This window comes from Eschrichtius robustus, chromosome 2 (assembly GCF_028021215.1).
Source record: "Eschrichtius robustus isolate mEscRob2 chromosome 2, mEscRob2.pri, whole genome shotgun sequence".
Taxonomy (NCBI): Eukaryota; Metazoa; Chordata; class Mammalia; order Artiodactyla; family Eschrichtiidae; genus Eschrichtius; species Eschrichtius robustus.
Window position 1 is genome coordinate 42,228,447 of NC_090825.1, and position 144,179 is coordinate 42,372,625.

The following is a 144,179-nucleotide window of genomic DNA, read 5'->3' on the forward strand; positions in this document are numbered from 1 at the left end:
CTTTTTGCTTTTTGAGCTTTAAGAAAAGAGACTCTATTGCCTGACATTTTCTACCTCCCAGGGATAGGAAGGAGACAGACATTATGTTAAAGGTGCTTTGCATTCTTGAGGAAGAGAAGATTGTTTAAGTTCAAGATACTATTATACAGAGCTGTCATGGAAAATTTTTAAAACTCTGTGCCACCTGGACTGCTTTGATCTTCTCTCCCTGACACAGAGTGCACGTCTATGTACTCGATCTGGATCTATTCATTATATCAGAACTTTTCAGAGGGAAGCATGACTTGGTAAGATAGGATTTCACTCTGGATCACTCTTTTAGTTTTTCCAGTATCCTGTGAGGGAATTATAGGAGGAAAAGAAGTGCCACCTCACACAAGACGCTACATGGCTCTAATCAAAGGGCTGAAAGTCTGTGCAGGGGCTTTGATCAAAGAAAACTGGGTGTTGACAGCTGCTCACTGTGACCTGTAAGTAATTCTGAGCTCCTCTCATTCTCAGGCAGTTTGGGGGGTGGGGTGGGGGGGACAGGGGCTGTGAAAATGAAGTCCAAAACCAAAATTAGGTAGAGATGGAGAAGAAAGTGCGCAAGCACAGTCACTGATACGTACTATTATTACGTTTATCTCTATAAGCAAAGGCCAGATCCTATAGAATAAAATTGAAATGCATGACCATTTTCTCATATTATTTAAAAATTTTTTCACTATAAATAACAATATTATCAACATTTTGAAAAACAAAATGGTGAGAAATAGCACTCATAATCTTATCAACTTCACACAATCACTGTTTATATTTTGTTGCAAGCTTTTTCCATAAGTATATTTTACACAGTTGAGCAAGTTAAGTGTTCTCTATGATTACAAGCAATTTACTTACTGTTATATAATTAGTTTTGTCCCATGTTGCTACATATTAGATTGAACCATAAGAAATTACTGATATTTAACTGTTTGACTTTACAAAATAGCCATTTCCTATGGTTCAAACTAATGTTTTTCTTAATTGTGATTTGAAAGTCAAAATAATGTTTATCACAAGGATATGCTGCTGTTTTCTTTATCAGTACCTCTTGTTGGTACCTACTATTTCCCTGCTCACTTTTGCATAAATTGCATGCATAAAAAAAGAGACTTAAAAACTAGCTTCCCACAAAGAAGATCAAAACAGATCTGCATTATGTTGTTGTATCAAATGAGAATTTATCAAGTAGGAAATTCAGGACAATGTACACTGTGAAGATCACCACTGGCACTCTTGATTAACAGACCCACTTGGTGCAAAGTCTGTCTGGCAAATCAAGAAATGCTTGTGCCCACCTCTCCCAGATTAGCTATCGTTAGGTTCACAAACTAGACTTAGGGGCTAGCAGTTTATTTGCTCGTGTGTGTGTGTGTGTGTTTAGGTTCAGATTTAAAATTTCACTATAAAGTTGATTCATTTCTTCAGTCCTACCTATTAAAAGCCTGACTCTTTTCCATCTTTGTCATCTTTGAAGACTTAAGCAAGGTACACTGTCTCCCTGAAACACAGAAAAGCAAACCCACTACCCCTGCTCTCACTCTTAGGTTTAGTCTCTAGTTCTTGGGTTGAGTCTCTTCCATTAGGTGTTGATTCCACAAATCCAAGGCAGATGGAGAAACTGGCAGCTCCTCTTCCTGCAGCAGTCCTCTTTGGTCAGCACCCAAGCATACCTCTCCAGGCCTTGCCAACCCAACGCTCTTGCCTCTGCCAAAAGACCTGGGATTTCTCTCCTGTTGCTTCTTCCTTGAAAAGATGTGAAGCTGAAGCACCTAAGATAACACATGTTTTGGGAGTTTTAGGTAAAAATAACTAAAACACCAAAAGAAAAAACCTCATAAATTCCCCCCTGCCTTGCTGTGCTTGTTTATAAATAGGAAACCATCTGAAATAACTGGCCAGATTTAATAAATTAAGTTCATGCTTAATTTCATCTATTCTCTCACATAAATGATACATTGTCCTTGTTTTTTTCCAGGAAAGGCAATCCTAGAGTTATTCTTGGGGCCCACTCTACCTCCCATAAAGAGAAATATGACCAAGTATTTTCCATTAAAAAGGCAATTCCCCATCCATGCTTCAATCCACAGACATTTGAAGGGGATCTTCAACTCCTTCAGGTAAATATGGGTTTTTTTTTCAATAACTATTTTGAAATTGCTAAATTTTGAAATTTGGTCAGTTTAACCTGAAACTAGTTTTTACACACTGGCCTCATAGCCAGTGGTTGGCTAATGCCAGGATGTAGGGGTAAGAAGGACAGCTGGGACCCAGCGCAATTGTACAGATGTTCACCCTCTTGGAATTCAGTTCAATTTAACAGATATTGACAGAAGTCCTACTGTGGTAAGACCTGTCAATCCAAAGTGGTAATGCCACCAGCAACTCAACTGCAGTCAAACCAAGTTGCATTTATCGGTTCTTGCTCAGCAAGGGAGACTGTACACCATGAGGAACCACGGGGTGGCTCAGTAAGAGAGTGTTAGATGGGGCTTATCCTAGGATTTGGGTTTGTGTCAGATGAGGGGGAGGGTTCTAGGAAGTAGGAGTTTGCTCTGAACTGACTGTTGTCAGGAAGTGGGGTAATTCTATGACTGAGTATCTCAGTGAATCTTACTTATCTAGGAGGCTAAATCTGTGATTGATAAGAAGCAGCAATCACTCATTTTAGCCGATAGGGGGCGCTTGGTCATTTTTGTGGTGGGCACAATGACCTTGCTTTTGCCTGTACTCAAACGTGACTGCAGAGCGGCCTAGATTTTGCTCCCTTCTTGAGGCTCACCTTGTCTGATATTGGTGCTCTATGACAAGTGTTCATGATCAACAGGAAAAATTGTGGCCCAGCTGTGAGTGCCAGTAAGCTTTTCTCTTCCTCATGAGATAAATAGGTTTTGTTCTCAAAGTGCTCACAGTCTAGTGGGAGAGACAGACAAATATATCAACAGCTCTGATCTGGTGGTATGTGACTCATCCGTGATGGAGATGACTAAGAAGGGGACCCTACGGGAGCACGTGGTGTGTCCAGGCGGTCAGGGAAGTTTTCTTACAGAAGGTGCAGGAGTTAGTAGGAAAGAAGGAGGAAAGGGCCTTTCAGGCAGGAAGAGCAGTGTGTATAAGAGGAGTCTTTCTGGAAAATGCATTTGGAAGAAGAAGGGAAGAAAGGGAAGTTATCATGAGATTTGAGAAAGAGGGGACCCAGATATTGTGAACCATGGGAAGAAGTTTGAACTTTATGGGGAAGGAGATGGGAAAGTGTGTTAAGCTGGGCAGTGACATGATCAGACTTGTTTTTAGAAGGATTATCTGGCTGTTGTGCAGAAAGTATAATAGAAAAGGCAGAACTGGAAGGCAGAGTGTGAGCTGAGGTTCACACTTGTCCCAAGGGGCTTGATGAGGAACTTCCCTAGCAGGAGTCAAGAGGATGCTCAGGGGATCCACACACCCTCATCAGGAGGAGTAAAGAGAGGGTCCTAGAGTGCCATGTGTTTCCAGCAAACTCCCCACATTCCCTGCTCCCCAATACTTATCAGTGACCCCCATACTATCTGCCTTGAGACTCTCAGGCTGGGCCTCTCTCTCAGGTCACCCCTCCTCCCCTATACTCTAATCCCCTCCAGTCCCCCTCCCTGGGCAGGGAAAGGCAATTCCCTCCCCTGCCCAGTAGAGGGCACTCCTTGGCCTACTTCCCTCCTGCGTTTTTCTCCACAGCACGCACTTCTGATGTACTTTAGTTTGTTTGTCTGCCCCCCTTGCTGGAATGTAAGCTTCAAAGAACAGATATTTTTGTCTTTTTATTTGTATGCCCTGTACCAGGTAGTATAGTTCCTAGTACATAGTAGGCCCTCCATAAATATTTCCTGAATAATTTTGGATAAGGAATGGAATTAAGCCAGACAGTGGCAAAGTTCATCAAGAGAAGAGATTCTGCACTCAGGTTTCAAGAAAGTGGTAGCAGTTGTCAAGTCTCCTTCAGGAACTAAAAATCTTTCCTTTACAACAGTGTGGGGTGAGTGGGGGGTGCGAGGGGTTCTTGGTCTTGAAGTAGAGTCAGGAAACTCCCTCTCACCTCTGACACTGTGGTCAGTGGGGTGATGTTGCTAGAGAACTCACAAAGAGGGTGTGAGGACCTCCTTGTGGTTAACTTACCACGGTTAAAACCTACCGATGTGCTCATCGCTGCTGTGTGTGTCTGACCCCAGGAGAGCTACTTACAAACATGTGCACCCCGACTCCAATTCCGATCCATTCATTCAGACCTGAAGTCCTTTCTGGGGGTTCTCCTGTCTCCTTGTCCATCCAACCAGACAACAAGCATGAAGGCTGTGAGAAAGCATGAGTAGGAGGGAAGCAGAGACGTTGCGTGTAGGCATTTGAAGTCATGTTCTGTGGAGAGATTTTAGACTATGGCCATCTCACTTTCAAAGTGCTAGCAGGGTAAGGGTTGGGCACACCAGCAACTCAGAGTGGGCACTGAGGAAGTGGGGACTGTCCAATGTCAGGAAGTGGGGTCTGAAAGCAATGCAATGATAGGAATGTGACAGTGGCCTTTGCTGCTGTGCTCCTATGTTTTTAGAAGGTTTGTAATACCAGGACTCCCTACAGCTTGAGGCAAGAAGAAAACAAAGAAGTAGAATTATCTTCCTCTACCCCCTACTCAACCTTGATCACACTCCCTGCTCTCCTTGCCTTGACTTTTCAGAAAGAGAGAAAGCAAGGTGGTGAGCCAAGAAGAGAGCTTAGTGAATCAAAGAAAAGGTCAGAGTGTGGGTGAGCCCTCAAAGGCAGTTAGGCTGGTTTGCACTTGCTCAGAAGCGGGGAAGCCACATTTCCACTAAAGCGGAAAATGAGGACACCGGCCCCTTTCCCACCCCGCCCCACTGCACCTGGAGCCCTGGCTTCCTTCCATTGGTCTCAATACCAGTCAGTTCACAAACCCAAGACCACCTGAATAAAATAATGATTGCACTCTCCAGTACAGCTTTTCAACCCCGGAACTGTCAGTCACCACCAACATAATTTCATCACTGCTGACAGGTCAGCTGGACTGAAGTTTATCTAGACTAGCCTAGCAAAACATGCATGAAAAGGTGTGCTGTGACTTTTAAAAAATCAATAACTGATGGTCAATTAGGTTGGAACAGGACTATGGCCATGTCCTTCGTAAGAACATGCTAAATAAGCAAGATATCTATTGCAGTCAGAGCTGTGTTCTGGGTTTGGTTACTGTTGTCCTTCCCTAAAACTGCATCTCCTGTCTCTTTTCTAGCTGGATGGTAAAGCAACTATGACCAAAGCTGTAGGAATACTTCAGCTACCAAAAAGAGGAGACGATGTCAAACCCCACACCAAGTGTCATGTGGCAGGATGGGGAAGCACCAAAAAAGACTTGTGCAAAATTTCAAGTGCCTTGAGAGAAGCCAACATTACTGTGATAGATAGGAAAATATGCAATGATGCCCGGCACTATAATTTTAATCCAGTTATTGATCTCAGTATGATCTGTGCTGGTGGTAGAAAAGGTGAAGATGATTCATGTGAAGTAAGTAAATTAAAAATTTTAACCGTTTGGGGGTTATAGGAAATCAGGTTAAATAGAGTGCCTAGGAACAAGAGGGCGGACTATCATTATTACTTTTTATGTGTGAGGCCTGCAAGAACGTCAGCTTGACACTGGGCTGGTGTGTGCTCCTTTGTCTCAAGGGAAACCTGCCCAGGGAAACTTCTCTCGTTCCTAATAATCAGGATCCCACTTAACCACCGCTTATGGGTGCTGTTCAGCCCTCTCAAAACTGATCACAACAGCTGGCATTTGTCAGATGGCAGGAACTATATCAAGTTCTATACTCTATGCCACTTGATCCTCAAATAGCCCCATGGGATAGACACTATTATTACCAACTCTATTTTACAGAAAGGGAAATTAAGGCTTAGAAAGTTACTTCCCCAAGTTAGATAACTCGGCTGTCTGTGGGGTGGACCTGGACTTAGACTGGGGCCATCTGATTCCCAACTCCTGCGTTTTTCTGCCTCTCCATGTGCTTGACTACAGTTTGGCCCTATTTGGAACTCATGATCCAGAAGTGGTTTGCAAGGTCAGAGAGAATATGAAATGAGGGCTGATGAAAACTGGAAAAGATCCCTAAAATTTTTTTGAACTATCACAAGTACTCCTTGGTCTGAGAAGGCTTAACCCGTGTCCTCCTTCAGAGCAGGGAGTGGCTCAGATCCCATCTCATGCCTTCAGGCAGCCCCTACATTTAGTTTCTTCCCCTAACATCTACTGACCAAGAAAAGGGGATACAGGTCAACTGAAGGAGACAATTATTTTTCACAATGATTTTAAAGGCTTCCTTTGTTATTCTTTCTTTGTTTTACTGATGAAAATGAGTTTGTACATCTTCTCCAGAATTGCCTTTTTCAAAATGAAAATGATTGGAAAATATAAACTGATCTGTGTTAATTGATGCTGAGGGCAGACAATTAATAAAAAGAGATATAAAATTAGCCTTTAAAAAGGAAAGAGAGAAACAATGTATGAGCGAATGAGTGAATAAATGAATGACTAAAAAGGTAAGTAAATATCTTTGGAAAGCACTTCTGTTTAAAACATATGACTTTCTTTTCCAGGGGGATTCTGGAAGTCCTCTGATATGTGATAACGTTTTCAGAGGTGTCACTTCCTTTGGGAAGTGTGGTAACCCCCAGAAGCCTGGCATCTACATTCTCCTTACCAAAAGATACCTCAACTGGATAAAGAAAACCATTGCAGGAGCCATATAACATTTCTTCTTCAAAGTAGAAAATTGAGGTAACCAAGTAAAGGTGGTTTTAACTTGACCTATCTGAAGAAACACCTCACAACCCTCTTAACCCCATGTACAAATGACAGCCTGTCTGAAATAAAATCAGCAATGAAAGAAATAACCTCCTGCCTTCACTCTTCCATGATTAGTGAAGACTGATTCATCACATGTTCTCTATCCATGGCAAGAAATGTCCCTTGAGAAAAAGTTCCCCAGTTCAGTGATTCTGATTCTCTGTTTTATTCAGAATTTGAGGACTGTCACTTTTGTGTTCATCCTTAAAAGGAAGTCAATCTCAGGGGAATTTAGAATATTCTTCTTTCTTCCAAATGAAACTCCAAAATATTTGTGGCCTTAGGAATTTAGAGCCTGATATTCTATTCCATGTTGGAATAAGGACAGAGATAAAGAGGGATTTTTCACTTCTTACTCTATGCTTCCATATAGTTTAACTTTTTACAAAAATTCTAATTATAAATACAGTGGGAAAGATGCAATGTGTGTTTTAGATAGTTGGAAAATTTGGAATTTGAGGTTAGAGATATTTCAGGGCAATTGTATCATTTATTAATTACAAGTAGACTAAAATTTCATAGACCAATAGGCCATGGTCCAACCAGTATCTTGATATGTATTTTGCCTTAGCTAATCAATTTATATATGCAAGTACTAAGCTTCATTCTATGTTATTCTTTTTTGGGGGGAGTATAATTGCTTTACAATGTTGTGTTAGTTTCTGCTGTACAACAAAGTGAATCAGCTGTATGTATACATATATCCCCTCCTTCTTGAGCCTCCCTTCCACCACCCTGATCCCACCCCTCTTGGTCATCACAGAGCGCCAAGCTGAGCTCCCTGTGCTATGCGGCTGCTTCCCACTAGCTATCTATTTTACACATGGCAGGGTATATATGTCAATGCCACTCTCACAGTTCGTCCCAGCCTCCCCATCCCCACTATGTCCACATGTCCATTCTCTACGTCTGCGTCTAGTTCTATGTTATTCTTAATAGATTGTGATATGTAATAAAGGAAAGTGGCTTTTTTATCACCTACAATTTGTATCTCATCTTTTTGTTGTGTTTTTCTCCACAGGGTTGATTTATAATAAACTCATTCTCTAATAATCCTGGGTGATTTATCCAATTTAATTCCTCAAACATTTCCTGAGGGCCCACCATGTACCAGGCATTACGTCCAGATTTATAAATACTAAGACATGACCACTGCCCTCAAAATATTTGAAGTCTAGTAGAAAACAAGGAGAAATCCATAAATAAGAGGACATCTGCTTCAGGTTCTGAAGAACACATAACAGAGTAAGGCTGTCTACTGTGTTGGGAAGGTGATGGGGGAAAAGATAAATAATATTTCACACTCCCAGCAGACCTCACAATTAGCCCTCAGAGCCTTCCTGCTGAGATCTTCCCTGTATTTAGACAGACCAATGAAAATTTCAGATTCCTGACTAGAACGCCACAGACATCACAACAGCCTGGTGGAAAGAATCACTGGTTCACAAGTCAGACACCAATTCCATCACTGGATAGTATAAGACCTTGAGCAGGGAATTAGTCTGTGCCTCCATTTTCACATCTGTAAACAGTAACATAAAAGGGTCTAATGGGAGGTGCCCCCAAAAATCTGAAGTTGAGTGGTCCCATCCTCCTAGTTCACACCTCCTAGGATGGCTGTCATCAAAAAACAGACAATAACAAGTGTTGGCGTGGATGTAGAGAAACCCTCCTACAACACTGATGGGAATGTGAAACGGCACAGACACTGTGGAAAAGTTTGGCTGTTCCTCAAAAGGTTAGACATAGTGTCAACATATGACCCAGCAATCCCACTCCTGGGCACATGAGAAAATCCATGTCCTCACAAAAGCTTGTATATGAATGTTTATAGCAACATCGTTCGTAATAACCAAAAAGTAGAAACAACCCAAAGTCTACAACTAATGAACAGATAAACAAAATGTGGTATGTCCATACAATGCAATATTATTCAGCCATGAAAGGAAATGAAGTACTGATACATGGTATCATGTATGAACATGGCTGAACACAGCTAAAGCTTGAAAACACTATTCTAAGTGAAAGAAGCCAGATAGAAAAGGCCACATGTATGATTCCATTTATAAGAAATGTCCAGAATAAGCAAATTTATTGACAGAAAGTAGATAGGTATTTGCCAAGGGGTAGAAGGAAGTGGGGGACAGGGAGTGGCTGCTAATGGTTATGGGGTTTCCTTTTTTGGAGTGATGAAAATCTTTGGGAATTAGATTACGGTTATGGGTGCACAACCTTGTGCATATACTAAAAATCATTGAATTGTACACTTCAAAATGGCCGGGTTTATGCTATGTGAATTATATCTCAATTAAAAAAAAAAAAAGAGCTGTCTGTCTTCTAAGACTGAAACTAGAAGCAGCAACTTTCAATGGGTGCACAGGGGTTACCCAAGCATCCCACCCAAAGGGAGGAGTTGTCAAGAGCCCACTAAATAGACTTGAGAAGAACAAGTCATACAGTATCTCCAAAGGGCATCCTAGAGATTGAGAAATAGCTGAAGAAAGCTATTCTGTAATCTAATCCTCTCTGTTATCACCAGTATGTCTAAGGAAAAGAGACAGGAGGGACAGACCACTTTCTGAAAAAGGAGAGATAATGAAGAATCATTTGTCAGTGTTTATTGTTTACGGTATGCTGATTCTGGAGGCCTGATGTCAGCTCCTTTGAGAGAGACAGCACTGGATCAGCAAGGCGAAAGTCTTACTGGAAGGAAATGTGATTTCAGATTCCGGGTAGGAGTTAGGGGAGTTATAAAATCCTATCTAACCAAGCAATCTTCAGCCTTCAAGCTGATGTGCCTTGCGAGGAGAGAAGATGTGCCCAGAGCAAGTGAAAAATGCTGTTCTTCTGTCACATGATAGTGTGCTAAATCTGCTCTCCATTTTAAACATTACTCTCCTCCAAGTTTGGGTACGTGGGTTAGGCCTCCAGAGCGTCAGCAAAGAGTAAACTGCAACATGGATTTTCAGGAGTGCCTCTCACCAACTCAAAGACATCAGCTCCAGCAATTCTGCATCCCTCCCCACCCCGCCACCTCATCCTCAATTTTTTCCATTTCCATAAGTATATAAGCATGCTTCTACCCTCCCCAGCTTAAAAATAGAAAACAAGACTCCTTCTCCAGGCATTTCCCCATTTCTCTGTTTTGCTCTATGTCAAAACTCCTCAAATGGGATGTCTATACTCTAATTTCTCTCCTTCCATTCTCTCTGAAACTGCAATATGGCTTTTGCCCCACACTCTACAGAAACGGCTCATCAAGGGCTTCATTTTGTTAAACCCAATGGTCAGTTTTCAGTCCCCTTTTACTTGCCTTCCCAGCAGGATTTGACACAGTGGAGCTCTTCCTCCTCTTTGAAATGCTCTCTTCACTTGGTTTCCAGCACGCCACCCTCTCCTGGCCCTCCTCCTACATCACAGGTCCCTCCTCCTCGGTCCCCATTGCTGGACCTCCTCTTCTCTTCTACCTCTTCATGCTGGGGTGACCCGCAGCTAAATCCCGGGACTTTTCTTATCCATCCTCACTCCCTCTCCCATGGCATTTAGGCTCTATGACTCTGGAGACGGTGTGCCATCTACACGCTGATAATTCCTAATCTGTCTTTAGCGCAGACATCTCCCTAACTCCAGGCTGCTAGAGCCAGCTGCCTTACTCTAAAGCTCCACTTGGGTGTCTAGAAGACATCTGAAGCACAACCTGTCTGGAGCAGACCTCATATCTTCCCTTCCAAACCTGCGTCAACTCTAGACTTCCCCGTTATTTCATGGCAGCTCCATCTTCCATTCTCCCTGTTGCTCAGACCAAATATTCTGGAATCTTTTTGACTCTTCTCTTTTTCTTTCATTGCACAACCATTCTGCAAGGGAATATTACCTGCCCTACCTTCAAAATATATCCAGAATCCGACTATATCTTGTGACCTCTGCTGCTACCTGCTGGGTCCAGCCCACCATCCTCTCCGTCCTAAATCACTGCAATCACCTCCTAACCTTCCCACTTCCTCCCTTGCCCCCATTCAGTCTGCTCCCTGCACGGCAGCCAAAGTGATCTTCTTCAGACACTTCAGCTCATGTCTCTCCCCTGCTCAAAGCCCAGCAATGGCTCCTGTTTCTCTTGGGGTCAAGGTCCCATGAGGCCCTCACAGTTTTGTCTCCAGCATTCCCCTGACTTCATTTCCTTCTGTGCTCCCCTCACTCTCTTCTCTTGAGCCATGCTGGCCTTCCTGCTCTTCCTCATACTCACCAGGAACCCACTTAGGGCTTTTCCCCTATTCCTGGAAAGTTCCCCCCGATATCTTCATGACTAGCACCCTACCATCCTCCAAATCTTTGCTAACGTGTCACCTTCTCAACACACCTTCCTAAATTTCCCTGCTTAAAATCTCATTGCACACACATCCAATTCATGCTCCCTCCCCCTTACCCTGATCTTTATTTATATAGTTGGCCCTTGAACAACAGCAAGGGTTAGGGGCACTGACCCTTTGGACAGCCGAAAATCCATGTATAACTTTATAGTTGGCCCTCCATATCCACAGTTCTGAATCTGCGGATTGAACCAACCTAGGATCAAGTAGCACTATAGTGCTTATTTAGTGGGAAAAAAAATCTACGTATAAGTGGACGCTCGAAGTTTAAACCCATGTTGTTCAAAGTACAGTGCCTGGAAGGCACACCCAGCAACCTCCACTCACTGAAACCCAGCGTGCATAAAGTCCATGCTGAAAGAACCCCAAGTGATCAAAACAGTGGTTTCAGAAACCCACACCCTGGCCTTGTATATTCACTGACTGTTGAGCTTAGAAGGGCCCCAAAGAGCACTTAGTCCAACTCTCTCCCTCACTGTGTAGAGAAGGATGCTGAAGTCTGGAGCAGTTCAGAAGCCTTACTTACAAGAAAATACTCTCTGAAATGTCAGTTTTCCTGCTCCTTCCCTCTCCAAGTCTAAATTATCTCTTCTTTAAAATATGTAGAAATACACATTTCTGTGTGTCCAATGAGACAATTCCAAATACTGAATGCTTGTTACCTACAAGGCACTCAGCCCTGAGCAATCTCCCCCACTGAGAACACTGAGACAACTTGTACAAAAATAACTGTGCTTTCTCTAAGCAGAAACCCAGCTACAGAAGCGATTCGTCTGCAGCCTTGACTGGCAGAGTAAGAAGAGCAGTGAACCTGGGACAGAGGTCCTGATCTTCACTCTGCCTCCGACTCACCCCAGGACCCCAGAAACCATTCAAGCTCTCTGGGCCTTGGTTTCCTCAATCTGTCACGAGCGGAGTGGACAAGAACATCACCCTGTTCCAAAAGTGTGTAAATAAAATATCCTCTAACAGAGGCCTTTCCACAGACATTGAGAACAGATCTGAACTTCCCACGGTGTACAAGGCCCTGCTCGAGCTGGAGTCTCTGCCTCACTCACTCCACTCTGGCTGTGCCAATATTCTTCTCTCAGTTCCACACACACACACACACGCACACACACACACACACACACACACACACGCACCAGGCTTTGTGCCCACCCACCTGCCTTCACACACACACTCTCACATACGTCCCCAACCCCACAGGCACTCACATTCACACCTGCACACACACTCACTCCCCACAAACTAGGTTTTCTCAGGTTGGCACCCTTTCATCCGGCAGGTCTGGGCTTTAATGTCAGCTGCTCATCTTCTCTGAGACAGACCGTCCCTTAGTAGTCTCCATTTTGGCACCCAATTTTTTTCTTTTATGTTACTTACAACAATCTAAAATCATTTCACATGTTTATAAATTTCTTCCTTAGTAGACTCTATGCTCCATAATGGCAAAGATTAAATCTGTTTTATTCACCTTTGCTTCTTATCCCCAGCATTTAGCACTGTGTCTGGCACCTGAGAGGCATTCAATAAATATTTATGTGATGTATCAATCAATATGATTCCAGGCCTTTTCCCCAATAGCTGATTCACTCCTCTATGACCATGGAAAGAGGACAGCAAATTCAAATACAAATGTATGTAACAGCATGCATTGCTCTCTTGAAAAATATCGATTCATTGAGTTATGTAGATTTTCCAAATGTTGACACATTCATTACACAGTATTTTTTAAAATACATTTGTTAATATCACTACCACCTCATTGGAAAAGTCCTTAAGTGTTTGGAAGATGTCAAGCTCATGATAGCAGACACAAATGTTCCCAAAATTCTAATTTTCACTTGAAAGCTCTAATTTTATCATTAGCAACACATTGCCAATTGTTTTCTCTAAAGTGACAGGCTCACTTCATTCATGTTTGAGAAAATGTCTGTCAAATACCCAAGTCTGAATAATCATATTTTGTCTGTTAGCATGCTTTCGAATAAAAATAGTATTCCATGAAAGAGACAGGTAAGTTCACAACTCAACCAATTGCACCAGTGCTTTTCCCCAAAGCAACCATCGTACTTTAATGTGTAACCAACGTGCTTCATGCATATTTTGCACAGTTCCCACATCACAGAGAATATTAAAGAGACATTTACTAGAGGGTAAAGATGTGTTAAATTTTTTTTTTAATTTTCCTGTTTCTACTGTCTCATCAAAGACATTCTTTTTTTTTTTTAATTTTTATTGACGTATGGTTGCTTTACAATGTTGTGTTAGCCTCCACTGCACAACAAAATGAATCAGCCATACACATGCAGATATCCCCTCCCTTTTGGACTTCCCTCCCATTTAGGTTACCACAGTGCATTAGGTAGCCTTCCCTATGCTATACAGTATGTTCCCATCAGTTGTCAAAGAAATTCTTAGTTGAAACTGGTTTTCTCTTCTGACAGTGTCTGACAATGAAGAATACAGTGACTACTAGTACAGTTTGGTTCTACTGCACTGATTTGTGCTAAGGCACCAGCAGTTTTATCCATCCTTCCCTTTGTGACATCAGTGAAAATGTCAACACAGATGAGAAAGCAACACCTTAGTGTTATTATGAAAATAATTTTAATCTTGCAGACCCCTGAAAAGGTTTCAGGAACCCCTAGGGGTTCACCAACCACACTTTGAGAACTACTGGCTTACAATATTGTAATGGCTCATTCACATCTGGAATAAATTAAAATTTTTCCCAAGAATGTAAATAAACAGCCTTAATACACAATTTTTAGAATTTATACTTTATAGTCAAAACATCTTGAAAAAGATGGTTAGAACGAACAAAGTTAGTGGGAAAGTTATTGGACACACACCTTTCAATTTCAAAACTTTCTACAAAGCCTCAGTAATCAAGATAGTGTGGCACTGGCATAAGGACATATGCCAATACTGTACTGACATAAGGACAGATAATGTTATAAATTGAGGGTCCAGAAATAAACTCTAACGTTTATGGCAAACTGATTTTTGACAAAGGGATCAAGACAATTCCTTGGGAAAGAATTGTCTTTTTAAGAAATAATTCTGGGTCTTCCCTGGTGGCGCACTGGTTGAGAATCTGCCTGCTAATGCAGGGCACACGGGTTCGAACCCTGGTCTGGGAGGATCCCACATGCCGCAGAGCAACTAAGCCCGTGAGCCACAACTCCAGAGCCTGTGCGTCTGGAGCCTGTGCTCCGCAACAAGAGAGGTCACGATAGTGAGAGGCCCGTGCACTGCGATGAAGAGTGGCCTCCGTTTGCCGCAACTAGAGAAAGCCCTCACACAGAAACGAAGACCCAACACAGCCATAAATAAATAAATAAATAAATAAATAAATAAATAGATAGATAGATAGATAGATAGATAGATAGATAATTCTGGGACAAATGAATATCCACATGCAAGAGAATGAAGTTGGACCCCTACCTCAAACCACACACAAAAATTAATTTGAACCAGACAAAATTTTAATTAAAAAGGTGACCTAAATGTAAGAACTAAAACTATAACAATCTTAGAAAAAAATCTAAGAGTAAATCTCTGTGATCTTGGGTTAGTCAGTGATTTTTCAGATGTGAAACTAAAGGCACAAGTGATAAAAGAGATGGATAAGTTGGACTTCATCAAAAGTTAAAACTTTTGTGCTTCCAAAAGACACCATCAAGAGAAATAAAAGACCACCCCCAGACCGGGAGAAAATATTTGGAAATCATTTATTTTTTAAGGGACTCATATCCAGAACATATAAAGAACACTTACAACTCAACAGTAAAAAGACAAATAAGTCAGTCAAAAAACAAGCAACATTTTTGAATAGCCATTTCTCCAAATAAGATATACGAATAGCTAGGAAGCACATGAAAAGAAACTCAACATTAGTCATTAGTCATTACAGAAATGCAAATCAAAACCACAATAAGAAACTGCTTCACACCCACTAGAATAGCAATTATAAAAAATAATACTAATAGCAAGTACTGGCAGTAATTTAGAAACCTGGAACCTTCATTGTTGATGGGAATGTAAAATGATGCAGCCACTTTGGAAAATAGTTTAGAAGTTCCTCAAGATGTTAAACATAGCTACAATATGACCCAGTAATCCTGCTCCTAGGTTTATGCCCACACCCCAAATGAAAATGTATGTCCACACAAAAATTTGTACATAAATGTTCATAGCAGCATTATTCATAATAGGTAAAAAGTAGAAACAACTCAAATGTATATCAGCTGCTGAAATGGTAAATAAAATGTGATATTTCCATATGATGGAATATTATTTGGCAATAAAAAGGAATAAAACACTAATACATGCTACAGTATGGATGAACCTCAAAAGCATTATGCTAAGTGAAAGAAGTCATTCACAAAAGACCACATATTATACGATTCCATTTATATGAAATGTCCAAAATTGGCAAATCTAAGGAGACAGAAAGTAGATTAGAGGTTGTCTAGGGCAGGGGAGTGGGGGAAGGAGGGTAATGCAGAGTGACTGCTAATGACCATGAGGCTTCTTCAGGGAATGATAAAAATGTACTAGAATCAGATTATGGTGATGGTTACACAACTCTAGAAATACACTTAAAGCCATTGAATTATACACTTCAAATGAGTGAACTTGATGGTATGTAAATTGTATCTCGGAAAACTGTTAAAAGTCAACATGAGTCTAGGAAAGGTAACCATAGTCACATAAAAAGAAACAGAATTATCAATGTTTCCTTTAGGACATTTTCAGTAGCTGTAGTCAATTAAAATTTGATTTTTTTGAAAGTCTGCACTAAAATTATTCACCAAAAACAGAAGCAGGGTATCCCACTGCTTTACTGAAAATGATTCATCTTTGATGCGCTAGCAATATCTGGGAAAAGGAAAGACAGGTGTCTCAGTAGGGCTTCCTTCCAAGGTCGTGTGATTTCTGAAAAAGCAGCTTCTGAGTCTGAAGTCATCAGGGTGTTAATTCTGGGGATGGCTGGTTAACACCAAACACCCTGATCGAACGTATGACCATATACATGTAATATAATAAAGACCACATCCTCAGCTCAGAACAAGAGCTACAGACTTCTAATAGAAAACATACTGAACACTGTTCCTTCAGGGACTGAGGATGATCCTTCTTAGAGTGAGATATTTTCCTTACCGGAAGGAAATAGCCATGTCTGACTCCCATTTTCCTTTCTTAGCTAAATCCAGAAGGAAGGAAGGAAGGATAGGAGGGAGAGACAGGAAGGGAGGAAGGAAGGAGCAACTCAGAGATACTTCCATATGTCTAAAGTTGTAAAATCAAATGACCAGGGGAAGCACAATCAGGGGACTGGAAAGAGGCAACCCTCCCTACCCCCCCAGCCTCTGTCCCCACCTGCCAAGCTCCAGACAGGGGCACAATAAGTTACCCTCCACAAAGTGGGGGAGGAAAATCCAGGCAGGAGCTTATGAATAAATAAGCCTCCATCCTATATTTCCACGTGCCCTTGGCTGATTAATCCTTACAAAATCCAAGCAGATGACTAGAAAGACACTTGGTTGGTGACCAACTTTTAGGTGACCAATTTTAAATCTCTGATTTAAGTCTTTAAAGAGCTTTCATTTGTGGATAGAAAAGATAATGTTGCTGCTGATGAAAACTAGAATCCTCGAAATCTCAGCTGAAACATTGGGAGTCTCTTCTTGTATACTATGTTCTGATGGCAAAGAGGGCCCATTGTCCCCATCCGCTCTGTAGAATTACAACCCTCTCCCCTCAGCAATCCTAGCCGAGGAAGGCATGCCCGCAGATAAGGAGCGATTACTCACTGTTCTCACCTGTGGTTTGTGGGTTTTTTTTTTTCCTAATACTCAACTTTGAAATTGGAAAGAAAGAAAAGAAAGGAAACCACATCCTTTGTACTCTCGATATATAAATAAGAGCCAGTAAGAACTGAAAACAGATGTTCACATTGATTGACGTGGGGACACCAGCCACAATGAAGAACTCCTCTACCTTTCTGGCAGCCACTCTCTCAATGGTCATTTTTCTCCTTCTAATTCCTGAAGGTAAGACTGATTCTTGTCATTTCCGTTATAGCAATTAAGCAAACTGGAGCAGAGTCTTTGGCGATATTAGCTAAGTGTACTAAGAGGAGATGTTTTTCTCACAAGCCTTAACATTCTTTCTTGGGTTCTACATATATCTTTATTTTAGAAGGAAAAACATCCTTCTTTCTTCTTTACAATTCCTTTACAAAAGATAATAGAACCACCAGTGCTGCCGACTTGTGGCCTGAAAACTGCCAGAAAGGACACTGTAAAAACAAGTAAACAAACAAACAAAAAGTTCTTAAGTTAGGAAAACAAATAGGACCTTTCAGGGAAGGAATAGTGATGCCTCAGCCTTTCTTGCTGCAGAAAATGCATAGATAGCTTTAATGACAAACTCGACTATACTTCAATAATTAATTAATAAATAAATAAATAAATAAATAATTTAAAAAAAAACAAACCCTGACCTAGACACACCCCCAAAATCAATCAGGAATGTTTCAAATATTTATCATTATTTCTCTAGGCTAGTGTGTCCTTGGGAATACATTAGGACATTGGGAGCATCCCCGCATCGGCTCTTTGGAAGTGCTATAGTATTTTGTATTAAGCTTACTCTTTGATGTACTAAGTAGTAACCAACTTGCCTGGTTTTGTGTGAGTTGCACATGCATCAGTTTGAAATGCTGTAAAAGTCATGGGATTATCACTAGAAGGGTAATAGCCCCTGGGTAGCTCTAGATGTTCCTTAAAAACTTTCTAGGCAGTGAAAACCACTCTGGGGCTAGGCTGAACTGTGCTGACAAGTGTGGAGCAACCATGGGTTTTCCCCACATTCTGGCAGCTTTTGGAGATGGAAGTGGTGGGCAGGGGCTGATGCAACAACCTATCTTACCAAAAATTCCCAAGGAAGTTCTCTGGTTTATCTTGCACCTAAAAGTTTTAGAAATAAGAAGGTGGCAGGGCATTAGAAACAAAAGGGTGGGCAGAGTACTATAAGTATGGCATAGCACGACTATGTTCAGGCATGTTAAATCCTCCACAACAGTGAAAACAGAGCAGATTTTAAAAATCCAATCATATCTTTTCTTCAAAGGAAACAACAAAATCAACTTACTCTTTGTTTCCTGTGGTCAGAGAGAGCAGTGTGGGTCCCTGAAAGGAACAGACACAGCAAAGCAAGACTTGATGCTCTGGACGGGAGGTCTCAATCCTTCTACACGTTAGAATCCTCTAGAGGGTTTTGAAACAATGCTGATATCCCAGCCCCAGTGATTTTAATTTATTGTGATTCTGGGTGGGAACCAAGAATTGCTAGTTTTAAAAGCTTCTCACCTGCTCTAAATCCTATTCCCGAATCCTAGGTTGTGGGATGTGGGGACTTTTTCTGTGGTGGTATGTGTGCTCACCAAACACAGGACTCTGCAAAACTAAGTATTATATTGAGTTTATGATTTCTGCAGCCCAGACGGTCCAAAGATGCATCTTTGAAATCCATCTATTCGTGATACACCTTAGGAAAATTGAGATGTAGGTGAAGTTCTCTTGGTTTCTCTAAGTTCCTTATCCTTTTACTTCTAGAGCCTAAGACTTCCCCTTCGCAACTCCCTTCTGGAAACGAGAGGCCTTCTGGACACCCACTCTCATCATTTACACCTCATTGTAAATCTGGCAATGAGTTAGCTTTAATAATGGAGTAACAGGCACTGTGCCCTATTGAAGGAAACCTGAGTCCCAGCCAATGGTCAGGAGAAATGTTTGGGGAGAATCCAAGAACATCTGGTGTAGGAAGATGGTGCTGAGAGTATATCACACGGGCACAAGATCCTCTCAACCAACATGTGTGGTTTGCCTCGTGCTTTGGTCTCACTGTTCGCTAATAGTGAATCTCTACTCTTGTTCTATCACCAAAGAAATTTGACTAAGGCAGAATTCTCTCCCTATAGCATCTTCTCTCCTCTCTTCATTGGAAAAGGGATTAGATTAAACCAAGTGGTTCAGTCTGGAGATTGAAGGGGAGCTTCAGGTGCAAAAGATATTATTCTCTCAACTTATGAATGAGAAGATTGCAAATTTCAATAAGCAAAAGTCTCACAATGACCAAAGAACTCAAGGGTAGGGTCACAGCTAAAAGGCACTAATATCAGTTTGTAAGCTGTGGGGTTTTGCAAGGGCTTGGGGCAAAAAGGGTGGTTTTCAAGCTTCTAAAAGCCACTCTGCTTCCCCAAATTAATACTTAGCCAGAAAGGGAGAGGTGTGGGGGATCATTCAAGGCTGTCATCATCACCAGCGGCTCCTGGTGCACCTGTTCCTGGTATAAACCCGTGCACAGTTGTCTGCCTTTGCAAGCCCTGAGGCCTGAGGTCAGCGGTTGGGACAGATTTCCAGCCTGATAATCCCTGGAACGGCCAACGGCGTGGTTTCTGTGGGTGAAAGAGCAGGACCTTCTCAGAAAGTCCAACAGGAATGGGATTTACATTCAGATATCTGAAATCCACATGAAGATGGGGAGGGTACTCTCATCTCCCCTCCTCTCTAAGTGGGAAATGCATGTCTAGTCTTAGAAACATGGCTTTAGGTAGAACTCTTTGGAGGGGTCACTGATATGACTTATCTTTTTCTTTTTAACAGATCTCTGTGTAAAAATTATTGGAGGAAATCAAGTGACTCCTCATTCAAGACCCTACATGGTGCTACTTCAAGGGAAAAATATCTGTGCCGGGGCTTTGATTGCAAAAGACTGGGTATTGACTGCAGCTCACTGTAACCTGTAAGTGCTTGGGTTTAAAAAACATTTGTGGAGATATTCTAACTTGGGGGAATATTAATGAAGAGAGTAAATACCACTAAAGCCACAGGATCTTTAGATCGCTTACCTCTTTGACAACTTGCTTTACCCCAAAAGGGAGTTGAGCCCAGACTCAGCCCCAAAGAATCAGACCAATGAGGAAGCAGCATCCAGAGCTCTTTCGGAAGATCTCTCCTAGAGCCACCCGGCTCAGGTGCTGCAAGTCTTTGCTGCTGGTCTTGATTTCATGATGGTGCGGAAGGGTGAAAATTTCAGTGTCCACTCAGGGACCTGAGCACCACTGTCAAGTAGAGAAAGCTTCTTTTGAATGCCTTCCTGTTTTTCTTATGAACTTCTCACGCCTTCAGCCATCTCTTAACCACCATCAACCACTGCTTTCAAACCTCTTCCAGAGCTGGTCTTTTCTCCGCTCCCTAAATCAAGCCTCTAAACCTGGGCTGTCTATTATGATAGCCACTATCATGTTGGCTATGTAAATTACCTATGGCTATATACATTTACATTAATTAAAGTTAAATCAAATTGCAAATTTAGGTCCTCAGTCTCACTGGCCACATTTCGAGTCCTCAGTAGCCTACACGGGGCTCCATATTGGACAGTGCAGATTTATAGAACATTTCATCATCAAAGTATAGTCTACTGAAAGCACTGTTCTAATGTCTTAAGTGAGACTAATATCAGCTGTGTAATGGAAAAAAAGCCATGTGATTATATGGTTGGTGTAGTTTATACACTAAGTTGTGAGTGATAATGGCCTTCATCATTAATGCATCAGAGAGTATCTTGATTTTATTAACCAAAATGAACCTTTAGCATGGAGTAATAAAAGGAAAGAATGCTGGGACCCTCCTGCAGACCACCATCCCCTCAAACACACACTCAATGCCATGCAAATAGGGTCTTCCACTAAGCAATCTATCTCTGAAAGTTTTCCCGTTTAAGTCTGCTGTTCTGTTACAAAGATATCTTCAGTGCATTAGTCTACAACTATCGAGTGTCTTTTGCTTTTGTCTCTAGACTACTGAGACCTCTGTTTTCCAGTCATCTGCAACCTGATTCTCTATTACAACTAAAGGAAGGCTGAGGGGACAGCAGTAAAACCCCAACAAAGATCCCAAGACTTGGCTTAGCTGCCATGGAATTCTCTTATCATTTGTTTTTCAATGAAACCTAGTTTAGCTTGTTATAAATAAGCTGCAGGTGATCATGATGATAATGGTAATGGGAAATTCATAAACAATTCACTTTTTATTCTTTAAAGTACACTTTTTTTTAATTAATTAATTTATTTATTTATTTATTTTTGGCTGTGTTGGGTCTTCGTTTCTGTGCGAGGGCTTTCTCTAGATGTGGCGAGCGGGGGCCACTCTTCATCGCGGTGCGCGGGCCTCTCACTGTCGTGGCCTCTCTTGTTGCGGAGCACAGGCTCCAGATGCGCAGGCTCAGTAGTTGTGGCTCACGGGCCTAGTTGCCCCGCGGCATGTGGGATCTTCCCAGATCAGGGCTCGAACCCGTGTCCCCTGCATTGGCAGGCAGACTCCCAACCACTGCGCCACCAGGGAAGCCCCTTAAGTACACATTTTTTTCTGAGCCACAAACAAGTATTTTCATAGCAAGCATATTTACAAATGGGGCAATGAAACTGATCAGCACATAATATGCTCAGCTTCTGATTTAAAGAGTAAACCAAATTAACGGTGTTGTGTCTGTTTTCAGGAACAGAAGATCCCAGATCGTTCTTGGGGCTCACTCAATAACCAAGAAAGAGCCTGAAAAACAGATCATGTTCGTTAAGAAAGAGTTTCCCTATCCATGCTATGACCAGGACACGCATGAGGGTGATCTTAAACTTCTAAAGGTACGAACCTTTGATCATACTTTTGATTGACTTAAAAGTCATAGAAGCTCCTATAGTCTGGCCACCTACATGGAAACCTTTCTCAGTGCTCCGATAACCACAGACCGTAGCTGCGTAAGGGGGTGGGAGTTGGGGGGGGGCGGTCCCTGAGGGTTGGGCTAGAATTTAAATAAAAATGTGAAATTTTTATTTTTTTTAATTCATTTTTATTGGATGAAATTCTTAATTATCTCATTCTGTTAACTTTTTGCTTGTCTTCCAACAGCTGAACAAAAAAGCAACAATTAATAAAAACGTGGCTATCCTTCCTCTCCCTAAATTGGGGGATGATGTGAAACCGGGAACTATGTGTCGAGTTGCAGGGTGGGGTATGTTTCACAATAATTCACCTCCGTCTGATATTTTGAGAGAGGTCAATGTCACCGTCATAGACAGAAAAATCTGCAACGATCAAAGGCACTATAATTATAACCCTGTGATTGGACTGAATATGATTTGTGCCGGAAGCCTCCAAGGTGGAAGAGACTCCTGCAGTGTAAGTAAAATAAGATCCCAAACTCTAGCTGTTGGGTTAAGTCATGCAGATGTAGAGAACGTGAAGTCACTCTTTGCCTTGTCATGACATTGGCTTCTACAGCGTCCTAGTGCTTTTAAAAAGAAGTTTGATAAACCTCCAGTCAAATTAATTAATGTTCTCAGCTCAGGTGAGTTGTTCATCATAAACCATGCTAGTGCCTGGGTTGAACTACTACATCTTCTTGATTTTATATCGAAAACCACTAAGAAGCTATTTTTTCTCATTTTTCATATTAACATATATAGATCTAAACTGAAAAATATATAACACTGAGGAGAGCTGAAGTCAGGGTTCCTCTAGGGCCTTCAGTACGTTTTCCCCATCTGAGCACCCCCCAAAATTCCTCTTCCATTTAACCAGGTAAGTCTGAAATGCCTGCATTCCCAAGACAGACTGAAGATCTCCGGGGTAAACCCCATAGCTTCCTAGAGCTGAGCTCAACCCCCGGAAACAACTTCCAAGAATGATCCATTCCAAAGTGCACACAAGCCTCCCTACCATATGCCCTGAGAAGGGCTGGGGCTGGGCTCTGCTTAAAGATAGGAGTAGAAGAACCCTTGACAAAGGTTTAAGCTCTGAGCACTGGTTTGTCACTTCTCACTTCACTGGATGGAGCTGAGCCCTCAGAGCCTTGCATTTGCAGAACTCTGTGTACAAGCCTCAGTAGCCCTTCATCCGGCACCACCCATCCTCCCTAAAGCCGGAAACAGCCAGTCTGGTCTCTAGACCTTAAACACATTTAAATATGCTGATTCTAAAGTTCCTTGAGAGAATACAAGGTCACATATTGGGTGGCTCACGCACAAGAATAAAGCATGATTTACAGCTAACTGAAGCCTCCCTCCTCGTGGAAACAGGCAGTTCCAAAGTGTTATCACTGACTTCCGGGAGCATCCATCTAGCATCAGATGCTCAAAGGAGACTCGGGAGGAAAAGCAAAGAATAATGTAAATTCCACGAGAGCAGTACTTTTTGTCTATTTTATTCACTGATTTAGTCCTGGTGTCTAGAAGACTACATGGCACATGGTAGATACTCCATAAATATTGACTAAATGAACGATGTTTGCTAGAGAAGAATGGCGTTTGTGGGAGTTTGAAGGAATTGACCTCCAAGGTCTAATTTTAATGTTCACTGATACTATATAGGGTGATAGACTGGCAGATTAATAACACAAGTTTTAAAATGTAATTTTCTCTTCAGTGATTACTGTATTGATGAGGTGAATTTTATTTTGAGTCTTTCACATTCCATACGCTCTTTAGAGATATTGTTGTATAACTTATTTCATTAAATGTTTCTTTCTCATTAAAAAAAAAAAGGAGACTCGAGGCAGCAATTTCTGTCTATTTGAGAAGGGGAAGGAAAAGGTTGCTTTGGTTTTGTTCCTTTGGGAAAACAATTCTCTGCTGGAGGAACTAGAAAACATGGCTTTTATTCTTTGCCTCAGTGGCCAATCTGCATTTGACTATTTTATCCCTTGAGTTATTAAACATTTTGAGAAAATGACAAACAGGAGAGTTTCTAAAGCAGAGAATTTGTCTCAAAGTTAGTGGATTACACAAACAATAATACAAGTTTCATTTCAATTTTCACTGCTTCACAAACAAGTCGAGAAAACCAATTTGAACATATTATTGAATATTCCCAAACATTTTGGTTTTTTAAGCACTAATTGTCAAGTAAGTCAAGGTTGGTCTTAACTTCACCTTAAGTGCTCCACATTAAATGGAATTTCTTCCATTCTGCTAGTGGTCATATTTGATGCTGGTCTTCATCATTCCTCTTGTTTTCCCCCAGGGAGATTCTGGAAGCCCTTTGATATGTGAAGGCATTTTCAGAGGCATCACTGCCTTTGGCCTTCCAGGGAAATGCGGAGACCCTCGAGGACCTGGCGTCTATATTCTTCTCTCAAAGAAACACCTCAGCTGGATAGCTAAGACTATGAAACATGCAGTTTAGATAACCGTATTTCATTTCATTTGCTGTTACTTCTTTTTTTTTAGTTTTTATTAGAGTATAGTTGACTTACAATGATGTATTAGTTTCAGGTATACAGCAAAGTGAATCAGTTATTCATATACATATATTCACTCCTTTTTTTTAGATTATTTTCCCATATAGGCCATTACAGAGTATTGAGTAGAGTTCCCTGTACTATACAGCAGATTCTTATTAGTTATCTGTTTTATATATAGTAGTGTGCATACATCAGTCCCAATCTCCCAATTTATCCCTCCCGCCCCTTATCCCCTGGTAACCATAAGTTTGTTTTCTACATCCATGACTCTACTTCTGTTTTGTAAATAAGTTCATTTGTACCTTTTTTTTTAAGATTCCACATATAAGCGATATCATATGATATTTGTCTTTCTGTGTCTGACTTACTTCACTCAGTACAAAAATCTCTAGGTCCATCCATGTTGCTGCAAATAGCATTATTTTGTTCCTTTTTATGGCTGAGTAATATTCCATTGTATATATGTACCACATCTTCTTTCTCCATTCCTCTGTTGTTGGACATTTAGGTTGCTTCCATGTCCTGGCTATTGTAAGCAGTGCTGCAATGAACACTGAGGTGCATGTATCTTTCTGAATTATGGTTTTCTCCGGGTATATGCCCACTGCTGTCATGTCTTAATTTTATCATAAATAAAATCAATTTGTATCACTGTACTTGTTGCTCTCCTATAACTTTAGCAGGCAGATCTCCACCAGCAAAGTGAACCAGAGTAATATAGAGACCTTGCGGATAATGCAAAGGAGAGATCAAGTGACCAATGTCACCTGTGTCATCCATGTGACAAGTGATATGCAAACTTGGCTTGAATTATTCTCTTCACTGATTCAGTGGGGCCCAGCAGGAGGGACACTAAGGTCAGTCTGTCTAGTAACAAGTACAGTGAAGGGCTCAGCAATTCTGCAAGAAACAGAAATGGCCAGTCTGGAGTGTTTGGATTAAAAGGAAATGTTTGCCCTTCAAAGGCCATTGTTCCACATCAACACCTGCTATTCAGATTTATATGTAAGAACCTGAGTCGATGGGAGAAGTAGAAACAGAAAACGCCTTACAGTATTTTCCAAAGGCAGGTGAGAAACAGAAATTAAAATTCTAGGGGATATTAATGAGGTACTTCGCTAGCCAAAAGAAAGATACAAGGAAAATCAGCCTCCTTTCTCAGTAGTTTGAATTTAAGCCGTGGATTATCTAGGTGATTTCCTGGTTCCCCTTGTCCTTGAGTCTGGGTAGGTCCAATCAACATGGTGGTTACAGTGACTGCCATCTCATACTAGGGAGTGAGTGTTGAATCGTGGCCTGAAATTTTCCTTTGGGAAAAAACTCAAGATATTTATTCAGCGTATTGAACTTAGTCAATAGTCATCAGCCCAGTAGCCACTTCAAGATGAGATTATGTGAGCAGATTCCTTTGATTTCCATCAGTTCCTTTTGGAATATAAATCTTATATTTGTGTGCATGTATGCATACATAAACATCTACATACACACACACACGGTGTATCCAAACTAAGAACATACAGCAACACTAAGAGACAGCTTCTTAAAACAAATGAAGGAACATAGCTTAAAGACTGACCAAAATACTGGTCCTTTGGTTTTCAACCATGGCTGCCCATTAGACTTACCAGGCTCTTTAAAATGACCAATGCTCAGGTCTCACCCTTAGAAATTTTTATTTAATTTGATGAGAACCAAGACAAAGTATTCTTTTTATAAGCTCCCCAATGATTTTAATATGCAGCTGGGGATGAGAACCCCTATATTAGAAAGTGAAGTCTCATGCTGATATCTAAAAGAGATGCTCTAAGAGGATATTTTAGATGCCTGCTATAATCCCTAATTAGGATTTTAATAGCAATAAGAGGATGGATGGAGTATTCCCTACTGGCAACATTTATTACAGATTTTGAAGTCCACTTAAAAAGAGTTGTATGAAACCCTTGTTCATTGCTGGTAGAAGTGTAAATTGGTAGAGCTTCTTAGGAAAAGTGGCAGTGTCTATTAAAACTGAATGAACACATATGCTATGACATAACAATTCTACTCCTGGGTATATACCAAACAGAAATGAGGGCTTTTCTCCACCAAATACGTGTTTGAGGATGTCCGTAGCAGCTTTATTCTTAAAAGTCAAAATTGAAAATAACTCAAATATCCATTCATAATAAAATGGATAAACAATTGTTGTATATACAATGGAATATTACACAGCAGTGAAAAAGACCAAACTACATGCCTGTGTCATGCATGAATGCAACAATATGAATTACTCTTACAAATCTAAGGTTGAGTAAAAGAAACCAGACCAAAAAAACAAAGAATATTTACGGTAGGATTACATTTATCTGAAGGTTGGCATAAGGCAAAACTAATTCATGGTGACCAAGGTCAGAATAATGGAGGACTATTGACTGAGTGGACACAAAGAAGTCTTTGGGGGTGAAAGAAATGTTCACATCTTGATCTGGATGATTTATTCATATGATCTTGATCTTATTCATAAATTAAAAACTCACTGAGCTATACACTTAAGATGTATGTGCTTTATGTGACTTATTAGTCAATAAAAAATTTATATTACAAAATTTTTGTAGCAGAGGCTTCTATTTTGTGTATTATCTGTAAGTTCATTTTTTTCTTTACTGAAACTATATTCCAGACTTCCACCAAAACTAACAGCAGTAAAAGATATATTGCTATTTTTCTTAAATGAGAGCCTTGTTCACACACCAGTATTAATTGAGAGAAGTGATCTTTTGTCATGTCATAATGCCGTGAGATTGTTAAGATAGAAGTAACCATATCAGAATGGTGGGGGACACTGGAAGTGGCCTCACCATTTTGCTCCTTTCCCTGCTAAACTTTTTCTTATAGTTTATACCTGGCTAAATAAGAAGAAGATCAAATGAAAGCCATTATCTTAAAGAAGAAGAGTGTGTATTGCAGGAATGTAGCATATTTGCAGCTTTTGGTGACCTAAAATTTTATAAGGTAAAAATTACTAGCACTACCAAGCAGATTTTCTGAGTCTAAAAACAGGGAAAAGAACAGAATGTACTGGCAACTTGTCAGGAGAGTCCTAACACCCCTTGTATTTACTATTCCACTTTTCAACTATCAAGGCTTTTATTTGGTTTTTTTTTTTTTTTTTTTTGAGGAGGGGTATTAAGGGAGTGTGTATGTATTGGTAAAAACCATTTATGACAAAGCAAATAAATTAATCAACATATGTTAGCTGACACATGCAAAACATTCCAAAGGACACCAAAAAATATAACATCTTGACAATAAAAAGCACGTCATCTTGTTTGAGCCTCATGACAACACCATGGAGAAGGCAAGGCCAATATCCCTCAACTCCTCAATTGAATTGTCCGGAAGAAATAAGCATGTTAAAACTTAAATAAACAAAGATTCACATAGTAATAAAAGATTTTTTTAAAACAACTAGAATAGTTATATTAACACAAAATAGGTGATACAGACTGATGCCAAGAGTTAAAGCCAGGTAACATCATTTCAAAACACTTCCTGGAGAGATCAGGACTTATGTGAAGGTGCAAAGCAAAAGAAGAGAGGAGCAGGAATTCCAGACTAGAAAGAAGAGGTCTAACAAAAGCATAAGGCAGGAAATCACAAGACTTAGCCCAGGGTTAACACAGGAGGGAGTGAGGATTAACATTAAAAAGATAGAACAGTGGCCTGACCAAGCTTAAAGAAACCTTAGCAGTTACCAAATCCAAATTCCTATTCTTGCAAATGTTGTGACAGACCCAAGGTCACTCAGTAAGTTTGTGGCAGAGCCATAACTGGTACAGGTCCCCAGCTTCAGGTTGTGGGCTCAGGACTCCGAGGTGGAGGCCTATGGGGTTAGGTAATGGGAGTCATTGGGAGTTTATGAGCAGGGGACTTGGAGGGTCAGCACAATGATATTAGAAATGTAACCCAGCAGGAATGTGGAGACCCATGAAGAATAAAGACAGGAAACCAGTTAGAAGGCAGTTACCACAAACTGGTCATCAGGTATGCAGGACATTACTAGGGTAAAACAAAAAACAGAGAACAAAGGGTAAACTGAATAACCAGGGGGATCCCTGAGTAATGAGACGACCAGGATAAGGATGACACCATGATAAGAGAAAAGGGAGTCCCACAGAAGTCCTCTTTTTGAGAGGAAGTAATATGAATGCTTAACATAGAGTAGCACTTTAATCAATGTTTTTCAAGTGAATAAGTTGTGTTTTTAATGTATTGAGTTTGAGCTAAAGACAAAGAAGTATCTCAGAAAAGAAATATCCAGAGACGGACAGAAGTATGAGGCTGGAGCTTGGGAGAAAAGTCGAGTGACAAAGAAGCGTTTAGAAATCTTTGCTGTAGATATTCTTGTGACTATAGCAGTGAAAATGCACCTCTAACGAGGAAAAGACAGAGAGAGAAGGAGAAGAAAAGGGGAGGAGGAGGAGGAAGTCAGAGAGAGAAGCATAGAGTCAAAGACAATGTCTGGGAAATGCAATGGAACGAGGCAGAGCAAATAAAGTAACCTGTGAAGGAAGGTCAGGAGAACAGGCATTCACCTCAGGAAAAGCACGTCATCTTGTTTGAGCCTCATGACAGCACCATGGAGAAGGCAAGGCCAGCATCATTATTCTCACATAGAAATGAGGAAGCTGAAGCTGAGAGGGGCTGAGTGACTAGCAGCAATTCCATACACAGGCTGTGCCATCAGCTGCGGCAGAAAAAACCCGGGTCTGGTCTGGACCCAAAGCCAGGTGCAGCACTCTGCCTCGGTGGCCTGTGGGAAGAAGGACAGACAGCTCACGTTCCACATGTCAAGGTCTGTTGCTGAGGACTGGGAAGCAACCTAAGCTGGGGCCACGAATCCCATATAGGATAAAGGGCTTCTCCAAACCCCTGCCACATTCAGGGCTGGCGCTCCCACTGCGCCTTTGCTATGGAAAACACCAGTCAGGGAGGACTCTGGGTAACACCCTAAAGTGGTTAAGGTTTTGCTTCACTGTTGCCCTTCAGGGCTCTTCCCCCTTGTTTTGGTTCCCTAAGGCTGCTGTAATAAATTACCACAAACTGCACGGCTAAAGACAACGGAAATTTATTCTCTCACAGACCAGAAGTCCAAAATCAAAGATTTGGCAGGGCTGGCTTCTTCTGGAGGCTCCAGGGGAGATTCTCTTCCCTGCCTCTTCTAGTTTCTGGCAGTTGTTGGCCATCCCCAAATTGCAGCTACGTCACTCTAATCACTGCTTCTGTGGGCACATCATCTCTGATTCTGTGGTCACATCATCTCTGATTCTGTGTCTGTTCTCTGTGTGCCTCTTATAAGGACACTTGCCATTACATTTAGGGCCCATCTGGATAATCCAGAATGATCTCATCTCAAAATCCTCAACTTAATTACATCTGCAAAGACCCTTTCACCAAATAAAGTCACACTCACAAGTTTCAGGGATTTGACGTGGAAAGCTTTGAGGGGACCAGTTTTTAGCTCATCACACCCCTCATGCCTTATACTATTATTAGTTCTATCTTCTCTAACCCACCAACACCCAGGAATTACCATGGCTGTGCTCCTACCACACACTCCATCCCTCTTCTTATCCTTCCCTGAAAGTCATCCTTTTGGGATCTTGGTTTCAAGAAACTAATCAAATAAACTGATGCAGCTTAATGGAAAAGGACCCAAAAATCTGTCTCACAAAACATACATGAGTCTTTCATATGGAATTCTGAAGACAATACCCTCTTTCTGTTATCTACCTGATCATTTCTCAAAGAATACTCTGTGGAACAATAGTTCTAAACGAGGTTGATAGGTATTAAAAATGAAAAGAGTCTTTAATGTTCCCATTAATTTGGGAGCTCCAAGTTAAGAAAATTAAACAGGATTCCTTATTTCAAAACTGCTATATGCATTAGAAATATTTGGAAGAAGAGGCTATAATAGGCAGCATTTCTGAAACTTATTTCACCAGAGTCCTTTTGACTTGAACATCTCAAACTACTAGGTTCCTTGGAAAATACTTTGCAAAACCTATCCTAATCCAACAGTAACTTTCACGATCAAAACTTCAGGCCAAAATCCACAAAGCTGACTCCATGAAAGAAAGCTGGGACTGGGAAGATGAGAGAAAAAAAGAGGTTGGATATGTTTTTGAGTGGGTAGGTATTTGGGGGCACAACTAAAATCAAATGAGGTAGGTGGCCACTCCCTCATAGACTGCTTACAACTCAATTGAGAGCTGGAATTTCAGAAATAATCTTGTTCTCTGACACAAGATTCTCAACAGCAAGGAGTGCAGATACACTATTCCACTCCCAAAGGAGACATTTCTTAGATACTTGGGGCTTTTTCCATCTAAACACATAACTCCCAACTCCCAATGCTCTCCTTCATGCATACACACACACGCACGCACATACACATACACACGCGCAAAGACACACCGCCAAGGAGACATGGGATTGGCCCTAGGCATGTTGGTGCATTAAAAATGTTTAAATTTATAGATATAATGCCATCTTCTTATTTTACAGATGAAGAAAAAATTTAAGAATATCGAACAATTTGTTCAAGGCCACACAGCTGATTAATGGCAGAGCCAGAACTAGAATCCAATTCAATGCTTTAACTGTTTACCATGCTCCAAATCCAACGCAAAGAATCTCTTTTTCTAATGAAGGCCAGTATCCATTATTTTTTAAAAATTAAAATTTTTTTTATTTGAGCCATATAAATGAAAAGCAACTTAATTTAGTTAGGAAAATACAGATCATTATACCACTGCTTTAAAATTAAACCTAAAAAAGAAAAATCTATTCAATAAATATAATCAGTGATAAATACTCTTTCATTCTTTATTATGGTGTGTTAAGATGAAGAGGAAGGAAGAAGAGAAAGTAGAAAAAGGAATAACAGGGAAAAAATCCCAAATGTTTTATAGAGCAGGCTTTGAAAAATATCTTGACTTAAAAAATGGATAGCTACTTCTAGAACTTGTTAGGAATATGGCATTTGGATGGAAACAAAAACATTCTTGAAATACATTTTTCACATTAGTGACAATCTTAGTTTACTAGATAGTGGGAAATGCCACCTTATCTCAGATGAAGGTCCTCTTTTAGGATTTACATCCCCACGTGCCAAGAGTACTGTCACTGAAAGCATTGAAAGTTTGGTTTTCTTTATGCAGCTACATCCATAAATGAGACCACATACTGACGTATGTGCAATGGACTGATGAAACCCAGTCAAAGGTCAGATCTCATTTATAGACTAGAAAGTTACCTACCACTGTTTCAAACCTTGTAAATTACAACTCTCCGCGGGGTGGATAGGAGGGGGAATTATAAGGTATCTTTCTTCTGTAGTCAGGTGGGTGAGACCTCTCTAACTAAAATTTTCCCCCAGAGAATTATGACTCTGGGTAACAGGGTGAGACTTACTAAGGGCATGACCACAATCTAGAACAGCTTTTTTCCAGCTTTATGACCACAACTCATTGTCAAAACTACATTTTATGCAGTGACCCCATACATGCAAATGTACTGATAACTATGACAAAAGTTATTCACAAAATAATACCTACTTTTCCATTTTTCCATTCTATACGATTCAATTTCTTTTTTTTTTTTTTTTCAGTGCTGATCTTGACCCACAATGGAAACATTGACAGACAGTAAAAACACATAGAAGCTGAAGACCTCAGCAGCCCCATGCCATGTGGCAGTGCCCCCTGAAGCACGTGCACGGAGCAAGAACCTCAAGATGCTCCCATACAAAGATTTCCCAGATGAATTTGGGAAACAGAGAATGCTGTAACTCCTCTTGGAGATTCCCAATGCACATAACGTATCAAAGGCTTTGAGACATTCTTAGGAAAGAAAAACTGTTCTTGTTTAACCCAGAATTTCCAAATTTATTTGACCACATGATGTGTGTTTGTAAAACAATCTTCCTGCTAAACACTTTGCGGAAATCTTGTACACAGAAGAAACTACTGAGCTAGAGATGAAAATTAGTGTCTAAAAGTTCAAAATTAACTGCATCTTCTCCAGCCAAAAGCATTTTAAAGGAAGGAGAAAAGGTTAAATGTACCTTTGGATAGCTATCTAATATCAATGAAAAAAATTCACAAGTCATTAAAACTAGAAAAGTATAACTTATTAAGGACAGAGAAACAAAAATGCACTAAGTACATTCTTTATTCTAAGCATCAGCAAATGGTTCAAGTATCTATCCGTACTCCCACCTAGCTGAAGGACCTATCTAGCTGCTGGAATTATAATTTTGTAAAGAACTGGGTTTTGAGGCTTGATTTTAAGTGTTTCTCTAAACTAAAAAGGTCTGGTGAATTGTGATTAAATATATGCAAAGGACCAACTCATGCTTCTCCTACACTCATGCTGGTACTGAAGTGGCTCTGTCAAGAGCTGCCTGTATTTTTTTTTTTAACACCTTTATTGGAGTATAATTGTTAGTTTCTGCTTTATAACAAAGTGAATCAGCTATACACATACATATATCCCCATATCTCCTCCCTCTTGCATCTCCCTGCCACCTCCCCCATCCCACCTCTCTAGGTGGTCACAAAACACCGAGCTGATCTCCCTATGCTATGCGGCTGCTTCCCACTAGCTAACGATTTTACATTTGGTAGTGTTTATATGTCCATGCCACTCTCTCACTTTTTCCCAGCTTACCCTTCCCCCTCCCCATATCCTCAAGTCCATTCTCTAGTAGGTCTGTGTCTTTATTCCCAACCTGTCCCTAGGTTCTTCATAACCACTTTTTTTTTTTTTAGATTCCATATATATGTGTTAGTATATGGTATTTGTTTTTCTCTTTCTGACTTACTTCACTCTGTATGACAGACTCTAGGTTCATCCACCTCACTACAAATAACTCAATTTCGTTTCTTTTTATGGCTGAGTAATACTCCATTGTATATATGTGCCACGTCTTCTTTATCCATTCATCTGTTGATGGACACTTAGGTTGCTTCCATGTCCTGGCTACTGTAAATAGTGCTGCAATGAACACTGTGCTACATGACTCTTTTTGAATTATGGGTTTCTCAGGGTATATTTCCAGTAGTGGGATTGCTGGGTTGTATGGTAGTTCTATTTTTTAGTTTTTTAAGGAACCTACATACTGTTCTCCATAGTGGCTGTACCATGCCTGTATTTTTACTCACCAAGTCACACAGTATAACAGCTGAAGGATATATAGTCATTTTGAGGCTAACCTGAGCTCCAGCCAGCCTGACCAGCAGAAGCAGGAAGTCTTTCTGTTAAGGGTGTTTTGTTGTGGCCAAAAACATTCTCAGAATCTCCAAAGAGAGTCATGGTATTATCACTGCCTAATATTGTATATATTTGGTTTTTGTCTGTCTGCTCCCACAAAAGTGTGAGCTCCATGAGGGCAAGGATATTGTCTGTCTGGCTCAGCTGTGTATTCCCAGTGCCACAAAATGTGCCTGGCACATAGTAGATGCTAAATAAATAAATGTTGAATAAATAACTTTCAGGGATGACCAGAAGACAAGTTGAGTGGCAAGAGGAAGAAGATAGAATATGTAATCAGAGGTCTACAAGAGACTGGATGCCAGTGCTCTGTTCCTTCATCAGCCAACACTTCTGTCTCCCTAATTCCCTCAGCCCCCTTTAACATTTCAGATTGCACCAAAGAGCATTTAAGGCTCTTGAGGACAAGGTCCGGGTCTTATTCTCCATCATGGGGTCTTGCTCTCAAGAAGTGACCAGTAAACATTTACAGAACTATGCCGAGAAAGAACAGCAGTCTGCCTTGAAAGGGCAGAGGCTCCCCAGAGTCTCACAGCCTGGAGTGGTCTCCCCACATAGAACAATGTCTCACCCTTTTCATACTTCCTTATCTCCCACAAATTACAGCTCTGCTGGTTCTTCTGCAAAATAGGGTAAGATGAGTTATAATGCTAACTCCAGAGTTCAGAAACACATTTTGAAAACTGTCCACAATCATCACTGCATACACGAATGCAAGAAGACATGACAGTTATAAGTGACGAACAATCAAATTCAGAAACACTCAGCTATATACACTCCCTGAGGTGTGGTGGGTGTAGGGCTTTTTCCTCTGATAAAATATATACTTCAAAGAACCAGAAGGAGAAAATCTTCCATTCATGGATTTTTCCACCAGTAGCAGCTCACTTTGCAATAGGTAACATGGAATTTTACTTACCTATTTACTTACCAAAAAACCCACGGGACCTGGCCAGAGCAGGACAGGACCACACAGTCACATCATTCTTAGGAGACCCTTGGCCAGTTGCAATCTCCTTTGTCTTAGGTAGCCAGATTAGGGAACAAATCTGTAATAATGACCCCCAAAATATAGAATTATGGCAATTTCTGAATCATTGAATGCATTTTAAACTAATCCTAGGCAGAATGCTCTGTCCACATCTATCCTCCAGTCCACGCATGGGGTTAGGGCATTAGAGGAATTATGTTAGTTCTAAGAAAGTTTATCCCAAGGCAACAAAAGACTAAATATACAAATAGGCTTAGGCGCAATGAACCTATGAATTGAAGTGGACTATGGTCATTGTCTAGGAAGAGTCAGACTACGCTCACGTTTCACAGTCAAAGCAGTGCTGAGAAAGAAGGGAAATGAAAAAAAAGGATACACAAGTTCAATTAACTTTCAACTCACAGATGAAGAAGGTTTTACAAAAAGAAACTCTTATGAACTGAAATTCCTGTAGACTTAGCAGGTAAAGAGAGGTGTGTTTGGGTTCTATGCTCTATCATAAGTTATTTTCACAAGATTCTAGAAGATCAGTATGAAGGTAAACTCCCTGAGAGACGTTTACCTGTGAGTTTGTGCTTGGGGTCTGGATGCTCTGCCCAGTATTTATGTCCAGGATGTGTAAGTGTCCGTCCTTCATTCCTCCTCCAACAGCGAGGATTTCAGACTGCCAGGGACACCAATCCATGGCCTTTAAAGTTCCAAATAATCACACAGGCAGGTCAGCTTCGGAGAAGGTGAACTCATGAATGAGCTGCACGCATATAAGCAGAAGTTCCAGAGCTCTGTCCCCATGGCAGATCTCCAGGACCTCTGATCCAAAGGCAAGAGCTACTTTACTCTCCAGAGATTACTTCTCAGGGACTAGAAATCACGTATTCATGCCTTCTTCAAATTTAGATAACAATTGCAAGTATTTTAAACATAGAAAAACCCCACAATAATATGTTTGAAAAGCTTCATTCAACACTTCCTCTGGGGCAAAAATCTGCTGCTGGAAGAGTTGACATGTGCCCCTAGCATCTAGTTATAAAATACAGTCTTCCTCTGGTTTGTCTACCTGTGTCCTTAGGTTCTAGGTCAGAGAGGGAATAGAAAAGAATAGAGAGCTATACATGCTTGCTCACAACACAAGAAAATCTCATGTATTTCAAATCTTAATACATTTTAGAAAATAAAATTGCCTTTTCTTTAGTTATAAATTGTTATTGTTAATTCTGAAAAACAGAATTTAATATTATACATTTATATTGATAATTGAAATGACTAATAACAGTAACTTTAAAAAACATTTTAACAAATATTTCAGTTATATTTATCTGTATATCCTTATCAATCATCCTGGCAACTATTCTCATTTTTACATATTATCTTCTATATGTAAAATTATTTTATAAAGTACTAAGCATAATGTATATACTATTTTATTTTTCTGTTGTTTTCACTTATTATACGGCTTTCCATGTTTAACTTATTTTTCATAATTATCATTTTTAGTAATCCCACTTTATTCCATCATGTTATTATACTCTAATTAATGTTTGTTCTAATGCTGGACTCAGGTTGATTTTTTATCTTATTTTGGTTTGGTTTGCATTGGGTTGGGTTGAGTTTTTTGGAGAGAAGTGGATTGGGAGGATTGTGTTTTTGTTGTTTATTTTTATAAAGAATACTTTAATAGGGTTCAAGATGGCGGAGTAGAAGGATGTGCGCTCACTCCCTCTTGCGAGAGCACTGGAATCACAACTAACTGATGAACAATCATCAACAGGAAGACACTGGAACTCACCAAAAAGATACCCCACATCCAAAGACAAAGGAGAAGCCACAGTGAGATGGTACGAGGGGTGCAATCACAGTAAAATCAAATCCCATAGCTACTGGGGGGGGTGACTCACAAACTGGAGAACACTTATACCACAGAAGTAAATCCACTGGAGTGAAGGTTCTGAGTCCCATGTCAGGCTTCCCAACCTGGGGGTCTGGCAACGGAAGGAGGAATTCCTAGAGAATCAGACTTTGAAGGCTAGCGGGATTTGATTGCAGGACTTTGACAGGACTGGGGGACACAGAGACTCCACTCTTGGAGGGCACACACTAAGTAGTGTGCACATCGGGACCCAGGGGAAGGAGCAGTGACCCCATAGGAGATTGAACCAGACCTACCTGCTAGTGTTGGAGGGTCTCCTGTAGAGGCAGGGGGTGGCTGTGGCTCACCACGGGGACAAGGACACTGGCAGCAGAAGTTCTGGGAAGTACTCCTTGGCATGAGCCCTCCCAGAGTCAGCCATTAGCCCCACCAAAGAGCCAGGTAGGCTCCAGTACTGGGTTGCCTCAGGCCAAACAACCATCAGGGAGGGAATCCAGTGCCACCCGTCAACAGAGAGGCAGATTAAAGTTTTACTGAGCTCTGCCCACCAGAGCAACACTCAGCTCTACCCACCACCAGTCCCTCCCATCAGGAAGCTTGCACAAGCCTCTTAGATAGCCTCATCCACCAGAGGGCAGGCAGCAGAAGCAAGAAAAGCTACAATTCTGCAGCCTGTGGAATGAAACCACATTCACAGAAAGATAGACAAAATGAAAAGGCAGAGGATTATGCACCAGATGAAGGAACAAGATAAAACCCCAGAAAAACAACTAAATGAAGTGGAGATAGGCAACCTTCCAGAAAAAGAATTCAGAATAATGATAGTGAAGATGATCCAGGACCTCGGAAAAAGAATGGAGGCAAAGATCGAGAAGATTCAAGAAATGTTTAACAAAGACCTAGAAGAAATAAAGAACAAACAAACAGAGATGAACAATACAATAACTGAAATGAAAAATACACTACAAGGAATCAATAGCAGAATAACTGAGACAGAAGAACCTATAAGTGACCTGGAAGACAGAAAGGTGGAATTCACTGCCATGGAACAGAATACAGAGAAAAGAATGAAAAGAAATGAAGACAGCCTAAGAGACCTCTGGGACAACATTAAATGCAACAACATTCACATTATAGGGGTCCCAGAAGGAGAAGAGAGAGAGAAAGACCCGAGAAAATATTTGAATAGATTATAGTCAAAAAATTCCCTAACATGAGAAAGGAAATAGCCACCCAAGTCCAGGAAGTGCAGAGAGTCCCAGGCAGCATAAACTGAAGGGGAAACACGCTGAGACACAGAGGAATCAAATTGACAAAAATTAAAGACAAAGAAAAATTATTGAAAGCAACAAGGGAAAAACGACAAATAACATACAAGGGAACTCCCATAAGGTTAACAGCTGATTTCTCAGTAGAAACTCTACAAGCCAGAAGGGAGTGGCATGTGGCATGATATATTTAAAGTGATGAAAGGGAATAACCTACAACCAAGATTACTCTACCCAGCAAGGATCTCATTCAGATTCCATGGAGAAATCAAAAGCTTTACGAACAAGCAAAAGCTAAGAGAATTCAGCACCACCAAACCAGCTCGACAACAAATGCTAAAGGAACCTCTCTAAGTGGGAAACACAAGAGAAGAAAAGGACCTACAAAAACAAACCCAAAACAATTAAGAAAATGGTAATAGGAACATACATATCAATAATTACCTTAAACGTGAATGGATTAAATGCTCCAATCAAAAGACACAGGCTTGTTGAATGGATACAAAAACAAGACCATATATATGCTGTCAACAAGAGACCCACTTCAGACCTAGGGCCACATACAGACTGAAAGTGAGGGGATGGAAGAAGATATTCCATGCAAATGGAAATCAAAAGAAAGCTGGAGTAGCAATACTCATATCAGATAAAATAGATGTTAAAATAAAGAATGTTACAAGAGACAAGGAAGGACACTACATAATGATCAAGGGATCAATCCAAGAAGAAGATATAACACTTATAAACATATATGCAGCCAACATAGGAGCACCTCAATACATAAGGCAACTGCTAACAGCTATAAAAGAGGAAATCGACACTAACACAATAATAGTGGGGGACTTTAACACCTTACTTACACCAAAGGACAGATCACCCAGACAGAAAATTAATAAGGAAACACAAGCTTTAAATGACACAATAGACCAGATAGATTTAATTGATATTTATAGGACATTCCATCCAAAAACAGCAGATTACACTTTCTTCTCAAGTGCACACGGAACATTCTCCAGGATAGATCACATATTGGGTCACAAATCAAGCCTCAGTACATTTAAGAAAATTGAAATCATATCAATCATCTTTTCCAAGCACAATGTTATGAGATTAGAAATCAATTCAGGGAAAAAAACGTAAAAAACACAAACACATGGAGGCTAAACAATACGTTACTAAGTAAACAAGAGATCACCGAAGAACAAAGAGGAAATCAAAAAATACCTAGAGACAAATTACAACGAAAATACGACAATCCAAAACGTATGGGATGCAGCAAAAGCTGTTCCAAGAGGGAAGTTTATAGCAATACAAGCACACCTCAAGAAACAAGAAAAATCTCAAATAAACAATCTAACCTTACACCTAAAGGAACTAGAGAAAGAGGAACAAACAAAACCCAAAGTTAGTAGAAGGAAAGAAATCATAAAGATCAGAGCAGAAATAAATGAAATAGAAACAAAGAAAACAATAGCAAAGATCAATAAAAACTAAAAGATGGCTCTTTGAGAAGATAAACAAAATTGATAAACCTTTAGCCAGACTCATCAAGAAAAAGAGGGAGAGGACTCAAATCAAAAAAATTAGAAATGAAAAAGGAGAAGTTACAATGGACACCGCAGAAATACAAAGCATCATAAGAGACTACTACAAGCAACACTATGCCAATAAAATGGACAACCTGGAAGAAATGGACAAATTCTTAGAAAGGTATAGCCTTCCAAGACGGAACCAGGAAGAAACAGAAAATATGAACAGACCAATCACAAGTAATGAAATTGAAACTGTGATTAAAAATCTTCCAACAAACAGAAGTCCAGGACCAGATGGCTTCACAGGTGAATTCTATCAAACTTTTGGAGAAGAACTAACACCCATCCTTCTCAAACTCTTCCAAAAAATTGCAGAGGAAGGAACACTCCCAAACTCATTCTATGGGGCCACCATCACCCTGATACCAAAACCAGACAAAAATACTACAAAAAGAGAAAATTACAGACCAATATCACTGATGAATATAGATTCAAAAATCCTCAACAAAATACTAGCAAACAGAATCCAACAACACATTAAAAGGATCATGCACCATGATCAAGTGGAATTTATCCCAGGGATGCAAGGATTCTTCAATATACACAAATCAATCAATGTGGTACACCATATTAACAAACTGAATAATAAAAACCATATGTTCATTTCAATAGATGCATAAAAAGCTTTTGACAAAATTCAACACCCATTTATGATAAAAACTCTCCAGAAAGTGGGCGTAGAGGGAACCTACCTCAACATAATAAAGGCCATATACGACAAACCCACAGCAAACATCATTCTCAATTGTGAAAAACTGAAACCATTTCCTCTAAGATCAGGAACAAGACAAGGATGTCCACTCTTGCCACTATTATTCAACATAGTTTTGGAAGTCCTAGCCATGGCAATCAGAGAATAAAAAGAAGTAAAAGGAATACAAATCAGAAAAGAAGAAGTAAAGCTGTCACTGTTTGCAGATGACATGATACTATACATAGAGAATCCTAAAGATGCCGCCAGAAAACTACTAGAGCTAATCAATGAATTTGGTAAAGTAGCAGGATATAAAATTAATGCACAGAAATCTCTTGCATTCCTATACACTAATGATGAAAAATCTGAAAGAGAAATTAAGGAAACACTCCCATTTACCACAGCAACAAAAAGAATAAAATACCTAGGAATAAACATACCTAAGAAGACAAAAGACCTGTATGCAGAAAACTATAAGACACTGATGAAAGAAATTAAAGATATTACAAACAGATGGAGAGATATACCATGTTCTTGGACTGGAAGAATCAATATTGTGAAAATGACTATACTACCCAAAGCAATCTACAGATTCAATGCATTCCCTATGAAATTACCAGTTGCATTTTTTACAGAACTAGAACAAAAAAATCTTAAAATTTGTAGAGACACAAAAGACCCCGAATTGCCAAAGCAGTCTTGAGGGAAAAAAACGGAGCTGGAGGAATCAGACTCCCTGACTTCAGACTATACTACAAAGCTACAGTAATCAAGACAATATGGTACTGGCACAAAAACAGATATATAGATAAATGGAACAGGATAGAAAGCCCAGAGATAAACCCACGCACCTATGGTCAACTAAGCTATGACAAAGTTGGCAAGGATATACAATGGAGAAAAGACAGCCTCTTCAATAAGTGGTGCTGGGAAAACTGGACAGCTACATGTAAAGGAATGAAATTAGAACACTCCCTAACACCATATACAAAAATAAAATCAAAATGGATTAGAGGCCTAAATGTAAGACCGGACACTATAAATCTCTTAGAGGAAAACATAGGAAGAACACTCTGACATAAATTACAGAAAGATCTTTTTTGATCCACATCTTAGAGTAACAGAAATAAAAACAAAAATAAACAACAGGGACCTAATGAAACTTAAAAGCTTTTGCAAAGCAAAGGAAACTACAAACAAGATGAAAAGACAGCCCTCAGAATGGGAGAAAATATTTGCAAACGAATCAATGGACAAAGGATTAACCTCCAAAATATATAAACTGCTCATGCAGCTCAATATTAAAAAAAGAAACAACCTAATTCCCAAAATGGGCAGAAGACCTAATAGACATTTCTCCAAAGAAGACATACATATGGCCAAGAAGCACATGAAAAGCTGCTCAACATCACTAATTACTAGAGAAATGCAAATCAAAACTATGATGAGGTATCACCTCACACCAGTCAGAATGGCCATCATCAGAAAATCTACAGACAACAAATGCTGGAGAGGGTGTGGAGGAAAGGGAACCCTCTTGCACTGTTGGTGGGAATGTAAATTGATACAGCCACTATGGAGAACAGTATGGACGTTCCTTAAAAAACTAAAAATAGAATTACCATATGATCCAGCAATCCCACTACTGGGCATATACCCTGAGAAAACCATAATTCAAAAAGACACATGCACCCCAATGTTCATTGCAGCACTATTTACAATAGCCAGGTCATGGAAGCAACCTAAATGCCCGTCGACAGACGAATGGATAAAGAAGATGTGGTACATATATAGAATGGAATATTACTCAGCCTTAAAAAGGAACGAAACTGGGTCATTTGTAGAGACGTGGATGGATCTAGAGACTGTCATACAGAGTGAAGTAAGTCAGAAAGAGAAAAACAAATATCGTATATTAACGCATTTATGTGGAACCTAGAAAAATGGTACAGATGAACCAGTTTGCAGGGCAGAAATAGAGACACAGATGTAGAGAACAAACGTATGGACACCAAGGGGGGAAAGTAGGGGGTGGTGGTGGTGGTGTGATGAATTGGGAGATTGGGATTGACATGTATACACTGATGTGTATAGAATTGATGACTAATAGGAATGTGCTGTATAAAAAATAAATAAAATAAAATTTAAAATTTTTTAAAAAAGAATACTATAATAAATACATTCTGGCATATGTCTTTTGTTTCTGATATATTATTTTATTAGGTAAATTCCAAGCTTCAGAAGTGCTGATATAGGTTGCCAAATAGTTGTAACTTTTTATAACACCAGCATCAAATGAGTACATTAATCTCATCCTGAGTTTAAGCTTAATTGGAGTTAAAAATTAATCTCCCATCCCACATACCCTTTATCAACATCCTCCATCAATATGTAGAATCTCATTCTCCTCCCTTTGAATCTGGGAGGGCTTGTGACTAGCTTACAAACAATAGAATGCACCAACAGTGTCACTGCGTGACTTGTGGAATTAGTTATAAAAGGTGATGCCGCTTTCACCTTGTTCTCTGAAGCACTGGCCCTGTTGCCCTGAGCCACAAAGTCCAACTCTCTTAAGGCTGCCATGTTGTGAGGAAGCCCAAACTGACCCAATGTGGAGAAGCTCTGAGACCACATGAAGAGGGAAGGATGACTAGCCAGCCAACAGCTGCGCCAGCTCCCAGCACTTTTAGCTTCAGTCACTGTCTGACTACAACCTCATGAGAGACCCTGAGCCGGAACTGCTGAGAAGAGCCCTTCCCAAAGTCTGACCCACAGAAACCATAAAAGATAATAAAATAATCGTTGTGTTAAGCCACTAGGTTTTAGGGTAATTTGTTACATAGCAGTAGATAACCAGAATAAATACCATAAGTAGAAAACTTAAACAATGAAATATGGTTATAGTTCATACAAGAAAGACAATGAAGAACTCTAATCAGTCAACCTACCTTCAAAGTAAAGACCTTGACCTTGTATGGTGAATAAATGTACAATTTAATTTTCAGTTGAAATAAAATATTTGCAATATATATGTATCATATCTTATAGTTACCTACCTTAGTTGTCTTTTTAAAATAACCATTCAGCTACACCCCTGACTGGGCTGGATAAGAGGGCTATTTCAGTAAACACAAAATCTTGCATACAATTTGAAGAGGCTGAGAAATTCTCCTGAGCCCGTGGACCCCAGTTTTATCATAGAATATTTTTATGTTTTTTAGAGAGTATCTTTATGCTTATTAGCAATCATTTTCTTCAATACCCTACTTCCAATTCGCTTTTACTATAAACAAGCTGTTTTGGCAAAACTAGAATCTCCATCATGAGAGAAATCACACAGATGTCAACCTCTGAAGTCTGCTTCTGCTCCTGCTATACTAGTTGGCTAGTTGGTGGTAAGTGTGAAAATATTTACACTGGTGACTGTTCTTATGATTCCCCAGGTAGTAGCTGCCACAAGGCTTGGCTTGCCCAGGTTTCCAGAAACTCTTACTTCAATTCAATGTATTTCTGATAAGACATCTAAGAATGTAAGCAGCTCTTTGCAGGAAGCAGCTCTCTGCAGATCTTTTGTCTTGTCACTTCAGCAAAACTATATTTTAACTAATTTTACACCAGATGCCCCATGCTTAACTAACCTCCAGCCCAAGCACAACTTTCAAAACTGTTGGATTTCTTACCTTGACTGCTGTAGGTTGGGGTATGACGTTTAGCGGGTGACCCTGTGCATTCACACCTGGATCATGGGGCCATATAGTCAGCAGTCCGTCACTACAGCCACTGGAAAGCAGCCTGCCACCCGGCGACCACTTCAGGGCACACACAGCTTGCTTGTGGTGAAGAGTTCCAACATGGTGCTGGGCTACCCGAACATCGTGATGATAAACACGGCCCAGTCTCGACCCACTGCCCAGAGGTAAAGGGGCAGGTTTAGGACAGAAAACTTGAGCCCTAATGCTGCATAAGCATAACATGAAAGAAAGTAATGTTCAAACCCCTGAAAGACCCCTTAGGACAGATACAAAACACAGACATTTCTTGAGTTAATAAGGATGGAGTATTCTGCCTGGGTGATTCTTCCCACAAGTGAAATAGATTTGCCTGGCAGAGTTTCAAATCTGGATATTTAAAACATATCTTTTGATAGATAACTCTAATGGCTTTAATATGATGCTTTAAAGTTAATGGCTTTAACTTTAATGGCTTTAATACAGGCATGGAAAAAATAAATTTAGAAGATTATCATATTTTCCCAGCTAGTAGTTTATGTACTAGACCCAGGAAATATTACTTTTCTGGAATTCAGAATATTTCATATTATCTCAACGAAATGGCATATGTGTATGATATATGTGTTAGACATAAAAATGTATTATTTCCTTTTTCTATTAATCTACAGATCTACTATTAGTTTGCTCATGCTACTAATATCTAAAAAGAATATAAAACTATCTGAATGTCACAGCAAACTGCAATATGATTCAAAATCACTGGATAATGTCTCCAATCTCAGTGATTTGGATCCAAATGATGATAAAGGTCCTATCACACAAAGATAATGAACTCTTTCTGGACTAGTTTTCTCCAAGGAGAAAGTAAATAACTGCCTACATTTATTTCTGAAGTTTCTCAAAGTGCAGCATCAGATTTTTAAAAACTACTTAGGCACAGCTCAGATAGCATTTTGATGAATAGTATGGACTCTGTGGCCAGACCACCTGGTTCGAAGCCTGACTCTTCCCCTTATGTTAACCATGTGACCTCAGGCTGGTGTCTCAGTTTACTCCTCAGAAAAAGAGGGTGGGGGGACATAAACCACTTTATAATGTCATTGCAGGGATTAAAACGCAATTAAACACATAAAGAGTTAGCACATTGCCTGGCACAGAGTATTCTAAAATGTTAGCTGCTATGATTATAAGAAAGTATTTGTTCATGTTCCTCATGGATAATGAAACTAAACTTAAGCAATGTAAATAGATTGTAAAAGGAACTCGAGTATAGAATTGACCTGACTACAACAACTTCACAGGGTAAATATTTAGGCCTATATAAGGGCAATTTGCTTAAGTAGTTTTAAGTCTAGCCTATAATCACAAGGTATTAAAACCTCAAATTTACATCTGTGCTACTTAAAGAAATGGTAAAAGGCTTCAAATTTTATTTAAATTTAAATCTACTTTAAGAAATACAGTATGAAGATGAATGACTGTTATTAAATACGTATTTAGACCAATTATGTAGGCTCACAGGGACAAGTCGCTTAACTTTCCTGGTCAAAAAGAAGCAGTTAGATGACTAAATCAGTAGCTCTCAAAAGTGATAAAGTGTCAGCATCACTTGGGAAATTAGAAATGCATATTATCAGCACACCTCAGACCTACTGCATCAGAAATTCCCAGAGTGAGAGCAGCAATCTGGGTTTTGAGGAGCCCTCCAGGGATTCTGACACACTCTCAAGTCTGAGAATCACTGAACTGGTTAATCTATGAGGTTCCTTCCAGCTCTAACCTCTGTGGGTCTGGGAACTGGAAATGTGCCCCCAGAAAGCTTAACATATTCCAAATTAGTGATACTGATAGCAATAAATACCCATTTCAACAAAATATCCCTCTAGTAGGTATTACTTGGCACGGAGAAACTTTTCGCTTAAACGGAGTTTTGCATTTTATCTGAACAATCTAATGAATCCTGCACGTCACATCTCAGTATGAGTACATGCTTTAGGCACAGAGCCACCGTGGTACACGTGGCCACTGGACCGCTTATAGCACCAGAAGGTCTGAACACCTGACAGGTAGGATCATAACTGTTACTAATCATGTCTGTTTTGTTTTACTTTGGTTTTGGTTTTAAATATTGTAGTTCTGTTCACTCAGCACCCATAGTCAATTGGTGACGCAAATATAATTGGTTCCAGTAAGACACTGCTCACCTGCTAAGGAGGTAGTTATTCCAGCTTAGAGCCCCAACTACTGACAAATGACCAAGCATATTTCTCAGTCGCTTTTTAGTGACCATATCCCATAACTGAAAAAAATGAACAAGCACAGTTATGTAGCATTTTCACAACCCATGGTCTTCTCAAAGGCCTGTGTTGATATAGCCAGTCCTTATGCTAAGTGAAAGTTCAGCACCTCTAACCCTAGTCAGCAGTTTTCAATGCTGTCTGCATATTAGGATCATTGAGGGAGCAGGCTGTGGGTGCTAGCCATTCTGACTTAATGGTGGGAGTAAGAGCCTGGGAATATGGCATTTATTTTAAAGTTCCCCAGGTGAAGTCAGTGGGCTGCAAAGGGTTGAGAATCACTATGACACTTCTAGTTCCTTCAAATTGTGGGAATTCCAAACCTGGAAATTCACCTATAGTTATCAATAAATAAAATTTGAGTGCCTAGACACTTTCTAAAGTCAGGAATTCTATTTACTGCTAAGAGACTCCTTTTCTGCCAGCTATAAATGACATTCTGACCCATATTAGGAATGAGAACTTTGGCGAAAGAAGAAATCATGACATAACCCTCAGAGTATCCAGTATCATTACAGAGATGAGAAAACAGTAGAGCCATCTGTGGCCCTCCAAAGTCATTGAACACCTGAGCAATATTGTTTACACTATTGCTAATAAACAACAGTAACGATAATGGTACATGAGAAATTAGATAGATTGATGGAAACTTGGTAAGCTCCCATTTCAGAGAGCCTATTAGAAAAAAATTCACTCATTTTAAGTAACTCTACTCCTGATCATGGCTTAAGGTGAGACAGGAAGACTGGAAGTTTGTCTTCTTCCCTCCAAAGTCCTAAAACTGGGGATCTCATAAGTCCAACTTTAGTCTGAGAGAAAGAACGGGGAGAAAAAAGGAAATGTGACAGAAAGAAAGCTTGTGTGAAAAAAATAAGCAGAGTATCCCTACATCCTCATTAAACACCATTGAGAAAAGACCCAAAATGGTATATCCTCTTATTCCCCATAGCTTCAAGTACCACATCTACTATAGTTTCTTTATTTTATAATAACCTTTTATTAAAAGTCAATCTTAGTTATCTAGCAACTATACAGAACACATTATGAGAAAGAAAAAGGTGTCCAGTACTTGCACTTCTCCCTCGCTGGTGCCAACTGCCAGGCAGCTTCCCTCTTTTGTCCAGGACACAGAAGATATATAGTTACAAGTGACACTTAAGTCTATATTTTCAATCCTATTGTGATTATCCCCATTCCAGATGTATACAGAAGATCCAAGGGCTATAGCAACAAGATTTTGAAAATTCCAGTCCAGGATATTCAGATCTATAAGAAAAGCATTTCAAATTAGGGTGATTATACAGCCAAATAAAAATATTTTCAAATAACTTTATTTATAGATAGAGGAGAAAGATTGATAACTTCCCTACGGTCAGCTGGAAAACAGAATCATGGATCCAAGCAGACCATGAGAAGTTCAAAAATGAAAGTTGGAATAGAATCTTGTATCAAGATACACAGTGTAATAAGCAATAACACTTACCATTTATGCTCTTATATAATTATTTAGAGGCATTTAGAAAACTTGGCAGTTTCATCTACCATAATAAATATAAATGGATTTCATCTAACAGATCATTAAAATTTAAAATCATGTAATTCTTATGGAGACATCCTCGGACCTAGAATATACATATGGGAGATGACACCATCATTGCTAATCAAAAGGCAACCCAATTACAGTATATCTAGAAGAGGTGATCTCTGGCTTATTTATGATATCTAGAAGTTCTTAGTAGTATTCTCTATCTTACCCTATAAGAATCATATGACTGCTCAGAAAAACCATATTTGTATGACCACATACTAAACTGTACCCTATCTTATTTCTTATAAGACAGAAACTCCTATCCTGATTGACACATATCAGTACAAAACTATGAAACACACCAGTTTCACTAGAGCAGTCTAATCCCCTGTAACTCATCCTTCCCACTGATGCAAACTACAAACTCTGAACAAAATTCAAAAAACAAATACCTGAGAACTCTGGAAAATAAGCAAAAGCAGGTAAACCAAGTAAGGGAGTGAAAATTTGGAGAAGCAACCTGCCCAGGGGTGAGTTTTCCATATTTTTCCTCACACGGCTTTACCCTGAGCGTGGGCCCCAATCATGGAGTAACACCAGCAGCTCAAACTCTGATAGAAAGCCCACCATGTCGCTGGTCAAAGAAACCAGAGAAAGGAGCCTGAAGTGGCCAAAGTGTGAGGAGAAAGCCTGGGAGGGATAGGAGGGGAGCCACAGAAAGGCATCCTCTAATTGTGAGTGTATAAACCCACACACATCTCAGCCTAACCCCAAATCGTGTAAGTGCAGGGAAAACTCAAATTATCCAATCTAAAGAACATGGAGGAAATGTAAAATAGATAGCTAGTGGGAAGCAGTCGCATAGCACAGGGAGATCAGCTCAGTGTTTTATGACCAGCTAGAAGGGTGGGATAGGGAGGGTGGGAGGGAGATGCAAGAGGGAGGAGATATGGGGATATATGTACATGTATAACTGATTCACTTTGTTATAAAGCAGAAACTAATACACCATTGTAAAGCAGTTATACTCCAATAAAAATGTTAAAAAATAAATTAATTAAATAAAATAAAAAATAAAGAACATGGGGGAAAAAATTTTACAGAAATGGACAGAACCTCAGGGATTTGTGGGATAATATCCACAGATCTAACATATGTGTAATTGGAGTCAGGTCTTGGAAGCAAGAGAGCAAGGTTTCAAATGAGTTCTCACCAGAAACCATAGAGGCTAGAAGTCAGTGGAACATCTTTAAAGTGCTGAAAAAATACATCTGGCAACCCGGAATTCTACATCAAGCAAAAATATCATGATAAGGGTAAGAGAAGTCTTTACCAACAGACCTGATCTGCAAGAAATACTAACAGAAGCTTTTGACTGAAAGGAAATTATATAAGAGGGAAATTTGGATCTTCAGGAATGAAGGAGAATGTTGTAATTGGTAAATATTTGGGTAAATATAAAGGACAATTTTTTCTCTCTTAAAATATTTAAAACACAAATGCGTATGGCTTTTTAAAGTAAAACTTAATGATGGTGGAGTTTTCAATGCATGTAGATTTAAAACATAGACAACTAAAGTAACTCTCCCAAAAAGGTTGGGGGCTGGGGAGACACATGTGACTGCAAGATTTTTACATATTGTGTGAAATATGCAACAGTAATTCTAAGTAGACTGAGAAAGTTTAGATTGCATTGCAATCCCTAGAGCTACAACTAAAAACGTAATACAAGGAGATATAGCCAGAAAGCCAACAGATCAACTAAAATAGAGTAGAAGTCAAAAAGAAAAGATGCCCAAGGAATGAGACTTGGTGCATTCCAAAATGTAGGAGGCAGAGAGATAGAAGAGGAAGAGAAACCAGCAAAAAAAAACTAAGAAAGAGTGAACAGAAAACTAGGAGGCAAACCAAGACAGTGGGATATCAAGCAGGAGGGAGTGACCAACTGTCTCCAACGTGGCTGATAGAGTTAAGTAAATGATCTCCAAGAAGTGACTGCTGGATTTAGCAATGAAGAGTTTTGGGTGATGTTTGGAAGAGCAGTTTCAATGGAATGGTGAGATTTAAGAACTGACTAAAGCGGATTCAAAGACAATGGGGAGAGAAATAAGAAATTGTGAATATAGACATCTTTTGACAAGTTTTGCTGTCAAAGAGAGGAGACAAAAGGGGTTATGGCCTGAAGGGGAAGTAGGGACAAAAGGTTTTTGTTTACTTTTTTTTAATATGAGTGTTGTGCTTTTTAAACATCTCTTGAAATGAATTCTTCAATTTTCATTAGTCATGGCAATAAATTCTCTTAGAGAAGGAGGTATAGGAGGAGAATGGTAGGAGAACTGTTCCCTTTAACGATTTTGCTTTTTCCTGCTCATTCCTCTCTGTGAATGCTCCCCAGAAGCAGACCTCTTCCCTCTGCTCCTTTCTCCCTCACCAGGAGAGCTCACCAGGGCTCTCAGCTTCAATCATACTCATCTGACCTACACTCTAGCCTTTCCCCTCTTTCAACTACAAACCTCATTTCTAATAACCTGCCAGAAACTCTTGTATATCTCACTGTCTCCTTAAGTGTAATACTGCAAGAATAATCTTCCCTCCTCACATGGCTTCTCCTGCTAACTTGTCTTCTCAGTGACACCATCCTTCCCCTGCTTCAAAACGTGGAATAATCTCTTTTTTTTTTTTTATAATTTTAGCAATTTCATGTATCTTTATTTATTTATTTTATCTATTTATGGCTGTGCTGGGTCTTCGTTTCTGTGCGAGGGCTTTCTCCAGTTGCAGCAAGCGGGGGCCACTCTTCATCGTGGTGCGTGGGCCTCTCACTATCGCGGCCTCTCTTGCTGCGGAGCACAGGCTCCAGACGCACAGGCTCAGCAATCGTGGCCCACAGGCCCAGTCGCTCCGCCGCATGTGGGATCCTCCAAGACCAGGGCTCGAACCCGTGTCCCCTGCATTGGCAGGCAGACTCCCAACCACTGCGCCACCAGGGAAGCCCCCAAAACGTGGAATAATCTTAAACTTGTCCCTCTTCCCATATACTTTTCCTCATGGTGAGAAAACAGTCCCTTACTTTTTGGTAGCTCTCCTGCTAACGGCATTCTGCATACTCTGCCATGAATTTTCCTTTGATATTTCTCCTAGTTGAGAATTCCCACAACAAATCTAAAAATCTACATCAGGATTTGAAATATATCCATAATCTGCATCCATCTCCTATTCACCAGTCCCCAGTGTATCCTCTTCATTGCCATTAATTACCATGAATTACCAACATCCTGCCTTTGTTCATGCTGCTAACACCACTGAAAATGCTCTGTCTTCTCTCTTCCACTCCTCCAAGTCCTACCCATCTTTTAAGACCCATCTCAAGTCTGAATGTCTCCACAAAGCCTTTCTGGACAAATCCAAAGATCAGCAAACTACTTACAGTCCTTATAACTCCTTAAACCCCACAATTTATTATTTATACTCTACATTGGCATGTTGGTAGCAGGTCAATGTGGGTTAGTCCCATTTTCCCAACTAGATCACAAGCTAGTGACATAAGAAGAAGCTAGAGACAAAGAGCCAATGTGGTTGTTTGATAAGATTTATCCATGTTTAAAATATAAGCAAAAAGAGTGGATATATGTATATATATAACAGATTCACTTTGCTGTATACCTGAAACTAACACAAAATTGTAAATCAACTATACTCCAATAAAAATTTTTTTTAAATAAAAAATAAAAGCAGTGAGTGTAAATAAATAAATAAAAGATAAGAATAAGAATAGGCCACCATTTATACACTTCATTCTAACACAGTAAAACGTAATGTGTAGTTCTTGTGCCTCACCAAGACCAACAATACCCATTCCTGAACATGAAAATTCCACAATGAAAAAACCACTATATTAACCATATTTGGATGGTACACCATTTAAGCATGAGGCACAAGGCCATCTGGTTCTTCCAGAACCAAATTTCAAGTTTATGCCAGAGCACAGAATACATTTTGTCATTTCAACTTTTCAATTCATGATCTAAGCAATAACTTACAATAGTCATTTCGAAGAGCAGTAAGATGAATCTTCACCTCCGGTTGGAGTATGGAATAGTTTATATCACTGAACCTTTGAATGTGGAAGTATTCATCTCTGACTCCATCACTGCAGCCTACAAGAAATGAACAGTTCTACACTATAATCCTGAAAACAAAATCTTTATCCTTGCAGGTATTAAGAGATAAGGGGGGTGTAAAACAAAGTGGTCATCATGATAAAATTGCATTATAAGTTGCAGGGGGAGGAAAGGAAGAAAAAGACTTCAGTATTAATTTAAACAATTTTTAAAAAAATATTCAATGACATTTTCTAATAAAAAGCACATGAATATCAGGCCTAAATGTAATGACAGATTTTGTGGGGAGCACACAGAGACACTACATCATGCTTTGAATATTTATTCTGTCACTTGAGATTTTAAAACCAAAGTAATGTTCACATATCCATGTATCTATAACATCAACAATTATCTAATAGACCTAAGCCCTACTCTGAGTCTTTGTCAATAAGACTGTTGAGTCATTGATTTTGGCTCTTTCTCTCACTGTTTCTGTACCAGAGCACACAGAGTTACTTTTGGCTAGTGTTACCCATGACTATCTGAATTCAAGGTTATATCTTGTGCTCAGTTTTACTTCTCATCAAATGACCCCACTAAGTCTAAACCACAAGCCACTGTCTTTTCATCTTTCCAACCACTTGGCTTGTAATCAAACTGAGAATGACATGATCAACAGGAAATGAGCCCCCCCAGGTAACTTGTGGTCCTACGACCACATGGCTTCTGATAAAAGAATGAGAGCTTCACAATGCTATACCAAGAAGCCAGATTGTTACTCATCGTCGCAACGTTAACTATGAAAACCTGCAGTTGTGGGCAGAACTACAAGGTTACTAGAAATACATACTCACGCACTGCTGATAAAGGTTCAAAAAAAAAATCAAGTACAAACTTTCAGTTACAAAATAAATAAGTCATGAGAATTTAATGTAAAGCATGTATGGCATCTTTGAAAGTTGCTTAAAAAGTAGATCTTAAAAGTTCTCAACATAAGAAAAAAATTCTGTAACTATATCTGGTGACAGTTGTAAACTAAACTTATTGTGGTGATCATTTTGCAATATATACAAATATATCATTACATTGCACACCTAAAGCTAACATAATGTTCTATATTAAAAAAAAAAAAAAGCAATACCCAAAGAATCAACAAAAAACTCCTGGAACTAATGAGTGATTATAGAAAGATATAAGATTAATATACAAAAGTCAACTGCTTTCTTATATACCAGCAATAAGCAATTGGAATTTAAAAATTAAAAGCACAATACCATTTACATAAGTATCTCAAAAATGAAAAACTTAGGTATAAATCTAACAAAATATGTACAAGATCTATGTGAGGAAAACTACAAAACTCTAATCAAAGAAAAGCTAAATAAATGAAGACATATTCCATGTACATGGATAAAAAGACTCAGTATTATTAACATGTTAGCTCTTTCCACCTTGATTTATAGATTCAGTGCTATACCAGTTAAAATCCCAACAAGTTATTTTGTGGACACTGACAAGCTGATTTTAAAGCGTATATAGAGAAAAGTCAACACAATATTGAAGGAGAAGAACCAAGCTGAAGGACCTACGCTATCTGACTTTAAGACTCACTAAAAAGCTACAGTAATCAAGACAGTGTAGTATTGGCAAAAGAATAGACAAATAGATCAATGGAACAGAATAGAGAGCCCAGAAATAGAGCCCCACGAATACAGTCAACGGATCTTTGACAAAGGAGCAAAGGAAATACAATGGAGAAAAGTCAGTTTTTTCAACAAATGGTGTTGGAACAACTGGACATCCACACGCAATCTGGAAAAAAAAATAATCAAATCACTTTGCTGTACACCTGAAACTAACACAATGTTGTAAATCAACTATACTTCAATTTTTAAAAATGTATCTAAACACAGACCTTATACCCTTCTCAAAAATTAACTCACAATGGATCGTGGACCTAAAAGTAAAACGCAAAGATATAAAACTCCTAGAAAATAACACGAGAGAAAATCTAGATGTCCTTGGTTTTGGCAGTGACTTTTTTTTTTTTTTTTTTCCGGCCACACCACACAGCTTACAGGATCTTAGTTTCCCAACCAGGGATTGAACCCGGGCCCATGGCAGTGAAAGCACTGAGTCCTTAATTCACTGGACCGCCAGGGAATTCCCTGGCAGTGACTTTTTAAATACAACACCAAAAGCATGATCCATGAAAGAAATCACTGATATGCTGGACTTCATTAAAATTAGAAACTTCTGCTCTGCAAAAGACATGTCTAAAGAATGAGAAGATAAACCACAGACTGAGAAAAAATATTTGCAAAAGACATATGTGATAAAGGACTGTTATCCAAAACATACAAAGAAACTCTTAAACCTCAACAATAAGAAAACAAAAAACTCAATTTAAAAATGGGCCAAAGATCTGGACACCTCACCAAAGACGATGGCAAATAAGCATAAGAAAATATGTTCAACATCATATTTCATTAGAGAATTGCAAGTTAAAACAATAATGAGACACCACTGCACATCTGTTAGAATGGCCAAAATCCAAAACGCTGACAAACACCAAATTCTGGCAAGGATGTGGAACAACAGGAGCTTTCATTCATTGCTGGTGGGAATGCAAAATGGTACAGCCACTTTGGAAGACAGTTTGGCAGTTTCATATGAAACTAAATATGCTCTTATCATACAATCCAGCAAACGCACTCCTTGGTATTTACCCAAGTGAGTAGAAAGCTTATGTCCACAGAGAAACCTTCACACAGATGTTTATAGCAGCTTTATTCATAATTGCCAAAACGTGGAAGCAACCAAGATGTCTTTGAATAGGTGAATGGATAAATAAACTGTGGTACATCCAGACAATAGAATATCATTTAGCGCTAAAAAGAAATGAGCTATGAAGCCATGAGAAGACATGGAGGACACTTAAATGCATATTACTAAATGAAAGAAGCCAATCTGAAAAGGCTACACACTGTATGATTCCAACTAAATGACATTCTAGGAAAGGCAAAACTATGGATACAGTGAAAAGTTTGCCAGGGTTAGAGGAGGAGGGAGAGATGAATAGGTGAAGTACAAAGGATTTTTAGAACAGTGAAACTACTCAACATGCTGTTATAATGGTGGCTACATGTCATTACACATTTGTCAAAATCCACAGAATACACAACACCAAGAGTGAACCCCAATGTAAACTATGGACTTTGGGCGATAACAGTGTGTCAATGTATGTTCATCGATGATAACATATGTACTGTTCTAGTGTGGGATGTTGGTAGCGGGGGAAGTTGTGCATGTGTTGGGGCAGGGGATATAGGAGAACTCTCTGTATTTTCCGTTCAATTTTGCTGTGAACTCAAAACTTCTCTAAAGAATAGGATGGATGGATGGATAGACTGTAGACAGATAGATAGATACATAGATACATAGATACATAGAGATAGATAGATCTCCTAGGATAACAAAATAATACAGGTACATTCTCTCTGCCTTTATAGAATATACAATTTCTATTCTACATCAAATCTTCAGCATGTTACAGAAACACAAACTTGTTGCCATCAGAAGAAATGGGAGAGCTAAGGTAAGACGTGTCCCCAGATATTTTATTTTGCTTTTAAGAAATTATAACTCTAAGGAAAAGGATAAAGAAGTAAAGGGTAAGTTTCACTCATTCATCCAACTGTACATTCCCAAACCTCCCAAAAGAATATTCAGCAGGCCTTAACCTTTTTGTGCCTACTTTTAGGCATCTAACTCCGTTTATGTCCCTTTTATACTGCTGGGAAACAGAGGCATGAAAAATACACATGCACAAAGTTATCTTATCCCAGAGGGAAATTTAACAGGCAAGTTTCCCTGGCATTTATGAGTTGAACCACTAGTTCTCTTAAGTTTCGCTCACAGAGCTAGGCTCCTAATCAATTATTTTCCAACCATGATAACAATCTCATGAATGACACAAAGTCTTCCAAGATGGAAAGAGGAAGTAGGAAGGAGAACACGTGGGGTGCAGGGTAAATTTGACTTTGGGGGCACTAAATGCAGCATGGAAGGAGGACCTTCTAGAAATTGCCACAGTAGCAATATCTCCCCACTGCATGGCTGCAGAGTTGCCCTGATGCACACATGACATCACCAACCAAAGATTTCTACCAGCTTTGGCCCCAATAGGTATACTTACAAGTCACAGGAGGTGCCTACTGTGAGCTTTCAGAGTCTTAGCAAATATGGGTGAGGCATGAAGAAATACTTTATATGCACAGCACCTGGATAAAATTTGTCCCAGTGATCCACTTGCCTAAGAGTAGTTACCTGGCTTACATGGAATCTTTTTCACACTTTAACTCCCCTTAAAAGAATTAAGAACAGAGCCCTTCATAGAACATTCCTTTCAATCAGACTCTGCTTCCAACAGCCCGTGCCTTCAAATCTTCCTCAGTGCTGCCACCAAAGTCATCTATCTAAAGCAGAGCAACAGACTTGCAAGTCAAGTCAGAAGAATGGTCACATAAGTGTATTTCCTCTGCCTCCTATTTTCAGCCTCACTAGAATGACAGAAAATGACTTTTTTAAGGTGTGAAGATATAAGAACAAAGAGTATGGGAGTGAAATAGCAGTAAGAAGACATTACAGTAATTTTCTGCAAAATGGATAAAGGTTTGATAACTGACCAGGAGGAACATAAGAAACGACCCTCAAGTGCCTATAGAGGGGGCATGGTGAAGAGAAGCAAGCTGATTTGTCTTGCAGAAACCCCACAAGGGGTCAGGGCTCAGAGGCACAGGGAAGGTTTAGAATGAGATGAGTTTGGTTATAAGACTGTCAAGTTCACACACACACACACACACACACACACACACAAATACCCTGTACATACACACACGTGCACATGTCAAAAGAAACCAGATGTTTACTCCCTGAATAAACCAAAAAAATGACAACCTCTTAACTCAAGAGCACCAGCAAAAACAGATAGAGTGAAAATTGTCATAGTGAATTTGGCAGGTCACAGCTCTTTACCTTAGTACTACTTCTAGAACACCACACATTTCAGGAAGCTTCACTGAAGCCTTCTTCACTCTGAAAGAGGGAAACCAAAACTACTGCGGGAGGAGCTAAGCAAAGAAAGACAATTCAGGAAGAACAGCAATCCTTCCAAAACTGTATGTGAAATTTTTTCAGAGAAATAAGAGAAAATAGTATATACATGAAGCATGAACAGGATGCTGGAAAGAGAGAAAGAGAGAAGGAAGGAAGGAAGGAAAGAAGGAAGGAAGGAAGAAAGGAAGGAAGGAAGGGAGGGAGGGAGGAAGGGGTATAGGGGGGAGAGAGAGAGCGAAAGAGAGAGAAAGAGATTAAAACTAGGATAGCCAAAATAAAAAATTTAATCGCAGGGCTAGTGGACAGAATGAGGTAACCACCTACAAAGTAGAAGAAAAAGTGAGATGAAAAATAGAATAGAAAAAAGTAAGAGAACTAATCCAGAAGGACCAACAATTATGGTCAACATTTCAGAAAGAAAGAAAAAAGAAACAAAGGTGAAGAAATTACTAAAGAATATTTCAAGAAACTTTCCAAGAATTAAAAGACATAGGTCTCCAAGATTGAAAAGATCCACCAGTGGGCTTGTCAGTTATAATGAGGTTTGTTTTTTTTTTAATCTACACGAAGCTTTATCATCATGAAATTTTAAAACACTAATGATAAGAGATTTTTCTGTGTGCATTCAGAGAGAAAAAGCAGGTGGCATACAAACGACAGGAAGTCACAACATCATATGACTTCTCAGCAGCAACAGTGGACGCTAGAAAACAATAAAGCAATGCCTTTTTTCACAAAATTCTGAGTGAAGCTAGAATCTGTAGCCAGCCAAACTATGAATCAAGTGTAAAAGTAGAGTAAGCACATTTTCAGACCAGCAAACCCAGAAAGAGCACAACATGGCTGCCAGGAAATAGCAGATCTAACATCAGAGAAGAGAAGTCCCAGAATCACAACTGTGGGACTGGCCAAGAGAGCAGTGTGTTCAGCAGGCTCTGGGTAGGAGGCCACCAAGGAAAACAAGAACTGATATGGGTGGGTACGTGGAAAATGTTATTGATGGCTGTGGAACAAAACATGGGAGCATTTAGGGAAAACAGTCATAGTTTCACAGGTATCTAATAAACGAAAAAATAAAGCAACTTTTTAATTCTAGGGAAAAAAAGGTTATACTAGAAAAGAGGCATAGTTATAGTACACTATTTGGCTTGACAGGAAATAATAGTTTTATAGTAATATGATGTAAACGTTAAATACTAATTTTACTCTTTAAAAGTGTAATATAAATAGACTGAGGGAGGTGAATGAAACAGGAGGAGAGCTAAGTTCTTACTATGCTAGAAAGTTGTGATAAAGTCTAAAATTGTAAAAAAAAAAAAAATAGCAGTTTACAAATATTACTTAGAACATAGATGTAAATACCAGGGGGCATAGCTGGAAGAGCTAAGGGTGGTTGCCTCTGGGAAATGGGAAGTGGTGGTAGGGATGGTTAAGACAGAGGATCACGAGAATTATCTACATTTTACAATTATGTTGAGTTTGTTCTAATAAATATAAAAATAAAATATTTTAAGATAAGGAAGAAATGAAGGAGGCAGGGAGAGAGGAGGGTAGGAAAGAAGGACAAACAGAAAATCTTTGGCCCATACCTTTCCAAATGCATTGGGATTGCTCGCAGAGCTGCATTTTCCCATTAACCTTCTGAGCCACTTTCTGGGTCGATAATAGCTGGTTTAAGCATTTCTGAAAAAAAACACAAAGAGATTACTTATTCAGAAACATATGTGTACATCTCAGATGTGTTGTATGGTATAGAATTAAAACTGATAATTCACTGCAAAGTTCAAAGACTACACATCACCGAAACCAACACTAGAATAATTGCCATTATTTATTAGCTAACCACTGTGTAATAAACACAGTGCTGAGTGTTTTACTGCTATATTATTTCTAATCTCCCCAACAACTCCAGAGGGAGGGTATCACTCAGCTACAATAAAATCCTCTTTTATTCTTCTGGCCTAAAAATCCTTTTAGCCCACAAACCAACCATATGCCAGTGACATCATCAAAGCCTGCAAGAACTGAAATGTCGTATTTCTAGTACTCTCTGAAATTAAAAGACCTCCTCAAAACAATAAAGTTGAGTATTAGTAAGAATGCTTTCCCCAAGAAAGATTTATTTCAAGGGGTGTCTCTCAGCATTCAACCCAGAGATGATCTCTCAGTCTGTTACTGAGATTTTCTCTGGACCTCAATTTTCCTCATCTGTAATATGTTGGGATTAAACTTATTATCTTAAAGGTCCTTTTCCACTAACACCTTTACCCATGAGAAATGGGAATATCAAGTCAGAGAGAGCTTAAGTAAATTGCCTAAATTTCCATGAGCACAAAAATCTGATTGCTATCTCTCTGGGCCAGTATATAAAGAGCACTCCTGATGTTCTTACTTCCAACTTCAATCAAAAACAGATGGGAAATTAGTAAAAAGGGGAAAGAAAAGTACTTATCCTAGAAATATAATAGTAAATAGTTAAAACACAGAAGATTCTCTTTTTTCTCTTTCACAACAATACATTTAATCACTGGATCACCATACTTCAGACAGAAGTCTCTCTGCTGAACATCATTTTGATATTTTGGTTTTCTTCCCAGATATTGTGTCACATAATAGGCATTCATTCATAGTCAATGAATCATGGATTTTTAGGTATTCAAAGTAGAACAACTAATTATAAAGCAGGGCTTCACAACTTCAGAACTATTGGCAGGTAATGCATTATTGTGGTCTACTAGATACCTATCCCTGGTTGTGATAATCAAAAATGTCTTCAGACTTTGTCAGATGTCCTCTGGGGAGCAAAGTAGCCCCCGTTTGAGAAGCACTGGTATAAAATAACATTCCTACAATGACCTGCTGGCCAGTAGCTCAATGTAACTCTTCACAGATTCACTTCTTCAGAATCCCATAGTTACCTCAAAGCGGACCAAGGCATTGCCCAGACAGTGTGCTTCTGCTCGATATACCCAGGGATACTCTTCCCTAGGTGAGATCCACTTATTATCGGGGTGGCCAAGAAGTTCATTCGGGTTTTCCTGTAAGATCTTATGGAAAAACCCAAACAAACTTTTTGGCCAACCCAATACTTTAATGAGCAACTTGGCATAGAGCTGACTGGATATGAGAATTCTGAAGTCTCTAGAGTTATGCAGGTCTCATTGTGGAAACACCCTCCAGATGATCTCTGAGGACCACATGAAGACACACCTTTACTGTCAAGGTAAAAGACCTCACTTTATATATCTGCACCATTCTTGCTGATGTTAGACTTCCAGTTAGTCATGACAACAAATGCTCTACATAAAGTAGTAAAAAGGCTTCCCTTATTCCCTGCCCAGGTTCTTCAGTGATGCTGGGTTGATGTTCTGGCTGGATAACAATTGCTATAACAATAGTAACTTGCCAACACCATCGTGACCCCACAGACAGAGCCACCAACTTTGCTGCCACGAGTTACCAGACAGCACAAGAGGAAGGAAAAGGGAAGTCGTGATGGTCAGGGCAGTAAAAACTCCAAACAGCACCAGAGGGTGGAAAGGACAGTGGTGTTAATAGCCAGGCCTGGGCATGAGCTCAACAGCACCCATAGTTACCTCAATAGAACCCCTTGGCCATCCACCCACCCCAAACCCTTACCCAACAATAAGCACCCAGCAAAAGACCTGCTCTAATAACATTTGTTTCCAACTGCATATGAGTTCAAATAATTAAATTTTACATTCACAATATTTTATTGTTCCTCCAGCAAGATATATATGCCAAACACAGGAAGCACACACTCAATGAGTAACTTTGCCTAAATTGAGAATTTATGACATTCCTAGTTCAAAGTTTTCTAAATGAAACATTGATTCCTTCAGAGGCTCTTCATGGGATTTGATAAACCTAAAAACGTGCTACTGATATTTAATGTGCACAAAGGATTTAGGGCAGACTCCTACGATCTTAAAACCATAATAAATAAGATACTTAAAAAATTAAATTAACTTAGTAGAGAAACTAAAAAACAACAACAACAAAGACGTAAGGGAAATATTTAAAAGACCATCTTATAGACGAAGAGTCAAACTGATCCTGAGAGACCCCAAAGGGCAGACCAAGTCACCACATACTTTCCAAATAGTTTGGAAATTATTGTACAAGAGAACTTTTGGCTGAGAGGAAACATACCATAGTACGTATAATTTTATTCTATTTTTAGTCTTTACCTTTTTGGTGGTTAGTCTCATTTTCACTTTTTTGACTGATGCTAATTAAACACTTTTTTGTGTATTTGCCAGGTATTCTATTTCTTTTTGGAAATGCCTCTTTTCATGTCCTTCACAGACTCATTTCTTTCTGTTAGGAACCCGTCATTTTCTTACTGATTCGTCACAGCAGCTAAGCCAGCTCTTACCTCACATTTGGGGCTCAGTTGTCTGAGCTTCTCAAGATGTGAGATCTTCAGTTTTCTCTCTTTACCTACCTGGCCTTTTGAGGCAACAGTTTTCCTCTTGCCTCTGTCCAGTGCATGAGATGCCTTGCAAAAATGGAGAGCAGAGTTATTTGTTTCAAAACTTCCTTTGTTGGGGGTCTTCAGTGGCTCTTTGTAGGATCCTGCCAGAAAAACATTTAGCTTTGAATTTGGTTTTTAAAACAATATAATCTTTTAAACCTTTGGTTGGAGGTCAGCCCTTGGCATGTACCATAGAACAGAATGTGAAGATACAGGCCCTCGTCTCTGCAAAATCCTGGGTGGGGTGGGGTGGAGAGGGCGGCACAGGGCCTATGCAGAGCACTGGGTTCATAAGTGAACACTGGATAAGAAATTGCCTCAATGGCTTCCAAAACCAGGAGGAAATGCTAAGATTAAAGACCTGACCCCAACAGCAGCAGCAGCAGAAATGCTTTATGTCTGCCTGGAAAGGACACATTTGCGGATTTGAAGAATGGATACAAACAGTTCAATAGTTTAAAATGATGGAGCGAAGGGTACCTGCTTTGCCCAGGCTGTGATCATCCTGCCAGGAAATCACTATGGGATGCTTGCCTTCCAATCATTGACGTTCACTACATGATCACAAGCAAATCACTTTGCCTCTCCCTCTTCCTATTGCACAAAGATGTAAAGCTAGTTTGAGATGACTTTAGTAAGATTCTTCCTAAGTTACAGTCATGGAAGAGTCAATGTTATTTGCATTGTTATTGTCCATTTCTAGTCTCTTCTCAAGACTGAGAAAGCCCTTTACCATACTTAACTGCACTGAAAACTTTGACAAGTCATCCTCTAAAGCTAAATATCTGCTATATCACTTGTTCATCAGCGGAACCGAGGGGCCACTAGATTAAGTATCTTGGCCTTTTGCGATATGACAATCCCTTCTTCGTTTGGACAAATGTGTGCTAGATAAACTGTCACTAATGTTCCTAGAGCCCAACACCTCAATTTCTGGGCTATCCAAAGTCTAAGAGGAAGGAGGAATCCAAAGTCTAATTTCAAGGAGGAAAGAGGGATGAAAACATGAAATGTTCTGTAAAGTTTTATTTTTTTTTTAAAGGCATTTCTTTTTTATTTTAATGTATTTTATTTATTTATTTATTTTTGGCTGTGCTGGGTCTTCGTTGCTGCGCGCGGGCTTTCTCTAGTTGCGGCGAGTGGGGCTTACTCTTCTTTGCGGTGCACGGACTTCTCATTGCAGTGGCTTCCCTTGTTGTGGAGCACGGGCTCTAGGTGCACGGGCTTCAGTAGTTGCAGCACACAGCCTCAGTACTTGTGACTTGCGGGCTCAGTAGTTGTGGCACACAGGCTTAGTTGCCCCGCGGCATGTGGGATCTTCCCGGACCAGGGATTGAACCCATGTCCCCTGCATTGGCAGGAGGATTCTCAACCACTGTGCCACCAGGGAAGCCCCTTCTGCAACGTTTTAGATCTTACTCTTTGTCTTGCAAAATTATGCATCCTTGTTTTGTCCTATTTGTAGACAAGTAAAGAGGAGAAGAAGCCAGCTCTCTGAACCTCAAATGAGAAAGAAAAAGTTACAGTTGGATGCTAGTACTGACAATCACCCCAGTTATCAACAAAGAGGTCAGGTCCACCAGCCTAAGGAATCCGGGACCTCTCAGGTTTTGTCCACAGAGAATGACTGCAAATGAACCTCTCTGCAAACATCCCTTTTAGGATGGGAGGGTCTTCAGGGTTCACCCTTCTGGAACAAAAAGAAAGAAACCCCACCAGCAAAACACTGAGAAACCAGTGTTTCTGATTAATATGCAGTATTAACTTAAATAGAAAATGAAATATACTTTCTTGTAAAATTATTTTGACTGATAATCTCTCTTAGAATCCTGAATTTCTCATGCAATGCTTTATTTGAAAATAATTAATTAATTAAGGACCTATGAAGGAAAAGGGAGCCCTTAATTTTAGCCAGAAATTCCTCTGATACAATTAACATTAAAATCACCCCTCAATTAAAACATCTTTCAGAAGATAGCCATAAGGATGACCTTTCTTACAACCCTTTATCTCCTACTGCTTCAATCAGCTATTTACTGTGTTGATACTTACTATTACACGAAAATTTCATTGGTTTAAAAATGATTTGAGCTCCCTTTCAATCTGCAGGACTACGGTGCCTCACTGTGTCTAATGTCATTGAGAAAAGAGTGGCACTAAGTTACCATTTGTCTTAAACATGCTGATAAGACAATGAATTACGTTGCCTAGCATTTTAAAAAAGGAAGAACAGAAATTAAATCACTAAGTGTCAAGTTTTGCTTCTGAAGGATGGGAATAAAAAAGGTTGTGCTCCTATTGGTGGGAATGTAAATTCATGCAGTCACTATGGAAAACAGTATGGAGGTTCCTCAGAAAAGTAAAAATAGAACTATCAGCAATGATCCAGCAATTCCACTTCGGGGTATTTATCCAAAGGAAATGAAAATAGGATCTCGAAGAGTTATCCACAATAGCCAAGATATGGAAACAACCTAAGTGTTCATCAACAGATGGACAAAGAAGATGGGGTAGGGCTTCCCTGGTGGCGCAGTGGTTGAGAATCTGCCTGCCAGTGCGGGGGACGTGAGTTCGAGCCCTGGTCTGGGAGGATCCCACATGCCGCGGAGCAAACGGGCCCGTGAGCCACAATTACTGAGCCTGCGCGTCTGGAGTCTGTGCTCCGCAACAAGAGAGGCCACGATAGTGAGAGGCCCGCGCACTGCGATGAAGAGTGGCCCCCACTTGCCGCCACTGGAGAAAGCCCTCGCACAGAAAACGAAGACCCAACACAGCCAAAAATTAATTAATTAATTAATTTTTAAAAAAAAAGATAAAAAAAAAAAAGATGGGGTATATAAACATACAATGAAACATTATTCAGCCATGAGAAAGAAGGAGATCCTGCCATTTTCAACATGGATAGAACTTGAAGGCATTATGCTAAGTGAAATAAGTCAGACAGAGAAAGACAAATACTGTACGATCTCACTTATACCTGGAGTCTAAAAAAGCCGTACTCAGAGAAAGAGAGAGTAGAATGGTGGTTGCCAGGGGCTAGGGGGTGGGGAAAATGGGGAGGTGTCAGTCAAAGGGCACAAATTTCCCATTAGAAAATGAATAAACTCTGGGGATCTAATGTATAACATGATGATTATTGTTAACAATACTGTATTATACACTTGAAAACTGCTAAGAGAATAGATCTTAAATGTTCTCACCACAAAAAAATGGTAATTGTGTGACGTGATGGCAATGTTAACTAACTCTATTGTGGTAATCATTTTGCAATACATAAGTGCATTGTGTCATCATGTCATACACCTTAAACCCACATAGTATTATATGTCAATTATATCTCAACTGGGACTTCCCTGGTGGTCCAGTGGGTAAGACTCCGCACTCCCAATGCAGGGGGCCCGGGTTTGATCACTGGTCCGGGAACTAGATCCTGCATGCATGCCACAGCTAAGAGTCCACATGCCACAACCCATGCCACAACCAAGACCCAGCACAGCCAAAATAAATAAATCTCAATAAAGCTGGGAAAAAATTTGTTTAAGTTGTGCTAATATGAGACATATTTTAGAAGGAGAGCTTGTGTTTCAAAGCTTTGACAGGTTAATCCTGGATCCCTGCCCACCAGATCACAGCTTTGGTGCCAATTTCCCATCTCTGTTCCAGGCAGGCATTAGACTGTCCCACTCTCATCTTTCCTTCTCTTTGCTTCCCTCTTCCCTCTTTCCCTCTCTTCTTGTTTCCCTCCACTCCCCTCATCTCTTCTCTTCTTTCTTCTTCTTATTCCTCCTCTCTCTCTCTCTCTGTCTCCTCTCTACTCTCCATCTCTCTCCTCTTCCTTCCTTTTCTTTCTCTTGCACTCATCCTCTCCAGTTTTCATCTTTTTCTTCTCCTATTTCATACCTAATTATTTCATTACTAATACATTTTTTCCTGACTGTTGTAGACAAGGATTCTTACCAGAGTCATCAAAAACTCTATACTTTACAAAACATAAGAGATACATATTTGTGTGTATGTATACACATATTTATACATACTTAAAATCTTTACAAAAACAATCATCTACCAATGCAAATCTCAGAGACACATTTAAAATACAACATACTTTCTTCTGGTTTTGTTTCAGGCCTCCCCTTCCCCCTGCCCCTAGAGATTTCTTATTCAAAGGGAGAAAAAGAGAAAAGCAGTTGACTAAACGTGACATCAGATATTTCTGTAAGACAAAGGTTTTCTCAGGAATACATCTTTTTTTTAAGATTTCAAAACCGGCCTGTGGCATTTTTATTACCTCACCTGGAATCAAGGTCTCTTTCTCAGGAGTTATCTTCAGCACGGTTTCTGGGAGGTCAGTTGTTGAATGCTCTTCGCCAAAGGAATGGGCTGCCACATCCCTGGTTTGGCTTTGCTGCCATCTTGTGGTAATTGGGCTACTGGCAACAGGAACTTCAGCCGATAGCCTCTTCGCAAAGCTGCTCTTGAAGTTAGAGTATGTTGGACTAACTGCATCAAATACCTATTTAACAACAAAAGGATCCATGATTTATAGTAGCCTCAATGATACAAAAATTAAAATTCCTTAAAAGAGAATTATAAACAACTCACCTAGTACATTTTATATATATATATATATATATATATATATATATATATATATATATATATATACACATGTATATATATACCACACTTAGAGCCTCTGCTCAAGGGTCTGAAGACATACCAAAGCAGTTACAGGAGTAATTATGTTTATGCTTATTACTATTACATAAAAATATGAAGTTGAATAACACTATATACTGATCATATAAGATGTTAATATAAAATCATAAAATTTCATAAAAGCATAAAATATCATAAAATCTGGAAATAAATAGCAATTTTCTAGTCCAATCCCATTTTGCAGATGGGAAAACTGAGGCCTAACTTGCTCAACTTCTGTCCATCCCCTCTGAGAAACACCAAGAGTTTGGTATTTACAGATCCTTTAGTGGTGAGCCATGCCATGTAGCTATGTGAAATTAAAATGCACATGACAAACTGAAAATGAATTATTTTTTAACAAAATGACAGGCATGTTAGGTTAATATCTTTGTATAAAGGGCTCTTACAGAAATTTAGACAAGTTTATCATCCCAAGAGAAAAATGAACATGGGACATAAAAAGACAATTCATAAAAGAGATATATAAAAGCCCCACATATATTCAAGCTCATTAATAATCAAAAATGCAAATTTAAAACAATAATGAGATGTTAGCAATGATTTTTTAAATGACAATTCCCAATGTTGAAGGTTCTAGAAACAAACACTGGCATACAGTGCTGGTGGAATGTCAATTAGTATCTGGAAAGGACAATTTGGCAATATGTGTCAAAAGCCCTCAAATATGTGCCTAACCTGTACTGACCCAGCAATGTCACCTCTAAGAATTTAAGGAAGAAATCAAAGATTCCAGCATCTATTGATTGCTTACCACGTACAAACCCATATGTTAATGGCTTTACGCACATTCATATTTAATCCTCTGAAACACTTGGTGAAGCAGGTCTGTTATTTATTCCCATTTTACCAATGAAGAAACTGAGATTTAGAAGTTAAGTGAATTGCCTAAGACCACACTAGGAGTAAATGGAGATGCTATACCCTAACCTCATCTGTCTGACTCCACAGTCCATGCTTTCAACTGAGAACGTGAGGGTGTGTACTGCAGTATGTATGTAAGGGCAAAAAGATGAGATGGACTCAATGTTTACCAGTGGAGAATTGACTAGGTAAACTATGTGGCATCCATAAAAGGGAATACTCTGCAGCCATTAGAAATTAGGGAAACGAAATCAAAACCACAATGAAGCACCACTTCACACCCACTAAGATGGCTATAGTCAATCAATCGACCTATCTATAACAACTATTGGTGAGGATGTGGAGAAATTAGAACCTCTGTACATTGCTTATGAGAATGCAAAATGGTGCAGCTGCTGTGGAAAAAGTTTGGCACTTCCTCAAAAATTTAAACCTCGAATTACCATATGACCAGCAATTCAACTCTTAGGTATATACCCCAAAGAAATGAAAACAGGTACTCAAATACAGGTACACAGATGGTCACAGCAGCATTATTTATAATAGTCAGAAGGTGGAAATGGATAAACAAATTGAAGGGGGAATGTATGTGTGCAATGGAGTATATATATATATGCCTGTATAACAATATGTGTATGAATATTACTCAGCTATAAAAAGGAATGAAGTACTAATAAAATGCTATAATGTGGATAAACCTTGAAAATATTATGAAAAGTGAAAGAAGCAGACACAAAAAAGTCACATATTGTATGATTCCATGTATATGACAAATCCAGAATAGGTAACTCCATAGAGACAGAACACAGATCAGTAGTTTCCATGGATTGGGGGAAGGAGGAAATGGGGAGAAACTGCCTAATGGGTATGGAGACTTCTTTTGTGTGTGTGTGTGTGTGTGTCTTCTTTTGGGATGATGAAAATATTTTGGAATGAGATAAAGGTGGTGGTTGTACAACACTGTGAATGTACTAAAGGCCATTGAATTTTTCACTTGAAAATGTTTAATTTTATGTTTAATTTCATGTTTTTTAATTTTTATGATTTCACCTCAATTTAAAAATCTTTAAAAATAGGATTAAATTCAATAAAACACAAAAATGCTTATACTATACTACCAAGTGAAAAATGGACACCAAGAAAGAGTATTCCAATATGGTCCTACTTCCTATCTATAAATGAAAGATAGGAAGGAAATATGCCAGAACATTAAGGCAGTGAATATTGGTTTTGTTTGGGTTTTTTAGTAAGTGTGTGTAAGGTGATCACCCGGTCGCCTGCAGCCACTCCAGTGGGTGGGTGGAGATCTCTCCCCTACTGCTGCTCTGTTTTCCTCCAGAAACTGCACCAAAAAGGCCACCTTCCCCAGAAAAAGAGAAGTCAGGAGCCCGAGGCCTTTGCTGTTGTGAACAGTGTTGTTTGGGGTCAATTTTTTTGCCTTTCGATCGTTCTACCCTTGTTCTTGTTTTTGAGTATGAACAGGAAAAGCTGAAAAGAGGGAAAGATAGAGCCCTGGAAACGTAAATCAGGCGTCTCATCCTCAGAAGCCCAGACAAGGCAGCGGCAGGGACGGAGCTGGCAGAAGCGGGCCTGGAGGGAGAAACGTGGCCCACTCAGACTTTCATCTCCTGCTTCTTGGTTTCTCTCAGACAAGGAAACCGCAGATCCAGCTCAAAGACTGGAGACACTCGGCCCCAGTCCGAGGGAGACTGGGTGCTGGGAATCTCTCTCTGATCGGAATGCTCGTGTTTCAGCAAGAAAGATAGTCAGAGGGGTACGTTGTCCCATGTTTTAACAGAAGTTATAAATTGAGACTTTTCCTATCAATTTCCCTACTTTTCAAAGTTTTCAAGTGATTCAAAAATTTTAAAACGCGTGGGATTAAGCAAAGCATGTCTGTGGGCCCCATTCAGGCTGTGGGCTAGGCTAGGTCTGCAACCTCTGCAAACACCAGCGAGGCAGCCCTCACCCTTCTAGGCAGCACGAAAGGGAACAGCCACCATATTTGAAGATATATTTAACTTGCCACAAACATGATACGCTTGATCAAGGCTTTCCTGGAGCCCCAAATTTAAATATACATTTAAAAACAAAATAATCCTGAGTTTAAAAGAGGGAAAATAAAGAATAATTTGATGTGTCAGCTAAGAAAAGTGATTAAGAAATTTCACACTGAACTGACAATGAGCCATGTTTCTCTGGCTTGTCCACTGTCACTCTCTCCATACGGTCTCCCCACCTGCGATGCTCTTCAGCAGTTCTCTAGCCCACCCTCATGGCTGGGGTCAGCCACCAACTCCTTCAGGAAAGTGTCTCTGACATTCCTTTCCTCCCCATTCTAAACTGGGTTGGGCAGCCTGTGGTGGGCTATATATAATTGTGATGGTTAATGTTATGCGTCAACTTGATTGAGCTAAGAGATGCCCAGATAGCTGGTAAAACGTAATTTCTGGATGTGTCTGTGAGGGTGTTTCTGGAAGTATTTGATTCAGTAGACTGAGTAAAGAGATCCACCCTCACAAATATGGGTGGGTATCCTCCAAACCACCAGGGGCCCAAATGGAACAAACAGGCAAAGGAAGGGCAAATTCTCTCCCTTTGTGAACTGAGACATCCATCTTTTCCTGGCCTCAGACATCAGAGCTCCTGGTCCACAGACCTTCAGACTCCTTAACTTACAACAGCAGTCCCCCAGTTCTCGGGCCTTTGGACTTGGACTGAATCATCCACCAGCTTTCCTGGTTCTCCGGCTTGCAAATGGCAGGCTTGTGTGATTTAGCTTCCAAAACCTCATGAGCCTCTTATCTATATCTACATCTATATCTATACCTATAACTATATCTCTGTCTATATCTATATATCCTATTCATTCTGTTTCTCTAGAGAATCCTAATACAATAATGGCCCCGTAAGATATCCATAGCCTAATCCCTAGAACCTATGAATGTTACCTTCTATGGCAAAGGGGTTTCGCAGATGTGTTTAAGTTAAGGATCTTGAGATGGGGAGAACATCTTGGATTATCTGGGTAACCACTAAATGAAATCACATGTCCTTCTAGAAGGAGGCAGAGGGAGATTTGACTACACACAGAGGAGGAGAAGGAAATGTGACCACAGAGACAGAGACTGGGGTAATGCACAACTAAGAAATGCTGGTTCACCAGAAACGGGAAAAGGCAAGGAATGGCTTCTCCCCTAAAGCCTCCCCTGCTGATTCCTTGCCTTATGCCAGCAAAACTGATTTTGGGCCTCTAGCCTCCATAACTGTAAGAGAATAAATGTGTGCTGTTTTAAGCCTCCAAATTTGTGGTAATTTGTTACATCAGTTATTGGAAACTAATACACAGCACTCCTGTGCTTCCATAGCTCACTATGTGTGATTCCAATAGAGCCTGGTCACATTTTATTAATAATAACAGCCTTTATCAAGCACTCAATAAGTGCCAAGCACTGAGATAAATGTATTAGAGGGTTTTTATTTAAACTTCATCACAACCCTGTGAGATAGGTACAGTTATATCCCCCATTCTCCAGAGTTGGAAAGTGAAGGTTAATAGGTTTGAACAAGGATAACTTGAGAAAAGATATAGCGCTGATAAGTAGAGGATCCAGGATTCAGACAACTGCACACAATTGTACACAACATTGCCTTTATGAATGGCAGCCCCTGGAGCACGCAGTGCACAACCTCACAGCCAACCAGGGTAACCCAAGGTTTAAACTCACAAAGTGATTCAGTCCCCGTGCTTTTAGCACCTCTGCTCATGCTGTAGTCTCAATGTTTGTGTCCCTCCTCCCCCCACAAAAAAAATCATGTTGAAATCCTAACCCTTAAAGGTAATGGTGTGAGTAGGTGGGGTCTTTGGGAAGTGATTAGGTCATGAGGGCAGAGCCCTAATGAATGGGATTAGTGCCCTTATAAAAGAGGCCCCACAGAGCTCTCAAGCCCCTTCTACCATGTGCGGGTACAACAAGAAGTCTGCAGCCCAGAAGACAGCCTTCAACCGACCATGCTGGGACCCTGACCTCGGACTTCTAGCCTCCAGAACTGTGAGAAATAAATTTCTGTTGTTTATAAGCTACCCAGTCTATGGTATTTTGTTACAGCAGCCCACAAAGACTAAGACGGCTTATATTCCACTTTTCTGATTATTTTTATGTCCTTCTACTATATTATCAATTCATTAAGACCAGAGACTTTGTATTATCTCTTACTATCCTCAGATTATAAGACATTTAGGGCATCTAGGAGCTCATGAATAAATGAATGAATCTCTTCCCTCAGAGGCAATGAATCCTAAAAAGCCACAAGGGATTTAAGAAAGAATCCAGAGGCAAGGAAATAAGGTATTTTCTTTCTTTCTTTTCCATTAAGAAGAATGATTTTCAAATTGGACAGGATATAATAAACACTTCTGCAGAAACTGGAGAGTGAGATAAATTAAGCAATAGATATTCATCTGGGCAATTTAAATAAGTTCAAGTCTCTGGGACCAGATAAATGAAACCACAGAACACTGACGACACTTCCAGAATGGATACTGATTAGTGATCTATGATGACAGGTGAGAAAATGCCCTCCCCTCCAAATTTAGATAGACAAGTGTTCTCCATGGTTTTCCAATAGGAAGAACAAGTAACTAGAAATAAGTAGCTTGTCGCCAGTGGCCTGGATCACACGAGTCTTACTGGATCCATGTTGGCCTGAATGAATCTGCCTGTGATGTACAGAAGGGGTTTTGTCCCTGGCCTAATGCTGTTCAGTTTGTTATCAGTAGTTTGCATGGAAATTTATTTATCGAAATTGTTTTTCTTAAGGTGAGAAGAGAGTTAAAATATTAAAGGACAGAGTAGGATTCAGAATAAAGTCTGGGACAAAGACCAAAATCAGCAAAATTCAATTCAATAAGAATATGTGAAAAATTTTCCCATTTAGATTTTTTTCACGGCACAGGCCTAACATGGGAAAGAACTGATAAGAAGTGAAAATGATGGGCAGTATTAGACAACCACATCCAGAATATGAGTCAACAGTATAATGCAATTACTTTTTTTTTAAGTAGTACAATTTTAGGTCTTGTTAAGAGAAAAACAGTGTCCAGAAGAAAAGCAAGCAAAATCTGATTATCCCTGCACCAGTCAAAACTCATCTGGAGAACCGTGGCCAGTCTAAGAACTGTTCTTTTGGAAGGAGATGGACAAGCCAGGATTCAAAACTTGATTTTATTTGGAGGAAAGAGACTGCAGTGATAGGAGGGCAGGGAACACACAGTAAAAGAGCCACACATGAATGGAGTGAGAGCACCTGGGGTATCTAGTCCAGAGGAAAGGAGACCCAAAAGGAACTGTCTTCTTTAAAGAGAAGCAATTTATGACAAAAAAGCAAAACTTACTTTGTGTTGCTCCCTATGACAAAACTAGGACCAATGCATGGGAAGAGGCAAGACTGTATTCAACACAAAGAACGTTCAAAGAGTTAGAAAGCAATTGTTCGCAACATTTTGAATATATTGTTCTCAGTCAGCCCCTCCACTAAGGACATATGGTCTGTAATGGCACAGATGAACATTTTTTAATAGTTATGTATTTTAACGTGCATTTTTTAATGTTTTAAATTTTTCAATGTTGATAGAAAATTTTCCCTTATAAAAATTAATTTGAGTAAAATAAGTGACTCAATTTGGACCAAAAAAGTTAAGTAACTAACAAATGGTATGCAGACAGGGTAAATCACTGAGGCAGTATGCAAATAACTACAGCTTAGGAAACACTGCTGTAGGTTGTGGTATTTCATCTTCAATGTTTTTAAACTTTTGTTCCAGGATCTATCTCCTGCTGAGGAAATGCCTGTCGCATAGTTTTAAATGACTCAAGTATTTATTAATAGAGAGGAAGAGGAAGATAAGGAAAATAAGACAAAGAAGGGAAAAGGGATGAATGACTTGATACTCCAAGCACATCAGTGCGCCTTGTTTACCTTTAGAGTTCACATCATATTGACACTAAATCGGGAGGAATTCAGGGCACCAGAGCCAAAAAATAAATAGAAAGGAACCTAGAGAGGTTAAAAATAAGGTCAGGAAGTAACAAAATGAAACAACTGGGAAAACAGAAACAAACATATATCTAGTGATAAATAATCTGACACACAAATATTCAGTGGGTGGGAAAAACCTAGGCATTCCAAGGAAAGACATGCTGGTGATGCCAGGGTCTTTCTAGAACCTAATGGCAGAGACAAAAGTAACAAAGATGGTCCTTAGCTCTCAGGCATAACCCCCCAACCGCTCTTCCTTGGCCTCTGAATGTCTGCCCCTCCCACCTGCCCCACCACCAGCAGCCCAACACAGCAGCATTCTGTCCACAGCACATTTCGAAATCAGGGTCTAAATATTATTTAAAATTGATCGTGAAGACCAAAATGTTTACCGTCTAATTTTTTAACTTCCAATGCCCCCTCATCCTAGGGAGCAATACAACCAAAGCAAAACAATCAAGGTCAGATATCCTTTATTCTGCATTGCCAACATCTGCCACTGGGGGCTCCAGAGTGTCTTTAGCATCTACCCCTTCCTTTCTATCTCCCTCATCAAGGTTGCCTTCGTTAAGACACTATCATCTCTCAGCTTGACTTGTTGCTCTGCAGGCTCTGACCCCTTCCACATAACTTCAGTACACGTGGCCAAGGTTTTGGTTGTTGTTCTCCATTCCCTCCCTTCTTCAGACCCTTACAGTGATTTCTTATAAAACTAAATGTCGGGACTTCCCTGGAGGTCCAGTGGTTAAGACTTCACCTTCCAGTGCAGGGGGTGCGGGTTCCATCCCTGGTGGGGGAGCTAAGATCCCACATGCCTCTCAGCCAAAAAAAACCAAAATATAAAACAGAAGCAGTATTGTAACAAATTCAATAAAGACTTTTAAAAAACAATGTACCACACTAAAAAAAAAAAATCTTTAAAAAAAAATCTAAATATCTAGTGATGAATAAAACCCCTTCACCAGAGTACTACAGCAATGTCACATATCACATTTTCTTCTAAGTAAACATATTTTGTCTATTACAGAGAAATAGTTTAATGTCATTAAAATAATTTTGGTTATGAAGTTGAAAGTCCTAAACTCTAGTCTTGGTTGTCCCACTTACTAGTTCTGTGATCCTGGGTGAGTTATTAACTTCTTCATATTTCAAAGAATTGTTACATAATGTCTGTAAAGAGCTTTATACTACACTTGATCCCCTGTAATATAAATATATGCATATTTATATATTAAATATTAAAAATAGCTTTCTACAAACATGTTATTTATTTAGAATCATGGGTAGTACAAAGCTCTTACCAACATGTCATTTCTTTAGCATTTGGTTATTTGCTGCCTTATAATTGTTCCCTTGTTTCATGTGTGTTTTGTCTCCAAACTTGATTTCATACTTGTGTGAGGCTGCTTCCATCACTTACACTTTATTGTATCTTCTGCAGTGCCTTAGTTGGTTGACTGAGTCCACTGCTTTATCCCATTTTTGACCCAGTAGCTTCCCTTAACCTTGACCTTCAACCTCATCAATGTCTTCCCCTCCTTTAGGAAGCCTTCCTAGATCTTCTGAAAGAGCACTGGTGGGTTTTCTAACATATGATCCCCTAAGCAGAGAAATTTGCAATGTGGATTTATTTATAATCTGAGGATGGTCTTAGTATAGACCATGTAAGCAATGATGACGGTCCCCAGAAAGCTGAGAGATGATGAAATCAAATATATACAGAGAAAGACTCTAGCAAGGTCCAAAATCTATCTGTGGTCACCACTGTCTAGGGTGGGTGTTCTCCAAACTACTGTCTTAAATGTTTGGTTAATGGGCCTGTATGGATATTTAGATATCATAGATATATATGTACACATATGTTTATATTTATATCTCATGTTCCTAAGCCTTAAGAATCATAACATTAACAAACTGGCTCTGATCTGATTTCGTCCTTGACAAGAGACTTACTTAAGCTTTCCAAGTAGTTTTCATATAGAGTGAATTTTCTGGTCAAACGAACAGGAAACGTCAGGTCTGCACAATTGTTTTATTTCTGGTTGTAAAAACTGGCATGCTGGCTTATACAGCAATCTCTTGTAAGTTCATACAGCATAAGATTGGCCTTCTCAAGTCCTTTCAGCTCTGGATCACTCAATGGGAGATTCTTAGAAAACAATGGACTTGAAGCTAGCATAATGATTTTATCAAAATAATATCACCCTATGGAGTCCTGCCTGGGAGATGGTCCGTCAACATCCCTTCCAGAGTTATCCCTCTGTCTCCTCCCTCAAAGCACAGTTATAATGGAATGAGTTTACATGGTTCAAATTACAACAGGTCCTATGAATTAACTTTTAAAGCTATTTGCTTAAACAGCCTGCGGAGTTAAAGTAGCTAGTGTAGACACAGAGACACGAAACACATCTACTGTGGAAGATAAAGGGAAACCAAAGAAGCTTGTTGCTCTGCAAACCAGAAAAAGATTGAGGTCTAAAGTTTCTCAGACTTAAATGTGCATTTGAGTCATGAGGGGATCTTGTAAAAATGCAGATTTTGATTCAGAAAAGGCTGGGATGGGGCCTGAAAGTCTGTGTTTCTAACAAGCACCCAGATGATGGCAGTGCTGCAGACAAGGACCTGACTTGGAGGAGCAAGGGCAGAGAAGTTAAGCTACATAGCAGTGTTCGGAGATAATATAAACACAGGCACTTTGTCTCTTTCAGTAACTCAGCTAGAGAGCACCAAAGTAAAGTTATCACAGTTAAGAAGTGATATAATACATTTTGTATTAGTATTTGTATTTTTAATTTTTACTAGAAATTATATTTACAAGAGAATAGTTTTCTTTCATATCCATTCTTATCAGGTCCCAAGAGTGGGAGTGAAGTGGTTTATGTTCTCTGACAGGTTTATGTGCTTAAGCTGTGGGCATTGCTCAGCTACCTCCAAACACATACCCCAGGAGCAGGGACCAGAGCAGGGCTCACAGCCTCCTTAGCATGTCCTCTAAAGCTCCAAATACCTAATGGTGATGGGAAGGGACTCTCACAGCTTCTCAGATCATTCTGTGCACTTTTCTAGCACTTTCTGGAAACTTACCACAACACCAACAGTCAGGCCCTAGTGGAACAAAGTACCTTCATTCAAAACCTGCTATGTGTCCTAGAACAAAAAATTTCACAATTTGTATGCAAACACAAAAGACCCCGAATAGCCAAATCAATCTTGAGAAAGAAAAACCGAGCTGGAGGAGTCAGGCTCCTGGACTTCAGACTATACTACAAAGCTACAGTAATCAAGACAGTATGGTACTGGCACAAAAACAGAAATATAAATCAATGGAACAGGATAGAAAGCCCAGAGATAAACTCACGCACATATGGTCACCTTATTTTTGATAAAGGAGGCAAGAATATACAATGGAGAACAGACAGCTTCTTCAATAAGTGGTGCTGGGAAAACTGGACAGCTACATGTAAAAGAATGAAATTAGAACACTCCCTGAAACCATACACAAAAATAAACTCAAAATGGATTAAAGACCTAAATGTAAGGCCAGACACTATAAAACTCTTAGAGGAAAACATACTCTTAGAGGCAGAAACTCTTAGAGGCAGAACACTCCATGACATAAATCACACAAGATCGTTTTTGACCCACCTCCTAGAGAAATGGAAATAAAAATAAGCAAATGGGACCTAATGAAACTTAAAAGCTTTTGCACAGCAAAGGAAACCATGAACAAGACGAAAAGACAACCCTCAGAATGGGAGAAAATATTTGCAAATGAAGCAACTGACAAAGGATTAATCTCCAGAATACACAAGCAGCTCCTGCAGCTCAATATCAAAAAAACAACCCAATCCAAAAATGGGCAGAAGACCTAAATAGACATTTCTCCAGAAAAGATATACAGATTGCCAACAAACACATGAAAAGGTGCTCAACGTCACTAATCATTAGAGAAATGCAAATCAAAACTACAATGAGGTATCACCTCACACCAGTCAGAATGGCCATCATCAAAAAATCTAGAAACAATAAATGCTGGATAGGGTGTGGAGAAAAGGGAACCCTCTTGCACTGTTGGTGGGAATGTAAATTGATACAGCCACTGTGGGGAACAGTATGGAGGTTCCTTAAAAAACTAAAAATAGGGGCTTCCCTGGTGGTGCAGTGGTTGAGAATCTGCCTGCTAATGCAGGGGACGCGGGTTCGAGCCTTGGTCTGGGAAGATCCCACATGCCGCGGAGCAGCTAGGCCTGTGAGCCACAACTACTGAGCCTGCACATCTGGAGCCTGTGCTCTGCAACAAGAGAGGCCGTGACAGTGAGAGGCCCGCACACGGCGATGAAGAGTGGCCCCCGCTTGCCACAACTAGGGAAAGCCCTCACACAGAAACAAAGACCCAACACAGCCAAAAATAAATTAATTAATTAATTAATTAAAAAAAAAAAAAACTAAAAATAGAACTACCATATGACCCAGCAATCCCACTACTGAGCATATACCCTAAGAAAGCCATAATTCAAAAAGAGTCATGTACCACAATGTTCATTGCAGCTCTATTTACAATAGCCAGGACATGGAAGCAACCTAAGTGTCCATCGACAGATGAATGGATAAAGATGTGGCACATATATACAATGGAATATTACTCAGCCATAAAAAGAAACGAAATTGAGTTGTTTGTAGTGAGGTGGATGGACCCAGAGTCTGTCATACAGAGTGAAGTAAGTCAGAAAGAGAAAAACAAATACCATATGCTAACACATATATATGGAATCTAAAAAAAAAAAAAAATGGTTGTGAAGAACCTAGGGGCAGGTCGGGAATAAAGACGCAGACTTACTAGAGAATGGACTTGAGGATATGGGGAGGGGGAAGGGTAAGCTGGGAAAAAGTGAGAGAGTGGCATGGACATATAAACACTACCAAATGTAAAATCGTTAGCTAGTAGGAAGCAGCCACATAGCACAGGGAGATCAGCTCAGTGTTTTGTGACCACCTAGAGGGGTGGGATAGGGGGGGTGGCAGGGAGATGCAAGAGGGAGGAGATATGGGGATATATGTATATGTATAGCTGATTCACTTTGTTATAAAGCAGAAACTAACGCATCATTGTAAAGCAATTATACTCCAATAAAGATGTTAAAAAAAAAAACTTGCTGTGTGCCCTAAACAGGGCATTTTCTAAGGTGGCTAAAGGAACCATGGATTTCAGGATATGCAGCCCTCAATTCCCTTTCCATATCTGCCCCTAAAGTTTTCAACAAAATTAGGCCTCCTGTAGAAAGTGACAGCCACAGAAAAAAATGAAGATAATAAGCAACTGGATGATGCACCCAAGTAGGATGGGGGATGGAGTGTTTTTGCCTTTAGTGTAGAAATACCTTATTTAATTATTAAAGTCCTGCTTTATTATACAGTTCAGTATTTTTCTATCTACAGTTTGCAGCCCATTGGTGAACCTTGAAATCATTTTCATGGTTCAGAACCAGGCTGTTTTAAAAATGCAATACACCAGGGTGCAACGCAGTTCAAAGGGGAAGTATCATTTAATGAAACTTCTCAGTTACACCTGTCTATGTACTGAGCTATATTGTAAAGTGCATTTCTTACTATGCATCATAATCAAAAATTTGAAAAATCACTGAACTATATAGCTTGCTTTATGGTAGAGGAGGGTTTTTTTTAGAGCCATCATTGTTTTTAATCTATTTATTTTTACTATATTCACCTGGCATTGCCTTAGCTAGATGAGGTCATAGCGAGTAGCCTTTTCAGAAATTTCACTGCCCTTTTCACTATAAATTCCTTGAACTCATATAGCATGCTTAAGCCATATGCATTATATATACACATATAATATTAAATTCCTATAGATCATGTGTCATACTAATAGACCAATTTAATTGACACTCTGAACTATTCCTGGGTATTATACACCCAATTCCCTACATCCAGTCACTTGCTGGGAGCACCTCACAGCTTTCAAGTTACAATGGCACCATCTTCTGGTGAAATATTTTCTTTGTTGGGCCGATATTAAAGAGCTACCAAAAATGTCCTGATTTTTCAAGCAAAAATTGCAACTGACATCATATATACATTGATATTCTTTAGAGCTTTTTACTTCATTCAGGAGTTTCACTCCGTTCTCAATCTGAGAAAGGTCTTTCTATTCCTCAGCAGCGAGAGGAGCTAGTCTGTCCTTCCTGACTTTCCGTTACACTAAGCTGGTTTCAAGTTTCAGCTCCTCCTTGAATTCCAGCCTGCTGAGACTTCCCTCTAGAAGCATCCAAAATGGAGCCTCTCACAGCCTACCCTTTGAGATGTTCAGGGCCCAAAGCAAAGGTATTTGCAGTTTTGCTGTCTATGGTTCTATGTACAGTAATGTTATTTCTTCTACAATTAAAGTTCCTAAAACCTAAAATCAACAGCTTTTATACATTTGAAGTGAAAGATGCAAATGGAAGAACGGTTTCTCTGGAAAAGTTTAGAGGCAAAGTAAGTTGCATCTTCTGACTTTTATTTCTGTTGTTTGTCCGTGTTCTCTGCTTATTCTCTTAAGAGTCCATTTTTCACTGTTAAACGGTCATATTATAATTTAGTCTTCAAAGTAATGTTATTAGTATATCACTTTAGCCATCAGAGCTCTCAGTTTATATACTTCTAATTGATAACTGATTATGTTAACTGTTTGCTTTAAGTGCTGGATTAATACTTTAAGTTGCTTAGGAAATTCTTAGAGTTAGTAATGTGAATATGGAGTATTCCACATAATGTGAATATGAAAGTATTAATTCCATAATCTAACAACATTGAAAAGCACTCTATCAATAATCATATTTTATCTTTTATTTAAAAAAAAAAAACTTTAGTTGAGTACATAGGGCTTTTTCAATGGTCGTGATTTTTCAGAGTTTTAACTCATGCATCCGCGTTATGATTTTCAGCAGAATTGTGTAAATCTAAAAATATGAGATAACCATCTATCAAAGGTTGTATTCCTCCAAAATGGTTTAGGATTTTAACTACTTGCAAATATTTTTTTTAATCTTTTATTTGCTTCACTTTCCGTTTGGATTTTTTTCTTTTTCCGGGAGGTTGCACTAGTTGTAAACGTGGCTAGTGACTGCCAATTCACAGACAGAAATTACTTAGCACTGCAGGAACTGCACAAAGAGTTTGGACCATTCCACTTCAGCGTCTTGGCTTTTCCATGCAATCAGTTTGGAGAATCGGAGCCCCGCCCAAGCAAGGAAGTAGTATCTTTTGCAAGAAATAACTTCGGAGTAACATTCCCCATCTTCCACAAGATTAAGATTCTAGGACCTGAAGCAGAACCTGCATTTAGATTTCTTGTTGGTAAATATCTACCTTGCCTCACCAATTTAATGTTTTTAATTGCTTTTCATTTTTAAAACAAATATACCAGGACAATACATTCATTTGAAATGTTTTAGTGGGAAAGTTTTATAAAACTATCAAAGAGCTAGATTCTCATCCTTTGTGATTTTCTAGAAGTTATGCTTCCCTGAAATCAATGTTTTAACTTCTTGGATGGCAAAATAAATCTACTCCAGTGTATTTTATTTTTATGATCATTTTCCTGAAGAATTTACTTTAAGTGGGGTCATGGCTATTTTCACAAAATATTTCAATTCTTATTTAACTAGCATGTGGGCAAATATCCCTCCCCAATACTAAAGCTATACATCCCACATCAATATTGCTGAGCATTATTAGTTGAACTTATTTTTGTGGTTAATTTTATGTTGCCTTACTTATCTAAGATATTATCCTCAAGGGTGAATAATATCTGTTTGCCAGGTGGTTTTTGGTAAAATTCAAAGCAATATATCTTGATTTTTTTTGGAGGAGGGTAATGTTAGGCTATCTCTGTAATTAAGCTAGCTACAGAAACCTATTTAAAGATTTTCCAGCGTAAACGTGCTGCAGTATAGTGACTAAAAGCTAAACTTTGGCCCCAGTCTGTGTTGAAACCCCTGCTCTTTTACTTTTGCTGGGTGGCTTCAGGCACATAATTTCCCTGTGACTGTTTCCTCGTAAAATGACGTTATCTACCCCCTAAGATTGCCTGGAGGATTACGTGTGTTGATAATAAAAGTAAAGTACTTATTCACATACAGCTTACACTGTGGCAGACACTATTCTAAAGGACATTCAGCTAATGTCCTCTCATCTAACTTTTATAGATGACAGCCTCAGTCATTTTCACTGTGGGTAATTTGAGTTTTGCTAAAACCATGACCTCAGCCAGGCAATCAAGCTTTCAATGAAACAAACCAGCTAATGATGTTCTATAATATTTCATTTAAGTATGAAATCAGGATCGTCCAAAAACATTATATTCAGTTTCTAGGGAAAGTCAATATAATGCCTAACACCACGAATAGCAACTAGAGTGAGGTCTTCATTCCTTTTATTTCCAGGGTGCACAGGGGAAAAAAAGCCAGAGCATGTGCCCTGTAATCATCTCTCAATTATAGCAGCCAAATACTTGGGCACAGTAGCTCCTAGGTTCTTCCCCTTTGTCACTAAAAAAGCTTCTGAAACTCCACTCAAAACTCAAAAAGGTAACAGTGATTTAAGGTTTCACTAAAGTTAGATGAAGCTACAGAGACAAAGATTATGAGTTGACGGCCAAATGAAAATTAGATCTTTGAAAACTGGCCAAAATTGACAGTACCTGATCATGCACTCACAAACAAGATGGCTCTGTACAGGTGTACAGGTTGTTCACTAAACAGGAGTAAGGAGGCAAACGGGGGCTGAAACACAGGTGAGTGCAAGGTATGTGCCGAGGGACTGTCCCCACCTGGAAGGGTATCTTTTTCTAATTCACACGAAGATGTTACACTGACTAGAGAGAGCCCTGCCCTGATGGGCATTATCTTTAAAAACACATTTTCCATCATAGAAAATGGCTATTTTTCAAAGCGATTTTAAGAAGGCTTTAGTTACTAATATGATGTTCATACCGAGTCACTGATGTTTGAGCTAATCAGCAACACTATTAATAATGAAATAACCAGTGTAAATGCTTGGCACAGTACACAAAATAAAACACATATAAGTAAATATTAGGCTACTTTTCATTCGTTATTTTTAACCTATGCTCCCGCATTTGTTCTTTCCCCAGCATAAAGCAAAGTGTCCCTCAATTTTAAAAACTCTAGGCAGTGTGTGCCTTCTACCTACCTCATCAGCAACGTTTTTGAAAGGATAGTTAACATTTGTTTTCTCCACTTCCCTGTTTCTGCTTCCTTCTTAGATCACTGTGTTTGGCCTCTCACTCCATAACTCTCCTGAGCCTGGTGGGTCTCGCTGCCTGTGACTTCTACTCTGGCCCCTTCTCTTCCTCCCTTGCAGGTTCCTCTTTTCCTCCACCCTTAACTCTACTGATCCTCAGGATTCTGCCACATCCACATGGGCTCTCCTTACTCTGTCCCCTTTCCCTGGGTGAGCTCTTGCTCTTAAGCTCCGAAGCCTCCTCTGATTGGGTGTCCCACATAACCTGAATCTCCTTGTGTACAAAAATGAATTTGTCATCTTCCTCCTAAAATTTGTTTGCTTTGCCATGTCCCCTATTTTAACAGCACCAGCTCTGCAAATAGGAAGGTCTAGATATCAATCCAGGCTCTACCATTCACTAGCATGTGACTGTGAGTCCAGGCCTCCATTTTTCTCATCTGCAAAATGGGGATAATAATAATATCCAATGTTTACAGGGTTGCTGTAAAGATTAAAGGAGAGGATCCATTTAAAGCACTGAGCATACATTACTAGGCACATAATAATTATATTTTTTCTCATGTTAGTCAATAATAATGCACACAAATCCTGTATGATATAAATGGAAAAAAACTTCTACATTTCTTACCTAAATTAAGATGTATCAAAGGATATCTACAATTATTTAGAATTCCTTACTATATAATATGCAACAATATTAAAAACATATATATATTTACTACAAAAAGTAATCCATACATTCCTATTACCAAAGACATTTAGAACATCACTTTATCTTAAAAAAAATGTTAAGAAACTGAAAGTTTTCAGCTAGTGACAGGGTAAATTTTTTGTGGTGGAGATCAACAAATCTAAAATAAACTAATTTATTTCATTTCTTGATTCTAGGTCAGTAGAATCATCAGTGAAGTCACCAAGTATATAGAAATCTGGTTACACAAACTTTGAGTTGTTTTGTTTGGGTGTTTTGCTTTTTGTTTAGTTTGGTTTTTGAAATGATGACAATCCTAGAACTTGATTCTAAAGTTGTAATTTATGCAGATACTGACAAAAATGAAAATCTTGACAAAGAATTTACTCATGAAAATATATTCTGATATTTTAGATTCGTCAAAGAAGGAACCAAGATGGAATTTCTGGAAGTATCTGGTCAACCCTGAAGGTCAAGTTGTGAAATCTTGGAGGCCAGAGGAACCCATTGAAATCATCAGGCCTGAGATAGCAGCTCTGATTAGACAAATGATCATAAAAAAGAAAGAGGATCTATGAAAATGCCATTGAATCATTCTAAGGCAATAGTCAGAATACAGAAATGTCTCCGTGAGGGTTTGATCCCATTTTAAATACTCTGACAATTAAATGTGGCACTGAAGGATGACTTTCCTTTTACGTTATCTTGTCAGTGACTGGTAATGAATGTCCCCACGATAGAGATGTTACCTAAAGCAAAAATGAAGAGTAGCCAAAGACTCTAAATGAAATATATTAAATACTTCATCTGACCACACTAAATAATTCAGAATACAGTCACCAATGTGTTTCAATATCCTATTCTCTGACTTGACATTTTCTGGTGTCATTCTTGATGGAAATGCCAACACACTAGACCACTGTTTGAATTCAAGACACTGTGTGACATTTCCAGAGTAACTAATTATAAATGATTATTTTTATGTAATAAAAAGCAAAATAAACATTGAAAATGTGAAATATAGATTCTAATCCTTATGTATTTTTATTTGTTTCAGGTACAGGACTTTGGGTTTTTTGGGGTTTTTTTTAAGTACAGGTTCATGGTATGTTTTACTACACCTGGCCAAATAGTCACTTATAAATGATGTTATCACAATATTTGAAAAAGCCTTCATCTTTCTCAATATTTTTTTCTAGAAGCAGCTCAAATTCCATAATTAGAATATTAACACTTGAGTCAGTATTTTTGAGTGAAAATCCCAAGTGTAAGGAAAAAGCCATGAGTATATGATCATTCAGCTTGATTCCCCTTCAGGTTAATTTTGATAAATTCCTTACAGGTTAATTCCTTACAGGTTTTGGTTAATTCTCTACAGGTTAATTCCTTAAAGGTTCCTTACAGGTTAATTTTGGTTGCTAATCTAGTCAGACTAGATTAGCCATTTGGAAAGAATTCAATGCTGCATCATTCTCATGGTTGTAATAAGAAGAATCAACTGCAAACAGTCAAAACTCTTAATGAAGAAAAGGGAGTGATTGCAACTACATGAGTCTTAGAAACATCAGCAATCACTGAGCCTTTTGATAGAGTCACAACATACCTTTTCTCCCAAAGTCCTGATCTTTACGTTTTGTCAGCCTTCTAATTATTGGGTAAAAAAGCAACCTGCCAAGTTGATGAAGGTTAAGTATTGCCCCATGAAATATATATTCATTTCATAAAGGAATTAAACAGGAATACTGGAGCCAAAAAAAAATGTGAAAAAACAGTCATGTAGAATTTGGCTAAGAAGGAAGACCCAATCTAAATAACTGTGAATTGGCTCTCCAATTCTGACCTGATGAGTGAAAGTGAAGATTCTTTTTTTTATGGTGAAATCAGTAGTGCTACCTCAGTAAATAATTCTGCAAAAGTGTTTAAAGGTCTTAAAAAAATCAAATATATTTCCCGGAATACCTTCTACTTCAACATATATGTCCAACCCCCAGCTCTGAATGTATTTAGTAAGCTCTCTGATGGGGGTGGAGGCGTGGTTCCCCTCAGGTCAAGAGGATGTGCAGAGGCACCTCAAGAATAGCAGTCAATACGGTTAAAATAGTATGTTTTATATTATGTGACTTTTACCACAATAAAAAAGACATTAAAAAAAAAAAAAAGAATGGTGGTCACTGTGTGAGCAAAGCCCGCTTCTACCTCTCACCAGTGGCAGGGCCTTGGGCCAAGCTCGACTACTTTTCAGTTTCCTCACCTATAAATTGCGGGTGGGGTGAAAGTGAACAAAAAGCCCCTTCCAAGTTCCCAAGGTTTTTCAAGTGATCAGGAATCAGTACTAACCTGGATTGTTGTTGAAGAAATGGAAGCCACCTCACTAGTCTATCTGCCTTTTGCAAGCTTGCCCCCGAAAGCCTGTTAGCAATTTGGATTCTGGGCCTCTAAGCAAAATTTTATTTAGGATAATCCCTCCAAGTGTTGCTTCTGGAACACTCTTGCTGTTTACCCCCGCTTACGACTTCCATGAGTTCCTATCAGTGCTCCGGGACGGCGGGGGTGTTTATGTGCTCACAATCGGGGTGTGAGCAGAAGTGTATCTGCCAGCACCACAGAGGTTACGTAGACACCCCACTGCCAGACAGAGGGCAATGCACTGGGGGACGACCAGGACTGTCCCAGAGAACGCAGCTGGGATGTCCATCCTGCCCCAAATCACTAGTTCTCTCCAAAGCCATAAAAAGTGGGTTTTTCACTTATGTATCTCCAAACTTGGTTGCCTTATTCAACCTATAATCTCTACTAGGTTAGGCTTGATTCTCTCCTCTTGCCCCTCAGAGTATGCAGGGAAGGCAGGTAGGGATTTGAAAGTGTGTCATACCGGTGTCCATTCAGGGTTCTGCAACAACCAGGCTATGTGTGAGGAAAGGGAGGTGAGCCATTTGCTGATGTGCTGCCACCCAGACCTCAAATGTCTCATATGAATACCGTCAGGCAAACACACAGAGAAAAAAAATGCATTTTTGTTGAACTGAGCACAATACCTTCTCTATCTCAGCATCAAAAAGTCCGGGACATAAATGCTACGAGCTGCCTGAACTGAGAAGTATAACAAAAATAGTAGGCATCCCATAAAAGAGTATTCAGCAGTTGTCCTCCTGACAAAGGAAAGGGACAAAATCAAATGCTTTTAAGTGTGGTTAATAATTCATTGACGAAGTTTGTTTAATTTGGGAAGTGGAGAGGAGTACTTCCTACTAACTCCTAATCATCATCTTATGGCAGAGGTAAAAATACAGAGTGTTGCAGAGTGGAATAAATATGAATTTGCCTGAAATATTCCCTAAAAATTGTACTTCATTTTTGAAATTGCATACTAATTATAGCATACCTATAGTATGTATATATGTACATATACATAATTCTTAATAACTATAGTATATATAGCATACATACAGTGATGACTGGTAGATGTTTAACAACCAAATCTCTGGAGGAGGAGTCCCAATTTGCAGCATTTGCAATTTCTATGGTGTGAATGCTCCCACATGGTCAATTTTAATCTACTAATGGTTTGATAACTGGCTTGTAAAATTTCTGAAAATTTAACAATCAATTCTCACAGACCAGGATAAGCTGGCTCCAGCACAACAAAATTTTTAAAATCAGACTTATGGTAATAAGGATCTCCAGAGAGAAAAATCTAAAGCAAAAACATATCACATATACTCTTTATTTTTATTACAAATATATTATTTTGACAGGTTATATATAAATGTGGATGTATATGCAGTTATACTGAATTATGAAAAGCTGCTAACATTATAACTGTATAATCGCACTATAATCTAACAATGTAACTGGATTGCCTGCAGGTAATTGCAAGTAGGAAAACACTCCAGTAAAAATTAAGAAAAAAAAAAAAAATATATATATATATATATAGACAAAGTCTAAGAAGGAAAACAAAAACTATTTCTCTACATTTATTTTCTTTAAACATATTAACTGTTTCAAGACTGCCCGATATGAGCGGGAAGGTCTTGGGTGATCCCTGTACAAAATCATGTGTATTCCTGCTAACGTGTTCCTTTGAAAGAAAAATGTCATGTTTGGGTGCAGCTAATATGGGGACGCTCTGTATTTATCCCTCAGCTTGACTTCATCTTCCCCAGGGAATAATAAAATCCTAATAACTGTTACACCAAGAAACTAACACATCACACTTCTTCCCACTCTTCTTGTTCCCTCCTCCCTCTGAACCGTTAAGGCCACACCTTGCCGAGGGAAGCATTCTCTTTTGGGGGCAGAGGCTGGTGGGGGAGGGAGAGCCATTTTCCAGAGGGTGTGATGGGAAGCAATTACATCCCCAGCACCAGTGAACAGCAGTGGCTGCCCCCAGAGAAGATACTTCCAACCAGCTTTGCCTCCCTCCTCCTCTTTTTTTCAACCCACTTCTGTCTTCTCTTCCTCTGACATCCCAAGTGTGGATCCCTCTCTTTCCTTCTCACTCTTACGAAAACAATTTCTTTTTGAATTTAAACATTCAATCGCCTCCTTACCCATTGATCTCCTTATTTATCTTTACTACACTCCATCCTTTCTCTCCTTTCTCATCATCTCAATAATAGGAACTGAACTATGTATTCTGTTTATTGAGTATAAATGTTGGCATTTTACGTCTTGCTCTTTAAAAAAAATTTTTTAAAGTAAAACACAAAGGACAAGCCTTCTAAATTTAGTAGGTTTTATTTTTATCAACAGATCAGTGATTTTCTATAGAAAATAACATGTTGAAATTTAACCTCAAAAAAAACAAGATGAAAACAATATTTACATTAAAGGAATACTTAAACACAAAGATGCTGAAAATGGAATGATACTAGGCAACAACAAAAAGAGGATGAGATTTGAAAGTAGCAAAATGCATAAGAATCAAATTATAGGTATCTCTTTAACCCATGGTTCTAGAAATGTTTACATTTAAATAAGGTAGGAATTTAATTTTACCCATAACTTATAATCCAATGCAGTAGAGAATGTGATACATTTCTCACTTCTCATTTAGGGTGTTAATAATTGACCAGACCACCAAAGTCAGTTCCATGAACTTGCTGCAAATGTTTATACAACCACAGTGTGTCTGGGACCCAGCACACACCTGACACGGCTCCATGAGTCAAAATGGCCTCCAAGGGAATGAGAAAATATTTTAAATTATATTGTGCGGTCAGTTCTCCCCCTTCACAAACTAAATATCATGCTCTCTTCCAAACACTGTATGAGTCTGTGATTTTACAGAAAATGAAGACTCAAGGCAAACCTTCCAAATAATTCAGCCCCATCCCCTAACCCCCAAAATCCCCAATTCTGTTGATATTCAAGTGAAAATGTTTTAGTTGACTGACTCATCTGGAAAGTTACTTCAACTCCCCCTTTAGCTGTACACACACATGGTAATTGAGACCTATTCTAATGTCAAATTAAGAAACTAATCATCCAGAAAGAATTCTAAAGACTTAGTTGAAAATTTGAGGAAACATTTTAGGTTTGCCATTCCAAATTGTCATTATATTCTAAATTTTATATTTAAAATAGATATATAATTTCACAAATACTTTAATACTGTCTACAAGTATTAGAGACTCCAGAATAGTACCTGAAATTTTTAAAATAATTAATTGGAGTAGTTTCTTCATCATTATAAAGCTGTTTGTTGTATTATAACTGAAAAGTAGTAATAAGCATCATGGTAAAGAGTGACCCGGTTCATGGCAAAAAGTACACGTACACACAAACATACACACATATTACTTACAGATTTAATTATACTCTGATGTTCATTGTACATGCAATAAGATAGCAGTTGCATGTTAGCTGATGCCATTCACATATTCAACCAGCTAACAATACACTGCCAACCCATCACACACAGGTAACCAGTGTACTTCGTTAACAAGAAGAATTTATCCAGAAGCAAGTGGCAGGGTAGTTGTGGCTGCTGAATTGACCCAAAGCAGCCAGCTAACAATACACTGCCTACCTGATTCAGGTCACCGCTGCTTTTCATGGCCCATAAAGTGACTGAGGCTAAATTTGTAACATGAAACAGTGGCAGAACTTTCATCTTAATAGTGACATTAAAGAAAACTTACAGACAAAACCTGTTCCTCCAAAAATATTATAAGAAATAAAACAAATATTTTATTTAATCTATTCAAAAACTTAAAAAGAAAACTTTCAAAATACTTCCACTTAGCTTTTACAAATTAAAGGCTCGGATACTGCTATACAAGTGAATTAACAAAGTTATACATAACTGTAGCTTTTCCCATTACTTCTATTTACTGACGAAAAGACCAGTTGTCTATATCAGGTAGTCAAATATCTAGGAGTCATGGTGATACAAAAGGTAGGCAAGACAAATCTTCAGCTTTGTTTGGGAAAAATAAATATTAAAGTATTTAGGGAATTTTAGGAGTCAAATGTCATTTGTTTTCTCCGGCTACAAAGGCTATTAGTCTTTGCATTCTGAAAGTTATGTGTTCAATTTATTGTGTCACCAATTAAATACAGGAAAATTTAAAGAAGGTCTAGAAAAAAATCTATAAAACTGGTGATGGGTTTGAAACTAAAATCTATAAGTAAAGACTAAAGGAATGTGAACTATTTAGCCTAGAGAGAAGCAAGGTGAATCATGATAATGATTTACACTGATTACAAGAGAAGCTAAAGGCCTTTGGGTTCGGACTTTCAAGGTGAAAAAGTACAACATGGGATCAACTATTAAGTTATTAACCTAAGGGCCGGTAGATTATGCCACTTCTCCTCTTGACCACAAGATAGCACCATTTCCGTTTCTTTGGGGGGCAAGCTTATGAACGCAACAGAGGGGAGCGCAACTAGCAACTGTTAAAATGAAATTATAACAGCCAGCTAAAGATGCACTGCCTACCTGACACATCCAAGCGTCATCTTTTGCTGTAGAGGCAAAAACTAGAACGTAACATTCAGATTAAAATGATTACCATTATTTGTCAGTCAGAGATCTTCAGTTTCTTACAAAAAGGTTTTAATATATAGACTCTTTAATATATAGACTGTAGTTAGTGATAGTGTGAGATTTTTTTAATTTTTCATATTTTCAGACCAATTCATACTTCCAGCAAATATCTTTAGCAAGAATTAGTTTGTTCGAGGTCATATTCAAGACAGAGAACTGGAGTAAGCACTGGACACTCACCTTGGGAGAATCTTGACCTCTCTTCTGTTTCATGTCTTTGGCGAGCACCCGCATGACCTCCTCCTTCGAAAATACAGACAACATATATGAGTAGAAACTGTTTAGGAAAAGCATAATATTTGGCGTGGAATGTTTCTAGATCCTTACTTAGTCAAACTACATTCACTTTTTTTTTTGAAAGAAAACAGGCACCTCCAGAATATAACTAAATTACACAACTCAAAATTAAAATCAGGATTTAGAGTTTTGAACTACCTCTTGGTCCTAAACAGGTATTAGAAACGGTGCCTTCGACAAGAAGTCCCTTTAGGGAGTTGGGGCGAGGAAACAAAAGGGCGTTACTCACCCATAGGATCTCTTCTTCGGTCCGGACCCTCCTCCGGGCGGTGCGCTCAAGTTTCCACTCCATCTCTGGAGGAGTTTGCCCTACCTGGCTGGAGTGTAGCCTCTCCTCGAACGCTTTTGGGTTTGCCCCCCAGTTCTAAGCCAGTCTTGACGCTTAATCGTCAAACCTCTGGAGTCTTGTCCCGCAGGACGATCATACTTCACCCCTAACCTCCCATTTTTCCCCACTCTTCCCACCGCTCCCAGCGAGCTTTCCCCAGGGTACGGTTTAAAAAGCCGGCGGGGCGGCAGCCAGAGCGGGAATCCCCCTCTCCGGCTTCTCATTGGCCGGCGCTGCGGTGACGTCAGAGCCCGGGAGGGATTCCCCCAGCGCGCGCCTGGGCCCTCTCTCTCTCTCTCTCTCTCTCTCCCTCCCGGCCGGCGGCCGCGCCCCGCAGCCTCCAGCTCTTTGTCCGCGGAGGCGCGCGCAGGAGCGCCAAGCTTTGCCGCGAGCGGTGGCGGGCCTGAGCCGGGCCAGGAGCGGAGGGCTGGACAGCTGCAGGAGGCAAGGCGGTTGGCGGGCGAAGAAGCGGGTTCTGGGAATTCACGTTCTTTCCATTTTAGAAACAAAAATGTTCTGTAATAACGAACCCTGCTCCCTTTTCCTCGGCCCCCACTTCTCATTCTCCAGCCCCACCATCCTGCCTCTGCCTCTGAGGGATCGGAGGGGTGCATAACTCTCCGGCCTCCTCTCCTTTGACGCTAATCACCCTTTGCTTAAATCTACTGAGTCTAGGCGTGTTCCCTCAACGTGTCATCAGCTCTTCCTCCATCTTCAAACGGACAAGAAAACGTGGCAAGATTTCTATGCTAATGAGAAGGGGGGGGGGGAATCATTGACATATTTATTCAAGAAATTCTTCTTTGCTCTAACCATTTGGCCGTGGTCAGGTTCTCTCACTTCAGCTTCTGAGCTTTCTCCCCTAGCAATGGTTAGTGAAAGTTGGCGAAACGGCCAGTGACGGAGAGGACCTGATAAGGAGTGAAGACCCAGCAAGAAAGCTGAGCAGACTGGGGGCTAAGTGATAAAGGAGACGATGATATTGGGGGTTGAGGGAAGGGTTTGAGGGAAATGACAAGGAGCCAGATGGGCTGTGCACACCTGAGCTGCCAGGAGAGGAGAGCTGTGCCGTATGGCAGGAGGGGAAACTGTCTGGGAAACCTCTGACAGTCTGGCAGCCTGCTTTTCCCCCCCTCATTACCTCCTCCCTCCTCTTCCCCCCCCCCCCACCATTGACATTGGATTGCTTTCCCTCTAATGCAACATGTGGGTTTGTGCATTTGGGGAGGGGGGAAGGATTAATAGATATCAGGTAGTCAAAAGGGTCAGTGATTTTTAAAATCTAAACTCATTTCTCCTGCTTTTCTTCATACTGAAATAAAAATAGCATCAAGGCTAAGATCCAATCTTAAACCAGTTTTCCATTTACAGTGATAAAGGGTTAGAGGAAACGCTGCACAGGGTAACTTAATCTTCAAATGAGATTTATCAAAATGCTTGCTAGTCAAATAACCTTCGGATTAAAAGATCTCTAAGTTTCACCCACAAGAATTCCACTTTCCTTGCAGTGCATTCAAAGGATACTCATTCCAACTTCCAGTAAATACTTTCAGCAAACATTGAGGCTAAGTAAGTGAAATATCGTTGGATAAGAGTCAGAAGTATTGTTGATTTAAAGGATTAGTTTTCAATACCAACTAAAAATAGCAATACATTGAAATAAAATTAAAAACTTTTGATCTTAGTTCTATTTAAAATACCATTTTATGTTCACCCATTTATAAGAATGGGTACAAACATGGGAGTAATAAAAACCAATTCAATTAATGAGCTTGTAAATTCATGTAAATTGGGATTTCAAATCCCATGTTCCTTAGAAGTACTAAGAATAGTGAATTATTCATTTAGAATTCAGTTATCTATAAGTAATACATTCAATAATTCCATTTTAGCCACAAATTCCATGGCATATCACACAGCCTCCAAATGCCTTTTCCCCCCTAGTGTAAAGTAGAAAAATATTAGTCAAAATCTTCCTTTTAAAAGTTATTGTGCATTTAAATATTCAGACTGAAATTTAACACCAGAATAATGTCAACAGAAAAATCACCATTTGGCAAACACCACCTACTGTCTCAGTCAGGAACCATGAATGCTAAAACTGGTGTGCATATGATGAGGATGTTTGCCTCCTATGATTAAATACAAAAAGAAAAATTACAGTTTTTCATTGGACAAATCTGGCAGACACCACCTTAACAAAGTAATCGATTAAGGTCACCATTAATGACACACGGACATTATGTGCCTCTTGATATAATGTACTGGGAAGGGTACAATATTACCTCTGTGATATTTTTGCCAAAAAAAAATTATAACTTGAATAATGAGAAAATACTAAACAAACCCAAACTGAAGGACATCCCCAAAATAATTGGCCAGTAGTACTCTTCAAAAGGGTCAGTCATGAAGAAAGACTGAGAAACTGTCACAGATCAGAAGAAACTAAGTAGACATGACAACTGAATGCATTATGAGATCCTGGATTGAAACCTAGACCAGAAAAAAAAAGGACATTTGTTGAATAATTGTAGAAATGTGAATAATATCTGTAGATTAGTTAATAGAGTAATAGTAATGCTAATTTCCTGTATATAATCATTTATTATGCTTAAGTGTTAACATTTAGGGAAGTTGGGTGAAGGATACAATGGGATTCTTTGTACCATTTTTGTAACTTTTTCTAAGTCAAGTTAGTTCAAAATGAAAACTTAAAATAAAAAAATTAACATCATGTGGTCATACAAATAGAAAAACTATGGTACACCTGTTTAGGAGAAAATAGATATATTCTATAAACATTTTATCTTAATTTGTATCAAATATGTTTTAGGAGTAATGGCTAGTTCAACTGTTCAGGTGCCTGTGAGTAATTACCTGTTTTCAAAATGTTTCCACTTTGAGAGTGGGTTTGGGAGGTAGATTTGTAATCATGAGAAAGGCTGTGAGGACTCCTCAGCAACGGCAAAGGCCACTTGGAAAGACCTGGAATAAGAAGGTGAGGGGGAAACAGGTAGAGTAGTGAGGCAGAGAGAAGGGCGAGTGGGAAGAAGCTTTTCCTGACTCATCTCTTGCCGGTGCTCTGAGTCTGAGCAGGTCCCTACCTATGGGAAGCAAAAGGATAGCCAAGCTTCCCAAATGCAGATTTTTTTTTCAATTACATGATCACATTTTCATGCTATAATGTTAAATAGCTCAGAAATGTACAACGTACAAAGTAAGCTCCCTCCATCCGCTCTCCCAAGCTACTCCTTTCCCCAGAGCATCGTCAGACCTTTTCCAGGGCATTTACATACGTACACATAGATCATTTGGCGCTGTGAATCTTTCTACATAAGTGGGATCTTACTATACTTATCGGTTTTGCAACTTGCTTTTTCTACTTCACTGATTTCAATTGCTTTCCAGAAATGCAAACCGGAGAGCTCCTCATCCCCAACTCCAACGGTCGGTTGTCGCGTCCCTCGGGCCGCTGCTCCTCCCGCCGGGCTGGAGGCTGGTCCCGCGTCCCGGCCCGACCTCCCCCGGGCGCCCCACCTCCCCTGCGCCAGCCAGCCCGGCTCGCGCCCCCAGCTCCCGCGCGCCAGCCAGACCCTCCCTGCGCGCTCCTTACTGGACAAAAGGGACGGTTGGGGTTCGCTCCAACGGTCCCCGGGGCACATGCCCCGCCAGGTGGTGGGTGGGGAAAGCGCCACGCTGACGGGGATGTATCCAGCTCCAGCCTGCGTGGGACAGGAGGGGACGCTGGATGAAGGGGGACTTCCCTCACTGCGGAGGGGCGAGGGGAAAGGAAGGGAAGGAGACCGTCGTGTCCTGGACTAATAAACTCTCTGAGCGTGACTGCTCCCCAGAATATACAGCTCAAAATAGCGCTGGGGAAGGAATCAGTGAATCCCTTCTAATTCAGACTATGAGTAGGACTCTAAAAACGTAAACTGAGAAGGTTTCAGCAACGTAAAAAAGCCTCAGTCAGAAGAGCAGTCAATAAAGTACGTCACTTCTGGTTACATGACTTACTATTTTTCAATTATAAGTAGTTTGTGTATACGCATATTGTCCCGTTACTGAATGATTTCTAAGTAGTCTGTCCTTTAAAATGTCTTTCTCCAATACAAAATAATATATGGTGAACCAAATAACTTATGATGTATTGCAGTGAAACTCTCACCACCGTCACCAAAAAGTTCAAGAACTGAGCAGAAGTTCAAGATATGAGAAAGTCTGGGTAACTTTGTAAGTAACTCAATAATAACTAGAAAATAAAACTTTCTATTTTAGGTGGTTGTCCTGATACTTTCTAATTACCTTCTTACCTTATGAAGTACTTCTAAAGTTTTAAATAAGTAGATTTAGAAAGCATTAGAGATTAGGTTAATTGTACTAAATGTATATATTAATTTAGAGATAATTACATATTATAACATAATTTCTTCCCATCCGAGAACATGGGATGACTTTTCTTTTGTGCAGATCTCATTCTGTCTCTCAATAAATGTGCTCTCACTTTGTTCAAAAAAATAAATAAAATAAAATAAAATGTCTTTCTCCATCCATACCCCAACTAATGAAGATGGAGAGTAAAGTCTGCCCAGCTGAAAGCACGAAAACCATTATATCACTTCACCTCCAACCACTTCAAGCATTTTCCCCTTCTCTTTTTCTCTGTGGTATAACTCTTGCATAGGGTACTAAGTTACTTCCCCACGATTTTAAGGAATGTAAGGAAACTATCAAACTGAAATGAGTACAAATCTGTATAAAACAACTGATGAAGTCGGGCTTATGAACATGGTATCCTCCTCAAAGAAAAGAGGGCTCATAAATGCTCTAGACCTGATAATCCTTTTACTAGCTATCCTACCAGCACTTCAAATACAACATAATCCAAAACAGAATTGAGAATCTTCCCCTATTCCCATTCTCCCCAAATCACCTATTCCTCTGCATGCACCTTGTTCCCAGTATCACTTATCTTCCTTGTGCAGCAAAGTCAAAGCCAGCCTTAACTCTCTCTTTCCCATGTGCCCAAATTCAACTATCAAAGACAGTCATTTTCACCTCTGTAGTATTGATTACATCTGTCCTCTTCTTGAATGATTACAAGAACCTAACTGATAATTCAACCTCCAGTCTATTCTCCTCTAGTCCATTCATTTAACATGTTTATTTGCACCCAGCAAGTGTCATGCACTAGGCAAAGTAGTGGAGATCCAGTGGCAAAACTATAGAAGGCAATAAACACTATCTTGCACTGATCATATTTCTTCCCTGCCCCAAATCCATGAAAGGATCTTTCTTACACATAGAATTAAGTTCTAAACTTTCTAGCTCACATACAAGTCCTCTATTATTTTAACATCTCTCTACCTTTCTTGCATCATGTCCCACAATCCCACCAGCATCTCCGGTCCCCCACAATGTAGGTAATGCCCATCACTCTCCTGCCTTCTGGCCTTTGCTGAGGCTGCCTCACCTTTGGGTTCTTTTTCCCTAACTTCTCCTGGCAATCTTACCCATGAAATTTCAGTTCCCATTTCCAAAAAGCCTTCTCAGATCTTCCTAGTTGGAATTTTTTTCACTTCCTTAAATTCCCATAGCATATCTTTTGTACTGTTTGTCTACTTAGTTCCAGCTTTTGTGTGTATGTGTTCTCCACTATGTCGTGACTCCAAGAATACAAGGATCTTGTCTTTTTCATCTTTGTGTCCTCTTCAGAGAATGGTTAACTGTCTTGTATATAGTAAGCTTCGTACATCATTGTACAATACAATAAATGTTTGTTGAATTGATTTGTAGATGAGATTAGTACCTTTCCTAAATCATGGAACTAGGATTACAGAGTCACAAAAGAAAACCTTAATATGGCTATGCTTAGAATGTAATAAACTCAAGAAATTTGTGAGTTAAAAGGTGTAGTGGAAAGCAAAGGTGCTTGGATAAGGTAGACCTAGGTCTTCCTAGGCCTGCCACTTGCTAATTGTGTGACAGGTATTGAAAATGATATTTTGCCCCTTTAAGTCTCAGGTTCCTCATCTGCAAAATGTGATAATTATTTTCTACTGTACATATTTATGATGAAATTAAGATAACTCATAGAAAGCCCCTAAAATAATAAATTTTTCTTTTGAGATAAAGTAATGGTACTTAGATGTCTAACTTTAAAAAGTATTTGGATAATAAATACGTCTCTAGGGCTTCCCTGGTGGCGCAGTGGTTGAGAATCTGCCTGCTAATGCAGGGGACACAGGTTCGAGCCCTGGTCTGGGAGGATTCCACATGCCGCAGAGCGGCTGGGCCCGTGAGCCACGGTTGCTGAGCCTGCGCGTTTGGAGCCTGTGCTCCGCAGCAAGAGAGGCCGCGACAGTGAGAGGCCCGTGCACCGCGATGAAGAGTGGCCCCTGCTCGCCAGAACTGGAGAAAGCCCTCACACAGAAACGAAGACCCAACACAGCCAAAAATAAGTATTAAAATAAATAAAAGATTACTATTAAAAAAATAAATTAAATTAAAAAATAAAGTGAGTTTTATAAATAAATAAATAAATAAATAAATAAATAAATAAATAAATACGTCTCTATAAAGCACTTGTCCAGAGAACACGATCCTTGGGCCCAGATCCTACACATAGTAGATTCTCTTTTTTTTTTTTTTTTTAATACTCAGTTATTTACTTTTTTTTTTGGCTGTGTTGGGTCTTCGTTTCTGCGCGAGGGCTTTCTCTAGTTGCGGCAAGCGGGGGCCACTCTTCATCGCGGTGCACGGGCCTCTCACTATCGCGGCCTCTCTTGTTGCGGAGCACAGGCTCCAGACGCGCAGGCTCAGTAGTTGTGGCTCACGGGCCTAGTTGCTCCGCAGCATGTGGGATCTTCCCAGACCAGGGCTCAAACCCATGTCTCCTGCATTGACAGGCAGATTCTAAACCACTGCACCACCAAGGAAGCCCCATGCTTATGCCTCTTGCTGTGGTTTGAGTAATGAAGTCCTTTGTTCTCATCTGAAGAAAAAAAAATTATAACTATGTATGGTGACAGATGTTCACTAGATTTATTGTGGTGATCATTTCCCAACATATACAAATACCGAATCAATATGTTGTAGAGCTGAAACTAATATAATGTTACATGTCAATTATATTTCAATAAAATTTTTTTTTAATTTTGTTTAAAAGTCCTTTGTCTCTGACACAGGAGTCTTGTGTCTTTTGCCAGCACCCATTCAATACTAATAGGCTAATTTATTAGACTGTATACAGGATAAAATCAAATCAAAGACCCATGTCCTTAAGTGAGAAGTTTCATGAGAGACTACAAGAGCAGAAAACTGAGTCTCATATAGCCATGGAATTTTTTATGCTTTCTCTTTTGTATAATTTTCATAGTTTGATTTCAAGATATCTGCAGATGGCTAGAAATTTAGATGTCAGAGAAATTTAGTTAACCCCCAGGGTTAGTAAAATATTAACAAGATCAAAATTATTATTTCAATCTCTGCAGAATTTATTTTTTTTTTTAATTCTGAAATTATTTGGATACCTTCATTAAAAGTCAGTTAACTCAATTGTGACAGATAAGAATTTTAAAAGCCCAATAAAATGCATTAAAAGTTTGCATTCTAAATAGATGAAACTTGTTCCATGGTTGAAGTTTTCAATGTAATTCCATTTAAGCCATCATATCCTCTTATTATCCTAATTGAAATAATGTGTTCAAAGGACCAAACTGGCCTTTATACTCTATATTTTGATTTAAATTTTTAATTTTATTCATTACATACATTTTAGTGAGAATGAAATAGGTCATATTCAACAAAATCATTTCTACTTGATTTGTTTTTGTTTTAAATTCTGTATTGTTCTACTTAGCAAATTAAGGCATTTCCAAAGACTAAAGCTTGGTCTTTTAATCATTTTAATAATTTATGGAGTGTGGTGATATGGGGTCTTTAAAAGAGGGAAGCATAGTCTTTGTTCAGTGATGGAAGACATTACTCTCTGATATCCAGGCTCATCCATCTCCAGTGACATGTGAGAGCTTCACTAATTTAACTTCTAGTTTCTTTCACTATAACTTGACCTTTAGTCTGAACAATTCTTGGTACTGAGAACCAGAAATACCAATAGCTTTATTGATTAAATAAGAGGATTTCCTTCATGAGGATATTAGCCATTTTTCTTAATTTTTTCAGTTGCATTTTTTAATGGAAATTTTTTTTTTAATGTAAGGTTACCTTTAAAATATTTATTCTGCACATGAGAAAAATCTCAGGTCTCTTTTTTTTTTTTTTTTTGGCATGTGGGAATCTTAGTTCCCGGACCAGGGATGGAGTGCAGAGGCTTAACCACTGGACAGCCAGGGAAGTCACCTCAGGTTTTTTTTTTCTACTTAAATCCACACATGGTACTTGGTTTTTAAAAATGTTCATTCAAATACTTAAGCCTATATGAAGCACAACATAATGTCTTTGTTCCCATGTAGGAATTATTAAAGCACTAAATGACATAAGTACTCTAAAAAGCCCTCTTCTTATCTGAAATCATGTGAGGTACTTGGGATCATTAACATCCCAAATTTTACCTTTGAAAAATTAAAGGGAGGATATTATAAACAGAGAGTCTGCCTATTTAAGACTTCCCTAGCCCATGGCTTATCATTTGTATTTTTTGTTTGTATAGTTGTATAGTTTGCTTTTAAGGTACTGTTCAATCATCAAAAATACTCATAAGAGTTGAAAGAGTCAACATGTCTGGAAGAATTAATTCAGTCGTATCAAAATCTAAAATTACCTCTCCAGGCTGCAACAATGTGCCAAAATAATATTTCATCAAGCTAAATGTAAAATCTACACTTATTCTTAAAAAAAAACTCACAAACTAAAAAACGAAAACAAAAACCATACTCTTCCAAGCAAAGGATGATTATGATAGAGAAAGAGAAGTAATGTTTAAAAACTACCATCATATAAGAAGGAATTGGGGGTTTTAGTTGACTACAAGCTGGTATGAGTCAGCAGGATGATGTCAATGTGGCTACCAAAAAAATGCAGGTTCTATTAATAGAAATGTAATGTCGGCACAAAAACAGAAATATATAGATCAATGGAATAGGATAGTAAGTCCAGAAATAAACTCACACACCCATGGTCAACTAATCTACGGCAAAGGAGGCAAGATATACAATGGAGAAAAGACAGTCTTTTCAATAAGTACTACTGGGAAAACTGGATGGCTACATGTAAAAGAATGAAATTAGAACACTCTCTAACACCATACACAGAAATAAACTCAAAATGGATGAAAGACTAAATGTAAGGCCAAACACCATAAAACTCTTAGAGGAAAACATAGGCAGAACACTTTTCGACATAAATCACAGCAATATCTTTTTTGATCCACCTCCTAGAGTAATGAAAATAAAAACAAAAACAAATGGGACCTAATTAAACTTAAAAGCTTCTGCACAGCTAAGAAAACCATAAACAAAATGAAAAGACAACCCACAGAATGAGTTGAAATGGAGAAAATATTAGCAAACAAAGCAACTGACAAGGGATTAATCTCCAAAATATATAAACAGCTCATGCAGCTCTAGATCAGAAAAACCCAAACAGCCCAATCAAATAATGGGCAGAAGATCTAAATAGGCATTTCTCCAAAGAAGACATACAGATGGCCAAAAAGCACATGAAAAGATGCTCAACATCACTAATTATCAGAGAAATGCAAATCAAAACTACAATGAGGTAACACCTCAAACCGGTCAGAATGACCATCATCAAAAAATCTACAAACAATACATACTGGAGAGGGTGTGGAGAAAAGGGAACCCTCCTACTCTGTTGGTGGAAATGTAAACTGGTATAACCACTATGGAGAACAGTATGGAGGTTCCTTAAAAAACTAAAAATAGAGCTACTGTATGATCCAGCAATACCACTCCTGGGCATATATACAGAGAAAACCATAATTCGAAAAGATGCATGCACCCCATTGTTCATTGCAGCACTGTTTACAATAGCCAGGACATGGAGGTAACCTAAATGTCCATCGACAGATGAATGGGTAAAGAAGATGTGGTACATATATACAATGGAATATTACTCAGCCATAAAAAAGAATGAAATAATGCCATTTGCAGCAACATAGATGGACCTAGAGATTGTCATACTGAGTTAAGTCAGTCAGAGAAAGACAAATTTCATGTGATATCCCTTATATGTGGAATCTTTAAAAAAAGGGTACAAGTGAACTTATTTACAAAACAGAAGTAGAGTCACAGATGTAGAAAACAAACTTACGGTTACCGGGGGTAAGGGGGAGAGGGAAAATTTGGGAGATTGGGACTGACATATACACACTACTATATATTAAAAAGATAACTCATAAGAACCTACTGTATAACACAGGGAACTCTACTCAATACTCTGTAATGGCCTATATGGGAAAAGAATCTAAAAAAAAATGGATATACGTATATGTATAACTGACTCACTTTGCTGTACACATGAAACTAACACAACATTGTAAATCAACTATACTCCAATAAAATTTTTTTTAAAAAATAGAAATGTAGTGTCCTCAGGAGAGAAATGTTACTCCTTCCTTTGTATGAGGCAGACCATATCTGCAGATATCACTTTTGAGTATCATACTTCGCAATGGTTATCGATTGTCATAACCAGAGAAACCTCACAAGTATACTAAAGTATCTAAAAATCATGTCAGAAAAAAAATAATAAACTAGAAGGTAAATCTGAGAAAAGTAAATCCAAGTCTGCCTCCTGGGAAGCCCAACCCGTGACACCATTTTCCTCATTCTCTCCTATGCAGTAAAGAAAATAGCCCTTCTCCTAAGGTTAATTTCTCTAGGAATTTTACCATCATCTCATCTCGGGATCCATACTGTAGTAGTAGTATCTCCCCAGCCCTCCCTGTCCTACCTTGTTTGCAACCTTTCCCTTGGATTCATCCAATAAGCACTGAAATGTGTATAAATCTCCAGCTATTGTTCTAGACTATCCTCCCCACAGCTAAGCTTCTCAAAAGATTTGTCTATACCCCAGTCTCAGTTCCTGACTCCAACCCACTCCTCAACCTACTCACTATTACTTCCCCATTGCTACAGCCCACAGGTCTCACTTTTCATCTTACTTGATAAAAGTGAGCAATATTTGAGATTACTCATCCTTCCCTCCTACGTGAAATTTTTTTCCATTTTCAGCAACACTACGCATTCTTGGTTTTCCTCCTTCTCAGTAGTTACGACTGGTTCATTCTTCTTACCATGCTTTCGAAATGTTTCAGTTTCATCAGTGGCATGCTGATAATCAGCTGGGAGGCAGGGAGAGACCTACAATTTGAAGTTTTTGCCAGTTTCTGTGGTGTACATACTTCCACCATTGCCTATTTCAGGTTACCAACATGACATCATGCAGAGCAAATTGGCTCATGGAGCAGTACAGACCAGCTCCAGCCCACCACTAACACTGTACCTACCCTCCATGGGTAACCTCAACCTTGTCCACAGTGTCAGTGACCGATACCTAATCCAGACCAACATGTTTCACAGGCACCTCAAACTTCTAGCTGGTCTGAACTAATGACCTTCCCCCCAAGTCTTGGCCTCCTCCAATATGCACCAACTTAGTGAATGTGCCATAATCCATCCAGTGATATAAGCCAGCATTTCAGGGGTCAGCCTTGACATCTCATTCCTTCTCCCTGTTCAATCCATCACAAGGTCCAGTCAATTTTACCTCCTAAATTTTGCTCAGGTCTTCACAGCCATCATCTTAGTCCAACATACCATAAATTCCTTTTTCTTAATTGGAAATAAAAAGATGGTAAAAGTCACAAGAGTAAAGTAAATGGGAAAAAAAGACTAAAAACTGACAATGAATTTGATGGTCTTTCCCTAGTTGGATGTATTTCCACTGAAAACATACAGATAGTTTGGAATCTTAATCTGTAAATGATCCCTTTCAGTGGCCCTCTTAGAAAAAGCACACATAAGTTTTAAGAGGTCTTGATCTGCTAATATCAAGAAATGAACAGAGCAGCTTGTGGATCATCTGCAACCTGACAAGTGAAACCTGGGACACAGAAGATGAGAGAAAACGGATAAAGATTTCCAAAGGAGGAGATAATGAAAGGTCTGGGATTTGAAGCCCTATGGCCCAAGGCTATGTATGCAACTAGGACGGGAACCCACCACTCGGAGATGTCTTCAGCTAAGTGTGTGAGCACCTTCCTTTAAGCAAGCTCTTACTAGAAAACTGTAGAGATTCTGCTGTGATATCCTCCTGCCCCCCCTCCTCGACCTAGTTAACTTCTGCCCTTATTCCAGAGCTCAGTTCAAACATTACTTCCTTTCTTGACTTTTCAGACCATATCCCAACCCCCAATTATTTGATGTCATAGAGCCCTCTTCTTCTCCTGCTTAGGATTTATCATAATTCATCCCACCCCAAATGAAGTGGTAAACTGTATGAGACTCAGCTACAGGAGATCTTAGACAAGTCATTTAACTTCTCTTGTCCAGGAGATCTTGGCCTCATTTTTCCCAACTATAAAACTGAAAGTTTGAATTAAAGCCCTACCTTTTCTACATAGCTCTGATTTCTGTGATTCCAGGTAAAGGTTATTCCATGAGGTACTATAATGTAGATATTAAGAAAGTGGGCTGTGGTGTCACACTTGGTTCCAATACCCACTCTTCTACTTACTAGCTGTGATATCTTGAGCAATTATTTAATCTCTCAGCTTCAATTTCTAGGTGAAAACATGAGTGATCATGGAACTTTACTTGAAGGTTTCTTATCAGCACTTAGTACAGGGCCAGGCACATGGTATGTGCTCAGTAAATCTATCATTGTTATGAGTGCTACTGCCACTATAATATGTAGGCTGTAGAGCAGTGCTACCCAAAAGAAATGTAACACAAGCCACCTATATAATTTTAAACTTTCTAGTAGCCTCATTAAGAAAAGTAAAAATAAATAGGTGAAATCAATTTAAATATTTTATTTACCTCATATAAAGAAAACATAATTTCTACATGTAATCCATATAAAAATATTAATAAGATATTGTATGACTTTTTTTATATTAATCCTTCAAAATCCTGTGCATATTCTACACTTGTAGCACAACTCAATTCATACTATCTGCCTTTCAAGTGCTCAGTATCCATATGTGGCCAGTGGCTATCATATTGCACAATGCAGCCTTGGAGAGAGGTCTTGCAGCTCTTCCCCTTTTCCCCCAGGTTGTTTAATCTGAACTACTCCAGCTTCCTCAACCAATTATTCATCCATTGGGTACTATTCTAAATACTAAAAGTAATAGTTTAATTTCATGTTTCATTCAATATAATAGAAAATTCCCTTATGAGACTGATTAAAGGAACAAACTATCAAGGGAGACTGTTAAATCTCCTGTATATAACATTAAAATTGCATACTTTATATATTATGATGTAAGTATGATGTCCTGAAAGAAAATAAATTAGAAACCATATGCATTCCCTTTCTAATCAATTTTTTAATGCCCCACATCAAAATTTTAAAATTACAGATTGATCTTCTGCATTAACACAGCCAGGCAGAAAAAATCAGAGTAGACATTCTCATGATAATCAATTAAACTAAAACAAACTTTGTCTTTATTATGCCTAATCTTCAGGTATTTGACATAGCTCAATCCGATAAGGATGTATTTGCACTAAATTAAAACTAAACTTGTCTTTCCTGAAGGTGGCACTGTGAACAAGAAAAAGTAATTAATTCACTAAATTCTTCAGGAAATACAGGACTATCTTATTAGGTTAAATTTTTAAAAAGGCAACATAATATGCATCCTGGTGCCTTTGTTTTTTTTTTTTTTTATGTATGTATTTATTTTTGGCTGCGTTGCGTCTTCCTTACTGCGCGCGGGCTTTTTTTAGTTGCAGCCAGCGGGGGCTACTCTTCTTTGTGGCGTGCGGGCTTCTCACTGTGGTGGCTTCATTTTGTTGCGGAGCACGGGCTCTAGACACGTGGGCTTCAGAAGTTGTGGCACGTGGGCTCAGTAGTTGTGGCTTGCAGGCTCTAAAGCACAAGCTCAGTAGTTGTGGCGCACAGGCTTGGTTGCTCCGCAGCATGTGGGATCTTCCCGGACCGGGGCTCGAACCCGTGTCTCCTGCATTGGCAGGTCAACCACTGCGCCACCAGGGAAGTCCCTGCCTTGCATTTCTTAATTGCCGTTTTCTTTTCACTTTGATTCCTCAAATTTATTGTCTATTGTAGCTGCACCCATTAACTTTTTGAGTAAGTCTTTAGATTAAGACATTGTCTTCTTGAAAAAAACTAATGGCTAGAATTTATTGAATGCTATGTTCAGCCACTGTACTACAAACTTCAGCAGTGGACTAAATAAAGGAGCTATTTTAAAAGAATATTTTACTCCCACAACTCCAAATTACTTGGTTTTGCTAGGGAATCGAAGCGTTTATAAACTTGTTTCTCTGCTTTTTTTTTTTTTTTTTTTTTTCCCCCTGGGACAACATGTAAGGATTCAAGGTATGATGTTTGCCTTTATTAAGTGGAGACTTGACTAAATACGAGCCTTTATTTTGTTACCTGCTACCAAACAAAAACGAAGATCTCACCAAGGACGTTTTCTGTTTCCTGTCAATAAACGCCAACCAACTCACACCAGAATCAGACCTGCTTTAGCAAGGTACAAGCCATCTAAATTATTTTGTCATCAAATGTAAGAAGTTGTGATTCAAACAACCTACTGCTCAAAAGGCTGGTAAAATTTACAACCGCCCTCAAAGTTGGAGAGCATAATTTGAAGACATGAATTGGCTGTGTGCCATTCTTAATTTTTCTTGAGATTTCACAGCTTTATCTCCTAGATATTTAGTTTTTAAAATACCCAGAAAACTTGAATTGTATCACTATGGTGGAAAACTTGCCCCTCAGCTGCAGCACAAGAAGGTCAGATCATCACACTTAAATGAAACACTTCCAACTATGCTTATCCAATAAGTAAATATACCTGTGTAAATACAGAAGCATTTAGTTAACATTTCGTACAGTTCAAATTAGCAAGTGGGTCATAATTTCAACACAATTGTGTTTACATTTCAGTAATACTATACACAAGGACCTGATATACTAGAGTAAAGCAGCAAGGAAAAGCTTAAATTATTCTTCATAGGAATAAGAAACACACAGTAGCATACTAGCAATATTTACAGAGTCACATGGCTGGCAATTCCTTCAGAAGCTTATGAAGATTAACATAGTGACTGTAAGCAGGGCTAAACTCTGGTTGCTCTCTATTTCTTTGAGATGTCATCATTATGTTCAAATCGTGTTCAATAGACAGCACACACTACAGGGTAAACAGAGAAATGAGATCATTTCTGCCCTCTGAAAGCTCTCAGACTAAAAGTAAAGAGGAGACATGGACAATAGTAATTCTAATATTGACAGACTGTGAGAGTGACATAGGAAAATACAAGGTGTTGTGGGATATTCTTTTTATATAAATAAATATATAGTCATCTGTAAGCTTCCTCTTCTTAAGGTTAAATAATTTCAATTCCTGTTTCTCAGTGCTTTGTTTACTGTCTTCTGAATCCTCAGCTTTCAATATTTATCTTAGATTATAGAACTCAAAACTGTACCACCATTATAAAGGCCTGAAAGGCTGAATTTTGGAAGAAATGCCTTACTTCCCTTAATTTCCTAGCATTTTGTTCGCTTTTGAGATCATTGTAGAAATGTGCATGATCCCATGCAGATTTGTTAAATATCCAGCCACAGGTTGTTGGTTAAATAAATTACTCCACATCTGTATAATGAAGTGAAGTCGTTAAAATATTTCAGAAATAAAAATCATAAAAGAATCATCACTACTACCACAATGTTCATTGCAGCTCTATTTACAATAGCCAGGACATGGAAGCAACCTAAGTGTCCATCAACAGATGAATGGATAAAGAAGATGTGGCACATATATACAATGGAATATTACTTAGCCATAAAAAGAAACGAAATTGAGTTATTTGTAGTGAGGTGGATAGACCTAGAGTCTGTCATACAGAGTGAAGTAAGTCAGAAAGAAAAAAACAAATACGGTATGCTAACACACATGTATGGAATCTTAAAAAAAAAAAAAAAAAAAAAAAAAGGTTCTGAAGAACCTAGGGGCAGGACAGCAATAAAGACGCAGACATAGAGAATGGACTTGACGACACGGGGAGGGGGAAGGGTAAGGTGGGACGAAGTGAGAGAGTGGCATGGACATATATACACTACCAAACGTAAAATAGATAGCTAGTGGGAAGCAGCCACATAGCACAGGGAGATCAGCTCGGTGCTTTGTGACCACCTAGAGGGGTGGGACAGGGAGGGTCGCAGGGAGAAGCAAGAGGGAGGAGATATTGGGATATATGTATATGTATGGCTGATTCACTTTGTTATAAAGCAGAAACTAACACACCATTGTAGAGCAATTATACTCCAATAAAGATGTTTAAAAAATTAAAAATTAAAAAAATAAAATTAAAAAAAAAAGAATCATCACTACTGTTAGGTAGGAGAAAAAACAGGTGTACAATGGGATGATTCCTGTTATTTTAAGTATATATTTGTATGTATATATGTAACAAAAATGTCTGAAGTCCCCATCAAAGTGGAGAAATATGGGTGTTTTACGTTACTCTTTTCGCTTGCAGTCATTGATTTTGTAACAAGAAAAATAATAATAATAAAATACTTCAATTTGTAATAAAATTATCAGAATTAAAACAGATTTTAAATCTTGGTTTATTAGCATGAGGCCTAACAAATCTAAAGAAAAGAAGTGTAAATTGCTTTTTATGAGAAAATTCTTATTTTTTTAGGACTTATAAGCTACCTTTAGAATAGGTACAATATACATGCTAAATCGTTATAAAAATCAGAACCCTACTGAGGAGTGGGCAGATCAGGCTGCCTCAGTAATGCTATGTAATGGCAAAAGAAAAAGATACTATTGTAGAGTTGCCTTTCCTTTGGATTCCACAAGCTTTCTTTGGTTTTTAAGATTTCTCTTTTAACATGGAAATTTTCTTGGCTGGGTCACATTATTCAGTGTTATTTATTGACATCTTAGCAGAAATTAGGTAAAAGTAAGAATCAAATAGGGTTAAACAGGGATGAGACAGAGTGACAGACACCAGGAGAGTCTCGAGTGCCAAAAACAAGCTGCTCAAAATTTTACTGAGGCAGAAAGAATGTAAATGTCCCGAATACTTGTGTTATCAAGTGAGAAAATGTATGTAGGGTACTTTAAAAATGTTAGAGCTCTCTACCAATAATAGCTAACATTTACTGAGCTCTGACATGAGCTCTGTAACTAGTTCCGGTTGTACCATTGGGTTTCGGATAAAACCTGTGTACTCCGCCGGTGAGTGAAGCAGCCCTGCCAGTATCTCCATTTTCCAGCTAGGAAACTGAGGCATGGAGAGGTTAAATAACGTGCTAGATTCCACAGCTAGAAATGGTCAAGCCAGGATTAAAACCCAAGGGCTCCAGAACAGCTCTTAACCACTCAAAATTTTTGCTTAAATGTTAGTGTTAAGGTTTTCTTGCTACTTTCTTCAAAGACACTATTTTTGGTGTGTTTTAACAGCTGCATTTGCATAGCATAAAATTCACCGTTTTAAAGTGTACAATTCAATGATTCTTAGTATATTCACAGAATTGTGCAGCCATTACCACAATAAATTTTAGAATATTTTAATCACCTCCCCCCCAAAGAAATCCCTTACCCTCGAGCAGTCGCTCTCCATTTCCCCCTTTCCCCAGCCCTAGGCAACCACTAATCTATCTTCTGTCTCTATGGATTTGCCAATTCTGGAATTTCATATAAATAGAATCATTCAATATGTGGTCTTTGTGACTGGCTTCTTATATTTAGCATAATGTTTTCAAAGTTTATCCACACATTGTATCATGTATCAGTACTTTATTCTTTTTATTGCTAAATAATATTAAATTGCATGGCCATACTATATTTTATTCATCCATCAGATGACAGGCATTTGAGTTGTTTCCAACTTTTGACTATTATGAATAATGCTGGTATGAACATTCATGCAAAAGTTTCTGTGTGGACATGTTTTCATTTCTCTTAGGTAGATACCTAAGAGTGAATTTTTTGGGTTATATGGTTACTCTATGTTTAACTTTTAATGAACTGCCAAACTGTTTTCCCAAGTGGCTGCACCATTTTACATTCCCACCAGTAATATATGAGGACTCCAGTTTTTCCATAGCCTCACCAACACTTTTTATCTGTCTTTTTTTTTTTTAATCATAGCCTTCCAGTGAGTATAACGTGGTATCTCATTGTGGTTTTGATATGCATTTCCCTGATGGCCATGTTTGGATTATTTCTAAAACTTAAAAAATCAAGCCTTCAACCAATAGTTAACATGGCAAAGACTCTAACCAAGGAAAGGTCACACTTAGACAATAGGATCCTGGTCTCATTCATCTTGGAGACTTTCTCGGCACAAAGCACCATTCTTTACACAGCAGAGGTGTTCCATGACTGTTTGCTGAGTTGCACGCCCGATGTTCTTTTGTAAGTCAATTGCACTTTCCTACAGACTTAATTTTAAATGGTATTTAACTTCCAAAATTAATCCACAAAACCTTTTAAACCTATAATGTAACAGAACCACTGTATTAATAATACAAGTCTGAGTCCTGGGTCCTGACAGAGCGATGTAGTACAGCAGAGAGTGAGACTTCCTTAAACCTCTCCTCCTGTGATCACAGGGCCAGACCTACGGGAAAAAGCTTTTACTTTTTTACTGATACACACATAAAGGGCACTAATCTTAAGTGTATAGTTTGATGATTTATTTCGCATGAATACCCCTGTGTAACCATCATTCAGATAAAGACATAATATTTCCACCACACCAGGAGGTTTCCTCATTCTCTTTCGCCAGTCAGTACCCCTCACCAGAGGTAACCACTACTCTGACTTCAAAACCTGCAACTAGTTTTATCTAGAAAAACTTTTTATTTTGAATTTATCTTTGCCACCCTCCCACCTCCAATTCTGGACCACTTTCTCTGGTACTTTGTGGGAGAGAATGGTCATGCTTTTCACAGCTCTGCCCTGACCTGTCCTGGGTCCAAAGTACTCCTGGATCCAAGCAACCTGTCTCCCTCCTCTTCAGTCAAACTGCTCATTCTTTCGTTGATACAGCTTTTCCCCAGTAGACTGTGAGCTCCTCAGGGAGAGGGGCTCTACCTTCCTAGCCTTTCAGCACATCGGAGATGTTGAATGTACCGGCCAAATAAATAAATGCATATGAGCTTGGTAGGAAGGAGGGGGAAAACAACCCAGCACAACAAAACTGCACTAACTCATGAATGCCAAACAGCCCCATATTCCTCCCAGAGAAAGTTAAAGAAGCTGTTTACTCATGATGGGGGGTGACACTAGAGGTAATTTCTCATTACTTTCTCTATTTTCTCATTACTTTCCCTATTTCCTACAACTGCATTAATGAACACATACTACTGTTATAATGGAAAAAATCATATTTTTAAATGAGACTACTTATTAACCCAAATTCATCTTTAATCAGAGGAAAGTTGGACCATGTATCTAAGTGAAATGAGAAGATTCGGGGGAGGGAGATGTACTGGGGAGAGCAGGAGGCCTTCCCTGGCTTGGCATCAGCTCTGCTGAATGAACCCTACTTTTTGTAGTTCTTTCCCCAACTCCATTTCTGAATCTGAAAATGTTTCCTAAAATGCCCACCTGTTCCTACACATAAAAGCATTTTACTAGCAGAAGATTCCCTGGACTCTAATAATAACATGGAGATTTCCTATATTTTTATTTAAAAGCTAAAATAAGAATAAATACATTAAAATCCATTACAAAATACCTTAGATGTTTTCTTTGTATAGAGAGTAAGATGGATCAGTGAAGCAATTTTCAAAATTTTGCAAGTCAAAAATTTCTTTTTATGAAAACATCCGGAAAACCAATTGCCTCAATTCTCAATTTCACTTTGTATATACAGGAATAACTTTAGTCTCTTCCACTTTACGTTTAAATTCTTCTGTATTGATAAATAAAAGTGGATTTTCAACAACCAGGCATCTGCAGTTTCTTCATTTGTTGACCATATAAACTTCATTCTGCACAATGTACTTGTCTTGACACAAAAGTAGCTTTAAATCCAAAATACAACTCAGCCTCTCAGTTTTTTCCTTTGTCTTAAATCTTCATTTGTTTCTGTCACTTGTTCTAGCACATAAAAATAAAATGTTCAACATTTACATTGGCAATAGTAAACACTCTTAAGATAAAACCAAGATAAACAAGTGTTTTCAAATGTCTTTCTATTTACTTGGTAATCATTAGTTTGATTCAAAGGAAAAAGGAAATGTTTTCTGCTTCCTAATAACCATAGAAGATTTCAGCCTATCAGGCCCCAGCCTCTTTTTATCTTTTCAGATGAGGAAACAAACCCAAATGAGTTTACCCAAGTACATGATCTCCTAAGTAATAAAAAAAGAATATTTTGAGCCTATGTTTGAGCCTGGAAGATTTTTTTCTTTCTCTGTTAAAGCCAAGGCTATTTATAAAACCTCTTCTCATGCAGTAAGTGATAATATACTAGGAATCATTTCATAGACGGTATGCACAAGTATTAATAAGCCTTTCCAGGTAGAATATATTTAAGTTAAAGGAGCATCACCTTACTTAAATTTCCTACATCACATCAGTTTGCCTAATAAGAAATGAGAACATTTATGGGACTTCCCTGGTTGCGCAGTGTTTAAGAATCCACCTGCCAGTGCAGGGAACGTGGGTTCCATCCCTGGTCTGGAAAGATCCCACATGCCGCAGAGCAACTAGGCCTGTGCACCACAATGACTGAGTCTGCGCTCTAGAGCCCGCGAGCCACAACTACTGAGCCTGCATGCCACAACTACTGAAGCCCGCATGCCTGGAGCCTGTGCTCCGCAACAAGAGAAGCCACCGCAATGAGAAGCTCTCGCACCACAACGAAGAGTAGCCCCTGCTTGACGCAACTAGAGAAAGCCTGTGCACAGCAACGAGGACCCAACGCAGTCAAAAATAAATAAATAACTTAATTAATTTTTTTTAAAAACCTTCAAAAAAAAGAAATGGGAACATTTAAGGTCCATCTGGACTCCTTGGGAGCCAGGACAATGGAGCCTTCAGCCAACTTTCACAGAAACCATTTTAAATACAGCTTATACAGTTGACCCTTGAACAACATGGGTTTGAACTGCACAGGTCTACTTATATGCGGATTTTTTTCAATCGTAAATACTACAGCATTAAAAGATCCACGATTGGTTGAATAAGATGCAGAACCACAGATACAGAAGAACCACTGATAGGGAGGGCCTACGATAAGTTATAGGTGGATTTTCCACTTTGCAGAGGATTGGCACCCCTCACCCCTGTGTTGTTCAAAGTCACCGTATAGAGGAGAGAAACCTTTCCTCCTACATCACAAATGCAACCACAGCTTGGCACTTCCCATGGGAAGCAGGCCTTTATCTCCTCCTTGTATTCTCTGCCCATAAGCACTGAGAGATGCACATATTTCTAGACACCTTGTAACTGGAATTCCCTCCACTGTGTTGAGCATTGATCAATCAGAAAGATAAATATTCAGTATTACATGGACCAGATTCTGTTGCGACCGAATGGCCATCCCACCCTCCACCTTCCTTGCTAACATACCCGATTTTGTTCACCTCCTTCAGGGCAGCTTCATCCTTCAGGAGAAACCAAAGTTATCCCGAGTATGACTCTTTTTCAGTCAAAGGCAATCCTGGTATCTCCATTGCCATGACCAATAAATGGTTTAGAAATGGATATGAGATGCAATGCCAGCCAGGGGGACGTGAAGGGGCATGTGGGAAATATGTCTTTGCTCATGAAAATAGACATGTGTAGTGGATGCTGGGTGCACCACCCAGACCCCCCTTCAGGACAGAAGCTCTCACTCCTGCAACTTCCAAGAGGTCTATGGCCAAGGTTAAGCCCGCATCCAGTGGCTGGTCCACGTAGAGGCACATAGGTCCAGCCTCTTGTCTCAACTTGGGAAACTCAGGATTCAACCAGCTCTAATGTGCCCTGTGGCGTCAGCTGAGGTCTCTGCTGCAGCTGCATCTTGGCTCAATTTTCTCTTGCTGGCCAGTCCTGTCTGTCATCCGTATCAGGTCCTGTTCCTGAAAGCAACCACCCATAACCTCCCTGAATGCAAATTTCCATCTCAGGAACCGCTCTAAGTCAACGTGGGAGAAGAAAGTTCCCTTTTCACTAGAAGATGTTGCTTTCTGCACATGGAACTACAGAGCCCCGAGGGGACCATGAAGGGAACCATCTTAAGAAGACAAGTCAACAACCTGAGGATGATGGAGCAAAAAGATGGACGAGCGAGAAGGCAGCTGTCTATAAGCCAGGAAGTGGGGCCTTACTAGACATCAGATCTGCTAGCGTCTTAATCCTGGACTTCCCAGCCTCCAAAACTGTGAGAAATAAATATTATTTTTTTAAAAAAAAGAGAAGAAATGAGAACAGAATCAGCCAGCACGACACAGTTTAATTAATGGAGTCTCTGTAGTTGAGGTAGAAAGTTCATATTTGAAAGACTGAACTTTAGGTCACTGTGAATAGATTGCAAATTCTGCAGTTAGCATATCACTTCAGATACAAAGAAGTAATCAATTTCACATGGACTGGTGTAGACAAGGAATGATACAAAAGAGGGAGATTTTAAAAAGAAGAGTCTGGGTCAAGGACAAGTTACATGAAGCAGTCTGGCCCAGGGCTTCGTCATCACCCTGCTGAGAAATGACTAATTCTTTTTTTTTTCCAACTTTTAAAAATTTAATATGTGTGTGTTTTAACTTTTTGTTTGACATAATTTCAAACTTACATAAAAGTTACAAGAATAATAAGAGGGGGCTTCCCTGGTGGCGCAGTGGTTAAGAATCCGCCTGCCAATGCAGGGGACACGGGTTCAAGCCCTGGTCCCGGAAGATCCCACATGCCGCAGAGCAGCTGGGCCCGTGAGCCACAATTACTGAGCCTGCGCGTCTGGAGCCTATGCTCCGCAACAAGAGAGGCCGCGATAGTGAGAGGCCCGCGCACTGCGATGAAGAGTGGCCCCCACTTGCCGCAACTGGAGAAAGCCCTCGCACAGAAACGAAGACCCAACACAGCCATAAATAAATAAATAAATAAAATTTAAAAGAAATAAGCAAAACATTCTCTCTATAAATTTGATCTTTAAAAAAAAAAAAAAGAAAGAATAATAAGAACTCTTGTTTAACTTTTATCCTGATTCACCAAATTTAACATTTTGCCTTATTTTCTTTATCGTTCTAGATAGATAGATAGATGATGCATAGATAAATAGATAGATAATAGATAAGTGTATAAATATAGATATGTGTATAGTTTACTTTTCTAAACCATTTGAAAGTGGTGCATACCTCATGTCTCTTTTCACCCTTCATATTTAAACATGTATTTCTTAAAAACAAAGAAATTAACCTACATAATCAGGGTATGGTTATCAAATTCAGGAAATTTAATACTGATACAATACTTTTATCTCATATGCACCCCTTACTCCACTTTTATCCATTGACCCAATAGTGTAATTTATAGTACATTTTTCCTCCAGTACAGGATCTGGTCCAGGATCACATATCGAATCAGCTGTCGTGACTCTTTAGTTTCGAGAAATGAGTAATTCTTTTTTTTTAATGTTTATTTAATTTACTTATTTATTTTCTTTATTTTTTTGGCTGTGTCGGATCTTAGTTGCGGCATGCGAGATCTTTCATTGCGGCGCGGGCTCTTCGTTGTGGTGCGCAGGCTTCTCTCTAGTTGTGGTGTGCAGATTTTCTTTTTCTAGTTGTGGCACTCGGGCTCCAGGGCACATGGGCTCTGTAGTTGTGTTGCGTGTAGTTGTGGTACCCGGGCTTAATTGCCCTACGGCATGTGGGATCTTAGTTCCCCGACCAGGGATCGAACCCCCGTCCCCTGTATTGGAAGGCGGATTCTTTACCACTGGACCACCAGGGAAGTCCGGAGTAATCTTAACTGCAAACACACTCTGTGGCTGTAGGCCCTTCATCATCTGAGAGCTGTGCATATACTTTTTTGCAAATGATATCTGATTCATTTCATAGACTGTGGAGTCTCTTCAATCGGTCTTCTTTATATCTTCTCAAGGTAAAACAATCTCTTCAGGTATTTTTAAGGAGAAGCACTCTGAATTAGTAGAGCCAACAAATATTCATAGATACCATTCTGGGCAAGATCTTATGTTCAGCCAAAATCTCCTCACTGTAACTGTACCCCCCAAAATTAATTAAATAAAAACAAGCCTAAGCTAAGAGACAGTAAGACCTTTTAATAAGCCACTATTTACCTGATTAACTGAAAAATCTCCTGTCAATATTACATACTATATTAGAGTCCATAAGCTGGTCTGATAAAAATGTGTTACCAGTAAATATAACACATTTAATAGAATAAGGACACTTATTCTATTGCATTTTGACATTCTTAGTTTTAATTTGTCATTCTGAATTGATTTAGTAGTTCCATTTAGTTGATAGGCTTCCAATCTAGCTATAAAAATTCTCCCTCCAATATAAATCTATTAATCATTTTTGTGCCACCGTGTAGCTAGCTTTAGGGTGCTTTAAGTACTTAGTGCAGAAGATAAAATAACTTCTTGAGTAAATCATTTTCTACACTAAACCCAGATACAAATGCCATTCTCCTGTTATAGATGTGATTTTAGATGCTCGAATTTCTTTATGTTACAACTATACAAAGATTTTTTTCTATAATATAGCTGTTTTCGTTATTCATTTAACAACTTTGAATTCATTTAAAAATTTCCGTAGAAGTAAGATTAACACATAACTCCATTTCCTCAACCTCTTTCTTCATGCCAAGCTCCCCCTCCGCCACTCATCCTCTTCTCTCCATTCCCTCCAAGTAGCAGAGCTCTCCATTCCTGGTATACACGCATTATGGTTGAGCCACTCACTGTGGAGTGTTTACTTTTAAGAATAAGTATCGCCAAAACTTTCTAAATTTAAATGCAAACATGTCTTGCTTTCAATACAGAAACAAGAGAAACTAAAGGTAACGTTTCTCTAAGTAGTAACACCTGTAAGTTCTTTATTTGTTGCTGGATTTGCAGTTTACATTTTGTTTGTGCAATACTGGTGTTCATCTTGCTTTCAAAGTGATATTCTGATTTTTCTTTCTAGTTTTTGCTAAGTGGTGGTTTCCAAAGCATTGCGGAAAAGTCTAGCTTTAATTTCTTCCCTCCGGACAGAAGTGTGTTTAAAGTTCACTATTCAAAGACAGGGGAAAGTTAAACTAGAGGACCAAAAGCAAGAAACAAATGAAAAAGATTCTTTTTCTTAAAAGTCTTAAAATTTACAGAGACAAACCTAACAAGGCCCAGTGATGTGAGGGCAAAGCTAGGAGTCAACTGTAGAGGCAGCTCATTCATTGGTTTGCTCTGAGAACTTAGTAATGGCATTTAACTATTTTGTTCCTTCATCTCTAAAATAAAGTTAATAGTGTCAGCATGTAGACTAAATCATTACAAAAATAAATAATAAAAAGTTATAGAGAATCTTATTGTAAAGTTTTAGGTAAAAGCCAAATGTTAGTCAAAATGAAAGCAAATATAATGAACATTATTCCACTCAGATTTAGATTTAGATTTAGATTTAGAAATAATACTGAGTCTTTTAGAGCAAGATAATTTTTATTAATTTTGTTTGTTTAACTTGAAAAGGAAAGAGCTGATAGATGATTGAATGGGTAAATAGGTAGATAGATGATATATAGATAGATAGCATTGATAAAAATGATATTGAGGAAAAGAGACAAATTTCTCATGCAGAAAAACTCCAAATAATTTATGTAGATATTCCACCCCAAAGGAAGGAAAGCATAACTCCCCACTTCTTAAGCATGGGATATACATAGTGACTTTCATAGTGAGAAGAAGAAAGAGTAATTTTATAGTGGAGAAACCTGACAAACACTCCATCAGCCAAGTGATAAAGTGAACATCAATAGTCATAGATCATATTGATAGAATGTACCCTTGATATGATAGGATGAAAATGGCACTTTGTATTATCTTCCTCCAAAAAACACAACCCTCCCCCCCACCATCACAAGAAGAACATTAGATAAATTCCAGTAGTAGAGGGGCATGCTAAAGTATACCTGATCAGTACTCCTCAAAACTGCCCAGGATATCAAAAGCAAGAAAAAGTGTTAGAAACTATCACAGCCAAGATAACATGGTAATTACCACAACAACATCAGCCACCTTAATTGACATTTAAAGAAGACTACACCCAATAAATTCAGAATACACATTCTTTTTAATGCATATGGTACATTCACCAATTTAAACCATAAGCCAGGCCATTAAACAAATATCAGTAGATTTCAAAAGATCAAAATCTTACAAAGCATGTTCTCTAACCCAAGCAGAATATTGACATCATCACAACTAGATAAAGTAGAATCTTTGAAGGTGAGGCCCACATATTTGGTACTTGTTTCAACCACCCCAGGTGATTCCAATGAGGGCCAGTGTTGAAAACCAACGATTTAGATATGGCAGCAACTAGCACGGGGAAACAGCCAAATGAGATAAAAATGGCTGTATCTGGTGAGTAGGGTGGGAATGGGAAGATGAGGAGAGGCAGATCATCATTTTTCATATAAGTTCTTCTCTATTATTTAATTTTTTTAATCACGTATATGTTTGGCTTTGATAAAATTTCAAATTTAATACTTACAATTCTCTTCCTCAGAGAGGCATTCCCTGAGCTCCCTCATGTAAGTGGATTCTCTGCTATTATTCTCTATCTCTGGACTCTCTCTTCAAGGTACCTATTCCAATTTTAAATTACTTTTGTTATGTGTTTACTGTTTATTGAATATCTCATTCTCTAGCTTCTGAGCTCCACAGGGAGGAGATCCACACCTGTTTTATTCACCAATATATAACCAATACTTAGCACAGAGTAGGTATTCAGCATATATTAGTTAAATTAATGAATTATTAAGTGGCTGGATTTATCTTTCTTTTTTACAATAAACATATATTACTGTCATAAGAAGAAAACTAATGTATTTTTAATATAAATAGTTATATAAATCAGAATGAATGTGGTAAGCACATTCATACTTACTTAAATTCCTTTCCTAGTTTAGTCAGTTCAAGATGAAGAGATTCTCACAAAGAAAAAAAAAGATAAATTTATGAAGTGTTAGATGTGTTAATTAGCTCAATGGGGGAGAATACTTACACAATGTGTAGCCATGTATATCAAATCACCACAATGTGCACTTTAAATGTCTTACAACTTTGTCAATTATACCTCAATAAAGCAAAAAAAAAAAAAAATTTTTTTTTAAATGAAAGAAGAAATACAATGCACTTGCAAGGCTCATTTTACATTTTCTAAGGTCCTTATGCTTTTATTTTATGATCTCTTACTCATAAATATTTTTATAAAATCTAAAGATTTGCAGGGAAGATGGAGACACTTAGATTAAATTTTCATGTTTAGAAGTAATTCTGTATATGTGTTGCTTTTGAATAGTAGATAGTTTGCTATTTTTCTACTTTTGGGGAAAGATTAATTTATGGTTTGTCCAAAAAAAAAAAAAAATTTCTCTCACTCATTTCTCTTTTCTGCTCTATGTACCTAATCTCTAGGGACACTAAACTGACCTAGGTTCATGGGAAGGATGACAGCTGTTTCAACCTAGTGACCTTTGGAAGACATTTCTCTCCCTCCTACCCATTCCTCCCGCAAATGTAGTAAATGGTGAAAGTCAGTCAACAGTAAATTTTTTAGATTATTTTGTTTCTTCAAATGTTATTAATATTCACAAGAAGAGTATGCCTTAATTTTGGTCACAGCTTTATAAATGTCCTTTTATTTACACCAAATTGTGAGTAGGAGGCATCAAGGTACACGATGGATTGTTTTTTGTTTTTTTGTGTTAGTTTTTTTTATTTATTATTTTATTTTATTACTTTTTTTATTTTTGACTGTGTTGGGTGTTCATTGCTGAGCATGGGCTTTTCTCTGGTTGCGGCGAGCACGGGCTTCTCATTGCGGTGGCTTCTCTTGTTGTGGAGCACTGGCTCTAGGCGTGCGAGCTTCAGTAGTTGTGGCTCGCAGGCTGTAGAGCGCAGGCTCAGTAGTTGTGGCACACGGGCTTAGTTGCTCCACGGCATGTGGGATCTTCCCGGACCAGGGCTCGAACCCGTATCCCCTGCATTGGCAGGTGGATTCTTAATCACTGAACCACCAGGGAAGCCCAATGGGTTGGTTTTTGTTTTGCACCAAGTATGCAAGTCCCCTCCAGTGTGATGATGAGCAAGCATGTTTACCATCCACACTGTGTCTCAAACCAAATGCATATTTGTCTGTCAACAAAAGCCACATTTTGTATTTTGTGTTTTAAAAGTTGAGCAATATATTATACCCTTTGGAATTAATTGAAATCTAAGATTTACAATAGGCTGAGAAGATTCAATTGCATAAAGATAATATTCACAAAGATCAATAACAATTAAAGCTGTGGTAGTTTTAAAAGTTTATCATTTTCTTAAAAAACAAACTCTAAGAAAAGCAAAAATATGTTTAACTTATAGAAACAATATAGTTAATAATATCATAAGGTTTCTGACTATTGTAATTTTTTTAAGAGGACTTTATACTGCAAGTGTTCCTGACTTCAGTGTAAGTAGGAATATCTGTTGGTTTCCCCCCAGAGCCTTGAGATCACTGAGGAAGAATTGTTTTATCCGGGTATCAACAATTCCTTGACACTCAGCCCTAATCTAAAGGTCTCCCTCTTCTTTGTACTCAGAAGAAGGAGAGGGGTTGTCCGCTCCTTAGCTGTCAGTGTCTTTCTGCCCTATACCCTTCCCCACCCCCCGAAGTGGCCGCTTCTTTACATGAAGAGTTTCGCCAACTTCTCTTAGACAGGGCATCTCCTCCAAGAATCAGAACTCACTTCACTGATGGTCACCACCTGGAATGCTCCACTATGGACCTCTTCCCTGAATGGTGCCTACTCCCAAAGTTTTGATGTTACCAAGTGTTGGATCTCCTCCCCAGCATTTTGCCATTAAAATGACTACTAGTCTCTAAACCTAAGAAGTTGCAAGGTTGAGTTTTCCCAGGAAAGGGAATTCTGATTGGCTTATTGTACATCAAGAATCTCTTGGGTCCAAATATCAAGGTAATAAAACATTTTAATAGCATAAAGGACAAAACCCACATAAATTATATTTCAATAAATACCCCAAAAAAACATTTGACAAAATCCAATACCCGTTTATTAAAAATGTTCAGTACAGTAGGAATAAAGGGAACCTCCTTAACCTGATAAAGGACATCTATGAAAAATCCAGATTAAATATCATACTTAATGGGGAAAGACTAAATATTTCCCTCTAAAATCAGGAAAAGCAAAAAGATGTCTGCTTACCCCACTTCTATTCAACTTTGTACTAGAGGTACTAGTGAGGGCAATTAGGCATGAAAAAGAAATAAAAGATATTCAGATTGGAAAGGAAGAAGTAAAAGTGTCTTTATTTGCAGGTGACATGATCTTGTATATAGAAAATTCTAAAGAATCTATTTTTTAAAAAACTATTAGAATTAATAAACTAATTTAACAATGTTATAGGATACAAGATCAATATACAAAAATTAGTTGTATTTCTATACATTGGCAATGAAACTATTTGAAAATGAAACTAAGAAACCAATTCCACTTACAATAGCAATATGCTGTTACAAAAATAAAATGTTTAGATAAAAATTTTGCAAAAGATGTATAAGATGTACACTGAGAACTACAAAACATTATTGAAAGAAGTTAGCAAAGATCTAAACAAAGGGGAAATATCCATGTATCAGAAAATTTAATATTGTTAAGATGGCAATATTCCCAAATTGATCTATAAGTTAAACACAACCCCATCAAAACCACAGCTAGCTGGGGTTTTTGCAGAAAATAATAAGGTAGTGCTAAAATTCATTTGGAAATGCAAGAGATCCAGAACTGACAAATCCATCTTGAAAAAGAACAAAGTTGGAAGACCTCACACTTCCTGATTTCAAATTTATGTCCAACTGATTTTAAACAAGGGTGTCAAAACAATCCAATTGGAAAAGAATAGTGTTTTCAACAAATGGTGCTGACATACCTAGATATCCAATGCAAAAAGAATGAAGTTTGAATACCCACTGTGTACAAAAATTAATTCAAAATGTATCACAGACCTAAATTGACAGATAAAACTATAAAACTCAGAAGAAAATACAAGAGTAAATCTTTGTGATTTTTGAGTTGGGCAACGGTTTCTTAGTCATGACACCAAAAGTACAAGTGACAAAACAAAAAATAAACAAATTGGACTGCTTCAAAATAACATTTTTGCTGCAACTGATAGCATCAGGAAAGACAAACCAGAGAGAATGGGAGAAAGTGTTTTAAAGTCATTTTTCTGATAAGGGACTTGTATCCAGACTATATAAACAACTCCTACAACTCAACAATAAAAAGAGAAATAACCTAATTTTAAAATGGGCAAAGGATTGAAAAGACTTTGCTCCGAAGAAGATATACAAATGACCGATAAGCACATGAAAGAATGTTCAACATCATTAGTCATTAGGGAAATGGAAAGCAAAATTATAATGAGATACTACATCACACCCACTAGTGTGGCTATAATCAAAAAAGACAAACAATAACAAGTGTTGGTAAGGATGTGGAGAAACTGGAACCCTCATACACTGCTGGTGGAAATGTAAAGTGGTGCAGCTTTGGAACAAAGACTTTGGAAAATAGTTTGGCAGTTCCTCAAAATGTTAAACATAGAGTTATCATTATGACCCAGCAATTCCACTCCTAGGTATTTCATTTCCAAGAGAAATGAAAATACATATATGTCTACACAAAAACTTGTACATAAATATTCATAGCAACATTTTCCATGATAGCCACAAAAATGTCCATACAATGGAATGTTATTTGGCAATAAAAAGGAATTAAGTACTGACGTGTGCTATGACATGGATGAATTTTAAAAACAGTATGGTAGGTGAAAGAAGCTAGGACTTCCCTGGTGGCACAGTGGTTAAGAATCCTCCTACCAATGCAGGGGACACAGGTTCGATCCCTGGTCCGGGAAGATACCACATGCTGCAGAGCAGCTAAGCCCGTGCACCACAGCTACTGAGCCTGAGCTCTAGAGCCCGTGAGCCACAACTACTGAAGCCCGTATGCCTAGAGCCCATGCTCCGCAACAAGAGAAGTCACCGCAATGAGAAGCCCGCACACGGCTATGAAGAGTAGCCCCTGCTTGCTCGCCACAACTAGAGAAAGCCCGCACACAGCAATGAAGAACCAAGGCAGCCAAAAATAAATTTAAAAAAAAAGAAGGTAGTCACAAAAAAATACATATGATCTCATTTATATGAAATGTCCAGATTATGAAAACTATAAAGACAGAAAATAAATTAGTCGTTACCCAGGGCTGGAGGATTGGGGAGGAAAATGAGAAGTAACAGCTAACAGGTACAGTACTTCTTATAGAAGGGACTTTTTAAATTAGGTTGTGGGGATGATGGCAAAACCCTTGAATATACTAAAAAACATTAAGTTGTACATTTCAAATCGGTGAATTATATAGTATGTGAAATATATCTCAATAGTTCTGTTTAAAAACAAAGAATCTCCTTGTTGGTGATGTGGATGATGAGGGCAAGAGGGGGGTGACAACCTAAACTAAACAGACCCAGCCCTGTGTACTCAGGTCTCTTCCCAGAAAAGGGGCGATCATGATGAGTTTGGAAGCACCCCAAGAGGGATTTTCTACATTAGGAATTTCCATTATAAACAAATAAATGAAAGACAAATCTTGAAGCCTTGAGAGTTAGGCATGATCTTATACAAGTGCTCAAAGCTATCATTATCCCTCACAGAACATGGTATTTGTATTTGCTTTAAACCATGGCATGGCTTAGAAATAATTGAATTTTCCACATCCTATACCTAAATGAAATTTCTAATTATTACTTGACTGCCCATATAAATCCTAAGTAAATCTGTGGTGTTTCTTTTCCCTTACATCAGTACAATACGAATAAATGTAAATAGTTGTCATGTCTGATTTACCTTGTGTTTTGTTAAGCAGCTAAAAGTAAATATTGAAAACAGTTGTTAGTTATGCAAGTTTGAACAGGTGTTTGCCTAAAGGAAGGCTATAGGTCTTTAAGTGTAGGTATGATTGAATCAAAGCAAATTATTACTACCCTAACTATGCTGATTTCCTTACATTTAATGGTACTCAACTTTAACTGCCGTATTTCATGTAAGTTTTCATTACAAACGGTCTCAGATCAATTTTGGATGTAAGTGGCAATAAAATATAAACAACTAGATGAAAATAAAATATAGAACCTCAATAAATTAGTGAATTAAACTTCACTCCAGACAGAGAAAGGTACTGGATGAAGATGGTATCCCTTAATATGAAAATGGAATTTCTCAGAAAAAGATCTGTTAGGTACTTGGGATGGCAAGAAAAACTCTGTTAACCCAATGAATTAGAAAAAAATGTAGAACTTTTAAATAGCATTTTTAACAGGCTAGTGGTCACATTATAAGGATGCATTTTTAGGCTTGGGCAGAGTTGCAGGACATTGAGATGTGCGTGAAATGCTCTCTTCTCAAATCAATGCATCTTTTCCCAACGGGAAATTTTTGCACAGCATCAGGACAAAGATGCCTCCAGGACCCTGGCAACTTTCCTTCTATAACTCAGTCTGAGGTACCTTGAGACAGGGAATTCCACTGGGAAGCAAGAACTGGATTTATTTCCCTGTTTCTTGATTTCCTCCCCACGATTGTCTAGAAGGGTTAAGAAACTGTTGTGAATGTCTTCAGCACTCATTAATAAAGCTGCTCTCTAGCTTCCTCCATTTGACAAATAGGCTCCAGAATTCAGCCGTGAGCAAGGGCACCATTTTTGCTCTCCAGATAACCCATGCCCACACTTTTGACATCTAACTCATGCCTATAGTTTTACTTCTTGGGCACTTTTCTCCAGTTGGAAGCAAGAGAGAGATACAGCAGAAGGGAAAGTCAGAGAGCTTCCAGTGGGAAGGATTTGACACACATTGCTGGCTTTGATATATAGGGGTCCAAATGCAAGGACCAGAGTGACATCTCTAGGAGCAAAGACAAGTCCCTGGCTTGCAGCAAGCCAGGAAATGGGAACCTCGGTCCTGCAATCATAAGGAACTGGATTCTTCCAACAATCAGACTGAGTCTGGAAATGGAGTCCTCCCAGAGCTTCTAAATAAGAACCCGGCCAACACCTTGATTTCCAAGAAATCCAGAGCAGAGAACCCAGCTTAACCATCTCTGACCTACAGAATTGTGAGATAATAAATTTGTGTTGTTTTAAGCATTAAGTTTATGGTAATTTGTTATAATGGTGATAGAAAACCAATACAAACAGATAACTGTAGTGTTCATCAAGTAACAGGTACTGTGTCAAGCATTTGAGATGCATCACCTCAATCAATCGCACAACTTCTATAGTCCCAGTTGCAAAACTGAGGAATGCGGCCCGCTCGCAGACTCAAGTCACCCAGCTGGCCCATCCCAGCAGGGCCAGGATAGCAACCGTCCATCTCTGTGTGACTCCAGAACCCTTGACCATTTCTATACAATGCTCAATTGTTGCTATTCAATAATAATATGTAGGGACTTCCCTGGTGATGCAGTGGTTAAGAATCCACCTGCCAGACTCCACTGGTGGCGCAGTGGTTAAGAATCTACCTGCCAATGCAGGGGACATGGGTTCGAGCCCTGGTCCGGGAAGATCCCACATGCTGCGGAGCAACTAAGCCTGTGCGCCACAACTACTGAGCCTGCGCTCTAGAGCCCACGAGCCACAACTACTGAAGCCTGCGCTCCTAGAGCCTGTGCTCCGCAACAAAGAGGAGCCACCGCAATGAGAAGCCCGCGCACTGCAATGAAGAGTAGGCCCTGCTCGCTGCAACTAGAGAAAGCCCAAGCACAGCAACGAAGACCCAATGCAGCCAAAAATAAATAAATAAATAATAAACAAATAAATAAATTTACTTAAAAAATAATAATATGTATAGCGGATCCAAGTTTTAAATATACACAAACATACTTATGCATTCACATATGTATATACATTAAAAATTTCTGAAAGGAAATATACCAAAATATTCAGAATAGTATCTTTAGTTGGTAGGATTACCACTTGTTACTTCACTGTACTTTCATTACCACTCGTTACTTCATTGTATTTACAATGAGTATATTTTCCTTGCATAAAATTTTTATTTCCATTTTTTTAGTTAAAAGATGAAGATGAAATTTATGAAGGAGAATCCAACCAGAGTACCAATCACTTCCTTCATCTTATTCCCAGAGGCTCCCACACTCAAAGACTCTCATCACATACCCAGGCCTCAGGTTCCAGCTGCAGCACCACTCTGAGTGCTTCCTTCCCTTTCAGGCTCCCAGGTCCCCAAGGGAGGCCGAGAACTATCCTGGGCCCTCTCTCAGGATGGAAACCCACCTCACTTCCTGCTGGGGAGGCCAAGCTCTGGTGTCAGGGGGACACATTCCTCCTGTCTTTTCTCTTTAGGTTTCCCTATATTACTGAGACCAACTAAACCTCTGTGGCAGATACTGTTAGTTAGATAGGGTAAGAGCTTTTCCCAACTCCCTTCTCCCTTGCCTACCTTTCACTATAGTGGCTAGAAGAGTGAGAAACTAGATTCCCAGCCTCCCTTGCAAGTAGGGGCTCAGGTATGATTATGAGACTTGAATGAAAGTCCACCTGGGGGTTTTCTGGCAGAGTTTTTGTCTTCCCTTTCAATCTGTGAAACCTTGTACTCTTTATTTTTATCTTGAATGCAGACATGATGTCTGGAGCTACAGCAGTAACCTTATGGTCATGAAACATTGAGCATGAGGACAAACTGCTAACAAGTTAGGGGGGCATAAAGCAGAAAGATAAAGTCTGGTTCATTGACAGCATCATTAGCAGCTGAAACAAATGTTAGCAACTCCTGTCTCAACTTATTATGTGTTGAAAATAAACCCTTATCTTAAAAATCGAGTAAACTCCATTCCTATCTCAACTGCCTGGCACAGACTTTATAGTACTGGTGCTCTTTTCTGTGAGACGCAAAGATCAGAGAGAGAGAACAAGGGAGAGGGGAGAAGGAAGAACTAATTTAGGGAAACCTGTTTGTGAGTGTTTTCAACATGCAGGTGGCTTCAAGTCCCTAATTTTGTCATGTCCCATAAATCCCTATGCTGAAACCAAGGCATCATGCTTATCGCTTACGGCACAGATTTCAGCCCACAGCATCTACTTCAAGGAGGACACAGTAAGATTAACAGATTAGATTCAGTCATGTGACCTACAGGATCACGCAGCCGATGATTCTTGCTCCAAATAATTTTTTCATGAATAACTAATAAAATGGAATGCCACAACTTCTCCCTGTGGCATACTAAGGGTCATCTGGAGCAGTCTGTCTACTCCAAGTGCCAGCACTAAGAGGATACATTGTCTGGAGACTTTAACAAAACAATAAAAAAACCAACTACAAGTCTTTTATGTAGGATGGGCAATTCTAAATATCTGGGATAAAATGTTCCTATCTGAAGAAATCTTTTGTTGGCTGGTCTAAGTTCTAAATTCTGTGGTCATTGTTGAATTTTAATACTATAGGTGGAAGCTTCATATTAACACACTTTCATTTCCTATCCTCTTATAACCATTGACAGTTAATCGGGAAAATCCCCATCATACAGTCATTGCTCAAAAAACAGGGACTCAATTACATGTCTTCAAGAGAGAGAGTTCCTAATGTTTTGAGCTCTGTGAGCTTGCATTAGTCAAAGCTCATGTCATTCATCCCTGCGGTATTGCACTTTCTTGCATTTAAACAGGAGATTAAAATTGAACATTGCTGGCGCAGTGAGTGACTAAGCAAAGAAACGTAACTTGAGTGATTTCAATTCTCTCATTTTAAGTGAACGGTTGGAATTTTCACATGTATGTAAATTTTTAAATAGTGGCAACCAGTGTAGAGGGGGCGGAGTCAAGATGGCGGTGTGGAAAGACAACGAGTTAGTGTCTCCCCACAACTAGGGCGCCTGCTGACCACTGGTAGGGGACCCTGACGCCCAAGGAGATGGGAGAAACCCCCAAGTGAACCAGTAGGATGTGTGGGGACAGAGAGGGGAGGAGAAGTGGAGGCCAGACAGGATCGGCACCCCTGAGGCCGGGGAGATCAGGAGAGGTAGGTGGGAGGGGCCCTCCAGGAGGAGCAGGAGAGGAGCAGAGGGCAATCGCCTGGCCCACTTGGCCTGGGGAGCGTGCTGAGCTCCCAGGCCAGTACCCCCACTCCAAAGCCCCCTCCAGGTCGTGTAGGTCCTGGGGGCATAGGAGGGAGGTGGGGGAGATCAAGAGAGGCAGGTGGGATGGACCCTCCAGGAGAAGTGGGAGAGGAGCAGATGGCGTTTGCCCTGCTCACTTGAGCCCATGAAGCCTGCTGGGCTCCCAGGTGACATCCCCCACCCTCTGAGACCAGAGGTGGGGGGCACACCTGGACCCCTTCTGTTCCTTGAGCCTAAGCCCCACTACCCACAGCTCCCAGGGTCTTTTCCAGCCCTGTGGGTCCTAAGCATAGGCCCTGCCCACTGCCCAAACCTCGCCCTTGCCTAGGCCCCACCCTCCACAGCCAAAGCCTTTTGTCCCCCTTTTTTTTTTCTCTCTTTTCTCTTCTCTTTTTTACTATTATGGTACTGTTGTACCTTCCGGTTGTTGATTCATCTATATGTTTATTTTTATATTCTTATCTAGCATATCTGATAGTTTCCTAGTCTAATTTTATTTTTTACTTTGTTTTTGTTCTCTCTCTCTCTCTCTTTTTTTTTTTTACCACCACATGCAGTTTGTGGGATCTTGGTTCATGAGCCAGGGGTCAAGCCAAAGCTTCTGTAGTGGGAGCTCCATGTCAGAACCACTGGGCTAACAGAGAACCTCAGATCCCAGGGAATATTCATCAGAATGAAGTCTCACAGAGGTCCTCATCTCAGCATCAAGACCCAGCTCTACCCAACAGCCTACAAACTCCAGTGTTGGAAGCCTCAGGCCAAACAACCAGTAAGACGGGAACACAATCCCACTCATAAAAAACAACAACAACAAATGAGATGGCAAAAAAATATGTCACAGATCAAGGAACAAGGTAAAAACCTACAAGACCAAATGAAGAGGACATAGACAATCTACCTGAAAAAGAATTCAGAGTAATGATAGTAAAGATGATCCAGAATCTCGGAAACAGAATGAAGGCAAGGATTGAGAAAATACAAGAAATGTTTAACAAAGGTCTAAAAGAACTAAATAACAAACAAACAGAGATGAACAACACAATAACTGAAATGAAAAATACACTAGAAAGAATCAGTAACAGAATAACTGAGGCAGAAGAACGAATAAGTGAGCTGGAAGACAAAATGGTGGAGATAACTGCAGAGGAGCAGAATAAAGGAAACGAATGAAAAGAATTGAAGACAATATCAGAGACCTCTGGGACAACAATAAATGCACCAACATTTAAATTATAGGGGTCCCAGAAGAAGAAGAGAAAAAGAAAAGGTCTGAGAAAATATTTGAAGAGATTATAGTCGAAAACTTCCCTAACATGGGAAAGGAAATAGTCAATCAAATCCAGGAAGCACAGAGAGTCCCATACAGGATAAATGCTAGGAAAAACACACCAAGACACATATTAATCAAACTAACAAAAATGAAATTCAAAGAAAAAATATTAAAAGCAGCAAGGGAAAAACAAAAAAAATAACATACAAAGGAATCCCCATAAGGTTATCAGCTGATTTTTCAGCAGAAACTCTGCAGGCCAGAAGGGAGTGGCAGGATATACTTAAAGTGATGAAAGAGAAAAACCTACAACCAAGATTACTCTACCCAGCAAGGATCTCATTCAGATTTGATGGAGAACTCAAAAGCTTTTCAACCAAGCAAAAGCTAAGAGAATTCAACACCACCGAACCAGCTTTACAACAAATGCTTAAAAAAACTTCTCTAGGTGGGAAACACAAGAGAAGAAAAAGACCCACATAAACAAACCCAAAACAATTAAGAAAATGGTAATAGGAGCATACATATCTATAATAACCTTGAAGGTAAATGGATTAAATGCCCCAACCAAAAGACACAGACTGGCTGAATGGATACAAAAACAAGACCCATATATATGCTGTTTACAAGAGGCCCACTTCAGACCTAGGGACACATACAGACTGAAAGTGAAGGGATGAAAAAAGATATTCCATGCACATGGAAATCAAAAGAAAGCTGGAGTAGCAATACTCATATCAGATAAATAGACTTTAAAATAAAGACTGTTACAAGAGATAAGGAGAGACACTACAAAATGATCAAAGGATCAATCCAAGAAGAAGATATAACAATTATAATGTTTATGTACCCAACATAGGAGCACCTCAATACCTAAGGCAAATGCTAACAACCATGAAAGGAGAAATTCACAGTAACACAATCATAGTAGGGGACTTTAACACACCACTTACACCAATGGACAGATCATCCAAACAGCAAATAAATAAGGAAACACAAGCTTTAAATGACACAATAGACCAGATAGATTTAATTGATATTTATAGAACATTCCACCCAAAAGTGGCAGAACACACTTTCTTCTCAAGTGAGCATGGAACATTCTCCAAGATAGATCACATCTTGGGACACAAATCAAGCCTTGGAAAATTTAAGAAAGTTGAAATCATATCAAGTATCTTTTCTGACTACAACACTGAGATTGGAAGTCAATTACAGGAAAAAAACTGTAAAAAAACCAAAAACATGAAGGCTAAACAGTGAGCTACTAAATAACCAAGAGATCACTGAAGAAATCAAAGAAGAAATAAAAAAATACATAGAAACAAATGACAATGAAAACATGATGACCCAAAACCAACGGGACACAGCAAAAGGAGTTCTAAGAGGGAAGTGTATAGCAATTCAATCTCACCTCAAGAAACAAGAAAAATCTCAAATAAACAATCTAAACCTACACTTAAAACAACTAGAGAAAGAAGAACAAAGAAAATCCAAAGTCACTAGAAGGAAAAAAATCATAAAAATCAGAGCAGAAATAAATGAAATGGAAAAGAAGAAAACAATAGCAAAGATCAATAAAACTAAAAGGTAGTTCTTTGAGAAGATAAACAAAATTGATAAACCCTTAGACTCATCAGAAAAATAGGGAGAGGATGCAAATCAATAAAATTAGAAAAGAAAAAGGAGAAATCACAACTGATACCGCAGAAATACAAAGGATTATAAGAGACTACTACAAACAACTATGTGCCAATAAAATGGACAACCATGAAGAAATGGACAAATTCTTGGAAAAGGTACAATTTTCCAAGACTGAACCAGGAAGAATTAGAAAATATAAACAGACCTATCACAAGTAATGAAATTGAAACCATAATTTAAAATCTTCCAACAAACAAAAGTCCAGGACAAGATGGCTTCACAGGAGAATTCTATCAAACATTTAGAGAAGAGCTAACTCCGATCCTTCTCAAACTCTTCCAAAAAATTGCAGAGGGAGGAACATTCCCAAATTCATTTTATGAAGCCACCATCACCTTGATACCAAAACCAGAAAAATATATCACAAAAAAAAGAAAATTATAGACCAATATCACTGATGAACATAGATGCAAATATCCAGAACAAAATACTAGCAAACAGAATCCAACAGCACATTAAAAGGCTCATACACCATGATCAAGTGGGATTTATCCCAAGAACGCAAGGATTCTTCAATGTATGCAAATCAATCAATGTGATACACCAGATTAACAAATTAAGGAATAAAAACCATATGATCATCTCAATAGATGTAGAAAAAGCTTTTGACAAAATTCAACACCCATTTGTGATAAAAACTCTCCAGAAAATGGGCATAGAGGGAACGTACCTCAACATAATAAAAGCCATATATGACAAACCCACAGCAAGCATCATACTCAGTGGTGAAAAACTGAAAGCATTTCCACTAAGATCAGGAAGAAGACAGGGATGTCCACTCTCACCACTCTTATTCAGCATAGTTTTGGAAGTCCTAGCCATGGCAATCAGAGAAGAAAAAGAAATAAAAGGAATACAAATTGGAAAAGAAATAAAACTGTCACTGTTTGTGGATGACATGGTACTATACATAGAAAATCCTAAGGATGCTACCAGAAAACTACTAGAGCTAATCAATGAATTTGGTAAGGTTGCCAGAGACAAAAATAATGCACAGAAATCTCTGGCATTCCAATACACCAACAACGAAAAATCAGAAAGAGAAATTAAGGAAACAATCTCATTTACCATTGCAACAAAAAGAATAAAATACCTAGGAATAAACCTGCCTAAGAAGGCAAAAGACTTGTACTCAGAAAACTATAAAACACTGATGAAAGAAATCAAAGATGACATAAACAGATGGAGAAATATACCATGTTCTTGGATTGGAAGAATCAACATTGTGAAAATGACTATAGTACCCAAAGCAATCTACAGATTCAATGCAATCCCTATGAAACTACCAATGGCATTCTTCACAAAACTAGAACAAAAAATTTTACAATTTGTATGGAAACACAAAAGACCCCGAATAGCCAAAGCAATCTTGAGAAAGAAAAACAGAGTTGGAGAAATCAGGCTCCCCAACTTCAAACTATACCACAAAGCTACAGTAATCAAGACAGTATGGTACTGGCACAAAAACAGAAATGTAGATCAATGGTACAGGATAGAATGCCCAGAGATAAACCCACGCACATATGGTCACCTAATTCATGACAAAGGAGGCAAGAACATACAATGGAGAAAGGACAGCCTCTTCAATAAGTGGTGTTGGGGAAACTGGACAGCTACATGTAAAAGAATGAAATTAGAACACTCCCTAACACCATACACAAAAATAAACTCCAAATGGATTAAAGACCTAAATGTAAGACCAGACATTATAAAACTCTTAGAGGAAAACATAGGAAAAACACTTTTTGACATAAACCACAGCAAGATCTTTTTTGACCCATCTCCTAGAGTAATGGAAATAAAAACAAAAATAAACAAATGGGACTTAATTAAACTTAAAAGCTTCTGCGCAGCAAAGGAAACCATAAATAAGACAAAAAGACAACCCTCAGAATGGGAGAAAATATTTGCAAATGAAACAACAAAGGATTAATCTCCAAAATATACAAACAGCTCATGGAGCTCAATATCAAAAAAAAACCAATCCAATTAAAAATGGGTGGAAGACTTAAATAGACATTTCACCAAGGAAGACATACAGATGGCCAAGAGGCACATGAAAAGATGCTCGACATCATTAATTATTAGAGAAATGCAAATCAAAACTGCAATGAGGTATCACCTCACACTGGTCAGAATGCCTATTATCAAAAAATCTAGAAACAATAAACGCTGGAAAGGGTGTGGTGAAAAGGGAACCCTCCTGCCCTGTTGGTGGGAATGTTAATTGATACAACAACTATGGAAAACAGTATGGAGGTTCCTTACAAAACTAAAAATAGAACTACCATATGACCCAGCAATCTCACTACTGGGCATATACCCTGAGAAAACCATAATTCAAAAAGATACATGTACCACAATGTTCACTGCAGCACTATTTACAGTAGCCAGGACACGGAACCAACCTAAATGTCCATCAACAGATGAATGGATAAAGAAGATGTGGCATATATATACAATGGAATATTACTCAGCCATAAATAGAAATGAAATTGAGTTATTTGTAGTGAGGTGGATGGATATAGAGTCTGTCATACAGAGTGGAGTAAGTCAGAAAGAGAAAAACAAATACCGTATTCTAACGCATATACATGGAATCTAAAAAAAAAAATGGTACTGATGAACCTAGTGACAGGGCAGGAATAAAGACGTAGACATAGAGAATGGACTTGAGGACACGGGGTGGGAGGAGGAAGCTGGGGCAAAGTGAGAGTAGCATCAACATATATACACTACTGAATGTAAAATAGTTAGCTAGTGGGAAGCAGCAGCATAGAACAGGGAGATAAGCTCGGTGCTTTGCCATGACCTAAAGGGATGGGACAGGGAGGATGGAAGGGAGGCTCAAGAGGGAGAGGACATGGGGACATATGTATGCATATGGCTGATTCACTTTGGTGTACAACAGAAACTAACACAGTATTCTGAAGCAATTATACTCCAATAAAGATCTATTAAAAAAAAAATAGAGACAACCAGTGTAAACTGCAAACTATTGATATAATGATTTTCTTTTGTTAAGTGAACATTTTGGCTTGTGCATGAACTATTTTTATGAATTTGAATCTTTATTATCAAAATTTAGTGTCTTTTTAAAAATTCTTTTATTTTTATATAATTTTTAAAAATTACTTTCCACTTACAGTTATTACAGAATATTGGCTTTACTCCCTGTGCTGTACAATACATCCTTGAGCCTATCTTACACCCAATAGTTTGTACCTCCCACTCCCCCAATCCTATATTCCCCCTTTCTCCCTCCCCACTGGTAACTACTAGTTTGTTCTCTATACCTATGAGTCTGATTCTTTTTTGTTGTATTCACTAGTTTGTTGTATTTTTTAGATTCCACATATAAGTGATATCATACAGTGTTTGTCTTTCTCTGTCTGACTTACTTCACTTAGCATAATGCCCTCCAAGTCCATCCATGTTGTTGCAAATGGCAAAATTTCATTGTTTTTAATGGCTGAATAATATTCCATTGTATATATACCCCCATATCTTCTTTATCCATTCATCTGTTGATGGACATTTAGATTGTTTCCATGTCTTGGCAATTGTAGATAATGCTGCTATGAAAATTGGGGTGCATGTATCTTTTTGAGTTAGTGTTTTGGGGGTTTTTAAGTATATACTCAGGAGCGGAACTACTGGGTCATATGGTAGTTCTATTTTTAGTTTTTTGAGAAACCTCCATACTGTTTTCCACAGTGGCTGCACCAATTTACATTCCCACCAACAGTGCACAAGGATTCTCTTTTCTCCACATCCTCGCCAAATTTGTTATTTTTGTTCTTTTTGATGATAGCCATTCTAGAGGTGTGAGGTGATATCTCATTGTGGTTCTGATTTGCATTTCTCTGTTGATTAGCGATGTTGAGAATCTTTTCATGTGCCTGTTGGCCATCTACATTTCCTCTTTGGAAAAATGTATATTCAATTCTTCTGCCCAATTTTTAAATGGGTTGTTTGTTTTTTGATGTTGAGTTGTATGAGCTGTTTATATATGTTGGATATTAATCCCTTATTGGTCATATCATTGCTCCAAATAATTTTAAATTCTTTAAATATCATTATACTGCCTAGTTCTCCTTTAGGTTAAACATAGACACAAAAATATCATTAGCTAATATTATAAATTAATGATACCATAATTCTTCAACTGTTACGTATTATTCTTCTAAGTGACCTTTGAGTTAATTAGAAGAATTAGGACTAGGTCCTGATCTCTCTGCCCACATTAGGGGTCAATTGAATTGAGCTTCTTTAACACATTTCATAAGTAATTTTATTCAGACTCTTCACACTTATCTTCAACAACAAGTCCTTCATTGAAGGTATTCATTTCATCATTGAAGCTACCTTCTGGGTCATCTAACATCATTTTTCAAAGCACATTATTGTCGCTTCCAACTTTTTGAAATATAGCCCTTGTTTGAATGTAGTATGGTTTCTATCATTAAAAACTTAATCCTAAATCACAAGAATTATTTGCATAACATCAGGTAAATTGGTTTTTGTTTGTTTTAACCTTTTTAAAGTGATCTGTAAAAGTTTCTTTACAACAGTGGTCTCAAAGGTGGCCCTAGACCCAGGCATCAACATCACCTGGCAGCTTGTTAGAAATTCACATTCTCAGGCTTTACCCAGACTCACTGAATCAGAAACTCTGGTGATGGGGCCCAGCAAGCTGGGTTTTAACAAGCCCTATAGATGATTCTGATACACGCTACAATTTAAGAACCACTACTTTAGAACAACATCTAAGTGTTGCAATTATGAGGTCATTTCCTTAAAAAATAATTCAGTTAAAGTGTGTGTGCCTCTTTTTTAAAACTGATTTTGCTGCTGTAGAAACTGTTTAGAAACACTCCAACCATGTTATCTAAAATAATAATTCCTGTCACATCCTATCCCTAGACCCTGCTTTATTTTCTATATAACATGTTAATTATCAGACATTATATACTATTTGTTCAGTATCTGTCTCCCCCACTAGAATGCACGCTTCATGACAGCAAGGAATTGGTTTTGTTCATGACTATCTCCCGAACGCCTTGAACAGTGCCTGGTCCTATTTGAAATGAAGGAATTATTGGGATAATTTCAGGCTAACATGTCTTCTTGAGCTAGGCTAGATTACATAGCTGAATATAGGCTCAAAGAATCATGGAGAAAATGGCTAAGATTTGGTTTAAAGTTGCTCTCACTGAGGTTTCCTACTAAATCAGCAACAAGCAGTTCAAAGAATTCGCACCATGTAAGGAATGTAAGGACATAAATCAGTGGGCACAGCTCCCTTCATTGCTAGTATAAGCACTCAGTCATTGGATGGTTAGCTTCCCAAACAAGTGAGGAAAGCACCAGGTCAAAGAAGCTCTGGTTTGTGGGCTCATTCAGCATGGGGAAGGCCGTAAAACCACCTACTACCACGCACAGAAGTCTTGATAGCTCTTGTAATTTTTTAAATTCCAGGCATAAGGCAAATAGAAAAATACATATAGATAATTTTTTAAGTTTTCTGTCATTGAAGCTAATGCATTATACTAACTGAGGAGTGGAGAGGAAAAGAACTTTTAACAAGCTGATTGTTTCTTGAAACAAGGGGTTTTGTTTTTGTTTTCTGTTTCTTCTGATGCTGAACTATAGTAACTTTATATTTACGCTGACGAAAAGATTATGGGGGCTTCTTTGGTGGCAAAGTGGTTGGGAATCTGCCTGCCAATGCAGGGGACGCGGGTTCGAGCCCTGGTCCGGGAGGATCCCACATGCGGTGAAGCGGCTAAGCCCGTGCGCCACGACTACTGAGCCTGTGCTCTGGAGCCCGTGAGCCACAACTGCTGAGGCCCACGTGCCTAGAGCCCGTGCTCCGCGAGAAGAGAAGCCACCGCAATGAGAAACCCACGCACCGCAACTAAGAGTAGCACCCACTCGCCACAACTAGAGAAAGCCTGCGTGCAGCAATGAAGACACAACACAGCCAAAAATAAAAATAAATAAAATAAATAAATTAAAAAAAAAAAAAGAATTCTGAACCATCCAGTGTATTTTGTAAGAGTCCATTTGTTAGACAAAGTATGAGGAAATGTGCTCTATTTTATCACTTTCTTGTTTGTTTTCAAAATGGCCATTTAAATACAGATAACAGTTACACAGGACAAACTGGAGAAGCAGGTTCCGCCAGCCTGCCCAGCTCACCTGTTACCTGATCTCTCCATTCAGATGGCATTCGGATGGCAGAACCAGCAATGCGGTGTAACAGGGTTGGACACTTGCCCATGCTGAGCCCCCAAACGCAAGAAGCAGCCCTCTTATTGAGAACTGTGGAGCTTAGGACAAATCACGACTTGACATACTCTATTAACAAAACTTCACAACAGAGTAGAAAAAGGAAGCCCACGCAAAAGGGGATAAAGAAAAGGCAAAGTGAAGGCACCATATAACACCTAAGTTTTTCTTAGAAGATGAAGCCAAGAAATATAAAACATGAATGTGTACCCCAGTTTTATCCATGGAATTCAAATAGATAGCTTTACTTTTACCAAGGTTTCCACACTTGGTTTCTGCCCCCCAAAAATATGAACACCCTAAAATATACACATTCTTTTTCAGGTGGGATGTACCATTTTCTTAAAACAATGTGTGTTTCTTACTAAGTTTGCTTTTTCTGTGGTTATTCTGTCTAGACAAATAAAACTATACATAATTAATATAAACATTTATCATAAATCTTACAAAATTATGTAAATGATCATTACAAACAAACGTGTTTAGCACCTATTTTGTCAATAACCCATCGACTCTGAGAATCTTCACTTTCCTCTGTTTTATTGCCTGCCCTAAGACAAGGGTTTAGGAATTCCTAACCCTAACCTCTCCTAATTTTTTATTCTGGCAGCTAAAATGAAAGATTCCAATCGTAACAAAATTAAGTGATCAGGGGAAGTGAGTGATGTATTGAAACGTTCACCCAGAGACCTGGCCTCTGGACCTACAATCTTTAAAAGACTAGCGAGAGCACTTGGAAGGTTCCCATGACGCTTCTTTTTGTAGAAAGTTCCTTAACTTCTTAGAGCCTCCTTTTGCTTCGTATGAAAGTAGGGCATTATTATAATTATAAAATACCTAAGTGGTTTTTAGGTCCCTTCCAGCTCTAAAAAGTACGTAATTCAAAGCTGCTAAAAATAAATACTTTAAAAATTGACTGTGACATGTAAGTGTATGTATACACATACATATGCAAGCACACACACGCACATACACACACGGTTTCGCTGTGAAAAGGGGAGGGACTAGACAGTATTTTGTACCAGAATTTTACAGTGCATCAGTATCAAAACGTTTCTGTTCCTGAAAAAACAGTTTCAGGCTGGCGTCGGCCCTGCAAGTGGAGTTCTTCTGAGAAACCAGGTTTCAGCTACTCCCGTTTAGCCTACAGGGGCTTCAGTTTGGATAGAAGGCAGTGTTTCGGAGGACCACATCCCAGCTCAACTGGGGACCCAGCGGAATTTGTAACCCCCGTTGGCTGTCCGGATGGTGAAGGCATTGCCTTGGGGGAAAGCGAGGGTACGGATGGTGCTGTGGCTGCGGATGGAGGTGCTGAAGGAGCCGCCCTCCTCCAGCTCACTGTGGCTCAGGTTCAGCGCGCTCCGGCTGCAGTCTGTGCGCAGCCCCCGGAAGGCGCCGTGCAGGTTCCCGGGCCTGCCGTCCGTGCTCGGGGGCTCGGGCTGCAGCCGAAGCCGCTTGGGATCGCGGCTCTGCAGCGCTTCATCGCAGCGCTCAGAAATCTCCCTCAGGATGGCGTCCACTTCCGCGCAATCCTGCCCCGCAGCGCTGAACAACTCCTCCAGGCTCCTTTTGGAAGTCGCCTTGAGCAGGATAGGCTCGGCTGCCACCCCGCAATCCCGGGACTGTGTGATCATCAGCTTCTACAAAAAGATGGGGAGGAGCGCCGCCCTGGGGCCAGCCGGACTCGCCTCGTGCTGGGCGCTCAAAGGAGACCTGGGCGCACGTCGAACTGCGCGACTCGGCCGACTTAGGCAACACCTGCAAGTGACTCAGCGAGCTCCCAGCGGTCCTCTCCGTTCCCCGACCCCCGCCGGCTCCCAACACCAGGAACTGGGTGGGAGGTGCACAGAACATTTCCGACTTCCTGCAGTGTTCTACACGCGCGCGCCCCACTTACATCCAACACCGAGGCCAGGTGCCGTGTCCGACTGGCGAGTTCCTTCAGTTGCACGTTCCGCTCCTTCAGTGAGGCGATCTCCTCCTGTTTCTGGGTCAACGTCACGTGCAGCTGCAGGCGGAGACCCAAATATTCAGGGATAGGCTACCCTGCTCGGTCTCGCCTGTACACTCTTCATAAAGTGAACCCAGATCCTAACGTCTAATTAGAAACTGGGGCCCCAAGGACGTTTACACTGGTGAGAATGATAATTTTATTTATTTATTTATTTATTTATTTATTTATTTATTTATTTATTTATTTATTTTTACAGAGCACTTAGACAAAATGTTTCTCAGTTAATCCTCAGTGTAGCGGTGAGGAGTGCTGACTTGGGCAACAGGCAGATACAGAAGTTCAACCTTCCTATAAGTCAGTTTCCTTATCTGTAAAATGGGGCTGGTAAAAGTATCTAGCTCAATGGCTGTGAGTAATTAATGAGGAAAGTAAATTGGTAAGCACAATACCAGGCATATAGAAAGCCTTCAGTAAATATTGGTGGCCCTATTAAAACTCTGGTGGGTAAGATTATTCCCACTTCGTGACGTTGTAAACTGAGGTAGAACCAGTGGAGCAACAACAGCTACGTAAACTCGTCCACTGGTTCTAACGTCCAAGGGGGCTCATTCCCGCTCCTGCAACTCCGCTTCCTCCCGGGGCCCCATGCCCTGCCCCCGCCCCAAGGACTCCTGGACGCCAGCCCAATGTCCCTACTTGGTTATTCTCCACGAGTGCGTCCCCCAACGCCCTCTGGTTCTGGTCGGCCACCTCCTTCCAGTACTGCTCTGGCGGGGGCACGTCGGGAGGGCGCGGGGGCACGTCGGGAGGGCGCAGCGGCGGTGACTGCAAGGCTTGTGGGGAGAGACAGGGACCAAACGGCAGTACGTCGCAAGGAGAGAAGGGGAAGTCTCCGCCCGCCAGGGGAGGCGACATCAAAGAGGATGAGTCTGATGAAGAGGAAGAGAGGGAGCTGAGTTTGCAGCCTCAGACTCGTGCCCAGCTAACTGCAGGGACAAAATATCACGCGGGTGTAGGGTTTACGTGATTTTTCTTTATTAATAAAGCACCCCTCACTCTGCAATCCCTACGATCCCAGGCTCTTCCTGATATCCTGTACATACACAGCAGGTGCTCAATAAATGCCTGTTGAGATGATCTGAACTGAATTTCCACGGTGGCCAGGTCAAACTTGCCTGAAGTCACACAAATGCCCTACTCTGCACACTCCTGTCACTCAGCGTCTTCCAGCCCACATCACAGCGTAGGGTTCTCTCTCCCAGAACTGACATGGGCAAACTGAGAAAGCGCTATAGATCCAGCGACTCATCTTCTCCATTAGGAAAAGGGGGGGGGGGTTTAAATATGGATGAGCCAGACCCTTTGATGAGTTGCTGGCGAGTCGTTGACAGGTACAGGGTTTACCACTTTCAGGACCACGAAATCCGAACTAGTCAGATTTGAGGGGTAGAGGACACCCCCGCCGTTATTTAACTGCAAAGAGATTGCACTTGCCTGCAATGAGATCATCCACGGTGTCTCTGAAATCCTGCAGATCGAAGTCCGCTGCCGTTTGCAGGGAGTGGTTCTGAAACAAACCAGAGGTACAAACTAGTTAATGTTGAGCCTGGCGGGTCTGGAACACTTCCTAGACCGACAGTTAACCTCCTGGGCTCGATGGCAGGTCTGCATGCACTCGCGTTCGCAGCGGAAACTTGTACCTGAAAATCAAAGCCCTGCCCGAGACACGGAATCCAGCAGGCCTGCACTGCCATGGTGGGGAGAGGGACGCACGAAGCGGGGACCCGGTCGCGAGGGTCCTGCCGGGCGCTGAAACTGCGCGCTGCTGCGTCGCGCTTCGGTCCTTCTGCGCGCAGCACAGCCGCCCCGCGCCCGGCCTCTGGCAGCCTGCACAGTCCGGCGCCGCCTCATTGGCCGGTCACCAGCCAACCAGGCGCGTTGCTAGTGTGCCCGCAGACCTTCAGCCCCGACTTACCTCCCACAGGCCAAGGAGCCACAGCTCTAAGAGCTGAGAGCCTGGCGTACGGACACACCGTCCTTCCTCCCAAGACCCGCCAGCGTGCAGGGGCATCCAAAGCAGTAACTAGAGTCCACATATCCCGCCAAGGCTCAGTCACAACTAAACCACCTCTCCCCACACAGAAAGAGAAAAGGTAGGCTAAGATATGAGGGGCCAGGGATGCTATGGAAAGTGCTTCTGTTCAGCACGCAGCAGGCGTGGACCCTCTTGCTCTTCTGTTTCTCAAAAAGTTGGAGTTGACTTTTCCCGTACGGCGTGATGCATCACCAGCATCTTGGACTGGACACTCTCCTCGGTTCCTGCAATGTGCCTGGGTGCGTGAGACGGAAGGAGACTGTAAAAGGCTGGTGACCAGGAAACTTCTTATTCCCTTAATTCGTGGACAGAGTTGACACAAACTTTTACATCGAGTCTCTCTGTTAATTCTCACACCAATGTAGGAAGCAGGCAGGGCCCAGGAAGTGACTCCTCCCATGATGGAGAAGCTGAAGCTCAGAGAAATCGCGTTGTCGAAAGCCACCCAGCTCTGAAATAGTGAAACTGGAGCTTCTGCCCCAGAATGCTGGTGCCTATTTCAGTCCTCTTTCCTCTATACCTCATTGCCTCTAGCTTTTATTTCTCTTTTAGGAAAGCCTGGTTTCCAATGAAGACAGTTCTGGGAAGGGGAAAGAAGCCTCTCAAGGAGCATGGTGTGATGGGTGCATCCAGTATGCCCATCAGAAATATCTATTCTACTGATTCCACTATTATCAATTTTTTTATTCCTTTGGGTTAATCATATTCTTCTGCCAAACACCCTTCTTTACTATTCAAATACTTCTGAGAAGAGGAACTTATTCTGACTCTAACTTCAAAGAATGTACAAGTATCAGTTTCCTTCAGGGAGGAGAGCTTCAACCAGGGAGACCTCTAGCACCAGTTGAGAAATGAGTCTGTAAGGGGAAGGGAGCTTAGAAAGGAAAGACTGAGGGCCCCAGACAAATCCTGAAGCACAAGTTCTTCCCTGGTTGAAGGAGTCAGAAATGAGACATTTCCCAAGGGCTAAAAGGTCTCCCTCTCAGTAGAGAAAAGCCTTTACCATGAGGAGACTAGAGGCCAACTCAGGGACAGGCACCCAGGAAATGCTTCCTCCTGTGCTATCCCAGGTCTTAGCCCATTCTGGACCTCAAACACTTCTAGAGCACTTCCTCTCTCTGTCCACTTTCCCCAACAGGAAGGAGAAATGTATCCAGAGTGTGCACTGGCCAGGGGGTTCCCCCACAGAATCTTCCCCTAGGGATATATCTCCTTCTGTACCAGTTCTGACTTCCCGCGGGAAAAATCCTGGACCTCTTGCTTGGGCTATCGGGCATGAGCTCTGTCCTTGAAACTTTGAATCCTATCTTCCCAATTAGGTAAAAACCTGGCATTTCTCCAACACAAACAGCAGCCAAAAAACAAAAACAAAACAAAACCAAAAAACAACGCAGAGCATGATGTCAAATTTAAGTTCTGTATACATAAGCAAAAATTCAGCAAGAGCCTGCTTGGTTTTGTTGTTGTTGTTGTTTGGTTTGGTTTGGTTTGGCTTTTTTCTTGCAAAATAAACATGTTGGAGTAAGGGCGTGATGTAGCCCTCTGGGTCCGTTGAAAGATGCTTATGTATTGTCTTTTTTCATTTGAGCATCCAGACCCTAAAAGAACAGGAGAATGGCCTTTGCAGGGCAATTCCCACTCTTACCTGTTGCCTTTACAATCTCTGCTCTCAGTTGCCACCTACCCTGAGTCTCCCTAGGCTCTATCCCAATTCTAAGAGGCACTTAGAGAGGCCCCTGGGAAGCTTTGCTCCACCACACCAACCCCAGTTCTAGGAGGTGGTCATTTCCTCTGGAGAGTTCTGTACTTGATCTATTCCCCGTGAAACCTCATATCCCCAGCACGTGCTGCCAGGAACCTGGAACTGGCACCCTTCCTGGAGGTTGCATCTAGCTATTCATATCCATTCATATGCATCGATGGATGCATTCATATCCATCGATGAGGCAGGCTTCTGGCCTCCCAGACACCAGTGCTGGGAGGCGCCATCATCTGGCTGGGGAGTCTCAGCCCTGGCAAGTGGTAGAAGTGGGATGCAAGTAAGAAGATAGGTTTTTGGGGGGAAATGCCTCTTTGCCCCATGGGAGTAAGTGACAGCAGCCTTTGCAGGGGGCGAAAAGGACTTTTATAAAGTACCCAACTGCTGAAGGGCCATCTCTGTAGAGAGCAACGTTTTCAGTCAGATTTCTTCTAGTCATCTGTCACTCTTCCCACTTCCTCCAAATGTAAATTCTCTTCGTTTTTTCCAGTCTTGATCGAGAAGTTATTCTCCGGATCTCCACACTCCTTAGACATCCAGGGAATGAAAATGGTTAATGAATGGCCTGGAAAGGCATGTTGGGAGAACAGATAGGTGCCCAGAGAGCAACGTTGCTCCCATCTACCCACCTGGTCCCTCAGTGCGCAACCTCCACGTTGCTTTATCGCAGCTCCAAGGAATAGATGGGGAGGGGAATGGGAGACCCGTCTGGCAGGGGAGCCCTCCAGATGAGCTTCCCTGTCCAGAGTTGGTCAAAACAGTTCTGAGAATGCGGCCACCGTTAACATACTAGGAGGGAGGAGGAAGTTCTAATCCTCGAGGCTTGGATTTCTGCAGGACATCTCCCCCCGCTAGCCAGATGTGTCTGCGCTCCCCACCCAAAAGGATTCTTTGAGGAAACTCGAGAACTGACTCCCGAATCGAAGTTTGGGCGTCGAGAGGCCGCGATTTTCCGCCAGGAGAGGTACCTGTGAGGCGGCCGAATTACCACTAGGCGGCGCGTCGGACCCGAGTAATGAGGAGCAGTCAGCGAGGTCCTGCAGGTCTATGGTGGTGAGGGCTGCGCGGGGAGAACCGGAGACACGCGCCGGGCGGACCCTAAGCCTCCCCGCAAGGGCTCGCCGCTGGCATCGCTGCCAGGACTCCGAAACCCCAGGGAGAAAAGCTATTCTGAGCCCCGCGCGCCCCACCCACCTGGCGCGGGGAACCCGAGGGGTCGCGCAAGGACCACCGGTATCACCTGGTAGCGCAGCGGCATCGGCGTCTGGGGGATCCTCGTACACCGACACCGGGCTGCTGCCGCTGCTACCGAGAAAGAGCTTCCGCCCAGGGGCGAACTAGCCGGGCACAGAAATGGTGAGCGCGGGTCAGCCCTCACTGACGGGAGCGTGAGGACCCTGCCCGGCTCCGTCCCGCGGCCCCACCTTCCTCTCCAGCTTCCCGGGCTTGCCGAACGGCCGGCCTCGCGGATCCAGCATCCTATTGGGGCAAATGCTGTCGAAGGCCCGGCGACCCGCCGCGGTGCCCCCGCACGCCTGCATCCTGCCTCCCCGCCCGCTTCAGGCCTGGAGCCCCGCGTCGACTGCTCGGAGGCGGCGGCCGGGCCGGGATGGCGACCCCACACCCAGCGCTCCCGAGGCTGTG

The 144,179-nt window shown here is 39.6% G+C and overlaps 5 protein-coding genes across 7 annotated transcripts in view; 3 read left to right on the forward strand and 2 right to left on the reverse strand.

The window, feature by feature from the left end:
- Window positions 1-6,804, forward strand: part of GZMA (granzyme A) — an 8,281-nt gene extending 1,477 nt beyond the window's left edge. The window contains exons 2-5 of the mRNA XM_068532786.1: window positions 323-470; window positions 2,003-2,144; window positions 5,291-5,563; window positions 6,652-6,804. Of these exons, the coding sequence (XP_068388887.1) occupies window positions 323-470; window positions 2,003-2,144; window positions 5,291-5,563; window positions 6,652-6,804 (716 nt within the window). The remainder of the gene's footprint in view (window positions 1-322; window positions 471-2,002; window positions 2,145-5,290; window positions 5,564-6,651) is intronic.
- Window positions 6,805-17,240: 10,436 nt separating this feature from the next.
- On the forward strand, window positions 17,241-24,870 carry LOC137756526 (granzyme A-like). The gene is made up of 5 exons (XM_068532800.1): window positions 17,241-17,333; window positions 19,950-20,088; window positions 21,844-21,985; window positions 22,251-22,520; window positions 24,363-24,870. The coding sequence occupies exons 1-5, from the start codon at window positions 17,264-17,266 to the stop codon at window positions 24,522-24,524; spliced, it is 783 nt and encodes a 260-aa protein (XP_068388901.1). The 5' UTR covers window positions 17,241-17,263; the 3' UTR covers window positions 24,525-24,870.
- Window positions 24,871-29,273: 4,403 nt separating this feature from the next.
- On the reverse strand, window positions 29,274-90,810 carry CDC20B (cell division cycle 20B). The gene is made up of 12 exons (XM_068532815.1): window positions 90,748-90,810; window positions 90,402-90,464; window positions 65,881-66,100; window positions 61,558-61,688; window positions 58,679-58,772; window positions 51,909-52,025; window positions 47,410-47,606; window positions 46,248-46,342; window positions 43,993-44,218; window positions 35,454-35,579; window positions 34,832-34,949; window positions 29,274-29,374 (listed from the first exon to the last, which is right to left on the reverse strand). Exons 1-12 carry the CDS (start codon window positions 90,808-90,810, stop codon window positions 29,274-29,276), a joined length of 1,551 nt encoding a protein of 516 aa, XP_068388916.1.
- GPX8 (glutathione peroxidase 8 (putative)) lies at window positions 79,478-84,190 on the forward strand. 3 transcript variants are annotated; one of them, XM_068535339.1, is made up of 3 exons: window positions 79,478-79,551; window positions 80,304-80,565; window positions 83,582-84,190. In XM_068535339.1, the coding sequence occupies exons 1-3, from the start codon at window positions 79,501-79,503 to the stop codon at window positions 83,743-83,745; spliced, it is 477 nt and encodes a 158-aa protein (XP_068391440.1). In that variant the 5' UTR covers window positions 79,478-79,500; the 3' UTR covers window positions 83,746-84,190. The 3 variants fall into 3 exon arrangements, with proteins under 3 accessions (XP_068391440.1, XP_068391439.1, XP_068391441.1); XM_068535338.1 differs by having other exon boundaries at window positions 79,479-79,704; XM_068535340.1 differs by lacking the exon at window positions 80,304-80,565 and having other exon boundaries at window positions 79,479-79,704.
- Window positions 90,811-137,926: 47,116 nt separating the features above from the next.
- On the reverse strand, window positions 137,927-144,076 carry MCIDAS (multiciliate differentiation and DNA synthesis associated cell cycle protein). The gene is made up of 7 exons (XM_068532831.1): window positions 143,960-144,076; window positions 143,776-143,872; window positions 143,504-143,595; window positions 140,176-140,248; window positions 139,378-139,610; window positions 138,625-138,735; window positions 137,927-138,367 (listed from the first exon to the last, which is right to left on the reverse strand). Exons 1-7 carry the CDS (start codon window positions 144,074-144,076, stop codon window positions 137,927-137,929), a joined length of 1,164 nt encoding a protein of 387 aa, XP_068388932.1.
- Window positions 144,077-144,179: the final 103 nt, after the last annotated feature.

Bases quoted from the DNA above. Each gene is read 5' to 3' on its own strand.
- LOC137756526 (XM_068532800.1), top strand. From the start codon at position 17,264: ATGAAGAACTCCTCTACCTTTCTGGCAGCCACTCTCTCAATGGTCATT. The intron at 20,089-21,843 runs GTAAGTGCTTGG...GTCTGTTTTCAG, and splicing joins ACTGCAGCTCACTGTAACCT to GAACAGAAGATCCCAGATCG. The intron at 21,986-22,250 runs GTACGAACCTTT...GTCTTCCAACAG, and splicing joins GTGATCTTAAACTTCTAAAG to CTGAACAAAAAAGCAACAAT.
- GPX8 (XM_068535338.1), top strand. From the start codon at position 79,501: ATGGAGCCTCTCACAGCCTACCCTTTGAGATGTTCAGGGCCCAAAGCA. The intron at 79,705-80,303 runs GTAAGTTGCATC...TTTTTCCGGGAG, and splicing joins TGGAAAAGTTTAGAGGCAAA to GTTGCACTAGTTGTAAACGT. The intron at 80,566-83,581 runs GTAAATATCTAC...CTGATATTTTAG, and splicing joins TGCATTTAGATTTCTTGTTG to ATTCGTCAAAGAAGGAACCA.
- CDC20B (XM_068532815.1), bottom strand. From the start codon at position 90,810: ATGGAGTGGAAACTTGAGCGCACCGCCCGGAGGAGGGTCCGGACCGAA. The intron at 90,465-90,747 runs GTGAGTAACGCC...GTATTTTCGAAG, and splicing joins CCGAAGAAGAGATCCTATGG to GAGGAGGTCATGCGGGTGCT. The intron at 35,580-43,992 runs GTAAGAAATCCA...GGAACTTTAAAG, and splicing joins CCCAACCTACAGCAGTCAAG to GCCATGGATTGGTGTCCCTG.
- MCIDAS (XM_068532831.1), bottom strand. From the start codon at position 144,076: ATGCAGGCGTGCGGGGGCACCGCGGCGGGTCGCCGGGCCTTCGACAGC. The intron at 139,611-140,175 runs GCAAGTGCAATC...CCTCTTCATCAG, and splicing joins CGTGGATGATCTCATTGCAG to ACTCATCCTCTTTGATGTCG. The intron at 138,736-139,377 runs GTAGGGACATTG...CTCCGCCTGCAG, and splicing joins CACTCGTGGAGAATAACCAA to CTGCACGTGACGTTGACCCA.